The sequence below is a fragment of the Tinamus guttatus genome, unplaced genomic scaffold (genome assembly GCF_059628265.1).
Source record: "Tinamus guttatus ecotype Peru unplaced genomic scaffold, ASM5962826v1 Tinamus_guttatus_pri_ptg000156l, whole genome shotgun sequence".
In the NCBI taxonomy this organism is placed as follows: domain Eukaryota; kingdom Metazoa; phylum Chordata; class Aves; order Tinamiformes; family Tinamidae; genus Tinamus; species Tinamus guttatus.
In genome coordinates this window covers 524,378-654,569 of record NW_028288690.1, presented here as the reverse complement: position 1 = coordinate 654,569, position 130,192 = coordinate 524,378, and the positions used below count along the sequence as shown (strand labels likewise).

The 130,192-nt window shown below is 42.5% G+C and overlaps 1 protein-coding gene across 1 annotated transcript; it reads right to left on the bottom strand.

Moving 5' to 3' along the window:
• Nucleotides 1-29,126: 29,126 nt before the first annotated feature.
• Nucleotides 29,127-124,068, bottom strand: PAG1 (phosphoprotein membrane anchor with glycosphingolipid microdomains 1). The gene is made up of 8 exons (XM_088522739.1): nt 124,026-124,068; nt 103,763-103,826; nt 43,261-43,472; nt 40,278-40,329; nt 39,680-39,776; nt 35,877-36,469; nt 30,944-31,003; nt 29,127-29,486 (listed from the first exon to the last, which is right to left on the bottom strand). The coding sequence occupies exons 3-8, from the start codon at nt 43,383-43,385 to the stop codon at nt 29,136-29,138; spliced, it is 1,278 nt and encodes a 425-aa protein (XP_088378865.1). The 5' UTR covers nt 43,386-43,472; nt 103,763-103,826; nt 124,026-124,068; the 3' UTR covers nt 29,127-29,135.
• Nucleotides 124,069-130,192: the final 6,124 nt, after the last annotated feature.

Here is a 130,192-nt window from a genome sequence, read left to right as displayed (position 1 = left end):
TTGCAGTAACTCCGTTCCCAGTTTTCAATACCTTTCCCGACGCGCGCTCTGGGTCAGACGCGTGTTAACAGGCCAGATGTAGCCATGGTACATGAGTGGGGAGGCAGCTTCTCCTCTAATGCCAGGTCAATTTGTCGCTGTCAAACCTAATGACATCCACGCATTTTGAAATGCAACATGCAGTGCTTCCTCTGCAATAAAATAATAATTAATTATTCATAATTATTAACATAGTGTCCATTCTCACGGAAATAATTATTTTTGGTAGTGGTAACCAGTCTCCCACTGGTAACTATGGGAGTTGTTTCAATTTTCTTCATAATTTCTGTTTTCGTTCCAAGTTTTCAGACTTTGTATTTTTGGAAAAGATCCGTGACAAAAGCACTGGCAGATTCTAGTGTAACGGATTTTCCAGGATTATTTCCCTACACACGTAAAAGTGACTTTTCCAGACATTTCACTGGGGCTTTTGTTATGGCAATGTTGGTTCAACCCATTTTATACTGAAGTTTAGCACAATTCTCCCCAAACCTGTGTAGGTTCCGGCATAAGAATGTCCATCCATGAGAAACTTTGCAAGTTTGGAAACTGTCATAAGAGAGAGATTGAGTCTCCTCTTTTACCGTCCAGTATTTAGCTCTGTAAGACCTGGTTAGTGGACAGACTTATTTATTTATCTATTTATTTTAAGCTGAAGCCACACAAAAGATGAATTTGTAAAAAAAATGGCAATGGATAAATTCCTTTTAGTTTTACTTCTATGCTGAACGGTAATTAATCATGAAGACAAAGCTCATGTTTAAGATTTGCCTTAAGCATGAATTCCACCACAGATTTACATGTTATTCTCAGTTCCTTCACATATACCTCAAAGCCATAGATACCTAGAAATGGAATTACTCAAATACCTATTATTTGAATACATAGTATTTGAATATCACCATAAACTGATTGTTATATTCCATGGTGGCCTAGATTCACAGTATTCTAAATTATAATCGTGGTCACATACACCCTTGTGCTAGGATAAATCTAGAGACACTGCACAGTGTTTTTCAAATATCTCTGTTTTAACTGTAGCATAAGCAGAATCAAAATTATAAGTGATAGCTGCAATGGATGCATTATCACTAGAACAAATTACATGTGCCAGCATGAATTAGCACAAAGAATAAAATAGGCAGCACAGGATCTCCTGCAGAAAATAGTAAAGGATACTTGGGCCTGCACAAACTGAATGTGCCAGTTAGCTTCAATGAAACCTCCAAATTCAGCCATTTTTTTGAACTTTACATTCAGATGGGCTGGTCAGGTTATTTCCTGCACTCGCTGCAAGATACGGCTGACTTGACACCTTCTAGTCTAATGTTTCAGCAGAGGAAAGTAAAAGCAGAGACTGTGAACCAATAACCAGGCTTTTAACTGTCTGGTTAGCAGTAATTGTGCAACCAAACCCCAGGCGGGAAGGAGACCTGGCAGGAAAGCTCTGGGTTTGGGGAGGAAAAGGAAGGACAGTCCAGAGCACATGGGGGAGGCAGGCAGGGCCATCCAAGACGGGCTTGGACAAGAACACTTAGCTTGGATTTGCGCTCTGAGCTGCTGCAGCTTGTTGCTCCCGCGAGCTATCAGGCGCAATGAGAAGCTAGTGTTGACAACTCTGCAACAGATTGGGTAAAGATTTCTAGCACTTCCCAGGCGAGCCAGATTGGAGCTGTAAGTAAGAATAACTTCTCTCACAGTGTGTGACAAAAGCAAAGGGAAAAAATGACGGTTTCCTCCATTCCCCTCCGTCTGCCCGACGCACAGTAGGAACAGCATGGCTACCTGAGCACATACGCTCCTTCAGGGCTTCTCAGAGAAGCTGCACTACGAGAAACAGGGAGCTCTCAATATCCTTATTCTCCTGGACCCACAAAGTTAAATCAGACAGAAACCACAATTCATGATTATTTTCCCCCCTGCCCAGGGCTCTGCCCTGGCACTCTTGGGGTGACGCACTGGACAATTTTGGCACCCAGCCACTTCCTGACAAGCAGCAGATTCCTGAGATGCCCAGGGCAATGTGGTAATGCCAGAGGAGCAGGGCAGCCGGGGGGCCCGCAGCCTCCAGCAGAAGGCCCAGTCAGGGTGCTGCCTGCTTGCTGGTCACTGAGTTTGGAGCTCGCCAGAGGTTAGTGTGCACACCCGCCCTCGCGGCCAAGCCTTCCAGGGGCTCCCGTGCCTTTCGCCTTAGCCATCACTTCATACTGCCGGGAAATAAGTAGGTATCTTTACATATGAAGACCTACAGATAAAATATTAGAGAGAATTCCACTAATAATATATGAACATATAGATATATGCAGTCCTCCAGAAGTTCTTCTGGAACAATGTGTGACAGACAGCCAATTGCAGCAGCGACACTTTTGCAGTTCATCTGGAGTAATTAGTCTAACTGCTTTCAGTAAATCCCCCGGGCATTCTATGTACTAACCACAGAGAAACACGAGCTTTCCCTGGCATTGACTCAACAAATAATCTGTGCAGACTGATATTTCTGATAAGAGTTTTCTTACATATTTTATATATTTTTAATATATTCTTATATAGTTTGCTGGACTACCCAGAAGCCTTTCTTTCTTTCTTTCTTTCTTTCTTTCTTTCTTTCTTTCTTTCTTTCTTTCTTTCTTTCTTTCTTTCTTTCTTTCTTTCTTTCTTTCTTTCTTTCTTTCTTTCTTTCTTTCTTTCTTTCTTTCTTTCTTTCTTTCTTTCTTTCTTTCTTTCTTTCTTTCTTTCTTTCTTCCTTCCTTCCTTCCTTCCTTCCTTCCTTCCTTCCTTCCTTCCTTCCTTCCTTCCTTCCTTCCTTCCTTCCTTCCTTCCTTCCTTCCTTCCTTCCTTCCTTTCTTTCTTTCTTTCTTTCTTTCTTTCTTTCTTTCTTTCTTTCTTTCTTTCTTTCTTTCTTTCTTTCTTTCTTTCTTTCTTTCTTTCTTTCTTTCTTTCTTTCTTCCTTTCTTTTTTTCTTTCTTTCTTTCTGCCTTTCCTTTCCTTTCCTTTCCTTTCCTTTCCTTTCCTTTCCTTTCCTTTCCTTTCCTTTCCTTTCCTTTCCTTTCCTTTCCTTTCCTTTCCTTTCCTTTCCTTTCCTTTCCTTTCCTTTCCTTTCCTTTCCTTTCCTTTCCTTTCCTTTCTCTCCTTTCCTCTCCTTTCCTCTCCTTTCCTCTCCTTTCCTCTCCTTTCCTTTCTTTTTCTTTCTTTCCACAGAAATATAGCAATTCTTGATTAATTTCAGTCTCCGATTATTTTTTCCCCTTGTCCACAAATACCAGGTTTTTATCACTAGCGGCAATATCCCCTCTGCTCCCATCTCCTCCCAGACTGACAGGATGTTTCAGTTCCTCACCTTGAAAAGGAAAGCAGCAGTGGGAAGCAAAAGAAACCTCCATTTTCTGCACATTTAATCACCACATTTTCTTAAACATAACCTGTTCAAGTAGTCATTCACTTTTCGTTTTCTTTTTGTGTGTGCGTGCAACAAATGCATTTGTTGGAGCCTTAGTATTCAAACCGGCACGTGCACTAACTAGTCACGTGTGTTCCACTGTTCTCATATTCCCAGGCACTTGAGCCCCTGCCAACTTCTTTATTTGGGGACCTGCCTTCTCCACACCCCCTTTGTAAACTTTGCATTTGTTTTGCTTTATAGCGATCACTGAAGTTCTCACTCCAGCTGGGAGGACAGTCAGGCACCTTCCAGAACAAGGGAATGATTGACAATATTAGGCAGAAAATTGTCTACCAGATGCTGCTCAGACGGAGAGGTGGCGACCTCCGGAGCCGCGTCTCAGTAAGCAAAACCATCGCTGCTGTGACACGCGCCCGGCACGCGAGCGGGGAGCACCGGGGCCCTTCTGCGCCTGCCTGGTGGGCAGCGAAATCCCACCCTGCCGTCAAGGCTACATTTGTGCTCGAAGGAGGTTCCAGCACCAGCTGCGTGTCGCAATGGAGCCGCAAAACTCATCTGCGATGGGGCATCGCGCCTTTTAGTTACTGCTCCGAAACGTTTCCTAGCTCTCAATACTCTCATTGGCACAGGAGGAATTCCTTGTAGTCAATCCTTGCACTCTGAGATCAGCTGGAACAGCACATCCTTTTTAAACCCCCTCCCCAGTGTTTTCTGTTGCTCTTAACTGCATCAGTAATTAATTTCATGGAACTTGTACAGGCTTATGTCTCGTAAAAGCCTTCGTTTCCCCAAAAAATCTTTAGCTCATCAGAGTTTCATTGCAGAAATAATATAATGACTATGGTTCACCCCTTTTCCTAATTAATGGAGATTATGGGATGATTTAGTAAAATTTAAGACCAAAACTTTTTCTACTTTATAAGTCTAGAGTGACAACCATGGGGAAAAAAAGAGAGAAGAAGGGAAACAGTGGGATATATCCTTTCTAATAGCTACTCGGAGATTTTGAAAGTTGATTGTATTCATTCGTGTAATAATAGCAGTGTCTGTTAATAATGCCATCAGAATTGAAGGAAGGATACAAAAAGATGGTAACTATTATTTTAGATAACTGTATTTATTATACGTCTTAATTTTGGTGAAACTTCCCAAGCAAGTTAAGGATGTTAAAAAATGCAAGACTGGGCACTTCTTTCTTAGTGAGGTATGAAAGAAGTCAGCTTGATTCTTAAAGCGAAGCCTGAATTTGCAAATGCAGCAGATATAAAAGAACAGCGTTTGCTTCTTCCCATAAGCCAATTAGCTCAGACGGACACTCAGGAAAACATAACTATTACAGGGCCAAGCAAAACAGTACTTCCAAACTGCGTCTTTACATTGAAAGTCCACCGTCAATCTGTAAAATTTAGGAGAAAAATATATTGCTGTCAGTCAATGTCAGCAAGATAAATACATAATCCAGCAAATTAAGCAATAGGTGTAATTTTAGGCAGTTTTGTTTTGATTATCTTGGTAACTATCCTAGGACAGTATAGTTTTATTTGCATGATTTTTTAATTTTGCAGATGAACGTGCTCTGCTCTGAAAACCACACTCCACATTTTTAGTTTGCATACCAAGCACACTTTAACCATAAGAGCTCTTCAAGCAAATACCACTGCAAATCAAAACATAAGGGAGACACCAGAGTTAATTTATGAATCACCCAAACCACAAAATTAATTTTCCAATTAATCCTTGGAAAGCTAGGTCTTCAGTTTGGGACTAGGAAGCACCCTGCATTTTGGGTTGCGTGTACCTGTTTCCTAGCAAGCACAGAGCGCTCTTTAAAGCTGATTTTTTTTTGTTCGGTTCTTGGGGAGCGTTCCTCACTGGAAGGTTTTCTGGAGGTGCCCTTCCCTTCAAGCCCTTGGGAGCCTCCAGAGAAGCTAACGGTTCGGACAGCTCCCCTTTCTCTCCAGTGTAACCCACCCCAAGCCAACTGCGGGTGGTTTCCCTTGCCGGCCTCCTCGCTCCCTTTCTGGGGACAACCTCCCCGCTGCACACGGGGGAGGCGGGGATCTGCTCGGCTTGCTGCCGCCTCTCCCACCGCCCAGCCCGGGCAGGAGACACAGGGAGCCTCGGCTCGGCTCGGCTCGGCTCGGTTCGCGGGGCAGGCGCGTGTCCCGCCTCCCGCCGCCGTCCATGCTCCCGCCCGCGATCCTCTTCGGCTTTTGCCTCCGATCTTCCCGCCCGCCGCCAGCGCTGCCCGTAAACATGTGCGGCCCTGGCAGCGCCGCGCGCCCGCCCGCGCCGCGCCGCGCCCCGGCGGCCGTTGGCGGCGGGTGGCGGCCGTTGGCGGCGGGCGCGGGGCCGTTAGCGGCGGCGCGCGGCGGCCGTTGGCCGCAGCCGTTGGCGGCGCGCGGGGGGCTCGTTGCGCAGCAACGCGGGGATTGCTGAGGGCCGCGCTGCGGGGACGGGAAGCCGCTGCGGCTCCGGGGGCTGCGGGCGGCACCGGCCGGGGGACATGGAGGGGTCGTGCGAGCCCAAGCTCCCGGGCGGGCCTCCGCGGGGCCGCCCTGCCGCCGTTTCTCCGCCATGGCGGAGGTGGCAGCCGAGCGCTGCGGCCGCCGCGAGCCTTGCTCCATTCTGCGCCCGAAGTGCGGCCACTCCCCTGGGGATCTCTTCACGGTTGGTTGTAAATGATCACCCCAAAGCCACAGTTGCCAAAAACAAGCTTGTACAAGACTGTACTTCCAGCTTCCCTTTCAGAGTTGACATACATAAAGCCTGTGTAGCCCTCCTTTCTGGAAAGCGGCTTTGGAATCAGGTGCAAGTAGCAGTTTCAGAAACCAGCATGTAAATCACAGAAGGCTTGAGTTAGGAAGGGACCTGGAGAGCATCTAGTCCAAAGGCACCCAAAATATATGCAAGCACACTGCATAATCTTTAAGCTAACCTTGAGAGCTCAGTTTGTAGGTGAAGCTAATGCAGATTGGGGCAACTTGTAGTCCAGTAACCACCTATTCTACGTAATACAGTTTATAAATGCTCAGTGTTAAACACAAGTTTTGGGGGGGAATACACTTATGGAGTGTGAAATGCAATGAATTGCAACTAACTAACATGGTCAGTTTAGTTTGTAAACTGCAACAAATCTCCCAGGAAATACTAAGTGGTCTTGAATTTCACGCTAAATCTCATTCGTTTCTCTGGCTGGTGGTTAGGAGGATGGTTTTGAGACGAGAGATCTGGGAAGACTGAGGAACTCAGGTTTGAAGTGGCAGTGGGTCTGAGTGTCTTCTTGTGTATCTGTTTATTTTTTTGCAAGTGGTGCAAAGTTACTGTTTTTTGAGTAGTTTGGGGTTTCTTAGTGGTTGGATTTTGTTTAGATACACTGAAGCTATTCCATTTTGCTGACTTTCTTTGGCAGAGGAACTTTATGTGTAGTCTGTGATTTATGTGAACAAGAAAAAAGCCTTGTGGTACAGGAAGTATTACTAAATATGGAGGGTTCCTTATTCAGTGTTCAAACAACAAATTTACTTACGTATAATCATTTAAAAAATATGAGTCAACCTGTTACTCCAAACTTTGTAGCAAGAGGAAGAGACCAGAGAGGTAGAAGGTTGGGGACATGAAACAAAATGAGAATATGGGGAGGAATGAACCAGAGTTCCCACAGAGGCTTTCCCGTGTCTTGGTGCTAGAGCTGCTTGGTCAGAACCATTCTAGTAGAGTGCACAAGTCTGCCATGTGTGGCAAGAGAATGGGTTTTACTTGAGGAGCTACAACCTAATGAAGTGTCTGCCCTGCAAGGGTTAGTCTTTGGGAACCTATTACCTAGCTAGCTAAATTCTCAGCAGAAGATGAAGGCAGAATGGAGGGGCTTGAGAAAACACTACATGCAAGGAGCAACAGGGATAGCAGAGCCTAAGCAGGGCAGGCTGAAGGGTGTAATTGCAGAAGGGCAGCAAAAGAAGAGTGGTAAACGAAGGCAAAAAGTAGCAGGAATGCGAGCTGCAGGAGCTGAATGGTGGCAGAAATGTGGAGGAAACTGGGAGTTGTGTTTCTAATATCCGTTTCCTCATAGATTTTTTTTTCCTTGAACACATTTCTTCACAGGCAGTTTACCAGGACAGGGGAGAAGAGAAGAAGTAGGGAGTGCAACAGACGTTACGTATTCGAAAGAGGCTTGAGGGAGTTTTATCTGACACAGATGAGTGTCAAAAAAAATGTGCAGTTATGTCTCCTGAAAAAAAAACAGATTCTTCTCTTTCAGTGCACCCATTTCTGTGGTCACCTTGTCCTTGCACTGTTCCTAAAGTTCAGCTGGCCACAAAACCCAGGCATGTGAGCTGGGGACCTAGATTATTCTTTCTACATTAGTGTGACTTTCTCCTTACAAAAAAATGGATTTCTAAAGCCATCTTCGTCTCTCTAAAAAGAGAGGAGAGTTAACCTCTTCTACCACATAGCATTAGGTGAGCGGCATGAATTATTATTTTGAGTATTAATAAAGTGTAGCAGAGCTGAGTCAAAAAGGAGATTAATTAACCAACACCATCTATCCCTCCTAGTTATCTGCAACTAGATTACAGAGAATGATGCTCCATTTTCATATGCATTTTGCAAACTTACCCCTCTGTTGTATTCTTATTTTGCAATTGCAGCCATTGAGATGAAGGGTCTGTAATTTCCTTGCCTTTCTTTCCTCTTGGAGCAGTGATGCTGCACTGGCACACATCCACTTCGCTGCAACTGCCTTTGAATGCAGCAGATTCTTTATTATGATTAACAAAGGGCTGCTCTCTGGTCTGCTTTGAGTCTCAATCTGCTCAGGGAGATCAGTAGATTTTGAGCACTAAATATCTCTGCTTGCTGATCTCAGAGGTGTCTGTGGCAGTGGAAGTATAGCCATCTTTGTGGTCGTTCTTGCCTTGCTGGTTCTGCCTTCTGCTGATTTTTGATTTTCCCATCCCATTCAGTAGGATTTTAATCCAAAACTTGTCTTTCCTCATATGCTGCTTCTCTGAGATTTGTAAACACATTTCATGTTTTTAGATGCTTGAATGCAGCCGTCCTTCATCACTTTAGTTTTCCTTGGTGTGGACACATTGTGGTCTGTGTTATCTCCTCCTTCAGGGTAGAAGGAAATGCAACTTTCTCCCTCAAGGAAAGACTGAGTTCTTCAGTTACATGTCCTGATGTAGCCACGTCTCTTATCTGGCCAGAAGGAGTAGAGAACAGGCAATGCCTCAGGTGACATGGCGTTTACTGCCCTGTTTATGTTTTTGTTGAGTGTCTCCATTAACCTCTTTGTCTGTTAGCAGGTAACATTTGCACACGTTTAGCTGTTGAGTCTGACCAAGGTATCAGTGACAAGTGCACTTTAAACTGCAGTCATTTGTCTTTAAGTCATTTGTACAAAATCTGCTGTGTAGCTCAACTTTGCCTAATTTACTCAGAGATGCTAGAAGTAGAGGGGAGTGTGTTTCTGATGGTGTGAGCTCCTGGGTAAAGTGCATGCAGTGAGATCTGCAACCATTACATGCATCCCTCAGCTTCATTTCTGATTTTCCAGTTAATGCTATGGGCACCAGTCACACTAAATGTTGCTACATAGAGAGTCATGTTTTTTTGTTGTTGTTTTTTTTTGTAGTTGTTTTTTTACTCTAGTGATTCATAACCACCAGAACATTTGTGTTTTAAAGCCCTTCTTCCCCCCAGTTTTAATCTGTGTTTTTTTTTTTCTGAAATGTAGTTACTTAATAGGTAAGCTACTCTTGCCTAATCCAAGCTCAGTGCTTCTGCCTACCTTGCATTTAAAACTAAAACAAAGAGTAGTTGCTCTTTCCATTTTTCTTCCCTCATTGGTGGGAACATACAAGAAATGAAGAGGCTGAGAAGGAAAGCACAGATGGAACCAAGATGGGGTTTTGCATGCAGCCGAAATAGCAGTCAGACCTGAAAGGCCACATCAGCCAACTTTGGAGAAGAAACTCATTTTACAAATGAGAACAGCATCAGGTACTATTTCTGATTCAGGCAAAATAATGCCCATGTTGGGAGCTCAGCAACCTCTGTACTGCATTTCCAGCATATGGTGACACTGCATCCAGTATGGCACCAAAAGATTCTCAGTTTGGACATAGCCCGGTTGGCTTTCTGTGCTATGAGTGTTCGGTGCTGAAAGCAAAAGTGCTAATTATCAACATCCGACTAGAAATTTAGATTTTTAGTAGCTTTCAGTACCTGAACATGCAACCTGATGGCTGTCTGGTATGTTACTAGGGGATTCTTCCATTACCACCAGGCCTAGCTGTGAAAAAAATCTCCCATTTGTGCATTTTTCCGCTTGTAGCTGGAGCAGGGCATCAGCACTGTCCTCTCCTAAATCATGAAAACGTGTTTACTTAGGAAGTCTCCTGTGGAAACAGGGTCCTATTTTCCTCTTTTATTTCAGTGAACAGAATAAGCAGTAACAGAGAAATGGGGTAATGTATTAGCAATTTGGGGTTTATTTTCACTCATTATTAAGAAGTACCATGCGACTAAACTCTTCTCTCAACATTTTGAACGCAATCTTGTATAATAAAGCAGGTTCTCTAAGGAAAGTACTCAGTTTCTTTCTCCTTCCTGGAAATTTTGTAAGGCAATGAGTATTATTTTATCTTAGCATATTGGAGAATAATAAACCTTTCAAAACTACTTGGCTAGGATTTGGGAAGCAAACAGACCCTTTAAACTTAATGTTGCTGCCAAGTCAAACTGCTGACTACTCTTTCAGCTGCCCCAGGAAAACGGCAAAGTCCATTAATCGCCAAAGCTGAGTTTGGTTTCTGAAGGTGGTTGCACATGTGAATTCTGTGTTAAACTAATGAAGTTTACTAAACTACTTCCTCAAATACGTAAGAAAGCCAATGTGTTCAGAGCCTCTGCCCCACAGAAAACCGAGATCCACCAACACAGATATAATACTTTTTACTTCTCCTCCTCTTACTTCTTAGTTAATACTGAATAAATGTATACATCTGGATGTCTCTATAAAGGGAAGTTGCCCCCAGGTCAGGATTTGGCTATTGTACTGACAGCCCATGTGCAACATCAGGTATCGGGTACAGTATTTCAGACATGATACTTCAGAGGCTTTTTTTTAGATAGAAATTTGAAAATTTATTCTCTGTGCACTCCATACACCTATACTATCTAAACTATTATATATGTATATTTTCCTGTACCTAGCGCACAAATTGCACGTTAGGTCTGTACCTAATGCACACACAAAAACAAAACCAGAAGTGTCATCCAAACTCGGCCAGAAGGCCGTGCTAGCGACGGGCAGGGGAACCTTCCGTGAGCGGTGTGTTCATGGGCAGCTCCCTGCCTGGGAAGCTGCTGCCGCTTCTCCCTCGCTGCCTGCCCTGAGTCGTGGGCTGCTGCCACCGGGGGCTCGCGATTCCGGCCAAGGACACGGTAGCCTTGGGCTGTTCAATGTAGGGCAAGATCACACTAAGGGCATTGCCTTAAAAGCTACCCAGTGAGGGGAGGTTTCCCTGCAACAGGAGGTGCCCAGGGATGTACTAAATATTGCCCAGCAGTAGTTTATAAACGTCTCATTATAATATGTTAAGTCGTGCCTTAAGCCATGGTCTCTGCTACCCTGGTCTGGTAACTTGTTACAAGACGCAGCATTTCTGCATGTGTGTTTGGGCTGTGCCTCGCTGGGGTTACAACACTTCATGGGTTTATGCAGCTCCTAGGCCAGGTCACATCGTAGCTAAAGCATCTTTTAGCAGTCAGCATTTCCAGCTAAAAGCAAACGCAGGCCTGTAACCCTCAAGTTCTGATGAAGTGCCAGCCACCTTGATCACATTCTGGTGCGTGGACTCGGCCTGAACATATCAGCAATGGCAGGAGGTCAAATTTTGGTGCATTTGTTCCCTCAAAACATAATTAACATACAATTTCTATATTTTTGGCAAGGACTGGGCCTGCTGAATTTTTTCCACGGATCAGACTCTGCAGTTGGGCAAGCAGCTCCTGCTGCGTGCACTGAGTGTTTGCTTAATAAATAAGAAATTCAAAACCTGTCCGTGAAACTTGGTAGCACTCAGCGAATGCCAGAAGGGTCGTTACTGAATGTGCCTGCAGTTTTCATTGCTAGAAAAGTGCAAGGGGGCTGAATAAAAGGCTTTTTTTCTTCAGCATGCCTGTAAGCAATTAAGAGGAACAGGAGATAATGAGGAAGAGACTAATGGGGTTATTTTGGAGTCAGAGCTAACAAGTAACATGGTTCATCACGTGGCTAATACTGTGTAATGATTGATGATTTTGCAATCAGAATCCACATGAAGAGAGAAACAGGCTGTAAATGAAATGTTGGAGCACTTCACAAATGGCCTGGAACTGCACTGCAATGATCAGGAATTTACAGAGAAAGACTTATGCCCCTTTCTTAATAAGCTGCAGCATTTCTAACAGAAGTAATTAGGGTTCTGACAATGTATTCATTTGAATGAAGGATTGAGCTTGACAATTAAAAATTGCCTGTAATCTGCGTGTCACATACAGCTTTCTACTAAAACACAGTCTCATGGTCGAGTGCACCAGTGTTCACAGCAAATTAGTTTCAGTTTCACTGTGTTCTTTAACCATGCCAAATGCAAGTACCTGGAGAAACAGCGTTCTACTATGATACTGCTCATTAGATAGGTTTTGAAACTGAAAAAAAAGGGGGACATGTGGCACAGACATGACACAGGCATGTGACAACCCAGACTAAATATGAAGAGGCCTGTGAGAGAAGGGTGCAAGCTCCTGAGTGTCCCATGATTGGGGGCATGCAGTTAATAGTGACAATTTATGCTCTGATCACATGCCTCGCTGGTGGCTCCAGTGCTTTTCCTTTTCTATTATCTTTTGTGAAAGATACTTGTCTTGTGGTGCACATGGGCTTGCACACACACACATACAAACATTACTGCATTTTTTTTTCTGTTGAGATAGATAAAGTCTATCTCAACAAACTCTAAAAACCAGATAAAAAGAATCAGAGCTGTTACTGGACAGGATAACATACCCACTAAGTGGTAGCCTGTTCATGCAGACTGGCTAGAGAAGGACTTACTGCTGGACTACGCTCGGCTAATCTGAAGTTACTTCGCACCTGAAATGCACCCCTCGTGGACAATTTTGACGTGTATCTTGCTTTTATCTTATTTTTTTGTTACTTTATTCAGCTTTGTTTTTCCATGTGCACACCAAATAATGAGTATGCAGAGGAATCAGGAAAATAAATTCCATTAACATCTGTGAAACAATCAAGTGCTCTAATGATGAGCGTGGCAGAAGTCCGTACCCAGGGACTTACTCGTTGCATTTTCATAGCCAAGCTTGAGAAGCACATGCTGAACAAGGGATGGGGACACATGCTAAGCAGCAGGAAAATTAAATCAGTGATGAGCTGCTCATTAAGCGGGTGTTGCCTGTTCTGTGTGCCGGGTGAAACAGAGGTAGTGGAGAAGGACGTGTGACTGTGTCATGGAAGATGTTTGCATGATATGGGCACACAAGGAGGCTAAATTAAGGTTTCATAGGCCACCCTACCTCTGGCTTATTCTAACTTTCCAATGATTAACTTTTAGAGTCACTACAATGCTCCTGTAATCCCAGGTTGTGTGTGGTGCATCTGTTATGGGCACATCTGACAGAGATGCCCTAGCTGGATGTGTTCTGCTGGCAATATTAGCCGTGCCGGCAGTAAGCCGCTGCCTTCGCTTCGCCTCGGGCTTGTCTGTGTGCTCGCCGGTGGCCGAGCGGCTCAGCTGGCGGGAGGACTCGGCTCCCAGCACAAGGGAGGAGATGGGGTGACACAGGAGCCCGGGAGCAGCGTGTGCAGGCGCGGGGGCACCTGCTGCTGCTGCCACGTGGGCAGAGTACAGCAAGCCCCGTGAGCAGCTCCGTAACGTGGTGACTTTTTCCTGCTCTTACACCCCAGGTGGCTGTTTTGCCCTGACACAATTGGATTTTCATGCTGTATTTTATAAACTTCTCCTAGATGGGCTGTGCTCATTACAGTGCCTTTCAGGAGGCGTTTTATACCGGGGAAAAGGACCAGCAAGCGCTGCTTCTAGCCAAGGCTGCTGCCTGCTGGTGAGGACTGCAGTGGTTTGTGGGGGGCAGGAGCATCCAGGAATTTGTGCATGTGCTGCGTGCTCCATTTCAGTAACTGTGCTTAGTCTTAGAAAGCAAACAGACGAAGTTTCTCAGTGCAGCCTGCTGAGTTAGAGAGCACCGACTGCGCTGTCCTCTGCAGCCCAAAGCGGGGCAACACTTGAGTGCTAAGGATGCAGAATCCGTGCAGATCTGCTCTCTGGGGCGGCAGAGTCGGGAGCAGCTGGAAAACAGTCGCTCCGGATCTGTGTGCCGTGTTCAGACCCTGGTAGCCGCCCCTGGGATGTATTGTGGGAGCTGGCTGCTGTCAGCACTGGTAGCTGTTTGTCTGCTGCGTTTGCTGCATGTGCTTCTAGCCCGGGGAGCTGCTTCTCTCCCAGCTCTGCCCTGTCCCCGCTGCCCTCTTTGGGCCTGAGAAATCCTGCAGACCTGCTCAGCAGGCACCTAGGGACGTGGTTTAGTGGGCATGGTGATCATGGGGGGGCTTGACGACCTTGAAGGTCTTTTCCAGCCATAATGATCCCACAGTGGGACAAAGTGCCTCAGTGCCCAGATAGCTGCCCGTGGGGACAGCCAGGCACGACTGCCCCCAGGAAGCAGGTCTGGGCTCCACGGCAGCGGAGAGGGTCTCGGGAGCCCCGAGGTCAGTGATCCCAGCCAGTCACCGCGACAGCAGCAACAGCGGCGACTGTTGCACACTCGGCAGAACCAGACTGAAGTGAACAGAATCTCTCTTAAAGATACTCAAAATCAAAGCTTTTCAATTGCAGATTTGCAGAAGCAAAGCCCTTAGCAGTGAATCTAAGTACTGAAGCTTCTGAATCCAACTGGGAAGTTGTCCTGGGTGTTTCATGCTTTTACAATGTCATCAGGGCTAGAGACAACTTTTGAGGGCTGCTGAACTCCCATTTTTTTAGTTTATTTTCACTGTGGCTCATTTTGTACAATGCCAACAAAACTGTGCTGTATGGGAGAAAAGCCTGGCAATGCACGGAGAAATTGTTGTAAACAACCAGAGCGAGCGCTTCAGCCTGTGCACAACAGACAGGCTAGAACCCAAAATAGCACCACGGAGGAAAAAACAAAACAAGACCAAAACCAAAACAAACAAAAAGAACCCACCCTTAACAAGGAATAGAAACATCTCTGCTTTAAGTAACACAGAGCATTGTTTTCAGTTTCTGGGTTAAATCCATTTCCAAAACCAAACAAGAACCACAAACCAAAACAACAGAACTTTGTTACTGCCTAAACCAACCTCAAGCAGAGGGACAATAATTCCTTCACCCATGAATGTACTGCCAAAAAGCCAGGCTCGGGCGTGCAAAAAGTGGGTAACACAATCATTCAAAACTAAGAACCCCATCCTCTCCCTGTCCTTTTCCCTGCTTTTGTGCAGGCATAGGAATAGCAGCTTTAATGAGCAGCAACAGAAATTCAGAAAAGCCCGTCCCAAACTTCTGGCACCAGCTCCGCTCCTTCCCTGTTGAGGTCCTAGCACAAGCCAGAGTTTTCCTCTTAGCACTTGCCAGGGCTATTGAGTGCTGAAGTCAGTGCTTTGAACTTTAAACCTTCGAGAACTCTGGGACATTTGAAAGCATCTGGGTTCCTGCCTCGAACCATCTTGCTGCCCTGCCTATTTGCCAGAGTCCAAACATGACTGAAATTCTAACCGTTGATTCGGCCTGGAATTTTAAAAAGGAAAATTCCGTGTTCTGTCGCTTCCCTTACTCCCACCTCTCAGATCTCTCATCACACCAGGCACAAACAAGAGTCTCTTGTGCCCAGGAGCACCCACCTTCTTCCCGTTTGGAACAGAAAACCCAAGAGTCTCCCCAGATGGTCATGCTTGATGTCTCCTGAGGCCTGGCCTGGCCAGCCTAGTTCTTAAACCAGATCTTGATCTCAGATGAGCTCTAGCCCGCCTCTGGATCAATTCTGAAAGTAATCTGAAGTGTTATGAGCAGTCCACCTTTCCCAATACCTTATAATGAAGACGATGTGTGCTTTAAAGCACTTTAAAGCAAATTTGCCATGGGGGCTTGGGTGCACAGATAGAGACATTCTGACTGATGGACGTGTGCTCCCCAGCTGGAGGCGTTCGTGGTTGCTTAGTCTCTGAATGAGTTCGTACGTGCTGTCTTCCACAAGACAGGCTGTGCTAAGCATTTCTTCAGGCTGATTTTTCTCACACTGCAAACAGTGTTTGGCATCATCTCACCCCTCACACAGGTTTCTTTCCAGACACAGCTGTCAGAGCAAACGGTGAAACATGAGTACCAGAGAGTAGCTGCCTGTCTTCCACTGCCCCAGAAGGGAAAGGACAAACCTTTAATATTGTCCTCAGGGGCAACCTCAAGCAATTTGTTCCCATTACGTTGCTTGTTACAAAACTCCTTTTCAACTTGTGTTGTCTGGAGGACGAGACAATTATTCTTTAGTGTTAAGGCACCTAGGGCTATAATATCCTCACAAATATCCTCCATGCAAATTAAAGCATTTGCTCTTGGAAATAAATGGAAACTTGCTGGCCTCAGGTCCAGAAAGAACAAGTTTCTGTTTTGAGGCTTTTTAGGTTAACCTAAAATTACTAATTTTATTAAGAACTTCTTCTTGCACAGCCCCCTCAGGCAGCTGAACAGTTGCTTTGCTTTTAATGCTGCCCCCGACCGGGCAGGTGCAGGAGACGCCCCAGGCCATCTCCTCTTCCCTCGTGGTGGAGTCGCCTTAGCTCAAACATTTCCAGAGGTTGAATTCTCTGCTTCCAAACTCTGGATTCTTCTGTGAATCACATCTACATCTCTGAACCACAAACAACCAGAACTATTTCTGCCAGGAGGCTTTTCACTCATTTCCATGCTCTTTTCGTAAGTTTTCTGATAATTTCAACTAGGGACCATTGCTCAATCTATCTTTTTCTCTTAAGTATCCAAAGCTTCCTATTACAATGAATGATGGGGAATGGACTTTATTCTCCACTCCTCTTCTCCTGCTCTTCCGAGCTGTTTGGTGACTGTTTTAGTTGCATGTATGAAGGACACATTCCTGTTATCTGTCCATTTGACACTCCTTATGCAGTGAACACCAGACATGTCATAGACATTTCCACCTTTCGAACACATACCAAACCTTTGAATTGAGTGTTACCCAGGCTGCAGGATTTGCAAGGGGAGAAATCACAGCTTAATTGCTACCTTCACACACTTAATAAAGCTCCGTGCTATTTTTATGCTTAGAAGTCACAGAGATAATTTCTTTTGTGAAAAAAAAAGATCAAGCAATTAAAGATGGGGGTCACTGAAAACAGATCACAATCCTACTACTGCACTCCCTTACTTGGGGAAGCAAGTAGGCAAATGTATTATGGAAAGAACTGAGGGACCAGTGGAATATTTGAGGAATATGTGAACAAGTGGAACACAGCATTTCCTTGTGGTTTGAGTGCTTGCATTTGTGACTTAAGTTTTCGTGTAGGCCTTTTTTTCATAACAGTTCCTAGGTATGTCAAAGACAAAGCTTAGAAACTACCGGTAAGTGTCGTTTTGTCCAGCCAGTCACAGCTGCAGCGCCCAAACAGCGCTCAGGACGGGGTCACCGTCCCCTGCCGCGCTGCGAGACCCGTTCCAGCGCACCGAGCGGCAGCTGCTGCTGCTGCAGCCGGGCTGCATCCAGCCTTCCGGCTGCCCAGATCTTTGTTTTCTCACCTATTTTTTTCTTTTTTTTTTCTTTTTTTTTTGTACTTTACTGCTGAGAATAGATTGCAGGTAAGAGAGGAAGAAGACCTCTGAATGATAGTTTTAAGTGCTAGCCGTAGGGTATGTGCTGGAGAGGGTCTTGGGTCTCCCTTTCGCAGCCTCAAGCTGCTGTTTGTTGAGGCAGGAGACCTTAGAAATTCAGGATTTTTTTTTTTCAGGCTGCCATTATTTCCCATATAAAATAAAATAGAAAAAAACAGTGACTTTCAGGGTAACTTGGCTTCTGAAACTCACCCAAATCCTTACAGAATTTCCCAGACAAGTAAAAAGTACAGCAGTAGCCTTAGGGTTTTGTCCTTCCCGAATTTCAAAGATTAACTACAGAAATGTAGCACACGTATGCGCTTCTCAAAATAGGTCACATAAACCTGTATATAATAGATATTGTCAAGTAGTCTAAATTGCTTCCAAATCTTCCTTTTATACATCTTGTAGCAAACTATAGTCCATAATAATCATCCTTATTATCCTATTATTATCCTACTAAATTATAATTTACAGTCAAAATTATCCTAACTAATGATGTGATTTACATTCCCCTTCAGTAGCATCTATAAGCATATGGGCCTTGACTACTGTGGTTGATAAGCTCTTTGCTGGGGAGCATTCTAGAGGTATCTGTAGTACGGCTATTGTACCTATAGTCTAATGTGCTTTCTAGCATTACAGCACATGGATGTTTCCTAATCTGTGGTGAATGAATCCTGTGGAATTATCATTCTGTCTGGAGAAACAGGTCTCTCTTCTTGCCTGTCACTCCTTCCACAAAAGCTGCACTTAAATTCCAGTTGTGTGAATTATATTAAGGGTCAACCCGATCTGTGTGACAACCCGCTGAGAAGAAGCAGTGATAAAGTATCTTGGCAGCTGGAGTGCTAGCAAGGGGAGCCACTCGTGGGAGATCGTGTCACTGCAAATCTCTCATGTGTCTTGCACGAAGCAATGTCAAAGCCACTCTTGAGCTCCAGCACTTTCCAGTTCAATCTAACGTTATATTGCAAGGACTGAGGATCTCTGTGTGAATATGTACCCCATAAAAAACCTAAAATTGAAAACCTAAAATTCCCGCTTCATAAGGGAATAACTATTTTAAACACCAGGTGTCACTGCAGTATACTGCAGTTTGCATACCAAGGTGTTTTGCCATCAAAACTGTACATGTGAGTGGAGAAGAAAGAAGCTCATGACTTTTCTTTCCCGAATGTTTGCATATATTTTAACCAGCCATACAGTTCTGTGTGCTTATGCTCAAACCTGCATTTAGCCATTCTAGTATTACTAGCTTATATAGTAATACTAGAGTTACAGTTACTAATATGAGTGAAAAAAAAAAAAGAATAAAGCATGCCCATTTCAGCAGAAGAGCCTGTGCTGGCTTTTATTCAACATGTTACTTCAAAAAACTGTATATCAAATTATACATTCTGCAGCTTTTTGGTCTACGAACAAACGTTCAGTAAAGAGCTATCTGAATACTGATACTGAATAATTTTTCCCATGCTGTTTTCCTTAGTTTTATAGGAGTCTCATATATGGCCTATAACCCTGTATCTTTGAATATTAAAATAATTGATCTCAAGCCTTATATCGTTGAGTGTTAAAATACAGGCCAGACATAGAGCCACTAGCTTGATAATAAAGCAATGCTATTTATAGGTGCCAATCTAATTTGTCAGCCTCCAAGCAAGCACAGCCTAACCCCTCCATGGCTGCACTGTGATTTTTCCAGCAAGCTGCTCATGGCACCTCATTAGTCTTAATTGGGTGCTCTTCTCTGCTCTGCAGCTAATGAAGGGCAAGGTGCGACTCACGGAGGACACGGGTCCCAGGAGGCCGTGTGCTCTATTTCAACCTCATGTGCAAAGAAGCCTCCTCCAGTGACGTGCTGAGGAGATGGTGTTTCCTTATGCTGGGCTTGCGTGCAGAATCCAGACGTCTGTTTTACATATTCAGCCGTGGTCCTATTTCGGCTGTCCATAAAACACTTTGGGGCACACTAAAGGTATTTTGACACAAATTAGAGTCTCCTCACTGACAGAGGGGTTCAAGCAAATGGCTCTGGGACGCTACCTGCAGTGCATTTTTACTAAATGACAAGGAATCAAATGCCATTGCAGCTGCAGAAAATAACCCATAAAGCTGCTAACTGCAGCTCTTTAAAGTGCTGAAAGCTGCATAACCTTTAGAGGCTCAAGCCCAAGACTTACACATACTAAAAGAGCACAGGGCCACCATATTCAGGGGAGTTCCTGCACTGGTGGAGAGACAACTTGAACTTTCACAGTTGTGCACGTGCTTGGATCCTGGCAGGATTGTGGCTTTGGCGAGTAAGGTGCAATGGAACAAAAATAAGACTTAAAAATTCATGAAGTCGGCACAAAATGCTTAGAACAAACAAAATTCTATCGAATTGCAGTCATTACAAAAAGGTAAAACATTTGTTAAGAAAAACAAACGACAATAGAGACAGACTTTTGAAAAAAAAAAAAGAGAAAGCTTATTTATTGTGTTTTATTCTATCTGGCTACTGACTTTATAAAAAAATTTCAATTCACTGAATTTTCTCAGAATTTTTAAATTAGACTCATTTCATTGTAATATAGCACGTTTACCATTTGACATCATTTATATGATTTTCCAATAAATTCAAAAGTTATATGCAAATATATTCACCAAAGAAAATGGCAGAGCCTGTTTTAAAAGCTTTCAGAGAATACAGTACAGAATCTTAAGGGTTTTTTTTCTGCATATAAACAAGTAAATATTAGGATGCTACTGTACATAAATAAAACCTATATTTCATATTATTGACCTATGTTCTTACTTTTACGTAACTTGTCTCCTATGTTTAAGTAACATTTTCTTTTTTTTTTTTTGCCCTGACATATTTACAAAAAATCATGTCTACATTTACAGTAAATAACCATAATTACCTACTGTGCTTTCAGCAGCCAAAAGCTGAATTGGCTAGAAACATCAGATGAAGGTTCGTAAAATAATGGTAGGACTGAATTGCATTGCCTTGTGTATACTACTACAAAACATTGAAAAGAACTCCATGGCATTTGTCAAATTACAAAATGCAACTTAGTGTTGGAGCTGAATTGCTCTAGCAGGAGTGTAAGCTCTGCAATTACAGCCAAGCTACGGTTTATGGAACACAGAGTTTGGAAAACTAGAGGGTTGTTCATGAAGCTCCCTGGGTTTCAGAAGGGTAGCAGGCCAAATAACCAATGCAGGTGCCTGACGGAGCAGACCGGCCTCAGCTAGTGCTGCCGCGGAGGTCTGCGTGCACCGACCCTGGATTTATCCACCACACTGAACTGCACAGGGTGTTTAACTGCTCTTGGTGTCTGCTTCGAGACAAGGCAGAGACAGTTCGAGCCCTCTGTTTTCCGAAGAGCCAGCTGGTTAGGGGATGGTTCGAAGTGCTGCTCCAGTGACCAGAGAATCAAACGGTTGTCCAGAAAACAAAAAATCTTGTTATTACAGCATCATGTAAAAGAACATTGCTACAAAACCATTCTACTAATAAATATTTTTGCATTATGAAACAATGGCTAAAATAAAAGCAAGTGCTTGTAATTACAGATGTTTACCCAACAGGTTTTATGTATGCAATGTTCCAAATATAAAGCAATTTTGTGCTGAAACTCCTATAGCACCCAATTTAAAGTGAAACCTACTGAGGCTGATTTTAATAATAGCTATTGAAGATAACTATCCATATACTAAACTCTGTAGTTTTTGCTGTGCCACTGGAAGTCATAAATTCACTGACATAAAGAAAAAAAAAGTACTATGGTGAAAATATAAATAAAAATACCTAGCTAGCACCAACTCAAACATCTCTTAAACTCTTAGGATCCAGTCTTGCACCCTTGGCTCATACAAGTAATCCTATTTAGATAAAGTAATCCGGTTCTGGTTTTCACTATGATCCATCAGGACAAGTCCAGACCCATGCATGGACACGTGTGGCTGCATGCTCCTTGCACTGGTGCCCCTACCTCTGTGTATCTCGGGTTTATCGTAGAACCAAACCAGGGATTTAGGTGTTCACAGAATCACAGAATGGTTGAGGTTGGCAGGGACCTCTAGAGACCATGTAGTCCAACCCCCCTGCTCCAGCAGGGACACCTAGAGCACGTGGCACAGGGTGGCATCCAGGCGGGTTTGAAAGATCTCCAGAGAAGGAGACTCCACAACCTCTCTGGGCAGGTGGCTCCAGGGCTCTGTCACCCTCACAGGAAAGAAGTTCTTCCTCATATGGAGGTGGAACTGCCTGCGTTTCAGCTTGCACCCAGTACCCCTTGTCCTGTCACTGGCCACCACGGAGAAGAGCTTGGCCCCATCCTCCCTACATTCACCCCTCAGGTACTTAGGGGTGTTGTTTAGAAGGTCACATTTTTGTGGCTTTGCAGGCTGGCTCTTCCCACACTTCCATCCCGAAGGACGAGGCAGCTCGGGGAGAAGCCGCTCACGTGTCCTCTCCCTGAACGGAAGGGTGAGGGTGGAGAGGCTCGGGCTGCCCTGGCCCCGCGCGGACGGCCCTGCGGGAGAGCGCGGCGGCGCTCGGGGACGCTCGGGAGCCGCTATGGGCGCCGGGCGCCCTCCGAAGCCCCAACCAGCCGGCGGCACCGGCGGCGGGGAGGGTGACCTGAGGGAACGGCTCGTGCCAGCGCGCTGAACAGCTCCAACACCAATCTCTAGCATCCACGCGCATGTGAGAAAGGAAGTTATTGTGCTCTTAGGTGCTTCTTGCTGATATATTTGAACATTTACCTTTTACAGTACATCTTTTTTTTTTTTTTTCATGTCAGCTGAGTGCTTGCAAGCTGCAGAGCTTCTTGCCTTGAGAGAAGGTAAAGATCTCTGTGAATTCTGCAATATGGGGTCCCTGAGGATGTGATTTCCCTTAACAGCACCAGTCCAGACTTCTAAATCCCACGGGCACGTTAAAAAGATCCCATTCAAAATCGTTAAGGTGATGCAGTTTCTGTGCCCTCCGCACAGTTTCCATAGCTCATCAAGGACAAAACAGTCACTGAGAAGGTAACAGCTGAATACGGAAGAGCGAAACAGTTCCAAAAGGGAGAGGACAGTCCAATTCCATCCTAGGCTGAAAGTCAAAAATATAAGTCTCTTCATAGACATGAGAAATGTCAAAACATCAATATTTTTTTCCCTTTAAAGCAATAAGAACCATAAGGTTTTAATATCCCTTTCCCAATATTACAAGATTAAAATTTCAAGTGTTGGTATCATTGTCTGTACTGAAAGGAAAGCATTCTGAAATTAAAATGAAGCATCTTAAATCAAGTCAAGCTGCTATATTTTGCAAATCACCTAAGCAATATCATTATATTACTGTAAACTGTAAGAAAAAAACATATCTGTTCTTTAAACAGAACAAAGAATCTTATTTTACATTTCCTATAACAAACACATTGGTGAAAATGAGAGGATTTGTAGATACAGAAAACTTGTCAAACTTTGCTATTATTAGGATAAATGAACATCACAAATGAAAGCCACGACTTAGAAATGTGCATAGCAAGAGAGCACCACATACAATAGCCAAGGGGCTGTGCAGTAATAGGGAGCATCTTTACTTTTACAGTAACCTCTTCTTTATTTTTACACATTTTGTTATTCTGTTTGCAGTGACTACACTTCTGGCCAAATTTTAAGCAAAAGATGTCCAAAACCAAAACTTCACAGCCTGACAAAACAGAATGGTGAGGTTTACGTTGTTGATAAGATCTATGTCTGTTGGTGTGTAATACAAAGATACTCCACGAATTTGCTATGCAAACTGGGGTGTCTGTGCTAGTGCTATATGAGTGGCTTAGCCCAGGCAGAGCATTAAGTTGTTCTAGTGATTCTGCTTACGATACCTACGTGGACCATTCAGTGGTAGTGTTGATAAATACACACTGTGCAGACACACACTTGCTGACGTGTGTCTTACATATTAAGTTTATCAGTGAATTGGTGGAAACCTTGTATCAGGAATAAGCTTTCATCTTTCTGTTGTCTGCTGGGAAAGAACACTGCCTGGTGTATGCGGTACCCCAATGCACTGGAAAGCTATCACACAGCAACTGATTTGTTGAATACCCCTTGTTGAAGATACGTGAATGCTGAGCATGAGATCTTTCATGCTCCCCTGAACGAAGGGTCTTCTCTCCTTAAAGAAAAAAGAGAACTCAGTAGCTTTATCCCTGTGATCTATCCATAGCATTTATTGTCAGCATACACTTCACAATGTTACTATCTGGATAGCTTGCAATGAATATCAAAATATTTTTTTTCAGCCATAACTATCCCCCAAAAGATGCTACAAATCTAGTTCAGCACCAGAGTATGGAATCATTATGCTTACCATGTTAATAGCAACTATGTTTCTTGCTGTCAGAAAGAGATTTGCCCCAGAAAGCCTTCAGCACAGCACCTTAAGAGCATCTGTGATACTGAATCTCTGAAGTTTCATGATTTTGCAATAGACTCCTTGCACTGAGTTACTTGTGAGGCACATACCGGCCTTATTCAGGCATGTTCCAACCCAAATGCGTAACATCCATCTGAAATAATGGCAATTTGACTAAGAACAAAAATCTTGTTTTGAAATTTAGCCCAAACTAGCATGTTGGTTGCAGAAACAGATTTCCTAAACTTATACTGTAAACAGATGTATATACACAATAGGAAATAGGAGCAAGTCCTGGAGCTGGCATCTATGATGTTCCCAATCCCACACCGCACAGATCCCAGGCACGTGTCTTTCTTACACATGACTTTCCATCCACAGCACCTGGCTGGAGTAGCTGCTTTTAAACACCTCTTGCCCAAGACAGGCTTGTTAAGCACGACAACATTTTGGCTCTCTGTGGGATGAAGACGAGACAGCCGCAGTGCGAGCCAGGGCAGCACAGCCAGGGCTGCGTTCCGTGAGGTCGAAGATACCGGAGCGAATGCTCCGTGTCACGGCTGGACACGCCAGCTTTCAGCAAGCACATTGAAACCGTTTATCCAGCATCTTACAAAAGCACCATTGAAAGGTTTAACCGCAAGCACCGTGTGTACAGAGCTCTGACCACGACAGCCAACAGGAGCTGTTCAGGGAGCCATGGAGAAGTAGAGAGACTGCAAAAATCCCGGGAAGATGGAGCCCTGGAAGACCCGGCACAGCAGGGCTCAGAGCGGGCAGCGGACCCTCGGCCAGCTGCTACTGCGGCCTGTCCCAGCCCGGGGTGACTAATGAGCCCCGTCGCGGCGCCGCTTTCGCACTCGCCCCCGTCCGTGAACCTTGCTGCGTGTAAGAAACCTGTCATGGACACAAACACGGAGACTGAGCAGCTAACTGTTCACAGCGGACGGGGACACAGAACGTCACCTCCCTGAACGCTCGCTGCTGGGAAAACCTGGGTTTTTCGGGAGAAGACAGAAAATTCTTATTGCAAAGATTAGTTGTTGCTGCTACATTACTGGGAAGTCCGTGAGAAACTATTGCTATTCTAGGGAAAACTGAGGTCTGTGTCTTCATAAAGCTGGTTCCCACTTAGACAAGTAAGTGCAAGGGCTCTCTCTTTCTGCTGTTTTTTTGCCAAAGAAACACTTCTAAAAGAGAATGGAAGTACTAAACACATAGTAAAAGAGGCACTGTGACTGATCTAACCATGGTAAAAAGGGACATGCCCATGCTACAGATATCCTTAAAGAACTTAATTCTAATCATGCCATGGTAGAAGAGGACGACTGGTTTAGGTGCTGGGCTTAGGTTAGAACTCCTACAGGAGAAACACATCCATTGAAAAAGAAAAAAGAGAGAGCAAAGACTTTTCAACTAGCTTAGCTATACATACATTGCAAGTTTACTTGCCTTTGCTGTGGTGATTCAAAGTGAGATTTTATTACACAGTTTTAAATAGTTTTACCAACAAACGGAAGTACTGCTAAGTAGCCCCAGGTAAGAAATATTTCATTTTGGATGCTGACATTTTATTTAGGGTGATATGGGATACTTTGAGATATGGCGAAAGAGAGAAGGTAGCAATGACAGACTCTTTACAGTAAGATTGATCTATTTGTGGATGACTATTGGAAAAATCTTTCTATTCAATGTATTAGTGAAAAGGAAGCAGTGGCAACATCAGTAAAGGAAAGGAAAAATCGCATCCTTGTCAAGTGATGGAATTTACGAATCCAGGATGGAATTCAAAAATATGTTTCTTCAGCACTAGACTATATAATCGTGATTGCAGAGGAGTTATGGACTTCTCCCATGAGATCTTGTTCAGAGCGGGTAATTCTTGCTAGTGACTCCCACGAGTCCAGTGTAAGTGCTCAAATGGGAGGTCCAAGTGTCTGAAGCGCGGCAACCACAGCGGTCACAGCCCTCACAGCCGTCACAGCCGTCACAACCGTCACAACCGTCACAGCCGTCACAACCCTCACAGCCGTCACAGCCGCCACAGCCGCCACAGCAATCAGACCTTGGACTCCTTCCTTGCCACGCGGAGGGTCTGCACTGGAAGCTACGGCAGTTACTTCAGGTAAGACTGCCATGGTAAGAGTCCCCACGTCTGACAAAAGACGAAGTGGGGATGGCAGCTTGCACTAAACTAGGTCTGTATTACTGTATCATCTGTCAGGACCCAGGGACTGCGAGCTTGGAGAGAGCTGGGTGAAGCACATACCTACAGTACGTGACTGACAGAGCTGTAAAAAGGCTGAGCTCCTATTTGTAAAATGTGAGAGAAAGAAGAAGAAAAAACAGTCTGAGAGCCCATCCACCACTGAAGCTCCTTCTTTGCTTTCGAGGATAGCCCTGTTGAAAAAGTTGTGACCAAGCTGAGCATCATTTAAAGCAGAATGGAAGCGTCAGCACCACAACAGCCCAGTACCTGCTCCCAGGGCAAGGCTGTACGAGCCAGGTTAGAAATAAAAACAAATGAAGAGGCGAGGAGCAGGGCAGAGAAGCCCAGGCCACAGAAAGATGGGATTGAGTCTCACATCCGTCCTGAATGTCAGCAAGGAACAATAGTGGGATACTCTTCGACTAGAGCATTATTTTCTTTGTTTGCAACTTAACATGTTGTAATCAGGAGTTTAATATTTTTCTTTAGTAGCAGGAACTTGTGTTACCTTTTGATCTTTAACCTTGTATTAAGATTTCCTCTAGTGCACCTGGCAATCCTCCTACTGTTACTGTTTCTCCAGAACAGCCATCCAGGTAACGTGAAAGGCAGTCCTGAAGGGATTAATGCACCATAGATGAATTTGGGAAACTCAGGAATTGCGAATACCTTTCACTAATTTGCAGGAGTCAGACAGGGCGGTATAAACCAGTACCCCTGAGCAAGGAGCAGACAGAAAACATGTAGCTAAAGACTTAGACACTCTCCAGACTTATAGCAAAAGATCTTCTGAAGCATGAGAGCACTTATCTTTGGCCATAAAGAGTGTGAAGTAGAGGGAGAGAACAGTCAAAGAACTTTATTATTTCACATTCAGGGGAACAGAAACAGAAACTTTTTTTGAGGGAAAAAAAGTCCCAAAAGGAAGATGAAAGTCAGTTTTAAACGAGGAAGACACTGCAATGAAGTGCAAGCCAAGAGCTTCCTGTAACTGAGAAAGCATGACGGCATGATCAAGAACAAGATGGATGTAGGCTGGCCTGGACTGCTTTTATGAAGAGAGTCATAGCTCAAGTTTCCTACCCTGATGCATGAGGTCAGGATCCAGGAAGTCTGATTCACCCTAATGCAGGCAGGGGTTGTCTGTGCTGCTCTTCAAGCCAATGCAATGCAGGCCAAGTCCATAAATCAGTTCACTGCTTTCATCTCTCAACTGATTTGTAATAAATAATTCCAATCTATGTTTGCTATTTATTGTACAAAGTACTGGTGTGGTGCTGGCCACAACTTTAGAAAGACTAAATTAGATATGTCAAAATCAATTTCAGGAAACTCAACCCATTCTAGACTACTATGCTGTGAGCCAATCTCAGCTTATGTACTGTTTATTTTGAAGTAAAAATAAACTACTCTTCAAGTACATGCTAAATATTACATATATGAGTGCTATCAAGTCTGGACGGTAATTATACTTGAATCCAGAGCACATGTATGTGGGATACATATGCAGAAGGATACGTGCACATGTATACACATAACCATAAACATATGTGTACACATATGACACAACACCAGTTCTTTATCGCTGGAGTGGCCCACTGTACTGTTCTGGAAGAAAACAGAAGTACCTACAGGCTCCATCTAAGCACGACCCTTTGTTTTTAGTAGTAACAGAATAACCTGCATAATAACTTGGTATCTTTGCAATGACAACGGCTTTCAAACTCTGTCCTCTTCAGTCATTGCTCTCCGGCTCCTTTTACCAGAGGACCAGAGATTATCCCAGATTAAACCCATTCTTTCTTCTTCCTCTTTTTCGTCCAAAGACACTGTTCTTTTACACAGGCTCTGTAATTCTGAGCCTGGGAACAGCAAGGCATGTTCCACACCCCGACTTAGGAGGATAGTCAAACAATAACAATTGTTCATTTACAGGATTCTAATATAGCAGGTGGTTTTTAAAGGAAAAACAAATATAGTCCAAACAAAGAATGGGATTCCTTCTGTTATATAACACAGTAAGTGTTGAACATGACTTTGAACATGAAAAATATATTGTAAAAGTGAAAACTATAATCCACTCCAGACAGTGCATAAATTTTCCTACGTAATAAACTACATTAAAAGTATTTTCAACTCTAAAAAAAGAGCAAAAATCTTAAGAACATAACTCAAGATTGTAAAGTTAGACTGAACATTATGCCAACGCATTCATTTGTACAGCTTTTTGATGCAACATGACAGTTGTCTAGAGTGTGTACGTATTATGTGTGCACATGAGGGGAACAGAGCAAGAGTGCTAAGGGTGACATTAAAAAAAGAGTATTTCATAAATAATTAAACAAAACAAACCCTACAAATACCACTATGTATCGTAAATACCGATAGTCAAGTTCTACAGCCCTTAATGTAAAAGAAAGAAAGAAAACGCCTACAGAATTAATTCAAGTACATGTGGAGTAGGTCCCTTGTGAAGTAAAGTACTGTTGTTTGCACTCTAGTTGTAATGAAAGTGGAGTGGAACATGTTGGTATTCTGACCTCATCTGCAGTCCGGTCTGGCTGCAAGGCCTCATAGTCCTAGCAAGGTGAATTACAGAGCTCTCCAAAAGGCATGAAAATTAACACACCTTCCCCATCCCTGCAAAATAAGTCTGAGCTGAGGCATGACGATCTGTGATTTGCTCAACAAAGATGATGGATGAACGTGAATAAGAAATGATTCTTGAAAAACACCTTGGAACAAATGACATAATCTTTTAAAATGATAAACTAGCTTTGTGTAAAGGCAGTCTTTTTGGTACGTGATCTTCTTAAGAAGACAAACACAGCACTCTTTGCCAAATTCCCAAATTCTGGTTGTCTTGGAAGTAACAATACAAAGCCTTCACATTGTTCAGATCCTAACTCTGAACGGATACCACCTCTCAGGTGAGCTGAAATCTGAGAAACCAAGAACATCCAAGAAACCAAGAATAGCCTAAAGGATATTGCACCCTGGTTGAAACATGCATTGCTTCCTCACAACTTGTGTTCTGTACTTAACTTGGTCCCTCAGGAGGAAGAACCTTCTCTTCTTATCTCCCATGTTCCTTTGAAAACACCAACAGATAGGATAAATGCTGAAATCTGGATGCCAGAGTCATTAAAGTCTGGTGAAATCCCTGTGGTGCTGCAAGTCCCCTATACTCTCATAGTCATTCTCTCCTGAGAGAGCAGTGTGGTTTGTGTTAGGCACAGACAAGGTCCTGTCTTCCTCCTGGCTCACTGTCTGGATAGCTTCGTAGTCAGGCTCCAACTCCCCGTTGGGTCTGCCCACGGGCTGAGGCACGGTGGTGGTATTCAGGGTGTTCTCAAAGTCCTTTACACTTGCATAGAGGCCGCTGCAAATAGATGGAGACCTCGGAGATGCAACTTCTTGAATACAGGTGTAAGTAGAATCCAGTGCTTTGATGGTCTGTCCTGGCTTGCTCACCGAGGAGTACATAGCTGAGATCTAGGAAAAGGAGACACTCGCTGAGTATTTAAGCATGGCCAGTGCTCAGGCACTAGTTGTACCCTTCAACCACAAATCAGTTGCTTAATAAAAGATTGGAGCATTCAATAAAAAAGAAAAAAAATCCTTATAAATCTTGCTTTTCTTGCATGCATTTATAAACTGATTTTCCTTCAACAAAGGATGCTGAAGTTTCTAAATGTAAAAAATCTCTGAACAAAATTCCCTTGCAGACACACAACCTAGGAACTTGGAAGAAGGATGCAATTTGAACTTCATTTTTTTTTATGGTAGTGGCTACTGTTCTGCTCTTAAGAGACACTGCAACAGGATGGTAGTGATTTGTAGTGATTATAGGTACTAGGAGGGACCTAGGATTTCACTGATAGGATTTCACAGGGTGGCTGAAGAGCCACCCTTGGCTCCTTCTCCCAGCTGAATTGTAAACTACCTTCTCCCAAGGCAGAAGGCTGAAGTCCCCTGCTTTGGTTTTATGATATCTAACATTGCTGTGATTGCAACACAACTCTTCTGTTACATTTAAGATCTTTATCGAGCATGCAAGGCCACTCCTGAATTTGGATTAAGCTAATTAACTAGTAGATTAGCATGAAAATGTCCATTACATTAAACAACACTGAGTGGTGTAGATAAATCACTTCCTTTAATATGGTTATTTTTCTCTGATGAAGAGAGACATCAAATTGCAAATGCCAATGATTCTTATCTTTCACCTATTTCATCCCCAAAGTTCCCGAACAAAGAAAAAAGCTTTGCTGCTCAGATGTGCACCTATCTCTTCCCAGCCTTAAATTACATGAATCCAGTTCAAGGATCAGTGTATTTGCTAAAGTCTGTGAGTGCTTCTCCCTGCAGATAGCATTAGCTCACTCAGCTGACTGCCAAGCTCGTGTTTACTTTATGTCTGGGGAATGTATTTATAGATTGCACAGGGGTTACTGAGATCATCACAGGCAACCTTACTTTTGTTTAACTTTTCTGTCTTTGTTTCAATCTCCTAAATTTATTCAACTAGCAAACATCTTAAGAAACAATGTGTGCTCCAGTATTTTCATTGCACTTCAATTTATTTCTCAGAGCACCAGACACTTTAAATGGCAAAGGTGGAGCATGTTGCAGAAGGCCATTGATTAATGCTCTTAAGTGGCACTCTTCACTCAGATCGAGGAGGCAGCTCCAGCAATCAGATAGTTGTGGCCTCCCATTATTGACTGCCACCATTTTTTAACCTCTTGGCCTCATAAAACCAAATGCTAAAATACTTCTCATTTTAGGAATGTGATTCTACAAAGAATGTACAGCAAAACCTCCACTTTTATTTTCCCCGCAGACAATTTTTGCCTTTTTAGATCCTGCTTAATCATGCAGGGCTTATGCTAATTTCTGCTTGAAAAAAGGTCTCTAGTCAGTTATTGAATTTCATGCAAGAAACCTACATCATCTTCTGTAAGAGATGGATCTTCCTCTCGAGACTTGTAAGACACTGAACTAAGCCTCTGAAAAACAGAAAGAAAAAAGGACAGGCTCATTACAAGTCAACAGTGTGAAACCTATAATAAAACTCTCCCATTACAATCAATACATTATATTTTATGGTCATTTGCTCACTAGTTCCATTTTACATAGCTAATAACCAGAGTATGTCTTTGGAGACGAACAGCCCTGAGGTTAGCAGAGCCTTTTAATGCATCAATTCTTGTTCTGACCCCCCCAAAAATTAGTGAAAATAATGTAAAGGTTAAAACAAACTCTCCTCCATTCTCTCTCTCCATTTAGATTTCGAATTAAGTGAGAAAGAGTCTGCAAAGGCACATTACCAATTAAAAGTGAACTGTTGTGGAACGACAGTAAGCCTTTTACATAATCTTCATATATACTTCTAGATTCAAAAGGCCTAGAGTAGCACTGTCCTAATGATTATTATCCTTTATTCAAAGGCTTCCAGAAGTGCCCCAAGGAGCTGTAGCTTCCTCCACCACAAAACACAGCACCTGTTCCCACGTCCAGAGCAACACTGCCTCACACAGAAAGACCTGATGAACCCAGCCTGAAAGGAGGAGGTAAATGCTCAAAAGCATCAGCAATCCACGCATGGGGGTTAATCACAGTGCACGGGATGGAGGGTTTGCTTTAGTGTCAAATGAGCTTTAGGCGTGCAAAACGCCAGGTCATGAAACACCAGGGCACCCCCTTTTGCTGACAAGAAGACGGCGTTAGGGCCGTGAGGGCTCCTGCCCCTCACTCCCGCGGGGGGAGCCTTCCAACACCGCTTGTTACTGCCCATATACTGCAGTTCTGCTCAAACTCTTCCCCCGAAATAATTCAGATCTCCTCCAGGGCAGACCAACCCTGAGTAGAGCTATTTTTGTCTGAATTAAACAAGTCGACCTCCAGAAATATATTACATAGAGTCTTTTTTATTCACAGAGGTTTATTAAAACAGATGCTTTCCTATATTTGCACATTTTCCTGTTGTTCTTACTTCTGTTAAATATCAATTTCTAAATGTCTGACACAGTTCAGATGGAGCTTCTGACCCTCAGCCCCCTAAGGTCTGCCCACTGGGCTCAGGAGGCTTTAGTCCGGCCTTAACTCTCTTGCTTATTTCTCAAAGTATGCACAACACACTCCTTAACCTGTGCTTTGTTTGCTCATGAAAATAAAAAATAAAAGGATTAGTTCGCCCATATTTTAGCAGAGGCTTTTATTAGATCTGCTATACTACAGCAGCTCAGTTTAGCCTTTCTTACTTGCAGGACGTTTTTATTGTTGAGGAGTAGGCTACTAGTTTCATCTTTACACATTAAAATCAATAATAATGCTAGGAAAATCAGGTAATATGTTATTTTCTTTAGTGTGTCTATAACAGTGTCTATGTTTCTCCAGTCGAGCACTGAGAAATGCCCCAGACTGCTGATCGTGTGGCTCATTTCCCCCGTACGTTGCCTTCCTTCTGTTGTCTAAATGTAGAACCTGCATTGATTTTGACCCATCGATTTTGAAGGATCTCATCCTCTTGAAAACTTAAAAAAAAAATTTGCTCCTAAGCACTTTTTCACTAGCAACACCATACATAAAGCTTGAAACCTCAACAACAGCAACGGCGGCAGAACATGTCCCTGTTTTCTTTCCACTTCTCTTTTGTCCAACAGCACTTGATTTCTTGCTGTTTGGCTCAGCCGCTGCTCCCGACTCAGGCAGCAGAACAAGAACCTCATTCTCCTCGGGAGTGTTTTTGAGAGACGCTCTGCCCATCCTCAGGCTGGCGAGCCTCAAATCAGATGGGCAGCAGCCAGATGTACACACAGAGACAGACAGCATCTCTCCCACATTCCTGGGACTGCTCATTCTAGGAGACCTGGGTAAAAAGAAGATTTCTACTTCCTTTTTATTTTTGACCAAGGAAGAATTAAAAAAAAAAAAAACCCTGACTCTTCAGTTTTATTAGAAGAACTATGTGCCCAGGATTTTCCAGGTGCTAGAGGCCTCTAAAAGGCACTGTGCTATTAAGGGTGCTTTTCTTCACCAAAGTTTGCCCCAAGATTTGGCTGTCTCATGTCCAGTAACAGTTCAGATATAACTATTTTTCCTGGTTTATTGTATGTCTGGCTCTTGAAGTGATCCTTTATGCCTGCATGTATCTAACTGCATGTCAGTGTTATAGGAAAGATTTCTGAGTAAGTGAAGCGCTTCTTTGTTGCTTAGTAGGAGACTAGGGACTGTTCATTTTTATCAGGCTCTGCCTCTACTAGTAAATTAAACAGTGCTAAGGACTAGCTGTGATACTGGAGCACCTTTTCATACTGTTCAACACTGGAACAGTCTCCAGCTTGGACCAGCTAACACTGTCCCTCTTGGACACGTTTCAGGGATTGACATGAGCTGGACATCATTCCCAGCTGGTGGTTGGGTGACGCCACCTGCTTTTGGTGGGTAAGAGACTGCAACAGCCTGGACACGTCTCCTTCACAGGCACAGGAGAGGCGGTTACACCAACACCCCACCTGCCCCACACAGGTGGTCTTTCTCCGCCTGCAGCTTGGTGGGTCTGTGCCCCCCCTGTTAAGCAAAACTCCTCACTGTGGGCAGGTGGGCTCATGAGATGGTTACAGCAGCCTCCCTGCTCGTCACGGGTCAGCACGGCAGGTTGGGGAAGCTTAAGCAGCTTCACAAGAGATAACACAAGAAAGAAACACACAGGAATCTGCCTAACTAAAAGAGCTGTAAATTTATAATGTATTTACATAAGCAACTTGGTTGACACCAACCACTTGGTTTTTGGTTACCATATCAGAGCAAAATAGCCATTGCTGTGCACCGCTTGAAAGAGCAAAATAGAGGGAAAAAATTATCATAATCATAATAGAAAGACAATCCCCCAACTACCTCCACGTACAATTCCAGCAATAATGACATTTATATATGCAATCAATTACCATTTTCAACTCTGCTGCAGCTGTAGCTCTCAAGGACAGGACACGCACACACTTCGATGCATAATGCATGTACCTAGCAGAGTACGTGGGAACGATTTGATGCTGCCAAAGCTTTAATTCAGAGTGAGTTTAGCTTTGAATATATTTTAATTAGGCAAACACCTTTTTTTTTCTGGTGCTTAGGGGACTGCATGTGTCATCTCTTGATTAATCCTTCAAAACCTGAACCATTTTAATCAACTCCTGGTCTGTGCAGTTGCTGACATTGTGTACACGGTGTGCTGGGGAGCTACAGGGTAGTAAGAGCATTTTTTTGTATCGGTGACTGGGAAATGTAATGATTTTCTAGAAGACTTTTCACACCTGGCAGGAAAAATGTCATTGTTACTGAAAGCTGTTTGCCTAAAAGACTAATTAAGAATTACATATGCCCTGAATTTGGTGATAGGAGGGGAGGGCTGGTGGATTAGCACTGAGAAACCCATGTTAATTTTCTACTAACAAGCTTATTATTTGCAAGAATGTACTCTGAAGAATCTGGATGAACAATTCTTGGATTATGAGTATTCTTCAGTTTATTCATTTGAACTCTATTATGCTTTATACGTGAAGTTATGCTAATATATTTGTGGTTATTTAACAAGGTATTTTTCAGCCCTCTGCCAGGATTAGTGAAATACTTCAAATGCAAGAATGACCAGAAACAAGTAACAATGTTATTGACAATCTGAGAATGATTTTTTTACTGATCATCTGACAATGATTTTTCAGATAAATGTTTACATTAAAATGTCACATCAAATCTTAAATATTTTTGAAAATTTTCATCAATACCTAACAGTTTTGACAACTCAAACACCAGAATTACATGAATCTGCTAAAATCACAGTGCTTTCATTTACAACTAATAACCTATTATTTACACTAGTTCTGAAAAACACAAACCCAACAATTTGTTACAACTCAGTTTGATAATCTGAAAGGATCTTTCTAATTAGTTCTATGTAAAAAATTAAAAGGGTAAAATAAACCAATTTGCTGAATATTTGATCACTCTATTTTTCAAGGAATTCATCACTAACTTGTCCCCAGTCCGAGGGAAAGAATAAGTTGCTGGCGAAAAGCAGCCTTTGGCTGTTATTTCATCAGGCAGAAATTTATTTCTCTGTTTACATGTGACATACAGAATTTGACAAGTATAAAATCTGTAGGTTAATAAACTGCTCAAATCTTTCAAGGTCTGATGCTGAAAAGGATTAATATAGGTATTCACTCACTACTCTTTCATCTGTGATCCTTTGTACTGTGGAATTGCTGAGCAGCAATTAAAGACCAAAACCAAATCTTAGGTTTTAAAATGCTACAACTCTCTGTCCACCTCTCTGTCCCTCTCTCTGTCCTAAATAGGGAAATAAGGTGAGTGGTTTAGGCACACAACACAGATCCACAGAGGAAGCATTTCTAAAGCTAGGGCTTCTACCCCACTCTCCTTCTTGTAAATTTAGATTTTATTAGGAAACAAAGCAAGTAGGAGCTTCTGAAAGAGAGGCAGATGCTCACTGAGACACCAGACTCCTCTTGTAACAGCTTCCACAAGTGTAATACCATCAAAAAAGAAGCAATGGCTTCGTATGCAATTTCTGTGTGATATTTGGGAACAGCACCCTGCAACAATCAGAAACTGAGGCTCCAGTGGAATGAATACCTGACCTGATACTTTGGAGGTTATATTGTGCATTTTCATATCTCTGTGTTTGTGTCTTGATGTTCTTTGTTTTGGGGATTTTAACAGTAAAGAATTATTAAAAACAAAACAAAACAAAACTATGCCCCTCTCCCCCAGTTATGTTCAAAATGACTTTTTCTCTCTATCAGTATATGACTGTATCATTATTCTCTCTATCATTATATGATACCCACTTGCAGTATTTACCTTCTCTGGTTTCGTTGTTCCTTCTTCCACTTTTTGTTCTTGCACATTCTCATTTTCATCAAGAAGCTTCATGGGGACTGGAGGTGGGGGCTCATCCTCCACATCCTCCACGTCGGGTGTGCTGCCCAGAGGGCTCTCTGAATTAGCACTTTGGCGACTCTTTTTGTTTCGATCAACTGACGCATACTCTGCTGATTCAATTCTGCACTCAGGGATCTGATCCTGACCTTCAGAAACCCCCAGCGAAGCTCTTGATTTGTCGTTACAGCTTCCTTCCATGTTGGCTGCTGCTCCGACGTCTTTGATTTCCTTCACAGTTTCATACAAGCAGTCTTCAACTATGTTCTCTTGAGAGGAGCTGTCTTTCAGGACTTCATAAGGCCCTTCCATTCCAAGGCCTTGATCATTTTCTGTGTTTCTAGCTGCGATGATGGTTTCCATGGTACTGTTAGGAGGAATACTGGGTAATTCCCGGCTCTGGTGACATTTAAGGGATTTTCCAAGACTGTCCTGCTGATCTAGCAGATCAGAGACAGATGTTTGTACTTCTTCATAAGGCTGGATGCAGGCAGTTGTACTGTCCTGCGAGAGAACTAAAGAAAATTATAAAGAGTTATTTAAAGCAACTGCATGACTAAAAAAAAATAAATGTAATTTGGGACATGCTACATTACTTAGTTTTTGCATCTCCCATAGGAAAGTAAAAATGATACAAACACCTGGAAATGTTCTAGTAGTCACCATCCTCTCAGGTAATCAAAAAATGTCTGTTCAGTAGATTGCTGTTAAAATGTCACCCTCACAGCACCGTCAGTGCTCTGCACCCCTCGGATTACTTGGGATAGATACAGCTGGGTTCACAGCGAGCGCTGAGGAGTTAGTGGACAGGGGCAGGCATGCAGGTGTGCTCAGTTTTATGGAGCATGTACAGACCGCTGAGTATCCTCACACAGGGAACACTGGTGTGAAGTCTAGAACAAGTGCATTTACAAGAAAAATCTCAATATTATTTTCTATTTTTCCAATTCCCTCTCTTCTGGAACCAGAGGAGAAGACAACCCTGCGTTCTCCCTACCCAGCCCTCACTTGGTTTAACACGCTGCCCAAATGCGAGCCTGAGGCCCAGCTAGTTCCACCCCACAGGCCACACCAGCAGCTCCTCATCGGAAGGCTTTGCCATACTTTCCTTAGTCTCGCAGCACATAATGTAGGTTGACAACTTACTAACGAGCCAGCCATATGCACAAAAGAGAAGATTAGACTTCAGGAAGTGGTGTTAGGCAGAACATGTTACTATGCTGTTTTAAGTTACACAAGTGGGTCTCATGTCACTGTCACAAAATGGGTATGAGGGATTGACATGGGACTTCTCACCTTACAGTGGGCACATGTATGACATTTGCTTGCAGTCATGGATATACACACAGACACATACATGCATGTGGCTGATAGTATATGGTATGTTACTTTATTTGGCCACATTTCCTTGAAAAATCACTTTGGAATAGCCTTATTTTACATAGTGCGGTTCCTATGGCACTATCTCAGACTAAGAAAAATCAACCCATTCCTCTGTCTTTAGCGTGCTTGACAGTGCAACACAATGTGTTGCCAGAGCAATCGGTACTATTGATTTGGTGGTTGTTACACAGGTTTCTTTCTCTTGTGCTTTGGGCAAACACTCTTATACAGTAACATCCCCCCTAGGGAGTTGTAACCTGACAGCAAAACTCAGGATGAGACTCAAGGTGCGAGATGCTAATCACTGCCTGAATGGGAAATGTGAGGAGAAGAGAAGGAAAACGTCCTTCTCCAGTCACTTAACTCCTGCGTGTGACTGGGGAGGAACTGTTGAAACGCAAGGTGTCCCACACAGTTCTTGAGGAACATCAGGAACAGCCTGCAGAAGCTGCAACATTGTTCTTTTCCCTTCTGGCCCTTGTGCTCAAGGCACTGTGCACTACACAGAGCCCTTTGGTTGTGTAAAGTAGAAATAAATGAAAGCTGAACAGCTTTGGTTAATCAGAAGAGTTGTTATGTTAACTGAAAGCTGAGTAGTATCAGGCTAAAAACTGTCTGCTAGTCGCCAGCATGCCTTTTAGTAGCACCTTCTCACAGCTGACTGGTGACTAGTGGCAAACAGACACAGTCCCCTCCTGTGTGGCTCTACTCTCTGCGTTGATTCACTTCTGGGTTAAATACACCTAAATATGAAACAAGTCAACGTAAGGGAGTAGGGATTAACTGCAAAAAGAAAGCTTAAAAACCCCTTTGGTCACTTGTCTCCAAGAGGTCAAGATTTCGTCGTGTAGCCTCCAGGCCCACGGGGAGATCAGGCGCTGAGCTCCAAGCTAGGGAACGCAGCCCAGTGTGTCAGTGTCTAACCAGGAGGGAACAGTTGGCTCCCAGGATGAACTGCAAACATGTCTATTTTTAGGATCAGCTGAGTAAAATATTTTCCAGTGTTACTTGAGTGTGAGTCATTCCGAGTGCTCAGCAAAGGAAAGATTAAAGAAGAAAAAGGAATCCTGTTTATGTTTCCTACTTTCTAAAATACAAAAATACATTTGAGTGACCAAGAATACTGCTCAAGTTCCCCTTGAACTAAGGCCTGGGCAGAGTGTTGCACTTACACTTTGACCTGGAGTACTTTGACGATCCTTACTATCTACTAAATCTTCTTGAATTAGTGCCAAGAATCATTTTTATATTTCCCAAACCTCAGAGAGACTGGCTTGTGTATTGAAGTGTTCATAGTGCTAATCCCAGCAACACTTACATGTTTAACAATACAAAATCTCAGGGGGATGACCTAAATGTATACATCTAAGCATGGTTTTGCTTGTAGAGGGTAGATTAAGAGACTGGGGAAAATAAAGCAGCAAGAAAAGAGATCACAACACCATACAAATTGCAATTTGTTGTAGCTGTTTTGGAAGAGCTGAAAACCACTGTTATTCTGTTTTAGCGCCTGAAAGCAACTGTGTTTTCAACCAAAAGAAAGATTTTTTGCAGAATCTAGGGACAATGGAATTAATTTAGGCAAATCCTCAGGAGTCCTAATCCCAATAACACAGTCTAGTTAGGAAACTTCTGAAGTTTCATTCCAGCTGGAAGGAGACATAGACTGATGTGACCTAAAGGCCTATAATGATGAAGAACCTGAAATGCCAAAAAGTGACCTAAACACATCTGTAAGGAAGAACGAGGCAGATCCACACCCTCAAACCCAGACTGGAGTTTGTCTAACAACTTTAGCAAAAGATTTTTTTTTTTTTTTCGAATTGGATCTATTTGTAGAATCACAAATCACAGAATCATTAAGGTTGGAAGGGACCTCTAGAGATCATCTAGTCCAACCATCTATTCCTCTACCAGCTTTATCATGAAGCTGCACAAATGCTTGTGAGTGAGAGGAACAGGACGGTGTGTAAGCAAGAAGTTGGCACTGATGTTCTAAAATTTTCATCAAGTAACAGCCTCAGGCAGCATGGGACTATGACCAACAGCTGTAAGCCAGGTAGGCTTTGCGTGAATTAAGTTCTTTATCAAAAAGGGCTTCCTTTTGGGGGGCTGTTACTGCCCTGGGATGCAGGATTTGGGCAGCTGTTCTGGGGTGAGACCTCCAGGAATGATCAGAGGAAAACACAGGTTGCTCAGGCAAAGAGATCGTCCCCTAGGAAAGCTGATGCCTAGAAACCTAAACCGTGGTGGATTAGAAATGTGGCAGGCAGCTTGGGATCTATGAGCAAGGGCACGGCCCTTCTCGTTCAGCCCATCACAAGGACTACCTCGTTACTCACCCTCGCCATTGCTGAGCACCCCGTTCTGGTCGCTGCTTGGAGGAGGCTCAGTAGCAGAACTGGTGATGGAGTGGCTGAACATCTCCTTATCAGAAGGCTACAATACAAGTGAGGTGGATTAAATGTTTGCAGACACGTATGGATACACCATGGATTTTACTCTGATCTCAGGAGCTCTAACTCACATGCACTACTAGTGGGAGAGAAAAATCCAGCCTATGGTACTCAAAAGATTTATGTGCCTGTGTTTAAAGACGTCAAAACAAACAAACAATAAAAGCAAGTATATCTAGAGTGATCTCCCATCCAAACTCTATAAGAAATTACCATGGCTTCTTCTAGTCAGAAAACAGCACCTGACCACTGCACTTGCACAGCAACCCGAGTGAAAGGAAGGCAGGAGGTTCGGTGCAACAAAAGCTCAGGTCATTGGGATTTACAGAAGTTACCTGCCCTTTCCTGTGCTGAAAATTTTATTGAAGTTTGCGTTTACCTATATTCCAACTCACAATATTTGAAAAGGCCTTGGTGCAAAACAATTACATGAAAGAAACATGCTAATAAAATAGAAATAAGATAAATACTCATAAACACTTACCACATTCATCAGATTTTCATGATCTCCATTCTGATGCTTGGGCTTCTTTTCCCTTAGTGAAGACATAAAATGTTTTATTACAATTTATGGTAATAAGCAAATGTCGATCATTAACAGACTGTATGCACCTCTTGGGAGCAGAACTGCAATTCGTCTTGATATTGTAATATGAATAATTGAAGATTATTACAGGGACCTCAGTGTAAGGCCACCGCAATGTGGTGACGCTCACATCTGAGGAGTCATGAGAAACACACACACAAACCTTTCTCTTGTTCTTGTGGAAGGAGTAACTGAATATAACCAGACCACTATGAATCATATCCCTGCTTTTAATCACATCCGAAACGTTCAGAGATACTAGGTACAGACTACGTATAACCTGTGTCTCCATGACAGGCCTGACTAACCTGACCTAGAGAAAGACACTTTGGGCTCAGGGAAGGCTACACACGGAGCCCAAACAACAACATCCCATGGGCCACCAGCTGGACCACTCTACTGACTCTCCAAAATCACAGCCTGCTCTTGTGCAGATCCAGATGAATCCCACTTATGCTCTTCATTATTTTAACAAAAGACTGCAGCATAGATAAAACCAAACTATCTGCCCAAATTCTGCCAGATTCTGACACCACTGCGCAGCTGGAGGCTTATACGTGCCACCTTTCCCACCCTACTCCTTGTGCTTCCTCCAAAAGTAGGATACTACCCCTGCCACCTTTTGGAAATGCCTCTGAGGTGCGAGAAATGTATGTCATGAAAATCTTATTTGCTGGACTCTATACTGATGCATTTGCTCTGGATTTATTAAAAGGAAAAAAAAAAAGTGTTTATATTAAATGTAAACAGAGATTTCTTTTTTTCCTCAAAAATCCATCAGGATTCTGGACACATTTTCAAAACCTTGGAGAATCTCATATATAGTTGCATGCACATATTTTTGAAAGTATGTTTTAAAACTGTTCCTTATTTCACCAGTTGGGCTAAGGTCACACATTTTGAAAGGAGCTGGAAACTTGAGAACACGAAGTAAGTAGAAGTGCCTATATTGCTGGAATCGAATCCTCTCATGGAGAAGAGAATAAAGTATTTATGAGCTGAAGTCATTAATTAGTATCTTTCTCTGATTCTTAATCATTTTGGCTTGAACAGCAGGATCAATTTCCTAGTCTCCAGGAATGGGCAAAGTAAAGTTGAAATACCTAGGAATTATTTTGCTTTTCTTTTTTAACCCGTATTTCTGCCCTATTCAGCCTGTCTAATTTTCTCAATCGATAACAGGTTATAGAAACCTCATATATAGAAACCTCATATAGCTCATTCTGCTAAACTCCCCCTTCCCTCAGAAATCAAGGTCAAATTAATATTTCAAATAATAAATTAGAAAAGCATACTTTCACTGGCTGGGTCTACCCTGACCTCTTAGGGAGGAGAGCATCTGCTAGAACGACTGAGGACAGAAAACGGCTCTGCTTCACCCTTCCTAACTGACTTGGCCATGCACCCAACCTGGAGATGCAGGAGCACAGCTGAGGAGTATTTACTGAGAGAGACCAGAAGCCACACGCTGCTCCTGTCCTGCCAAAGCATGGGATGGTTGCAACTGCTCTCAGGACAGATAGAAGCACTGGCTTCAAAAACACTTTTTAGCTAAAACTTAAGGCTTCAGCTTAAGACAGAAACCCGCTGTTGCAGGTACAACAGCGTTTTTCATTTACAGGAAAGAAAAAAAAAAGTAGGTATTATTAAATTGCTGCTTTACCACAGAAAACCATCAAGAACTGTTCAGGTTTGCACTGAAAGAAATTCTACCCAGAGCTGAATTCCCAAATACATTACCACAGGGATCACAGAATCATAGAATCATTAAGGTTGGAAGGGAGCTCTAGGGATCATCTGGTCCAATCTCCCTGCACACACGGGGTCAACCTAGAGCTTGTGGCACAGGGTCGCATCCATCTCCAGAAAAGGAGACTCCACAACCTCTCTGGGCAGCCTGTTCCAGGGCTCTGTCAGCCTCAATGTGAACATTTTTTTCCTTAAGTTCCTGTGAAACTTTTGGTGCTTCAGTTTGTGGCCATTTCCTGTTGTCCTGTTGCTGGCCACCAATGAAAAGAGGCCAGCACCATCCTCCTCACTTCCTCCCTTGAGGTACTTATAGACACTGATCAGGTCCCCTCTCAGCCTTCTCTTCTCCAGGCTGAACAGCCCCAGCTCCCTCAGCCTCTCCTCATAGGGCAGATGTTCCAGGCCCCTGATCATCCTTGTGGCCCTGCGCTGGACTCTCTCCAGCAGCTCCACATCCCTCTTGTACTGTGGAGCCCAGAACTGGACACAATACTCCAGATGTGGCCTCACCAGGGCTGAGTAGAGGGGCAGGATCACCTCCCTCGACCTGCTGGAGACGCTCTTCTTAATGCACCTCAGGATCCCTTTGGCCTTCTTGGCCACAAGGGCACACTGCTGCCTCATGGTCAACTTGTCGTCCACCATGACACCCAGGTCTTTCTCTGCAGAGCTGCTCTCCAGAAGGTCGGTCCCCAGCCTGTACTGGTGTCTGGGGTTATTCCTCCCCAGGTGCAGAACCTTGCACTTGGCCTTGTTGAATTGCATGAGGTTTTTCACTGCCCAGTTGTCCAGTCTGTCCAAATCCCTCTTGATGACAGCGCAGCCCCCTGGGGTATCAGCTACTCCTCCCAGTTTGGTATCATCAGCAAACTTGCTGAGGCAGCACTCTTGACATGACTAAACCAAGCCATCAATGTGCCTGTGAGACACCATGGCAAAAGGCAGGGCAGTATGACTTAGCCCTCTGAAAATATGAAGTGACTACTTCACAGAAACTTACTATTTTATGGTAATTTATTTCATTAACTCAGTCTCCAGTAATTCTTGCTAACTGGTTATTCATGAAGTTACTTCAATCCCTGCAATATTTCATTCAAGAAAAAACATTGGTTCCTAAACTACTGAGTCTTACCTGTTGCAGCTGGAGCAGAGGAAGATGAGGAAGGTGAGGAATAAGAGTGTGGTCAGAGCTGCCAAACTTCCCCACAGGATGGCGTGGAGCTGCCCGCTGCCTAAGAAGCTGCCGACTGGTCCCATGGTACTAGCAGGAGCTGGTGTCACTCTGGGATGAAGATGCTATTCCTTGGAGCGTGCTGGCATCTGGGATGAGCACCCCTTCTGCTTCTGCACACAGGAAAAATGAAAGTCATGGAAGATTCTAAAGACAGTGAATCTAGCACACACAAGTCTGGCAAGAGCGATATTTCAAATCCAGGTCTTTCTTACAAAAGCAACCCCCCCAAAAAACAGAAAAACAAGCAAAAAAAGTCTCCCCAAAAATATTTCTATGTACAAGACAGTCAGCCAGAGAGATCTGCAGCTAAGTTTCTGATGGTGACATGGAGCAAAACATATCAAGTATTAACACAAGCTGTTAAGCATCAGCAATCTCAACATCAATAAAATATAGCACACTGCTCTTGTACTTAGAAAAAAAAAAGTCTACAATGATGGTATTTGCTAACTCTACTAACAAAATAAAGTTTCAAAACAACTGAAACATGCCAAGTTATCAAAAGATAATTGTCGGAGACTTTCACCTCTTTCCCTCTCAATGCCTTCGGGTGTCTGCACATGACTTGGTATTTAAAGTACAATGTCAAATAGATCGTTTTTAAAAAGAATACCAGACAAAAAAAAATCTTGCAGTTCACATCAGATCTATTCTCTCTTTTTTTTTTTTTTGCATATGAAATGTGAGTTTTCTTATTACTTTACCCTGGACAGGAGTAAGATTGGCTTCCCCCCACCCAGATGAGAATAATAAAGACAACAAATGAGAAGGCTAGATGCAGCATTTTTTGAGAACTTGAATTACCATAATTTTGCTACAACAGAGCAGTTCCTGGAGAAAGATCCCAAGTAAAGGCATTTATGTTTATATATGATAACATATGTAAGTTTTGGCATTCAAAATATGCTAAAATATAGTCATTATTTCTACTGTAAGACATTGTTGACCTAAGGCAAAATTTAAAAGAAGACTTTCTTTCTGCATAGTTGAAGCTATCTTTGTCCCCACAATTTAGAAATACACTATACGAAGTCAAGTTACAGCCTTGCAGCTAGACCTCAGGATTGATTAACATTCAAATAAAGTACAATGGTTAAGAAATTAGCAATAAATTTGGGGGAATGAAAAGCACCCCAACCCAAGATCGAATAATGCCTAAAATACCTTGAATTATTCTCATTTTATCTATATATTATCATATATATATGCTTATATATATATATGAAACAGATAAAATTCGTTTTATATATACATATATTTTCCATCAGAAATACACTTTTCACAAGCAAATACAATTAGGCAATAATGTCAGATCTGTATCAAAAGCAATCTGTTACCATGTTGGTATCAAATTCTTATGAGAAAAAGCTTAATCTCCAAGAAAGGAGCATTCACATCAAAGCAAAGAACTTAAATAGAAGGAACTTAAATAATAAGTTATGTGACTAGGTAGTTCTTACAAAGACTATTCCTATTCCTGTATAAAATTAGCTTGTTGAGTTCTACCATGTGGGATCAGAATTACAGACACATATCCTAAAGAACCAATTCTTACTAAATCGCTCAGGTGAACAGAAGCAATTTTTTAGGTAGCAATTTGCATTCATAATATAATATATTCATGTATTTTTTAGATATTTATGAAATCACAATGAGAATGAGGGGAAGGAGATATGGAATTTTTTACTTTTTTTGAACATTTCTAGAAATATTCCAGTCACTCTGTTCAGTTTATATTTATTGCAGGGAGCAGAGAGAATATAAGGAATACAACAAAATAGAAGTTTGGAGAAGTCACTGAAATAGGAACAGCAGTTTCTCATCCTAGAGAGAATGGAGTTCTCTCTCTCTGAATTGGAGTTAAATATTTCTCATTTGGCTAAGCAATAAGAAAACCATAACCCCTACCGGGTTTTAAAACGCAGTAAATACAAGGGATGGGAGGAGCAGGTGCCCCACACTTGGGCAAAGCCCTTGGCTGCCCTCCCGGCATCTCGGTGCTGTGGGAACAGAGCAGCAGAAAACAGGGGGCAATGCTTGAAAAACCCTCTTGGACAGGGGTACGCAAAGAGATGCCCGTGGAGGTGGTGGGCATGGAGAAGACCTTCCAAAGAACGCAGCAGCAGGAGAGTTATCCCGCTCCAAACCTTTCTTAGAAGTTTGGAAGAGGAAGCACTGATTTTCTTTTCAACTATTTTTTAAAAAAATTCCAGAGGCATTTTTTCCAACCTCTTGAAACTTATAAAAATGTACCCTCTTTAAAAAAAATACACAGTTTTCTTCCTTCTTTGAGGAAAAAAAGGACAGAAAAAAAAAGAAGAAAATGAAAACTGAACAAAAGCTTTTTCTTTAAGATTTCTGTTGTTTTTCCCTCCATATTTTTGTCAGGAAACAGGTAAGACAGAAGGAGAAAATGCAAATGGAAAGAAAAAAAAAAAAGCTCCTTTTTAATACTGAACAGAGAAAATGAAAATATAAGAACAAAGCATAAGGGCCTCAGAATTTTTTCCCTTTTTCTGAAAACAGAAACAAATCATTATTTGATTTTTTAAAAGCAGACACAAAGGTGTCTTGAGTAATTTACATCATTTCTAGCGATAAGTTTATGATTTTATGCCTGCACTGATAAGCAACACTATATTCCACTCAGAAAAACGCAGTCGACTAGATAACCTTCCAAAAGCTAATATGGCAGGCAAAGTTATTCTCTTATTCCCCAAATACATCCTTAGGTACTAAGGCTGATGAAGTAAGGCAATATCTGAGTAAAGGAAGGCTAAGGATGCCAGGAGAGCTGCGTCCTTTGAAGCCTCCTGCACAGAATTACGAAGCTACAGGATGAGCAGCAGCTGCTGGAGTTGAGAGACGGAGCTTACAAAGGGCTGAGATCAGGGGCAGCGGGTCAAGGGAGATGTGTGTTTGACTGGCAAGAGGGAAGTGCAAGACTGAATCCAGCAATGAGAAATCCTACTGGGCAGAAGCCAAACGGAGGCAAGAAAGGGGCCAAAGACAGAAGGTGTAGGTATTCTACAGTGAGAGACTAAGGATTCAGACGCAAGTCTCTCACTGTAAATTGCGGGGAAAAAAAAAAAAAAAAAGGAGAGGTCAATAAAGGTCAGAAAAGTACAGTGGCACTTGAACTTGGGGAGGCAACTACTAAAGGCACTGGTTACTCACGTGAGCAGAACAGGGCATCACATCGGAGTGATTTCGCAAGGAATGAGGCTGTAATGAAGCCCTCCAGGAGAGGAGCCCGAGCAGGCGAGATGTGACTCCCTTCAGCCCCTTAAACTGCCGGACTATGGTAAGTGCAAGAAGGGGAAGGCAGAAGCTGCTCAGTGGTATACGTGCCTAAAGACAAGAAGAAGTGACTGCAGCCCAATACAGGAAAGCACGTTTGCATATGCTAGGCACTGCTCCCTGCTAATGGTACTTGTTCAGCCATCAGAGAGCTTATTCCTACGGATTAATGCTTCCTATATGGTGAAATAGCTTCCTTTTGGGCACACAGGAGAGCTTTGGAAACAGCGAGGGTTGGACAAGCACCCACGTGAGCACCCCAGGAGGGCAAACAGGCACCGGGATGCAAGGAAAGCACAGGCACCTGCTCTCCTCGGCAAGTGCCTGGTCCCTGCACAGTCTGTGGGTTATGGAGCTGCTCTGAGGCTTCCTTTAACGATGCAACAACAAGCTGCTAATTTCACAAACCTCTTTTAAATGCCTTAAATGATTAACTACTGCTTTAAGGAGAAAAAAGTTATATTGTGCTGCCCCCTGGTGAAGCTTTCCTTTAGGAAAAAGGTAGCGGTGCCTGCAGTGACCACGGTGGCTCCTGCGACGGGCCCAGGTGCTAAAAAAGGTGGCCTGTGTGCAGCCTTGCACCCGCTTGGCCTGGAAAGGAGGCCTCCTGCCCCCCTCCAAAGACACTCGGCCTCCTATAGTTTAACCTTGCAGAGAGGAAGCAATGACCACCTGAACATTTTTTATTTAATCTGTGAAGATCTTTTGAGATAGAAGATTTCTTTAGGTTGTACTTCCTCCCCCTCGTCCCCCAGAGAACGGCAAGAATATCTTTGTTTAGAAATCTCCACACAACTTGCAAGTAAACTCTAAATAATAATAAAGACAGGCTTGGAATAGCTGGATAAGAAAAATTCTTTCACCTAGGACAAAATACAAACACCTCTTCACACTCACATTTCGAAATCATTATTCAGAGAAGTAATTCTTACTTCATAGATTTTCTCCTTGTTGAATTATTCCCTTGCTTTTTAGAAATTGGTATTTGCCAATAGTGGACCCTATGTGACAAATAACCCCATTTCCTGAAAACTGCACATAATTATGCTTGGCAGTTTCAGAAAGATATGTATGTTTTTTCATTTCACAAACCCCATTTTCATAGCAAACAACATGTTCTTCTCCATACAGTTTTTCTGGAGATAAAGCACAGCTTAGGCATTTTGGCAAGATTTTGGGGAGGACGGGTAAGTGCAATGTGGGGCACAAGTGAAGATTAGCTGCCAAACCGAAGCATACAGACGCGCCGGGGGGGAAGCCACTTTGAAGCCAATGCAACCGGTAGAGCTTGGGGAGGCCGTGGTCTTAGCGAGAGCGATGAGAGGGAATTCCAGCTAGCAAGGAAGCTCATGCAAGAGCTGGCATTGAGACCTGAGCATCATCGAAGGCCACCAAGAGACTGATCCAGCACCCTTTGGATCTGGGATCTGGTCTGTGTTTTCTACGCAGTTTTGGGCAATCCCTGTGCCCAATGTTGCTTTGCGTGGCTCCCGAGGCCAGCGTGGCGCCATGTGAGGTAGCACTGCCCACACTTTCCATCGAATTCCCAAGGAGAAGGAGTGGGAAAAGCTGATGGCGTCACCTCTCTGGTTTTCTTTATGAATTATAGATACAGCAGAGGCGAGGGAAGAAATTGTTTTGACAACTGAGCGACTTTGAACGTGAGAACCCAAACACAACAGGACAGGACAGATTCAAGGAGAGCTCAGAGACCAAGACTCTCTGTCCTAGCCTGTCAGACCGGATTCGGCTAAAAAGGGCACAGATCAGGAGCCTCATGTCCTCTGTGAGGAACCTCGCTTGCGAGCTTCCTTCTCCAGCTGCGCCACCTCCTGCTGCTCTCTTCTCCCTCCTTCCCTGTCCTATTTCCGTGCCTTCAGCTGCCCTTGTTAAACTATGAAACAGATCACTGGGATCATCTGGGGTGAACGATCCGCTCCAGCCTAATAATATAGATGTGGGAGGGAGAGGGGAAGAAGGTCATAATTTTTAAACCAGATTTTTACTGGCCTGGTAGCAAGCCCACTAAGAGTTGTGTTAACACAAACCAGAAAGCGAAGTACAAGATATATGGAACCACAAAACAAGACCAGCAGCCAAGAGCTATGAAATAAATGTCCTCTTGTCTATGTCCAGCTGCTAACACTGCCATCTAAATATCACAAAGGAACCGAAACCTGGATGCTAACAGAGGAGCAGCAGCCACAAACAGTCCTGCAGGTGTGAGTAACGTCCACAGATGTAGATCCTTTTATCTTATGATCCTCCAGATTTCAAAAACAGACTTTCTCTACAAAGCTGCAGTTCTACAGGAAACCAAAGGAAGATCCTGTTACCTTACTTGCTTCCCAGAAAACTCGCTCTGCAACTTGGCCAAAGCTCAGGCATCGGTGAGTGCAAAATATCACCAAATATTCCAAGACTAAGTCCTTTGAATTAGACATTATTGGGCCATGTGAAAAAAAAAAGAAAATTTCACAGAAAGGCATTTTCCAAAGAAATTCCTTACCATGACAATTCCTGCACCGAGACGATTCCATACCAAACTTCTCCTTGTAGTTCATGCATTTTACCTAGATAAGGGTGAGGATGTAGTAGGCTCATTTTACTCAATCCAGAATCTTTCCTGTTCAGAGTGTTCTCTAAATATACGGAAAACAACGAACTGGTCCTATTTTCTTGCTGCTGGCAAGTGAATTAAGTTCAGTTTTGTAACGAATTGGATCAGATGACCGCCTTGTGCTAAAATGAACTTAACCCTTCTTTCTTCCAAAGAACCCTCTCTAAGTCTCCTGATTTAAAACTGAAACTGTTCTCTAAGGCTTGACATTTAACAGTAATTGCACACTGTTAAATGCTTCTAGAGCCAATAGGTGCTGGACCTCTGCCTGGGCTGAGGTCCTGCTTATTACAGTCTGCCCTAACTCCACCGTATCACCAGGAGCAGGACTGGGTGGCATCTCCAAAGGCACAGTAAAAAAGACATGGGACTGATTTGTGTTACTGTTTCTGTAGCTGTCCTGCCTAGCTTGAGCCTCTAGCTGTTTATATGGAGAATCAGTACTGAGCTATACAGGCATGATCATAAGACCACGATTTTAGTAGCTCTTGCTTTTTAGCTGCATTTCATTCTCAGGGTTCCTGTGCACTAGGTGAGGCCAAAGCCTAATCTATATGAGATTAATGGTGTTCTGGTACAGGTGCATTTCAGGCTCCTTGCTTGGCAGCAGCCATTTAGCTACAACAATTAAAGACCCCCCCCCTCCCAAAAAAAAAAAAAGATATTTCTTATCCCAGGCAGACAAGAAATGCTACAGGAGCCCAGACGTGCACATAATTAAGGTCTGATCCCGAAAGCCTGGTGCTGCAGTGCATCACCGCGATGGACGGGGATGCTGTCAGACCTGCCTACGCCTTCAGAAGGGTTCGTGTTTCTGCTCACGGAAACAGCAGGATAATGAGGGTCTGATCTAATTCCCCACTGTATCTTCCCGAGCAGAAATCAGAGCCCGCTTATCAAAGGAGGGGTGTGCACTCTGCAGTGCAAAAGCAGGTCTAAGGCAAAGCTGAACAATCCCAAATTACGCAAATCGCTTTTAACCACTTCTAATTCTTAACATCTCCTAAATAGAAACCACGTCTCTCTGAAACCAGGTATCTGTGGCATTACAGGAAAAAATAAAAAGGCAGTAAATGCTGTCCTACACAGCTATGCGCACTGTACACTTTATGGCCAATCAATACAGTCATGCTTTATCAGACCTGGCCACCTTTTCAAAGCTGAACTGATTTTTTTTTCCTTCTAGACTTTTTTCTTTCATTTTTTTTCTATCTCTGTTATCAAATTTAGCAATTTTTCTCTCCAGTATTGCAAGCTCAGAGCCATCCTTGGTTATCTTTTCTTCCCCTATGCTTTCCTGACAATACTGCAGCCTACAAATATAGAAAATAACTTTCACTCTTGACACTTTCTGTTCTGCTTAAGAAACCTCTATCTCTGTCTAAGAGATAGAACACTTGACCTCACTTGAACAATATCACTTTGAGTTTCCCCATTTCTTTTCTATTTCCTATTTCTATTAACTTCATCTCCTTTGTAACACCCACTTCTTGTCCCTCCTTACTTTGCTCCTAAAGCTACAAGAGGAGAAGAGTTTCTATTAAAAGGGTGAGCATTTAGGAAGTTGTCTGATTTTATAAAGCTGGTCCTAAACATACTGTTTCTTTAAACAACTTAAAGCTTGAAAATTTATTTCACAGTGGGTAATAATGTTACCCCCATTTCAGAGATGGGATAAGAGAACTACCTGGCTTTCAGCTCCACAGCAGCCCCCAGTCCAAAGAGAAAACAGGGAGCTGTGGCCCCGGCTTTCCAAGACAAGGTGAAGTGGCTTGCAGCAGCTCCACCACATATTTTCCCCAGGCATTAGAAGCCAGATAATGACTGGCTCAAATGCTGCACAAAAAAGCTCTATCTGATGAGTGACCATGCCAAAGATTGCAGCTTAATTGTAGCATATTATTCTTTTTCCCACACCCCCACAGTATCCCATATTGCTTTCTGGCTTCAGTGAGGTAATTAGAGCACTATTACTGCATGCTTTCAAGCATATAGAAATGAAAGCTGTCTTTGTGAAGTGCTTTCCAGCTCTGACACTATTATTCCTGATAGTTTCGCTTTCCTGGAACTAGATGTTATTTCACATTAAACATAGCCTGTTTATAACTGCATTTTGCAGTTTGTAATTCTACTGTGCCAAGTCCACGTTCAGTGTTTGCACTGCAACAACATTCTACCTAAAGTGGTTCAAGAGCCCCTTTTGTAAACTCTGGTAATAATAACAAAAAAATAGAGAAATTTCCCCCAGCCTGGAAGGCAGGCACACACGGAGACAGATTGCCTCTGTAAACTGGCCTCAGAGACCTCTGAAATCCACAGAAATCCACTTTTCTTTCTTACAAATGCAGGTCCTGAATCACACCAGTGAAACACAGTAGGTAGATAGGACACTGCTCATTTCCAACTTAGAAGCATGTTGAGGATTGCAGAATGTGCAACAGAAAAGCACAACGCTCTGGCTCTGATAAAACACTCTGGAAGAAGAAGAAGACTGTTTTTAAGGAAGAGAGACTACTGCTTTGGGCGGGGATCATCTAGGGTGAGTTTATCTCTCTAAAAATAACTTGCTATTCACCTAGACCCTATCTAAGGGACCCCAGCTGAGAGATCTCACTCCAACCAGTCCCAGTGAGGACTGGATGACTTCCACCTAGCTAGATACTTGATGTTAGACTGATGACATTTTAGACATGTGCTTTACAGTGAAGATACATATATCTAAACTAAGATATTTTAAAAATGCCTTCTATCCAACTGTCTGGATATTATAGCCTTTTAAGGCGTCTTGAACGGGACCACCCAGGTGGGACCATCCCCTCCTCCAGAATTAAGCACGTAAAAAATCATTATATTTTTAAAATTTACTAAGGAAATGAATTTTAAATCTAATAAACTAAAATTACTGAGTGCCTTTGCTAACACACAATTTATAGATATAGAAGTCTGGAAGACCAGAATGTTTCAGGGAAACTAAGTGATTGGTCCTTGGAGGTGGACTGCAAATTACAGAAGAGCTTGTTATATTTAAGATTAAATAATCTTGAAGCAAAAGGAATTAGTGAGGATTGAGCTGTGTAATATCTTGCAATGAGAAAAGCAGCAGTCATTCATTTAGCTCAGTGACAGGCAAATTAAAAAAAATAAGAAGTGTTCACGTTATCTGCTTTGTAAAGGTGAAAGCTCTATTTCAGGCTCAAACTTCTCATTATTCACTCTAATTCATTCAGTAAAATGATACTTCAGCTTAGCAGTTGTATTTCATTAGGACATTCGGTTCTTAAAAATTCAGTGCATCTATGCAAGGCTTTTTGCATTGCTAGAGACAGTTTCTGTCCAAAAAAAAAATCTATGTTTTGTTTAAATAAGACGGGCGGCACATGAGAAAATGTCTGTGTAAACACTTCCTTTACACTAAAAAGTCCAAGACAGAGAAGGATTAGGTGATTCTTGGAAAGATCTTCGTCAGAGATGAGAACTGATCCCAGATATCCGGAGTCCCAGTGCTTTATTTACATGATCATGCTTTCCTCCTTATACTTGGGAACACAGCTGTGTGGTCCTCGAGGCAAGGCCCTGCCTTACTTCACTGCAATCATGCCTTACTTCACTTCGGTCATCTAAAAATAAGCTAAATTGGCTCTCTGTATGCACTGAGTGGTCAGTGAAGGTGAACTTCTGCCTGTGAAGAGAGGGGTACTACCAAAGCCAGTCACATTTCGTTTCCCCCTATAGACCAGGCATCTAACTTTCGGAGATTAGGAGAGGCAGTATCTATAAATCAAGGGCATGGGCAGGGGAGATTAATGTTTGAGATCCCTCCACCAGGAAATGTTCTGTATAATAGGCACAATTAAAACTATGGTCTTGAGGCATACCCATTAATATTGCCTTTCTTGCTTGGCATGTATCAGAATGGAAAATCTGGCTGTTTGTGTAGTGGGAGCAGTGCTGATAAAGCAGCTCATGTCTGGGGTTCATGTTCTGTTAGCATTCCATTGCAATTTCTACGAATTATGCTAATAGTTTTACAAACTGAGCCATCTCCCCCCAAAATAGCTTTCTGCATACGCTTTACTGCCTTTCTTCTGAAAAAGGTTGACTCTGGAACGCCTTCAACTTTTCAGCACATCAGTGAAAAATATAATTGATGCTCCATTCTTTTATATATATATTTATAAAATATGTTTATACATAGTAAATATATATTAAATATAAACAGACACACAGACACATACACATACGTTTATTTTCTCTTCAAGGATAGCATAAAAATCTCATTCTTGCCTTCTGATTGAGAATGGCAAGTGGGGAAAGAGCTGGGGCAAATAAAAAAGACACCTCGTTTGCGACATTCCAGAATGCCCTGCGACTTTGCCTTCATGCCGAGGCACACATACCGCCCCACTTGGCAAGTGCAATAATGTGGGGGTAAGAAGACAAAGTAATTCAACCTGTTTCCTGCTCCCCACACCAATTTCCTGGCACTTGGTGCACTTTGCCTGCTTGCTTTCCTGCTGTGAAAGCCACAGAAAAATATGGGCTTGATCCCAATGGACTGAGGCAGTAAAAACTAATTCTTGCTCCTGTGGGAATGATTTGCAAACAGGGATACCTTCACACACACCCAAAGCCCTCACTCCCCTATAACGACACATGGCAAATATGATTATAAGATCTAATGAACTGTAACTAATGTAATTCAGAAAATCTTCACAGATAATGAAAAACAGGCCTGCTCCTTCTTGATGTAATTGAGATGTTTAGTTCATACTCTATGGACAAGAAACACTCCATAAAGCTATGTATGAATATTGCAGTTACATATCAGCCAAATGCAGCTGCCTGTCACATTTTGGGGCACTTTTTCCTAACTGATGGATATTGGATGAAGAGCTTCGCTCTGAAGAGACTTGGTAAGAAAACATCTGAGAGCAGAAATAGGCTTAATAAACAAAAGACTTTCTCATGTTATTCCAAGAGAAATCTCTAGTCTAATGTAATATAATACCTATTGCCTTGCAGCCTGAACTTGTTATAAACAGAACATTTTCCCCATAGAAACAAAAGCATGATCCCAAATAAACATACAGTTTTCCTACCCCTAAGAAAGAACGACAAAACAGACTTCGGCCCGTAGCTTGTAACCTCTGGTAATTAGCAGTCGGCTCACTGAATAAAAAATCCTGTTTCTCTTCCACTAGTCTGCTCTTTTTGCTGCCTCTTGGCATCAATTTTCTGCAGCTGAAGTATTATTAATGCTGCGAGACTTCCCCTGCCTCTATGCTTTCCCATGTTACTATCTTAAGCACTATTCTCGCAGGAAGAGCTATGCGCAGCACTGCAGAGAGAAAGATAAATATATCATCCCCTCTGCAAGAAGTTTTCTTACTACCTTGAGTTAAGAACTGCCAAAGCATTTTGACAGGTGAGCAGCTCCTGGTAGCAGAATATCACGTCACTTCATGCAATTGGTAATTTTCCTACCTTTTCGTCCTCGTTTTGTGGTTTTATGCCAACCCAGACAGGCACTACTTTCTCCTCACAGAAACTGGTTTAGAAGTAGAAAAATAAGACTGAGATTTAACGAAAAACCAAAGCAGATAGAGGATTACTGTTCTCCAGAGACAAGAGAGAGAGAGAGTCCAGCTAGATTGGAGGAGCTCCATGGAGAGAGATTTGGGAGTGCTGGTTGCCAACAAGTTAACCATGAGTCAGCAATGTGCCCTCGCGGCCAAGAAGGCCAATGGGATCCGGGCCTGCATGAGGAGGAGCGTTGCCAGCAGGTCGAGGGAGGGGATCCTGCCCCTCTACTCAGCTCTGGAGAGGCCGCACCTGGAGTATTGGGTGCAGTTCTGGGCTCCCCAGTACAAGGAGGACATCGAGCTTCTAGAGAGGGTCCAGCGTAGGCCACGAAGGTGATTAAGGGACTGGAACATCTATCGTATGAGGACAGACTAAGCGAGCTGGGCCTGTTTAGCCTGGAGAAGACTGAGTGGGGATCTGATCAACATGTACAAGTACCTGAGGGGTGATTGTAGGGAGGAAGGGGCCAAACTCTTCTCCGTGGTGGCCAGTGACAGAACAAGGAGTAATGGGTATAAATTAAAACACGGGAAGTTCCATCTCCATGTGAGGAAGAACTTCTTTCCTGTGAGGGTGACAGAGCCCTGGAACAGGCTGCCCAGAGAGGCTGTGGAGTCTCCTTCTCTGGAGATCTTCCAAACTCGCCTGGATGCCACCCTGTGCCACGTGCTCTAGGTGACCCTGCGTGTGCAGGGGGTTGGACTACATGATCTCTAGAGGTCCCTTCCAACCTCAACCATTCTGTCATTCTGTGTTTCTGTTAAAAGAAGAACAGTTTTATAGTGGCAATGTGCAAGAGGAAAAGCTGACCACAAGCTCGAAACCTTTAAACAGTTGGTCGGTAATAAACATCTAATTTCCACAGCAACTGAGAAGAGTATTCCAGTTGTACAGACACACGAGCACAGCGCACAGCTGCACGCACAGGAGGGACGAGCAGTGATCTACTTCCATGCACACACAACCTTGCCTTCAACCACCCTTGTCATCCTGTCTCCTCTCAGACACTTTGCTCCCCTTCTCCCCTCTTAAGATTGTGTAACCTCATTCCTCCACCTTCCTCTTCTTTTCTGAAGGTCAAACTTGTGCGGCTGCTCTGCCGTGAGACTGTGAGTGGCCATCTGTTCTTGACCAACTCTCAACACTGGACGCTGCTTCTATCAATATAGAGCCACCCCTGCAATTACCTGAGCATTACTCATTCTGGTATCATGTTTGTTTTAACACTGCTTCTCCCCATAATTATTCTTCTGTAATAATAAATATGCCAATCAAAGATACTCACATCACTCTGTATAAAATTACCAGTACAGACATCAATATCTATGGATAACTTTGATTTTCACCTGTTAATATTAGGATGCCCAAGCAGTGAAAAAAAGACATACCAAAATAAAAAGGGAAAATGAAATAAATATAAGAAAATACTGTCAGGAGGAGATGAAATAGTAGGACAGCTTACCTACCATCTGATAAATAATGTTAAGATAACATACAAGACACAATCATACATCTGAGAATGAGAAGTCAGCTTAAAAACTTCTACTGTTACAACAAAAAAGCCAATAACAGTTACAACAGCTAGCTATTTCTTACAATTCACCATTACATCACTTTTATAATACTCTGAGCCAAGGGAGAGCAGAAGGTAATTTTTTCCTTTAGCAAGCAGTCTATATTTCATATGCTTTATGTTTATCTTTTGAACAATTTACCATGCTCAAGTCCTTTCTATTGCCTTCCTGAATGTGGCTCATTTTAAAGGATAACCTAACACTAAGAGAGAGTAAACCTCATTTGATCCTTTTCCACTGCTTAGAGAGATGGTTTTATTGACAAGCAGTCAGATTCTATGGAAGGGTGGCACGATTTTCAAAGAAAGCATTCAGAAATGAAGAGCTAACCATTAGTTATTGAAGATGAAACACTTACAGGTTAATTTGTTGGCAGCAGCAGTAAATTAATTTTTCCTTTTGTTGACAGAGTTCCTTGACTACAGCAGGCTAACAGCCTAAAGATTGGGATTATCCAGCTTCGTATTTTCTGGGATGCAGTATTGAATTAAAGAGCTACTTTCAGAAAAACAACCATGTTATGCATTTAGAGAATACATTTTGGATTTTCAGCTGACTAGTAATCCACAACCATAGTCTTGGGGCAGTTTGGGGCAGTTGCTAAATTACTATCTTACTATATATTTCAATTATTTATTTGGGCAACAGGAGAAATGCAAGTTTGGCTAGAAGAAAGAATAATCTCTCTCTTTATCCCAGTTTCAAAGGTCTAAAATAGTAGAAGGAGCTAGTAGATATTAGATGGGTAAGAATGAGAACCTAGATTGGTGGGGGAGAATTTAATCTTGCAATTGTCACACACAGGCATACATTGACCCAAATAGATCATGGCTCCTATCGTTCCCTAGTGCAAGCAAATGGATAAAATGCTGATGTGCACCAAAAAAAAGCAAGCAAAATCTACATGGAAACTGCCAAGAAAAAAAAAAAAAGGCACAGCAGCTGGTACACAAATGCTAACAGGCAAAAACAGCATTGCTGGCAAACACTGGTGAAGTGAAGGCATGGAAAAAGCAAAATGATGATGGAAAAATTCAAAGGTTGGCCTGAATGGATGGAGAAAACAAGCCATTTACCACACGGAAGCTATTTCTCCTTAGACAGAGTCATTTGACCCACTTTGGGATGTCCGCTTGATTGTGTTAGGCAGCTGCTGCTGCCCACTGATCAAAGCCATCTCCGCCTGCCGAGGCTTTCTGCCTTGGCTCGGCTGCCGGCGCTGTCCTTCTGCGGCCCTGCACATGAGACTGAGCGACAGCAGAGACTGACTGTGCCTGATGCATCCGAGTTCAAACCGCAGGCTGAGCCACAGTGCAGGCTCAGCAAGATTTCACACGTATGACGTGACAGGTGGGATTCAACTCCAGAGTATGACATCTAAATGCATGAGAGGCTTAAGTGTGTCTGAACCTCCCGGATTCCCCGTGATTCCCCAGCAATGGAGCTCAGCAAGGGAAGCAGCTGTCCAGCCAACAGGGATGTTATTCGGTTGCCTCGGTAGGTAGGACCACCTGAGTTGCCTGAGGACATGTGAGATACCTGGACGCTCATGGAGAACATCAGTAGAGATGGTCAACTTGATGTAGGAGCTACAGGAGATTTCATCTCCATCTGCCAGTGGCAGCTGGAGGTCAGGTGACATAGCCTATAACATATAAAATGGCACTTAACGCCATTTTAATCTATTTTTAGGCAGATGAATCCTGCTTGCAGATATCTACCTTCAGGCAGCTATTTCAAATGGCAGTAGCTGCTTCTAGGTGGGCAACTGAAAGGAGACCTGATTTCCATGTATGATAATGGGAGATTAGACAACTACAGCATTCAGAGTTGCTAAACAGAGCAACAAATTTTATTGTTACAGGAAAATCCAGAGACCTTAGAAAATTAAAAAAAAGTCTTCTAGGAATTTCAGAAATTGTAAGTCAAATCATGGTCTTCTTTTTTCAGGCTATTCTCCCTTTGTCTTTAATCCTGAATCCTGGTGTGCTGCTATAAAGAAAATAGCTAAATACCCTATGGTTAGTGCTAAGCATTAGCTACTCTTTTGTGAAAGTAAGCTGAATCTCAAACACAATCTTTAGTGGGAATCTGCCGAGATTTAGTCTCTTCCTAGAGTAAATCTACTATACTTCAGTTAAATCTACTATACTTCAGTAAATAGATGAGATATAAATAAAGTAGGAGCTCGGCAGTGTTTAAAATAGGAATTGCTACTGTATTAACAAGCTCACGGCAATGTTACTTAGAAGTATTTGTTTTGAAGTCTCAGCAGGCTCATCCTGGTGCCTATTGTGCAAAACCATCTGCTGAACAGGCAGAATCCATCTCTGAGTGTGTCCTCCTTGGTTTGTAAGTTTACCTACTGTGACTATGTACATAACTCATTATTAAAAACAGTCAGCCCTGATCTTTCCTGAGGGTAAACTACTGTTTCTTGTCCTCCCTTTAAAAAAAAAAAAGGAAGAGATAAGAAATAGGTAAAGCTTTTAAATAATATTTGCTATTTGAAAGGTTTATCCCCATGGCCTGAATCAACATGCAAATGTGGGCTTCCAATCATCTTCACAAGATAATTATAATTCATAATTGGCACTTCTAAAGCGTTTTCACGGAGCTGTGTAAATATTGACTAATTAGCTAGGCAAGAACCCAGTGGGGTAGGTGAGCAAGAACACCAACCCCATTCCGTATTTTTGCAGAGAGAAAAAAAAATACAAAAAAAAAAACAAAACAAAAACAAAAACCAAACCAAACCAAACAAAAAGAGCCACCAAAAAACCACCTTCCATGCGCAACGGGCTGAAAAGATGGGGAGGCTTCCAGTCTCATGCTCCTGCCCGGCCTGCATTGCTCCTACACTCTAGCTGGACAGGAGGTGAGTGCTGTCTTAGCAGATCCCTGGAAATATTGGCCAAACCTCAACTAATTACCCAACTTCCCCTTAAGCACAACGTTTAGTTGTTCAAACATCAATGGAAAACATACTTGTAAATATATTTGATGTAAAAACGAAATATTTATATGATGATGGTGGCCTGCTTTGCTTTCCCATCTCAGGAATGTTTGGCCAATTATGTAATACCTAATTATGGTTTATTTCCAGAAACAAAATATTACATGGGTACTGATGGGTCAGTGAATATTAGAAATAGAGTTCTACATGCGTGCTGTGAGATTCCTTAACTTAAAATTCCGTGAAAAACATTACTGCTTATTGTGAGTCCAAAATAAAGGGTGAAAGAAGGGCGGAAGTCCAGTCAGAGCCTCCCCAGTGGCCACACTTCACCACGTTGTAAAACACTAAGGCAACATAAACGTCATCAGTCCATAAGAGGGGTCTAACAAGAGTCAGAGTGAAGATCTTCAGAGGCCACAGTCTCTAGAAAGTCAAATATGCCACTGAATATTGCCTCCCTTAAATCCAGCTCTTCAATTTAAATGCCCTTAGGAAAGAACGATTAGTCACTAGTGTCTCGGGTGTGCTGGTTTAAAAGAGTAAACACCAATGATGGCTTTTATTCCAGAGCCTTGGCATTAATCACCTCACTCAGCAGTGACAAACAGGTCTTTTCCAAATAATTGTATTATCACAAGCTTACGATGTACACAATAAACACAATATGAATCATTTTTATTTGGTGTAATCCTGCTTTGTCTATCGAGGCCATTGGTTATATGTTGTGTCTAATTTCAGCTACAATCTCTTTAGGGCAAAGATTGTGTCCCTGTGGTTCTGTAAAGCCTGTAAAGCTGTAATGGTATATAAATTAAATAAATAAGGAGAAATTGCAGACTGTGGGAATTTATTCTCACTTTATCAGGTATTCACAAGTGGGGATGAAAATAAATTTTGGAGGATTTCATTAAGATAATGCCTCCCAGAGATCTGCTTCACTCATTTTTTTGAGATATTGGGAGATATTGTAAGATGCTTTTTAATTTAACTGTAGCAACTAACCAGATAAAAATAATAACAGGAAAAAACAAATTAGCATGGTGTCTGGTTGAATACTAAATCCAGTGTTATTCCACGCGGAATCTCCTTCCTCAGCCTGCTGCTGTGTATAACTGTTTCCAAGACAAGCGGTTTTCCATTCCCAGTAATGAACATTAGCATGAGGGCATTTTAACTGCTGCATTAGTTATCTATCCTGAGCAATATTAGACAAAACACACAGTAGAGCAATAGTAGAACTAGATGCTCTAGGGATCAAAATTTATCCAGAAAAGCCAAAAACAAAGGAAAACAGATTAAGCTGAGATGACTCAGGCTGCAAAAAGGTAGCGCAAAGAGGGCTTTTGTGCTCAAAAGGTTTATATTGGCAGAAAGAAAGGGGAATCAGGCAAATTTTCTAAAAATGTGGCTCCCTTCTGTGGCAGTCTCACGGTCACTCTAAGTTTAACAAATTGATAATGTTCCCAGAAGAAGTGTTCCTGTCGCTGCTGTGGCACTCTTGGCCACCTGGTCCTTTCCTCACGCCATCCTCGACCCATGGCCCTTCCAGTGCTCATGAACAGAATCAGACCACCAGCTAAGCAGGGGTTAATGCCACAGGGCTGTTTGCTTTTAACCCCAGTAAACCCTGATACTGGCTGCTACAAAGCTGCCCAGTGCCCCAGCTCACAGCAGAGGCTCTGACAGAGGTCCAGATGCTACAGTTGCCTTGCATACGCAAAGGTCTTTAAGACTTCCTTCTTTTTTTCTTTTTTAATGTATTTTTTTATCTTTAAATAGAAATATCCTTGTGAAAACAAGCAGTCAGCTGGTGCTGAGGCTTTGAGCAGCTCAAAGGACCTCATGAGAATGCCATGCTCTCGCACCTGGAGCGGGGAAGCTGCTGAAAAGACAGAAACGCTTTGGTCTTCAAGAACAGCGGATGGAATGAAATGTAGCAATACTGGTAAAATGCTCTGTGTTATTGGAAAATGCTATTGTCATGGCTGGCTAATTCTGCTGGTAGAGGCTGGCATCTCCCTGCAGATGTCAGGTGACGAGGATGATCCCTGGGGCCAGACTGCGAAGGCTTCAAGGACCCAAAGGAAGAACCTGCAAGGCGCTGAGCCCAGCAAGACACTTCAAACTCAACGTTTTTTCCCCCCCACTGTTGTCTTTCTTCTTGGTTAAGAAAACTAAAACCTGTAAAAGAAACAGCATATGGTGGCGAGTCCTCACCATAGGTTCCAAGTGCATCTGTTTGCTCACAGTTAATAATATGGCCTAAAAAGGCCGTTCAACCTTTAAAACCATTAGCATGTAACAGCAGCTGCTCAGAGCAGGCAAGTGCTGGGAAGAGGTGCTGAGAGGCTTTGTCTTGGAAGCACAAGCCACTATTTTAAACGTTACATGAAGAAATTATTCTGACTGCCCGGGCTCAGTCGGGACTGACATGTTTCTCCTCCCTACACAGGAGTAATGAAAATTGCTTTCTCTAGTCAAGGTGTTGCTTGAGAGGACAACATATACACTTGAATATTTGGAAAGCTTTTGGCATAAAATGAAAGGAAAAAGAAATAGCTTTACAAAATATTACCTAGCTGTGCTAGCTTTTGACCATACAGTGTTACAGACCAAGATCAGTTTTCTGGCAACTATCATCAAATAAACATTTCAGTTCAAATGTCACAGACCATAACAAAGGCATTTGCAGCTGGACCTGGGATTTAAAGAAAATAGAGACTTGCAGCTTTAGGAAGGTTGGTGGTGACCACAGCGCTAATGACCACGAGAGAAACACAAGATTTTTTAAACATCATTATCTTGTGGCCTTGAGTGCTAATCAAAACAAGCACTATAATGTCTGATTTAATGGGGTTTGGCTCAGTAATGCTACTGAAAAGAACAAACTACATTAAACTCAGGCAAGCTACAAAAAGATAAATGGCAAAACAACACAATGAAAGCCTAAAGATTCCTTCAGCCCACTATTAACCGAGTTATCAACCATAGTATTCACAGTTAACTGCAGTGCTGCAATCCATTTGTTGAATTTTAGAATTAAAGTAGGAATGCTGCTGGCCTTCTGTTTACAAAAACAGATTAAATAAGGTCCAAATTAACCGCCTGGCCCGCTGCTTTGGCAAATACTGTAATATGGAATAGGCTGAATAGCTATTTCTTCTCTGAAAGTCACTTCCCTGGATTTTTTTCTTGATGTAAATAAAGGGAATCTGTCTCACATAGGGAGTTCCGCACATAAACTGAGCCTCGTCGTGACACAAAGGGACATCCCTGCATCCTAAGGACTTCAGCCCCTTCCTCACAAACTCCTACCAGCTCCACCACAGACACCAGCTCATCTTAGTAGGCTTTGGGTGATCCTTTTAATATTTATGGGGATAAGCATCAAAAGTCAGAAAGCTTAATTCATCACCATCATTTCCTTTTGATTTTGTTTACATGACATCTTTCCTCTGGATATACTTGCCCAGTAGATGGCCAGGCTGATTTTCTTGAGCTCCATACCCTGGAAGAAGACCTGTATTTGCACCCCTCAGAAGCAATTAAATAGGTTTTACATTGCATCTGCTTTGCTGTACCTCTCAATTTAAATGGGAAGATCCACAACAAATCATGGTTGGACTTGATGATCTTGAAGGTCTTTTCCAACCATAATGATGCTATGATTCTATGAAATGAGAAGAATGTAAATTACAGGCGTTTTGGGAGAGGCATTTCTGCAGAAATTGGTGGAAAAAAATGAATAAAATGACAGTCAAGTTATAATGATAGTGATACTTTTATGTTCATTTACAGATAAGAGTGAAATGTTTCCAGGACGCCACTCTTGGAAGACGGTATAGCTCTTTTCCATGGTATACATGCAACATAGGACTATGCACCCTACATTGGTTAAATTTTGCATAAAGGTGTTTAAAACTGAAGCTTTAATACATGTAAAAAGATATAATTCATTCTTAAATTAACAGGATTCGCCCACAATATTATATAGCAAAAATTCCAATGGCTTTGTAAAATAGTTGCTCTCCTGCACTCAAGGGACTGCTAAAGGTCAGTGTGGTTGAGTACACATGATTTATAAAGTACTCTGGAATGAGAGGTGCTGTGCAAATGTAAAATATTATTAGAGCATACTCTACTTAATTGAGATACTCTGAAATGAAATTGGCTGCTCCTCAAGAGCAGATCTAGGAAACTAATTTAGTTTAATGATAGCAGATTGTCTATGACTCCTGACAGACAGCATAAGTATAAATTCTGCACACAGATATATTTATCCAAAGCTAAGAGTTACTGTTTTTTTGTTTTTATTTTTTCCCTTGGAATAAGTTATACACAAATTTGAACTCTTGTTCAAATTTGAAGCCTGTGTTACATGGCTAAGTAGACAAAATTCATTGGCTACACTATGCCAGGGTGAAACGTAGAAGGCCAGCTGTAGGCATGTAGGCTCCCATGGACACCATCCACCTTCCAGACAAATGCTGCCTTATGGAAATAAGTTCTTAGATGCGTGCCAACAACTCTGGGAACACTGTGGTCCTCGTGCTTTGGAAAGCTAACCTCAGATGCACTTAGGGACATGGTTTCGTAGGCATGGTGGTGATGGGTTTACAGTTGGACTTGATGATCTTGACGGTCTTTTCCAACCACAATGATTCTATGATTCTATGGTACTTTCAAAACACATGCTGTATCCATTGCTGGCTTCCAAGTTCCCCATGTGGATTTGGCCTTCAAAATTTGTTCACTTATAGTTATATCCAAAGAAACTTCTTAAAAAGCATCCTATCTACCATGCCTTAACTAACTGACTGAGTGAGAATGAGCTGGACTGGGCTAGCAGGCTCTCTCCCTCTTACACACACAGTTTATAGTTTGGACAGGAAGCATAAATTACGCTTTTACCCACTTTTTGGGATAGATTCCAATTCTTTCTTCTGACCACAAGGGGCTACACTTAAATCACTGCAATAAATAATCATTTTGAAGTTGATTTTAAACTACTTTAACAGCTGGAGCAATCCCATTATTATTTCACTTTACCATAAATGGAAATATTCCCATCTACTCACCCACCCACTGACATATATTTGCAATCATATTCTGAATACTTTTCAAAACATAGGCCAGAATATATCAACAGCACAATATGTTCCCCTTCATATTATTATTTCCACGCTCACAGATTCTTTCATCTAATTCCCTCTCTCCCTGAAGTTTACAGTGTCATACCAGAGGTTTTTCAACTGTATTCCTCTTCCCTCTTAAATCCATATTTCCCATGCACCATCATGAACCCTTCCACAAATAGCGCTGCTTTCTTATAGAAGAACAGTGGTTTGCACTTCAGTGATATAAACTAATCTGATGCTACCTCTTGCCCTGTTCCTAAAGGAAAAAAGAGAGAAAAAAAGAAAAAAAAACAGTTCTTTCTTATTTAAATGAATCCATGCTTTCCCACAATAACTGTTATATTAGTCTAGGAGGCAAAGGAGGTTTGGATGATCCATAATCCAGACAATAGTTACATGAGGTTATTACATAAAACACTTCATTTGTTAGCAACAAAAATTTTATTCAGGGATAATGTGAAAGTTATTCTCATTCACACAATGCACTTTTCATTTGTACAAGAAAAGCTCTTAATGCCCACCATAGTGAAAAAAAATGCTACTGTATTTTTCTCCCCACTGATAAATTACTTGGTTTCCTCTACTTTCTTTGGATATTTTTTTACTCTTAAAAGATATGCTCATTTGTCTACAGCTAAGCTGCAGTAATAATAGCAGATGATGACAATCTTAGGCTATGTTATTCATGATTAATCTATGCTGCAACTGAAAGCATTTATCAAGGGGGACTAGACTACTCTTTCCTCTTCTCTTTTCATTGTTTCCACCTCTCCCCCATTATCAAGAAGAATGACAAAAATCAATACAGCTTTTTAACCCAGGGATTGACATTTTTAAGATCTGAAGCTAATGTGTAAATAGAAGCTTCCAGCTGTCAGAACAAAATAGCAGCAAAGGTAAGATAGAGGCCAATTTATTACCCATTTTAAGTAATATTAACAGCAAACAAACAAAGAAAAAAACCCTCCCTCGGCTATTCCAATAACAAAACCTTCTGTTTTGGAAATGCACACAGAGCTGTGCCTCCAGGAATAAGATGCCTCTAATGCATTTCTCGTGGACCAAGGAGGCCAGTCAAGTCCCTTGTATGATTTCTTCCCATTCCAGCATTAACAATCTATTGAGCAGAGCAGATAGCCAATGAAGTAATCTCTATACATTTTGTCTGCTTAGAATCTCAAAAAATGGGCAAAAGACACTCAGGATCTACCCTTCTTGGTGTTTATTCTCTGATAAAGACAAGTGGTATCTGAAGGATGCCAGACTGCAGCAGGACCTTGTTCTTCAGGACCTTATTTAGCACTACAAATTAATTGGTTTTCTATCAGCAAGCAATTCTCCACCTTCATGAGAAAAATCACAGAATCACAGAATGGTTGAGGTTGGAAGGGACCTCTAGAGATCATCTAGTCCAATCCCCCTGCTCCAGCAGGGACACCTGGAGCACGTGGCACAGGGTGGCATCCAAGCGGGTCTGGAAGACCAAAAGGCCACTTTTTTTTTTTTTCATAAACTATTCACTTAACGTTCAAACAGTAGTAACCAGTGTTTCTAATTCATTGTCAAGGGTGTCCCTCAGTCTCCCAGTGGCACGCTGCCCTGCCTTGCAGGGTCACTAGCATCTTGCAATTGCTTAAGGCCACTCCTGAGACGTGGGTATGAGCACCAGCTCAAAGGGCTCTCCTCGAGCACCTACAAAACCCGCCTGGGCAGAGCTCAGGTGTAGCTGCTCTGGGCTTCCCAAGAACTCTCTTTCCCTTTGGATTAACCAACCAAAAGAAAACCAGCCCACAGCAAATCTTTGAATGAAATAAAGCATTTAAGAAGACCAGGAAAGTCCTTCCTTCTAGGGTTAATACAGCAGCAACTTCAGATTGTCTCATGTCAGGCACATGTGTATTTGCAATTCATTTCACACCAGACAATCCATTAACCACTCTATTTTGATTACCAGAATGTGTGAAAACAATTTTGTATCTCATTTATACCGGGTCACTCTTGGGTCAGCTGGTTTGACTGTGACAGGTTTTTCCCATACTACAGGCAAAAATCATGTTTACATTTGGTTAGTTCAAATATTTACACTGCACATTCAACAAATGCATGTTTCCAGTGACAGTGCTCCCTGTGGTATTTCCTCTTGCACCTACTGTAAAGCGGAAATAGATGATTAAGATGAATATTCTGGGTGTCTCCTAATGAGATGATGAGGGTACAAGCAGCAGGGCTGTGTTATGCTAACAGCATCCATGTGATCTGCATTACATTACAACGACCAGATCACAACTAAAGCTACATACAGAAAAGCGACACATTTTCTAGTTGCTGTATTTCAAATAGTTCTCTTCATGTCCTGTTCTTCATTGCTTTCATACTCTTAATTTACTTGTCCTCTCCGTGCATGAGGCAGACTGAAATATGCCACACGTAGGCACGGCGAGAGCAGGCGAGACTGATGCTGTTTTCTCACAGGATCAGCGTGCCTGCAGGAAAAAATCTCCAGCACAGCGCGTCGGAAAGCGGGCACAGAAGGTGGGGGCTGCTACTGAGCACGGCTGAAAACTGCCTGCCACTCTCCTGCTTGGCAGCACCGAGGAAGCCAAGTCCTCTCCAGCGCGAGCGCACAAAGAGCTGCTCTACTGCAGGGCAGGCAGCACTTGGGGAAAGAGGAGAAAACCTGGGGAAGTGAATGCAGCAGGGGGAAGAAAAGGGGAGAGCGAAGCTGGGAGGCAGAGGCCACCTGGGAAGGAGAAAATGCATTGGACATTTCTTGAGAATCAGAAAATCTACTGGACTCCACTTGTTTTAAGCTGACACTTCAAAGCTGTATATATTAGAGTGCTGGACGCTGCAGGGAGACCTGCCACCTGCAGCGGTTTGCGGAGCACACAGCAGGGCCCTCTTCCCTAAGAGCCCGGGGCCAGCAGGGACACAAAGCAGGCATGTACAACTCCACCTGGCAGCGTGTTTCAGTGTGACTGAGTGATTGCCATCCACACAGCACACAGGTCATTTTGGTCACCCAGGCATTACTGTGGAAGAATAAGGAACAAGCATGCAAATCTTTCCGAAAATCAAACATATTCAGCGTGAAATAATGTCTCACAGGGGGAGGAAATAACTATGGAAAAATAGAAGGAAGAACGTAAAAATCCAGGCTCTCGGGACATGTGTTTCTTACCTCACGGCAACGTCTGCCCAGGTCTTCATGCAGGTTTTCCCAAAGGGGAAGCAAAAGCCTCGGTGCTGAAAAACGAAGCACTGGTTAGGAAGTCACCGCAACCCTTACGCCTCTGCTGTGTGCATGACAAGCTCGGCAGCATCTTTTTGTTTACAAGTGCATATATAATAGAGGACTGGTGGTTATGTAAGCTGAAGTTATCTATTTTAAATGAGCCCTCCCTGCCCAGTGGCATGCACTGCAGAGGAAATGGGTTGTAAAAGTCCCTGTACAAACCAACCATGCAGCACTTAGCAAGTGAACTTTAGGCAGAGCAGTTTTATGTGTGGGAGATGTATTTACTCCATGTTTTTAAACTAACAGACTGACTGAAACTATGCAAGTCCTTGCCAATTAAAACACAGCAGTGAAAGTAAAAGAGCAGGCTCTCCACCAGTCTAAGCCAGTGCATTCACAATAACAAATGACCAATTCTGATTTAACTTTAAAACCACATTTATCCACTTAAGCTTTTATTTCTTGATATGAGCGCCTCTCATGATGCTTCCATGGAAAGCTTTTCCAATGGAAAAAAATGGGTGTGAATTGCAATTCATTTAATGTTTCTGGTTCCCTCTGCCGGAGTTTGTGCAGACAAGCTCTAATTTGGGATTTCTACACTTGTTGGTCCCTAACAAACCCAAGAAACTCGTTCAGATACACATAACAATCTCGGGCTTCGTTGCTTGCTCTTCTGGACATGATGGCCTTAAATACCCCTCATTTGACAAATAAAAAACTAGGCAAAAGTGGGGCCACGGCCTGCGCTGAGGTACAAAGCGACACAGACTGGTGCCAGGAAAGGCCCAGCACTGCGCTCAAGGAGTTTGCAACCTCGCTGATTCCCATGGAAAAAAAAAAAAAGCCCTTTCCCCTGGACTTCCCGACTCACTGCCCCGCTCTGACATCGTCCGCGTTCGCTGGGATCGGTACCTGCCATGGGTACCGCTCTTCCCAAGGACACGTAGCCAGCCCTGCTCTGCACTGCGCCCAAGAGCAGGGGAGAGCCAGAGCCGGCCGTGCGGGTCTGCCGACCCCTTCAAAAACAAAGCAACTCCCCCCCAAAATCAAAACACATCTTTTTTACCCAAAAGACGACAGTTGTGATACAACGTATTCCAAACCGGGATGTCCAACCCGCTAGGGGATCTGGCTGGAGCAAAGCGCACTCCCCAAACACCCAGCACCTTGGCACGAAGTGAGAACCTTCACAGAGTGAAAAAATTGCATGGCTAAGAGGCATTCGCTTTTGTAATCATCCCCACATGGCAGCAGGAACTCTCAGAAACATACCCAGCAACTGTAAGGGACAGGAAGCAATGGCAGCGTCAAGAAAACCCTGAAGAATTGCTCAAAATCTACCTTTAATTGAAAAGTAGAAATTTATAGCAACAAAAGTCCCACTAAAAAGTCATTGAAAGGAATAAGAAAACAGGAAAAATATCTGCACAAAAGAAAAAAAAATGTATTTAGCACAGTCTGTGAATTCTAAGCAATCAAAAAGTGGCTGAAAAAAATGGTTAATAAAATGCATCATTTTTTTCTGCTGAGATACGTGGGTTATATGTTTTCCCATAGTCTAAAATGCTTTGGAGCACACGGAGCACCTGCAGGGGTGAGGAGCTCTCTCTGATAATAGGAAGTGGTATTTACCTTGCCTAATAGCAACATGCTAATGTATTTCTATTAGCAAAATCCATTTAATATTGCATATACGGAATAGCTTCTGGCTTACAGAACATGAAAGCTAGAGAAGCAGAGCAAACCCTCATCTCTTCCTCCGATGGGAACACACACAGATTTTCTCATTAGCGGCAATGTGAGCTAAACACACGCAGAGGGGAGCAGCCAAGCTCCAATGACCCTCAGCTGCAGCAAGATGCCCACTATGAAGCCACTATTTGTTCTGAAGTCTCTATTCTGCTCCAGAACAGTGCAGACTTCAGAACTTCTGGTCTCCCTAAAATAACTAATAATAGAACGGCAGCAAAAACTAACACACTCACAAAAAGATAAAGAACAGATTACCTTCAATTAACAAGGATTTTTAATCCAGGATCATGCTCCCGTTGTACAGGGGACCCCGAGGAAAGCTGTTAGCGGCACATTTGGAAACTCCTTCTCCCGGCTACTCTGGTTGTAGGAATTTGTGGATGCTTGTCCCCCGCTCCTCCCGATTCCGTATGCGCGGCACAGACCTCTACCTTATTTGGCTGCCAAGCCTATTAGAGCAAGCAAACAAAGCGAGCTCTGTGAGGGCCGAGCACCAGCGGGATCACAAAGACACTCTAATGCACAGCCCTGCACTTTTCCCTTCTTCGTCTTGGAGTAGCCTGAGGAGAACCGACGGGAGAAAAAATGCGTATGTATTTGTGATTAGCCAGTGCTTCGCTACGGTGAGGAGGAGCGTCGGGACGCTGGAGGCGTTCTCGCATCGCGGGCGAGACGCGACGCTCGACAGCGGGACACGCGCTGCCTTGCTCCGCGCGCCGGGACTTCGGGTGCGCGGAGGCTGCCCGAGCAAGCAGTGAAATTGGGGGGGGTTATATGAAATGCAGTTTATGACTCGAAGCCTCGTCTGCCTTTGAAAGATCAACAGCGAGAGGCAGCCTCTCCGAAAGACGACGCGGCAGCGCGCGCCGCAGCGCCCATCGGCCGCTCGCTGCCGGCCTTCCGGAGCGCGCCTGGAATTCAGCGCTTTTTGCTGCGGTTTTATTTCTGCAACAGAGCATTGATGCTGTGGCTTCTGTCACAAGACTCTGAAATCATACTGCAGGCAGCCTCCCAACAAGCTGGCCCTTCACTTCCTCCACATTTTAATTTTCAAGAAGGCGCAATGCTTAATGATCTTAACGAGCAACTATTCGATGAGACAATGAATCACATTCTTATAGCAGATGTTTACAGCTGTCAATATGGAGAGAGGAGGATGGCAGGATTTTAAACCCCAGTTTTCTCCCAAGCTCCCTTTGGCAAAGAGAAAGGCGAATCAGAAACCCCTTTTACAATTAAATGCTTGTATTTCTCTTGTTCTATAAGGACTATAGCATGCACTTGGGATTTATCTCCTGTAACTTCGTGTTTGTTTTCTTTTCTATCAGAAAATGAAAAATAATCCAATACAGGCTCCAGAGAAGTTGATGATGATCCCTGCTGAAACCAGTAAGATTACAGTTTAACTCAAATATTCCCAGATCAAGCTACACAGTGCACAGTAGCTGTTTCAAATTTCTTCACATTAATTATAATTCAGGTCTTAAAATACTGCAACTGAACAGAGTGGCAAGCAACAATAGGTTTCCCTCTAATAACAACTAACAAGAGACATTCAGTCCTAGGGTGCGACATGACTGTGAACTCGTTCCAGGTCCCAGATGAACCACCACAGCATTACAGTAACTTCCCATGCAATTAGTGTTAGTTGCTGACTTGCTGGAGTCTCACAGGGGGCTTCTCTCACCCTTCAGCAGGTTCCTACCAGGTCAGGCTTGAGACTCATGAGCACGTATCCCTTGCTGCCCAAGCTTCAGTCGCTCACTTTTGTTGTTAAATTCTGGGAAACTGTCAACCTCTAGCTTGAGCAGCAAAAATCACAGAGAAACAACTTGCAATTTCTTGCATAAGAATTTTAACACGAGACAGCATTTATACATAGAGAGGGAGATTTATACATAGAATCCATAAACATTTTTTTAAATAACTTGAACACTTGGAAGCATTTCACTGAGGCCCAATTCCAACATACTTTTTCAGGAAAATTCAGTGGTGGTGCCAAGGGGATACTAACAGCCAAGCAAGGCTGTGCATCTCAACATTAAGCTGAGAATGGAGAGCTGTAAATGAGCAAACACCTCTTTTAATTTTATTCTTTAATAATAGTTCTTAGGGCAAGTTACACCTTTACCTATTAATAAATCAAAAAGAGAAATCAAGGTATTTGTACTACACGTCTTTCCAGTTGGACTCAGGCAGGATCAGGATTGCTTAACACCAGCAGAGCCAGACAACTCTGTGGCAATGAAAGAACAGATGTTCTTTGACAGAACATTTTAAATATCCAAAATATATTTCAGAGAAGCACAGCCATTTAGCTTCCAGGGCCAGCATCACAACTAATGGATCTCAAATGTGATTCCTTTTGCCCCATGGAATTATATAAGTGACCTCAGAAATTCATAACCTTCTACACTTAACGAAACGAGCGCTGAAGCAGTTGTTTAGGGTCGTAAAGATGCCCTAAACCGCAGAACCGTACGGAGAGCAGCCTACGTTCACAATTCAATAAGCAGTTGGGGATGCAACATCTACTGCTAAAGTACATTAGGAAATGTTTGTTGCCAGAGGCAAGCAGAATTAGTTCAACTAAAACATGTCCAGTCTAATCAAGAGCAATGTCCTGTAGGCCAGCTTTATTTCCTCTCCTTTTTCTGCTTCTTTGAGGTTTTTAGACTACATGAATCAGTAAATCTTGGCATTACTCTTCTCATGCTATTTCTCCCTTTTCTGTGCAATGTGTGGGAAGTGAAACACAGCATCAGGAGGCTGTTTAATGCATAATGTCCAACACATGCTATATTTTGAATAGGAAGTAGCTAACAGCAGTGACTGTCACTGGATTTTACAGTCATGAGTCTGGAGCAGCAGAGAGGACTATAGGTTGCCTGTGGCATCTCATTTCATACATAAAGAGTTTAACTATCTGCACCCCTAAAGTGTCTACATTTGTCTGTGTGGACAAACCCAGAAGTGACAGCAGAAAGTTACAGTCTTTGTGCTGGTAAACAAACGTAGGGTTAGCATTTACATATATATGGTTTACATGGTACAGTTGATCATCTTTTTTTTTTTTTTCCTTGGAGATCATTCTCTTTCTGTTTCTTTGTGATGAGACAATGATTTAGTGAGTTTTTTTTTTTTTTTTTTTTTTCCTCCAACAAGCCTTACTGACTTCTTCCATATCTGGGCACTGTAAAGATCAGGACACTATTTTTTTTTTATCCAATGAAATAGTAACTTTCAGAGGAACAGAAGGTACTTCTCACAATTACTTTGAAGTACTGAAGATAAACGTCTCACCTGCACTGGGGTAAATCCACAGTAATTCTATTAATTTCCAGCATCTTTGGATGCATACCATCCAACTGCAACCAGTACCTCCCTCCCCTCCACCTCACACATTCTCAGCTTTCAAAGAGTATAAAAGTTCTGTATTGCTCATGGTAGAGAGTTTTGTCTTTCCAAGGAAGAATGCATTATGAAAATGCAGAATTAAGGTAGATATTTATTTTAGAATGTGAAGAGAACACAATATCAAGCTTCATGGGGACAATATGGTGCAGTATATGTCTTTTGAGCTATACAGTCCCGATCAGAATTTTCAGTATATTCGTATTTTAATAAATCTGGTCTGATCACAGTCTTTTAAAAGACACACACACACACACACACACACACACTTTATACCTACAACTAAAGAAATGGAGATCAAGAGTTCTTTCTCCAGCAAAGTATGTCTTTAGTCCCTGCAGTCACACACATTCTGAAACCCGGATATCAAATTAGATCTTTACAAATATAAAGCAAACATCTTTAAGCAAATTCCGAACATCTCTGTCCACATAGATCAGAGTTACACTTGTAAATTGCTTCTGTAAATAGGTGTTACAGTGAATCTTCGGCTAGTCAAACAAGGAGGCAGAGAGCCCCAATCAGGTGATAATGAAGCCATAGCCCAAGGGATCCTAGTTAAACTTGGAGTCAGCTGTTAATGAAAACCAATTTGATAACACAGCTTCTTCAAGACTTCTCTAAATTACCTTTTTTCTAATCAAACTCATCATCACTATTCCCTCACCTTACTTTTTTGCAAGTTACTGAGAGTTTTACTGATCAAACTGTACAGCACTGGTAAATTTTCTTGGGCCTTGCATGAAATAACACGTTGACTCTTCCCGTGCCCCATTCCGGACTTCTTACTCGGCCCTCCCACCTCCCCAGAAGCTTCCTGCACACATCGGGTCCTCCTGCTTGCCGAGCCCAGTGCGGGCTGCTCTGCAGGAGCTCCTCTCCATCCCTGGAAATCCAGGACACGGGCACATCATCAGATGGACCGGGATCACATAACCTGGAGTGCATCGCCCTTTGCTCTGGCACGCTGCTGCTGGGAGCCTGTTGGTCCCCCAAAAGTGATTCTTATCTCCTGTATGTACTAAAAACTTAAGACATCCTAGACAGTGTTCACTGCTAAAGGGGGCTATTTTTCATACTGAGCTAGACAGCTGAATGAAGTATTTTACTGGATGTGTATGATTCATGCCTCAATAATCTGTTCTTTATCTGGAGGATCCTGACTAGCTAAGGTGAAAACCAGCACCTATACAAGTCACACAAGATTTATCTCCCCTTGCATTTTAATTTGGGATAGCTAGCATGAGTTTAAAGCCTCCTCTTTCAAGAGCCAAGTCAAGGCCTTACGAAGATTTCAAGTGTACCAATACCCAGAGAGCTTAATATTCTGATTCTGAATTACAAGAATGCAAATCACTGTTAATGTAGGTTCATAGGATGATTTACATTATAGCAATTATGAACTACAATACATTCAGAGAAGAATTTAAGAACACCTGACAATATATTCAGGTGTCTTTCTTCTCTTTCCGCCTGTCAGACTAGCGGTGACAACGGAACTGAAACCTTCACCTCACTTGACTCCAATACGCTAGTATTTGCCAAGCATTTGATCCTGGCTCTTTGGGTTCTGTCTGGTTCTGCGGCAACCAGAATTGCCAACTATTCACCCAAATGCTTGACAGGTTTGAGATTGCTTAGTCCAGACAAGATCAAGTATATTCAGTCTGCCATGGTCAAATAAAATACTTACAGAAAAGTTTCCTAATGCAACTCATGAGGACACGGATGGTTACAAATGTGTTTCCCTTGGCTTCAGCTTGCCTTTTATTCTTTCCTGCAGCTAGCTAATTTTGATTAAAAACGCAGAAAAAGAAAAATCGTATCACTAAGACTTCATTTTCCACTCTTCCTAATCTTCAAAATTTACAAGGCCCAACTATTCTATGATAATAGCTTTTTAGGTCACTGCATTTAACAGAAACAAAGCCTTAAAAGACTAGGAATTCTCTTTTCTGCTTGGTTAATCCTTTCCTGGATCTTCCCACTTTTCCTATTTTCTACTTCTGAATTAAATTACAGGTCACAGCTCTTTCTGACTAATGACATTCAAATGTGTTCAGATTTGGTTAAAAAAAGTGCAAAACCATCCACTTTCCTATATCGTCAGAGCTAACCAGGAGAAACTCTCTGAATTAGCTGGAAATATGATCAAGATTTGATTATCTAAATCAAATTTCTAGACTATAAAAGCAAAAAGGAATCATATATTTTTAAAAACGTCAAATCTGATTAAAGGCTGCTGAAGATAATAGATCAGACTGTAGTATACCAGTGGACACAAGTTTTAAAAGTGAAAGTGACACCATGGTAATTAGCAAAATAGCCACCAGACAATATCAATCTATGTATTATTCTAGGACTTAATTTTGATTTTATAAATGCTATAAGGAGATACAGAATGACATCCTCCTGTCATTCCCTGACAAGTTATGATAAAGCAGCTGAGAGAAAGGATACTCATGTTAGTACGACACCACAGACACAACTGCCTTATATCCTGTCTCCTGAGGCTGACGGGCATTTTTCTAGGGCTGATGCCGTCGCCCCACTTTGAATTATCCCAGTTTTTCTGTCAGGAGCGGGGGCATCACAATCGACAAAAGCATAACAGATAAAACTTTGTATTCAGCAAATCACATTACATGAAAAGTAATTATTAAAATGTAATTTCATCCCTACAAGCAAATATTTGCACAAGCCATACAAGTCTCTTACCAGCGGAGCTACTGCCACACATAAACTGTTGGAAACACATTTAGATATTGAAGCAGGGCTAATAATGCCTATACCAGTCATTTATAACAGTATACCTAAATCCAGGGATCTACGAGAAAAAAAAAGTCCTCAGAGAAACTGTTCATTCTGATGACTGCAGCGAATTGAGACAGTGTTTAAAACTCAAAAGTTCAGGAATAACAGAATGGGATACAGGCTGTCAACTAACACTCTTTGTCTCTTTGATTATCATCACTACAGTCAGGATGGTGAAAACTGCTTTAAAACTCAGGAAATAACAGATGAGCTACCTTACACCACATCGGAATACAAATAGGAGGTTGACTAATTATGTCAAGTATCTTTTTATGCAACCAAAGCTACTCGAAGTGTTCTCTCTTCTCGTGGCCAAGAAGGCCAATGAGATCCTGGCCTGCATCAGGAGGAGCGTTGCCAGCAGGTCCAGGGAGGGGGTCCTGCCTCTCTACCCAGCTCTGGTGCGACTGCACCTGGAGTACTGGGTGCAGTTCTGGGCTACCCAGTACAAGGAGGACATGGAGCTTCTAGAGAGGGTCCAGTGTAGGCCCACAAAGATGATTAAGGGACTGGAGCATCCATCTTATCAGGAAAGACTAAGCGAGCTGGGCCTGTCTAGTCTGGAGAAGGGAAGGCTGAGAGGAGATTTGGTCAACATGTTCAAGTACCTGAAGGGTGATTGTAGGGAGGATGGGGCCAGGCTCTTCTCCGTGGAGGCCGGTGACAGGACAAGGGGTAACGGGTGTAAGTTGAAACATAGTAAGTTTAATCTCCATATGAGCAAGAACTTCTTTACTGTGAGGGTGACAGAGCCCTGGAACAGGGTGCCCAGAGAGGCTGTGGAGTCTCCTTCTCTGGAGATCTTCCAAACCTGCCTGGATGCCGCCCTGTGCCACGTGCTCTAGGTGACCCTGCTGGAGCAGGGGGTTGGACTAGATGACCTCCAGAGGTCCCTTCCAACCTTAACCATTCTGTGATTCAAAGTGAAGATATGTCTACTCTATATGAATGAAATAGAGCTGTCTGCTTGTGCATCTGATTCATATGACAGTAGTTTGAAATATAGGAATAGTGACCAAAATATGACCTAAATACATGTACAAAAGATAAAGCCTAAAGAAGCTCATGGTACCTCACATAAGTAAGGCTTCCAAGGCATAGGAATAACATCTCAGTAACAACTGGGCTTTGTAGGATTTTCCTGATATTGGTGTCCTGGGATTTTATGCTGCTTATTTGGACCACATATGCCCCTGTTTTAGACCTGCAAGAGATCACAGTCCTTTAGAATAGTACATATGAGAACACATTCCTGAGATATGCCTCTTTGTACTCCCTTTGACACCACTGCAGATAGATTGTCATGCACATGGACACCTCACTCGGCCTGGGTTCAGGCTGGACTGGAGGAATTTAGAAGGGCCATTAAACAGAAAATACAAAACAGCAGATTTCACAAGGATCTGATAAGGCCAGGCTTAGGCGAGAGACTGAAAAACTATACTTTGCTCTGATTTTCGAAAGGATTTTTTGTTAGGCTGAATGGAGTTATTTTAAATATACTTGGAACTATCTAGTCATGTTTCAGTCCAGAAGCTCTCATCCATGTTTGCAAAAACCTCTGAAATGCAATAGTGAAGCCCTTTTCCACATGCTTCCAGAAGCAGTAATTATAATGGAAAGTGTAAAAATTGAAATAAAACAACAGACAGATTTCTCCCTTCTTTATATGTCCATAAAGTTTTCGCAACAGCAGGGTCATTACACAAACTTTTTTTTTTTTTTTTTTTAGTGACAACGTCATGAAAATTATCTCAAGCATCTAGCATCAGTCATAGCAAGTAAGCAGAGACCTGGCAATCTGTGCACTTCCAATCCACTCTTGAAGACAGGAAAGCCAGTGTTTACAATAACGATTTCTGTGGCTATTATCAAGCAAGTATCCAATCAATGCCTGAAGAAGGAGGACTTGTAGAGAGCCTATATACCTCCATAAAACCTTTTAAAACACCTAGTGGGAACTGCACAAAATGTTAAGGGTGAATTCCAGTTAGATTTCTTTAGTCTCTGAGTGTAACTTCTCTCAGTTTTACATAACATTGCTAACACAGACCACATGAGAGCAGAAGTCTATACATCATCCCCGACTGTTGCAAAAAAAACACCGGATAAAACAGTATGCAGTATGGCCTGTGATAATTTAATAAACAGGGAGCAGCATGCAGTAGATACTAGCATAAAACCCCAAAACAAACATCAAAGATGGGACTTGTTTAATCGAGTAATGAGCAAGCTTTGCCAGAATATGTAATTGCAGATCACAGAGGATGACATTAGCCTACCTTTAGGAAAAAAATCCTCCTAACCAAATCCTGAAATTCTCGTTCAGCATTTACATTGAATTCATGGGAACTGCAAGGGCCTCAATGCATGTTTTCTCCCACACCAAAATAGACAGATGGACAGATAGGGATGTGAGAAACAAACCTTTTCCGTTAAGCCTGAGGGAAAAGGGAAAAGTAAAGCAGCCCCACGTACACATGCACACACGTACACTCAGAGCCTGGCTTTCAATAAGCTCCCTTTTCCTGCAAGTGGAGCCGGAGTGCTGCATGTCCCAAAGGACCGGCCGGAACGTGGCAGGTCCCATCCGAACAGGGAGCAAGTCGTGGCTTCTTGTCTCCATCGCTCCAGCAAACTGAATACGGGCACAGAAACAGAAGTCACTGTTTTATAGCTGTCAAGTCATTGTAATGGTGGCTTCATATAAATAGTTTTTGTTCTACTAAAATTCATCTCCCCTGGCTGGTTTCCCTCCTAACAGTTGTTAATGGATTTCATTACAGGTTTTCTCATTTTGAGCGTGTGTTCCTCCCTCGGAAAGGAATACACTGGAGCAGCTGCAGCCAGCTGTGAACTTTCCCACAGGGACTCTAACTGCTGCCTTTGATAAAGCAGCGATGGTCCCACGATGATGAAGAGAATCTTAACTTCCCCCCAGTACGAGCGCTTGCTGCTGCTGTGGGAATCCAGGCAGTAAAGTGTCGCTGAATTCACAGTCAGAGAGATGAGCTTGTCTTAGGCAGTGCAAGCAGAAGAAACGTTTAGATTTTAAATTAGTGGGGCAGAAAAGGCTGGTTTAATCATGTAGTATGTTTAGAAGAGTGCCGCCTCCTCTAAATCATTTCAGAGGTAATAGCATAAATGGTACTTGCACCCTTCCTGCCTTTGCTTTTATTATCTGGCAAGAGGAAATAAAAATATTTTTCTTTTCCTCTCCCCACCTCAATCACTTTAAAAATCATGTTTTCAAGGTGACTTAGCATCCTCTCCACACTGAATACTAGAAGACATGGTGAGTCAAAGCTTGAATCTTTAGCAGAGAAATCTTCTAGGAATACCACGTTAGAAGGGATTCCCTGAACAATTAGTTCCTATCCCTTGCTACAGAAAGCACCATAGTCTATAAATCCCTTCATAGAGCATAATTTTGTTCCCTGCAAAATGGTTAATTAGGCTCAGAAAAATTAATGAGCAGGGTCTATCAATTTTTACTTTCTTAATTGTATAGGACATTGAAAAAAAAATAAAAACGGGCTACTGCATGTCTGCAGCATTAAAACATAGATATTAGGAATGTGAAATACCAACCATATACAGATCTTTTCTAAGACATCCTATCAGCACAGAGGTGCAACTCTGCCAGAAGATATACTTTCGAAAATCACAGCTCTTAACACACCCTCAGAAATCTCTGTGCTTGTTTCTTAGAAAACTCCTTTTTTTTTTCTTTTTTAAAAGTTCAATCTTTCCATTACTTCCTGCTAAAATAAAACATATTTTGCTTATGTTTCATGACCTCATGACCAATAAACGCTGTCGGATTAAATGGCAGGCAAAACAAGGGAAACTCTTTGGCAGTCATCTGCAGGTTTGTTCAGTTGAACAGCAAGCATGCAAACTCTTTGCATGAATTTAACGCTGTCAGTCAGCAGAGTCTTTGACCTTTATGTTATTTCTTACTGATCATCTAAAAAAAAAAAGTTGCTTTTTAAAAAAAGGCACAACATGCACAGTGCTATGTGATTTTCTACACCAATTTCTATACCAATACTTAACATGGGAAGGATATAAAAGAATAAGCAGGTGAAGTTACCTGCCTCCAGACAGCATGTGTCTTTCACCCAGTGTATCTGAGTGTGCAAACACACTGTTAACAGACGGAAAGACGAGATGTGTGATGCTAAGAGCCACTGGTAACAGTGACCGGCCATTTCTGGCTTTGCCTGCTCTGCATCTCAGCCATCCTTTTATCCCATGGCTGCATCCCGGCTTCCTCCCTGCCGGCTGCTAACAGCAGCACTCGCAGCACTGGATACTGCCTGCTCGACCCATCATTGCACCAAGGCAACACAACCGCCCTAGGCACGCCGAAGCAGCACCGCATTAGTGCTTCATCCACGCTGCAAGAGCATCTCTCAAAATGACGAGAAAATCCTTTCGAGTGACCAAGGTTCTGTTCTTACTCCACAGTGGTTAAAATGTATGCTGGGAACCACAGCAAACAATGTGAACAACCGCATTCCTATCATGTTTATAACTTAGCCATATAAATCTTAGTGCAATGCTGCTCTGCTGGAAGGAGCAGAGCCTGAGCTGGCGGCATCCGCACCACAGTTTCTCTTGTCAGCAACACACTAGCCCGTGGCAGCGGTTTATTTCTCTGCCTTTTCCAGGTATCACCTTGTTCAGATGAAGTGTTTCAAACAACTACTTGACTACATTCTGTCCCAGTCATGCTAAAAAACAAAACAAAAACTGTTCTAGTTCTTGTTCGCTTGTTTGTTTTTCTCAACACAGGAAACTAGGTGCTCCACAGAGCTGAAGCCTCTCAGCTGCATTCACTCACGGAGTGTGTGCTGCTGACTTACCAACACGGAGAGTTCAAATAACCTCATCTGGGGCTTTTACTTTTGCATGGAGCAAAAATAAAAACAAATGATGCTAGTGATGCTTCTAACACTTGCTCCAAACTGCAACTTCGTGTACAGACTGAAAAATTGAAAATAAGAATTTAAGCCCTCAAGAAGAACTGGATGACATTAGACCAAAGCCCTACTTTACAAGAGACCTGTAAGAACTAAACAGAACCAACAAAAGTACTGCTATCCTAACGAATAAATTAAAAAATAAAATATTAAAATTTAAATTGAAATTATTTAAATTTAGCTACAGGTATAAATAGAAGTGTACGTATATGGAAAAAAATACAGCAATAAGGACTCGACAGGAAATTTAATTATGACACTGCTGCTCTGTGACAGTGAGCTGCAGCTCATTGCCACGTGGCTCTGTTGCCTGGGCTGTCAGTGGGAGCTCATCAGAGGAAAACAAGTCAGCAAACACAAGGCAAAAGAGACAAAAATTGCCCTGCGAATTCCCCTCTGCATGTGGATGTAGCCCAGCCTGAAGTTTTTTAGCCAATCTGCAGCTTTATCTTTTTTCCCTCCTCAAGCACTGGTGCTGTAAGATCTTCTAGGCTAAGTTGGATCGTGCTACGCCAACATTCATATAGGAAATCTTGAAGAAAGTTCATTGCATTTTCAAATTTATTACATTACTTATAGGAATCTTTTACTAATAGCTGTATGCCAGAAGCTTCTCAATATCTAGGGAAGCCTCTGCAGGAATGTCCACTCTGCCCTTTTTGGACAGGTTTTGTCAAAGACATTTTTGCTGTTAAAGACGACGCCATCAGACTAATCAGCCAAATGCAGAATTTAAATTATCCCTACTCGTATTCACATAAAGTATTAACATCTGTTGTGCAGTCACAGCCGTGAAAGATATTTTCATGTCTTCATTTGGCTTTTAACTGCCTTTTCTTTTTTGCAACGAAGCAGGTCAAAAGGAGTGGGGAACTCAGGTCCCTTTGATATCAGTAGCATCCCTACCCTAACATAGTGCTGCAGTGAGAATATGCAATTACAGGCAATTAACACTTTACATTAATGTAATACAATTTCATTAATGTAAATATAAATGTAAGTAAATTATTTGATGGATATAAATGATAAACTTTTGCATCAGTATTTATGTAAATAAAGGATAATTGCTTGAATGTCCACTGGAAAAAAAAATCCCACGGGGACAGAATACAGCCTAAGTATCAATTATTTTCAAATTCCTATAAATGCATTCACAGAAACCTACTGCAAATCTGGAACTTAAAAATACAACATTTCCAAAACAGTTGTCCAATAAATGAAAAAATTCAAGTACAGACTGGACATTTCTTAATATTATCATCTCTGGGCTGACTCTGCTGTAAGGAATATTCTTTTTAATAGCCCATGTATGAGACATGAAAAATGTCCATTTTAAATAGAAGGAATCTAAAAAAGGTGAATAACCAATGAAGGAAAACACAACGTCTTCCCCCCCTACAAGGGAACAAGATGAACATAGACATTCCTACTAAGGGGCAAGTCTTGTTATGTTTCTTACTTTTAATGAAGAAGTCAGACCAAACCAGACGATGTCAATACCACCAAGTTTGCCCACACAGCTGAAGATGATTTACTGGCTGTAAGAAGTGGCACGATGGAAGAGCTTACTTGAAAAGGCAGAGTCATAACTTAAGATCTGCAAATCTTTGAAGCAGATGTTCTTCCCTGAGATGCCAAACAGACCAGGAAATATTATTCAAAATAATAATATTTAAAAAGCAGAGATTTTGAGCCAGATTTTTTTTTAAATTAAATTACTATGGTTAAAATTTTCACGCAGGTGGTTATTATAAATTCTTAACTCTAAACAGATTAGAAATAGATTCACTTTTAGATTAAGATCAAAAATCATTTTTCTGTAATATAACTGCCTTAGTTTTTTCTCCTCAAAAGGATAGGAAAAGCTATGAATTTCTCTTCTAACCATGCAGGAATGGACATTCCTTTCATAATACCATTAGGAACTTCCAGAATATGGTGGAGCAACTTTCAGTCATCAAACAAAAGCAAAAAATTATTTTGGAAAAGCAGATGAGTCTATAATATCTGGAAAGTCTATTTTCATTTAGCAAAATTGTGATGCTTATATTAATAATATAAAAATCATAAAAGGCATCTGACTGAAGCAGCAAGTATTCCATTATTCCCTGCAGTAAAAGGAACAGTTCCCATACTACACTATAACTGCAGGTATAATTGGGATGTGAATTTTCTTTCTTCATTTTGTTTAATGACTTTAAGAGAAACATCTCCGTTCTGACTCAGCTTTGAACAAGCTTGTTTTTATTTCTTCCTGCCCTCCTTAAGAAGAAGCAGTGATGAGGCTGGGATTTGCTTTATTTCTCAAGTAGGATATTGTCATTTTATTTTATGCACATGATTACCATCTCTATTAAATTTAAGAGATATTAAATGAATAAACCCATGAACCTCAGTGCTCAATGTGAGGTTCAATACTGTTTAAGCAGTAGTCTTGAACCTTCCGCACACTACTACATAAAAACTAATGCAATCCTTATATAGTCCTTTAAGGCCTCATTACCCAGAAAATTAACAGAAAAACGAGCAGTTACTGTGTATATTCATACACCTTAATGTAACACAAAATGAAATGATGCCGAGTACCTGCCCGTGGAGGTAACTTCTGCTCATCTGAGCAGAGCTGTGAAGCAGATCTATCCCAGAGACCTGGTGCTTTCAGCTGGCAGCGCCAGAGCTGCCTCCATCCTCCTGGGACAGCCCCCACCAAACTTTTCAATGGCTTCAGTCTAGAAACGCAGAAGCTGCTCTCACACGGAGGTGGAATATATGGCATTTCTGTTTGCTCCACAGCAGAACTAGATGAAGGAAAGGGAGGGGGAAACGGCACATCCTTGTCTGTAGCACCAAGTCATTCTTGGTTCTCACATTTGTTGGCTTCCCATGCTGCGTATGTCTGACACAAAAGCCACGATTTTACTCTCAAAACAGCGCGAATCAGCAAGTAAAATTCTTGGAATAACACCAGTCAAATCTGTCCAAGAGTTTCCTAAAAATGCATATTAGATGTGGTTCAGACATAAAATCTTAATTAACGCATTTAACATATTTTGAATAAATAGTCATGTCAGGGGTAAACAATATAAGCAGGGAAACCGTATGGGAATAATCTTAAAAAAAATAATAAATGAAACAGATGCTTCTGCTGCTTATTTCACAGGATACAACCTCCCTAACGATAACCATTGTTATAGCTGATCCAAGAAGCAAGCCTCACATGCCGCGAGTGGAATAAATTGTCATCTCTATTCTTCTTCAGCTTGGCAGCTACAGAAACATGGGCATTAACATATGAATGGACAAAACAAATTGCTGGATTTCCTGCGAAATCTGAAGTTCTGTTTTTTCAAGATTAGGGAGAATACAAATTATGACAGATTCTTTCTCCTGAAACCCACAGAGCAATGTGAGTCTCAAAGGACTGTCTATAATCAGCAACGTGAGCCGTGGTAACAACAGAAAATAAAAGGCATTTACTCTGATCTGCATGTTACAAATGTGGCACCCGTGCAGAACTGCAGTTGCCCAGGCCGGGCAGTACTAGGTCTAGGCAAAAACCCCTCAACATCCCTCCCGCGCACCCAAGCTTCCAGTGTAACACGTCTGAAGGGCTGGTTGGTTTTCACTGGTTATCAAAAAGGAGAAGAAGTGCCGCACATCGCCACAGCAGGAAAGGAGATGGGAAAAGTGGAGCTGACCTTCCCTTCAGGAGACGCAGAATTGGGGTCCCTGGAGGCTTCCCCTGGCTGCTTCACTGCAGCCGAGCGCACAGGGTATGCCACAGGGACACGTTCACCCCTGGGGAATGCTTTGAACACGCAGGAAGGGCTAGGAATTTAATTAAAACATTCACACACACAGAAGCATGTAGGTGTCCTGTTCCTCAAGAGCGACACCTCAAATAAAGAGAGAACCACAGACTGCAAGAGGCTTCCCGAGTCCCTCTCTCCAACTGACAAAACTGCATCTCGGAGCTGCTGTTCATTCCCACCTCCACTGCGCCAGGAAAACATCTGCCCTGGAACCTCAGGGACACGCTGGGACCGTCCTCTAATTCCCGGCCCAGCTTAACCCGTTTGCCTTCCACTGCTGTTCTTATTCACCTTAAATATCTCTTGCTGCTCTCCCTCCTGCTGTGTATTTACTCCCTGGAGAGAGCAGTATCTCAGCCTTTGTTTTATTAACTGAACAAGCCAAGTTTTTCAGAGTGCCTTCTGGCACACCATGCGGCCGTTCCCCTGGTGCTCCTGACAGCCCGTCTGGGAAGCCATCTCAGTCTGAACCCATCTTTCCTTAACGCGAATGGCACACGCTCGTCTCACTGTGCTCCGGCAATACTTTAAAATATGTTGTTAATACTTCCCTATCCCTGCTAGAAATACATCACCCACTATGCTCTTGGAATACATCTAGCTTATTAACTGGTAGCTTGTAGTTCTACATCATCTAATACATCTGTGTTGATCTTTTCCTCTTTTTCAGCTGATGTGCTCCCAGCTCACAGGCTAAATTCCGATCATTCCCTGAAAGCACGACCTTGCACTTTGCACAATTAAATTTTATCCCAACTATTACTCCAGCTCGGAAGATAATTTAATCCGTCTCGTGTGATGCGATGATCCTCTTCCGAAATGTCAGTGACTCTTAACTTTGAGTCATCCGCAGATTCATAACCCACCATGGCTGATTACGATGAGAAGATAATAAACATGCCTCATCTCCCTTGAGGACCTTAATTAGTAGCCTCCCTTTGGTCCAACACCCCCTTTTTCCAAGACTAATGTTGCCACCTCCTCTTTATTCCTCTCTCCACCTACCTAAGAAATCTCCTATAGGTCTCCTCCTTCTACCACACTAGCAATTCTCCATGCGAGTACCATATCAAATTCTCTTTATCAGAGCTGAGATACATTTCACCTACCTCCTTTCTTCAGCCACAGAACCAAAGACAATCAACTTGATATCATGTCCCAAGGGTATCTGTCCATTTGCTTCCATGACTGTCATCAAAATTCGCTGTAAAAATCTTACATAATCTAGAGGTTCCTGTTTGTCCAAATTCACTTTCCCTGGTTCTGTCTCACAGTCTGAAATATAAATTTTACATTTCTCATTCTCATCGCCCATTGTTCAATATGTTCACTTGAAACACTGCAATCTCATATGCCAATTAACGCTTCTCCTTCACAAAAGAGGCGAAATGTCTTTAAATGTAAAAATTGATGAACCATCCTGAAATAGTGCAGGTTTCTGAAAAAGAGCTGTTAGATATTATGGTTCTCTAACTCGTCCCTGAAACTGCATGAGTGTTCTTAATGCCACACTGTACTGTTTTTATAGCTAAAATTGCAAACATATGGCTCCTCTTTAAAGGGACCTCCCAAATCAAATCTGAAGTCAAGTATTTCCCCATAACTGAATCAAAAAGGTTAAAAAGGTCAAGATTCTCTTCACCATTAAAGTACTCCCTCCTCCAATTCTCAATAAGAAACTTCATTTTTCTCCTCTAGAGCAAATGTGTATAATGCAAATGGTATTCAGAAACTGTACTGCATTTTGGAATGAAACACAGTTTTTGCAGCTGCTGTTTTAAACATTATCAGAGCTTGGAAATGAAACAACACTGACATATTCCTGTATAAACATCAACCTCAATAAATGTGTTGAAGCATCTTTAGCCACCAACTGTGGACCTCAGCTGTAATACTCACTGTACACCAGGTCACAAAATAATTTAACAGCACTCCAAGTATTCCAGATATAGATATCTGCTAACATTATGCACAGAGGCATAATCAGAAGTGCGCCTGTCTGGCTGCAGTTACCTATGAAGAAAGGAAGGACCAAACGTACAGTTCCAACCGATATCTTTATTAACTCACCCTCAGTGGCAGTATCATATAGAGGGTGAGCGCGAGGTTAATGTATACTCCACACTGTGACCTTTCTGACTGAATTTAATTGCATCCCTACCAAGAATACAGAAAAATGATAAGGCACATGCTGATTGATTTTCTTGCTTGCAGACCACAAGAGCTCATTTCAACAAAACCCTGCCATGAAATTTACAGCACAACTGGAAAAGAGTTTCAAATGATATACACCCTAATCTAATTTTTGAAACACTTATATCAAAGACCCTCCATCATAAGCCACAAAAATCCCTATTTACCTCTTCTGTAAACCCTCAGTATTGTATGCAGCATTATCCTTCGACTGTTATCCTGCTTAAAATGTGAGTATAGCACTGTCAGAGTCTTGCTGTCAGGCATTAAAGAGCACTTTTAGCCATTCTGCCCCTGTAATCTTCAGGGACTTCAGTAACTACAAGTCAAGGGAAAATCAAAGTAAGACGAGGAGACAGGTCATCATGAATCTAAATGCAAGGCAGTCTCACAACAGACATTTCTACACGCCACGCACAACGCATTTCGGTTCTGTAAGAGTCTCACTGTCCTTACTTTAGTAAATCTGGGACAAGTACCCTAGTGAAAATACCAGTGAGCTAGTTGAATCAGAAAATTTTGCTGGAATATTTTATACACTGTGATTGCCATATAAAGCATGACATGCCTCATCATGGAGGCTTTTTATTAAGTTTTGCTTTCTTTACTTTTATGTCAACTTAGATTTTTTGCTCACCCATCTTATTTTTCATTATTCTGCCATATACAATTTTTGTCATATTTTCAGCTACTCAGTAGTGCTGCTATATGCTGCACTGAAAGTCCCCACAGGGATCTTTGACATACGTACTTTTTTTTAAAGCGGATTCCACTTGCAGAGCATGAGAATAATAGCCAACTACATTGGGATTTTAGGTATAAGGTGGTGCCAGTAGGTACACGTTTTTATTTATTAATGTATAGTGGGTTTTGCTATGCAAATGCACTCACCATCACGATCACAATGAGCAATCACAGTATCATCACAGTACACCGAAGAACTATCACCTCGATCAGCTGCACTAGCAGAAACAGAAATTCTGACGAGACCCAAATTATGGCAGACTTAAGGTGTTATTTGCCAGCAAAGCTTTTGTATCAGAAATGACTTAAAATGACAACACTAAAAACAGGGCAGGGTGTCAGCAGCAGGCTGGGACGAGCCTGGAGCTGGGTGCGTTTTGCAGGGCTTGGAGCAAGGGGAGGCTGCACTAAGAAACCGCCTCAGGAGAGCCCCGTTCTGAACCTGCATCCCCCATTTCTTGCGTTCATCAGGGTGCGAGCTCGGCACGAACGACTCCACTAAGGAAAAGGCAGGATGAGGCTCATCACACAGGCAGCGGCATGTGCCTCGCGACACGCACCGCAAAAACAGGACTGAAAGGAGAACAGATGAGTTTAAACTCCTTATTCTGTCTACCCGTAAAGAAAACAGAAAACCCTGCATATCACCATGCAAATTACCCTGCTGCAAAGATAAATATCAAAGTTATGCGAGATGTTAGATAAGCAGAAAAAAAGCTCAAAAGAATGAGGGGAAATAAAAACACCTACAAAATCTCCAAAGAGACAGAGAGAGAGAAAAAAAAAAGTTTATAAAAAGTTTATTTGTATTCCCAGGAAAGCCTAAAGCCAAGCATTAGCATTTTCTTTTGGAGTCAACTTTCTGCCTATTGAAAGCAAATTCAAATAGACTGCTGGGTTTTCTTCTTAGAATATATGGGGAGTCTGCAAATTTTTTGTTCTGTGAGAAAATAAACATGAAAACCAATGTGGAAAGATCTCCACACCACAGAAGTGCAGAGAAGCTTCAAATACTTTGTTATAATTACAAATGAGGCCTTGGCCAGGCAGAAACCTGCGCGAAACACTGTCTGCTGGGAGTACTTGTGGTCATCCTTCAGGACCAGCGATCACAAACTTGCCCTGTCTTATTTTTGCTGCTGATCTCTTTTCCTCACCCCCTGGAAAGGGGGTTTTGCTGTTTTTATTTGCCTAGTTATTTCTTAGCCGACTCTTAGCCCAATATTCCCTAAAACCTCAGCTGAGGATTTGCTGGCATCTAACATACAAGGTTCTAGTCTGCTGTGAGCTGCAGTGCAATCGAAGTATTGAAATCAGCACTGCTGAGCAGTCAAGTTTAGTGCAGACATGTCTGAAGGATCAGCCCTTAATGAATTTTGTTTGGGTTTGTTTTGTTTTTTTGGCAGGAATACAACAAACCTTCCATGCAAATATAACTCTGCCCATGCAAAGTGAAGAGCTCTGCTCAAGTAATTAGCATCGACAAGCACAAGTACTTGTTTATAAGAAAAGAACAAATCATTAAATATTTATTAGATTATTTCATAAACAGTCTAATTAGTCTGGAAATAGCTATCTTAAACTACACACCAATACATGATCCGTTACCCTTCATTTATCAGTTTTCTTTGAAATAGATCCTGTGAATCTGACACAGCTTCATTAAAACCAACAGACTGCCGGCCAAATCTTTGCACGTGGCACATTAAATCCAACCCATCTCAACGAAAACCAGAGTATTGCCATTCCAATCAATAAGGCTGCAGACAAATCCATACGTTTAACTTGGTCATCGCAATCTCGACTGCTCGACGCGCACCGCTCGATAGCCTGGAGAAGAGGCGAGTGCGGCCTAGTAGCTCCCAGCATCCCTCCCGAAAAGGGAACACGACCAGTGCTCACACAGCTTTGCTTAATAAAACCTAGCTGTAAATTCATCAAATATTGGTTGAAACTCAGGAAAACTGAGCTGTTTTGCGGCAATATTACAAATTTTTTATGATGGTTAACATTAGGAAAGTTTCCTACTTGCAGGCTGAGATTCCTGGATGAATATACAGAACCAGAGAAACAGATTTGTTCCTGACCAAACATCACGAACTGTCTGACTGCAGCAGATACGAGACTTGAGACTGGGCTCCTGGGATTATAGGAAAGCACGTGGCTTCTATGGGATGAATCTGCATCTCTAGTGTTTCATTAAAATAAATTAATAAAATTTTGTTGATAAAATTAATAACATGCATTTTCCACATTCGCATAAATTTTTAACTTACCTACAGCATCAATAAGTTATACAAAGGACAGACCAACTGATGTGATAAAACTAAACCTAATAAAAACCCGTAATATATATTGTAATATTGTCAAAAGAAACAAAGACCACAGAAAAATCATGAGAATAATAAAAGCAATAAATTGAAGCTATGAATAGCTATTTTTATTTTCAAGACACTTCCTGAAATTATTAGATCCATTTGGCTTTGTTTTCCAGTTATATTTACTTTTAAATCTCATTGGAAAATAGTGCAATAACACTGCGATCAATACTCTTTTGCTAGACAAGATTAATCACAACCATCTACATACAAATCCTTGGCATTCTTCTACTGCAGGACTTTACTGATGATAAAGCTCGTAATATATAAATACATGATTTTTAAAAAAAGAAGCCTACATTTTAATGTATTTTAACACACATCATGGAGAGGCCTGGTTATTTTCAGTGATTTTTATTTTCCTCCCATGCAACAGGAGCCATCAGCTCCTCAAAGGATGAGGCTTCCCCAGGGCAGGACAAGGGGACACCCTCTCCCCGCTGGCCCTGCTGATTCTCGTCCACCTTGAAACACCCAGCAGCCAAATAACAGAAAGGCAACCAGCCAGTGTATCGCTTACTGCTTCTGGACAAGGGTAACACTGGGAATAGAAAAGGCTTTAGCCAATGTACATACAGCTCCTTCCCGTGGCATTTGCTATTTCTTTCAACAGCTTGAACTAAGCCCTCGGAAGCATAAAGCACTGAATGAGTGGCTTGTCCTGACCGAGCGCTTAGCCCAGATGATGGGATTGAAACAACCAAGAATCATTACAAAATGCTGGTATTTTCAGTAGATGCTAGCTTCATCATTGTTCCAACTGTGCATGGCAGGAAGAACCTGAAACCTATCAAAAGTCTCTATAATTTTACTAAGCGTAGCAGAAAAGGGCACTAGGGAAAAAGGGCCAGCTGAAACAATATTCAATTCAGTGACCACAAAAACGACCTACACTCCACTGCCAGGGTTAACTCTTCAAACCGCAGCACTTTAGCCAGTTAAGTGGAGCGCAGAGACCGGCATCTAACTTGAGGAGGGCTCCTATTGACAGTGACAGCAGCATGATGTAATTAAAGAGCAACAAATGCAGGAGGCAAGGACACAGCATAGAAACTGAACCTTGTAATCATCAGTACGCCTGCAAACCAGACCTAATTTGGCCATAAGTGAGAAGAGCCCAAGTTAATGTACTACACACAGCACAAACCCCATCTTCTCCCTCCCTATTGTAACAGCCAGCTTCATTCCTAGCAAACCTACAGATTTGCTTTGCTTTGCCTTGGCTTCCCCTCCCCCACTTACGTTTGGTTAATATGCAAAGGTAATGCATTTTATTAAAGAAATCAGGAAGATCTGCATTAAGTCACGTCTGCTTCAGAACTCACTTGACTCCCCACCAGCTGGATTCTATTATTTGATTAAAAATGCTGTTGTGCCAGCTGCCATACAGCACGTTTCACTACTCCAATTCCTGGTGGAATTAAATTCATATTAAAAATGTAGTCTAGCATGAATCAGCCTCTTGTCAATATTAATGCATACCTGGAAAATAGAAGCACTAAAAAAATGAACCCAATCCTCTCAGAACTGGCTACCTCAGCCTCTGATGAAGAAGGTGATAAGGCTTAACGGCCAAACATTCGAATTCCACATATTATAAGATTTCGTAAGGAAATGTCCTAATTACACCCCCAGGTTCATTTTTAATAGTAGTTCCTCATGTCATAAAAACAAACCAATCTGCTCTTCCAGTAGAGCCAACCCTGAAGTAAAAAATGCTTGCTGAGTTTTAAGAATTAAAACTCTTGTATCTTGCTGATATGGCAAAACATTTATTAGTGGTGGGTAATTATTAAGGGATGAGCCCAGAGCAAAAAATAATTTATAATTCAAGTCTATTATTGCTAATTTACTTAGAATGGGAGAGTGTGTCGGGCAAAAAGCCCATTTAATTCAAAGGAGAATTTCTGCCCAATGTGGACTGCAGGAAGAGATGCCAAGAGGAGATGTCGTGAATATGCATCCAAAAGGCTGCTCACCTTCTCTCAGCAAATATTGAAAGCCTTAAAACAAATGTTTGCAAAAGCATGCTTAAAAACCCTCTAAATAACTGATAGTATTTTGATAGGTCTGATTCTTTCCCATTCTCTTTTTCAGTTGCCTCAGAACAAGATATCGTCTACATGTTCTTGCATCCACCAGGAGCTCTGAAGCAAGTTTCAATGAGATGTTTGCAGATTTCTTTGTCTCTGGATGGCAAAGCAAGGACAGCAATGAAATCATGAAGTATGTTAAAAAGCTGAGATGGGTTCAGAGAAGATATAATCATTTTAATATTCAAACAAAAGTAAACACAAAGGTAATGTTGAAAGTCCAAACCCACATTCATTCCTGATACCAAGGCAGACAGCACTACCTTCCTTAGGAAAAACAGGGAAGTAATACTTGAAATTTTCATTGTTTAAACTGACTAACAATAGTTGATGTAAACACAAAGTAGGAGTCAAATTAAGCTATATATAAAATACCTGGAAAGTGCATCTGGAAAGTTTGAGTCACAGAAGTGACTATATAACTGAAGGCTCAGGTTACTAAGTGAGACGCTACCATTTCACTGTGATTCAAGAGCTAAGTCCAGGCAAGAGTGGCTCAGTGCTCATACTACAGAAAATATCCTCATAATTGGCAACTTTGTGGACAGTCTCCACAGACAGCCAAGGCCCTGAAGGTTCAGTCCTGAAGATGTCCCTCAGGCACTGAACTCCTGCTGACTCCAGACGTGGATGTCCTGTTGGGACTCTCCGGAGAAAAATAAACTGACTTTGCTGCATCTTGGAGAGCTCCCTTTCAAAGACAGTTGAATTCATTTTGGAAATGCCTCAGCTAAGGCTTTGAAATTGGTGGTATTAAATTATTTTTGTTTCTAGATTCCCTGTATGTATGTATCTATTGAAGTTCTTGCTCAGTGAAATCACAGAATCACAAAATGGTTGAGGTTGGAAGGGACCTCTAGAGATCATCTAGTCCAACCCCCCTGCTCCAGCAGGGACACCTAGAGCACATGGTACAGGGTGGCATCCAGGCGGGTTTCGAAGATCTCCAGAGAAGGAGACTGCACAGTCTCTCTGGGCAGCCTGTCACAGTGCTCTGTCACCCAAGGTGCTGTCTGGGTCTACCTCACTGCAGAGCAAGGCCAGGGCACCCAAGGAGATGGGCCAGCAGCTCTGCCCCAGCACTACGTCCCTGCTCTGCCTGCCCCAAGCTCGCTCGGCAGGCTTGCTCCCGGCGCGGGGAGCACTGGCGGCTTCCCGCACGGAAATACCTTATTCCGCATAAAAACTGCACTTTGCGCATTTTGACTTTGCATGGAATTACTTCTTTCCAACCAGTACAAAGTGTTTTAGTGTAGCCCCCATGTGCATTTGTTAAAGCACCAATTAGAAATGCACTATGCATGCCCATACAGAGAAATACCCCGTGAAATCCAGAAAACATGCACATATGATAAACAGCTGCCATGCAATAAATATTTTTTTGTACTTTTTCTTCTACTCACAAACTTTTCTGAAAACAAGCCCAATCCACCACCATCTTTAAATGAGTCAACATCTTACAAACACATCCTCATTTTCTGGCCTGCGAAACGGAGATCTGCTCGGCATCAAACACGCAAAGTATGTTCAGGCCTGAAACAGTACCTGCTTTATGTAGAGAACAACGACACATTTTGTGATGAGGATTTACACCACGGAAAAGGAAGCTTCCTGTTTCTCATCAGTACATGCTACTTTTCTCAGAAGTTTCAGAGACAAGTGGCATTTAAAATTATGACATTCCCATGAACCAAAAAGCCATATTTTCGCCTTGGTATGGTTTCTCAAAGGGAACACACATAGTTGCCAAAAGAAGTATTAAAAAATAGATTCAATAACAATCACAATATTGCTATAGCCCTAGTGGTGGCTAAAACTTTATCCCACTCGAAACTGGTATGGATTGTGTGTGGGCCCCACATTTCAATAAAAGGAAGCAAATGCTTTTTACAGCACTCAAGAGAGTTTTTATACGTGATTTATAAGATATGTTATTTTAAGGTCCATTGCCCCTCAATAAATATTTGTTGACTAAATGTCTGTTACTCCAATTAAGGCAGTCTTTATGAAGTAGTAGAAAATACTGAAGTCTAACTTAAAATTTAAGAAAACTACGGAGTACTTAAAGTATTTTATATAACACTTATTTTTCAGTAATACTGGTTTAAAAATCCTGCATTCTCATTACAGGTGCAAAATCTTATAAATGTGTAATGGATGTGTCAAAAAAATACAACAAATATTTACAAAAGACACAAAATGGATGTATGCACATTCACTCTGTAATGGCTATGAGCAAAGCGGCTAGCAGGATAGGGGCACAGAAAAAGCCTAAGGACAAATAAATGTTTTAATCCACTCTAAAATATTAATTGCCCTGAAACTCTGGGGTCCCACTTCGCCGGTCCTTGTGGCCAGGCACTCGACCTCCCAGCAAATGGCGTAACCTGGGAGGCCAGAAGCGAACAGGGCAGGTGAGCTGAGGAGCAGACAGGAAGGTTATGACCAAATTGCCAATGGCCACGTTGGTGACAGATTCAGTTCTCCTCCCTGGCAAAGAGTTCCTACATGTATTCAGGCAAACACTTAACATTTAACACTACAGAAAGCTACAAGCCCTTAGAAGAATAACCAAAATTCCTGTTCAGACATCCAGAATTAATAGCAATGTATTAAGGACATTCTCCTATGCCTTCATTTTGCACCCGTGCCATATGATAACAACATTCATTTTCCTCATGTTGCACTGCTAAAGTGAGTCTATGAAACCTGTGAGGCTCTGAGCCCTCACGGCTATTAGCTACTTATATTACGGAAGCATCCAGGAAATCTTGTTATGGGCCAGGCCACAAGCAAGCTGGAGGCTGTGCACAGGAGAACCAAAATGTGGCTGTCAGTCACACTTAGACCTAAAATAAAAGCCAATAAATGGACATGGATGACAGACAAGGAAGCAGAAGAAATCAAAGCGAAAGCATGAGTAAACACAAGAGGCACATCAGTAACATTTCTTGTTTTATCCTTACCTTTTTTTTTTTTTTCTCTCCTCCTTTCCTTTTTTTCTTCTTCCACAGGAGAGAGGGCAAGGGGCCAGTGCAGGCCTGGGGTGCTCCCTGCACGCAGGGGAGCAGCCATGTAGGCCAAGGAGAGCTCAACTGCTCTCCAGGCTCCTCTGCCCACAGGACCAGACTCAAATGGTGTCCCTGCTTGAGCCAGGGGGTTGGACTAGATGATCTCTAGAGGTCCCTTCCAACCTTAACTATTCTGTGATTCTGTGAAATGGAGACATTGCATCCACACATAAATGACTAAATGTCCATGTTTCCCTCCCAGGGTGAATCACACTCGAAATTGGGTATGTCAACGGGCACATCCTTTCAGCCAACAGCATCCTATGAGGACCTTATAAATTAATTTTTTCTTGTAATAAAGTAAGCTTCCAAAAGAGGTTAAATGGACCAAAAGGCGTTAGATGGATCTACCTGTCTCCACTGCTAGACCCTTTTTTGCAGGAGTGTCCTGAAGAGCACTCCAGAGTGGTAAGTCGGAAAATGCATGCGCTCAGGTTTTAGCGCTTTACCTGCATTTGTGTATTACTCCGCTGTCAAAAGCAAAGAGTTATGTTGTTATCAACAGTAATGACTGAACTAAATTAGGGTTTAGAAAGGAAGATGGATGCAGTTCAGTTTTCAATGAACAAATCTTACTAATTGACTGGCTATCAGCTATCCAAATAGATTAAATGGATTTGTGTTATGTGCCTAGTTTAGCACTTTGGAAAACTGACATTTAAAGTTGCTACTTAGCATTCAGACACTAACACTATGCAGTAAATTTGTTATTTAAAAACCATTTCTTTAAAATTCATGGTAATTCTTGTGAGTTAACAGTAGCATTTAAAAGCATCAGCAAGCAAAAATCAAAATGCATGCATTTCTGAGGGGCAAAATATTTTTGTGACTTCGGATTTTCATCAGAGAGCAACTGCAAGAAATGTTCCCAGTGAAACACATGCAAGAAACATGTCATTTTTGTTATACTTCCTCCAGATCACGTCAAATGAGATCGGATTTCAAATCCAGCAAAAACATAGTCATACAAAAATATTGTAGCTTTTTCCCAACATTGTCTTTGTATGTCAAACTGCTAAATATGAAAGTTCTTTCATTTGATTTTCTAAAATATACCAGTGAGGAATAATATTTTTCTCTTGCTTTTTAAAGCCAGGCCACTTGCTGCAGAACAACCCTGCATGCTTCAGGCACTCTCACATATTCTGGATGGACAGAGATTATGCTGTCCCAGTTGAGTGATTTAAAATTGCATTTATTGTGATGCTTCGTGATTGAAGAGGTCAAAGCCTCCCCTGAGGAAAGCAACTAAAAGGTGTTCTGCATACCAATTTAAGAAACACATGCTAATTTCTTAGCTTCACGACATTAATGTTTTTCTTGGTTTCATTGTAAATAAGCATTACTGTTTATTAACTAAGAGGAAGACAGTAACTTGGAGGTCCACAGAGCAGAAATGAATTCATATCTTACATTTCCCTTCCCCCACCAGGCATTCAAAGCAAATTTCGAACCCCTGCTCTATATATCAAAGAATTTCCAGGTTCAAAGTCAAGTACTAGAAAGCCAAGAAATGCCAGCATAAACTCAGTTCATCACCCTTGTGCTTATATATTAAGATGCTATACTTAATTACCTGATCATGTGCTATTTTTTCCACTATATTACCTGTCTTAAATAAAATCGTAACAAGCTCCACAATGGCCTGCTTTGGCAAGATATTGAGAGGTTTATCTCCACTTAAATATATTACTTCAGTAATTAAAGTTACACATTCGCTTATCTAGGAGACTAAATAAATATTTTCCTAATAACAACTGTAGATTCAATTTTTATTTTTGTTTTCAAATTAAAAAAAAATGATCTTTCATCAGCAAATACTGCTCAATACTATGCAGAGATCCAATTTGGGACAACCAAAATCAGAACAAATCTCTTTTGCCTATCAAAATAATTAGCTTATCAATATACTGATAAGCTAACAATATATATGCTATAAAACATGTATGTTATAAAACATATGTTTGAATGTACCAACTATTTATTATTTTAATATGCTATTAAAACTTAGCCTAATAGTCAGCTAGAATTAATGATTATGAATCACATGCATTTTAGGGTGTCTGGGTTTCTGAACAACGCTTGGCTTTTAAAACTTTATGAAGAAAAATATCCTTCCTTGAAAGAAATGCATATATGAATGTGTGGATTAGGACAGCAGCAGGACTGCTGTGCAAGTTAGGGAATGCCTGAGTTTGGATATCTGCCTTCTCTGCCCAATTCCACCTTGGCTTGGATAATTGGAATAAAGATGAATAAAAATTTAGGCCTGCAGTTTTAATAGCATCTACTTGTTATTTAAATGTCTTTTTTTCCCACAGTGAACGATGGCAAGAATGTGTGCTCAGAATTAAGAGACTCCTCTTTAGCATCAACACATTGATTTCTTGGGGTCCTTGCAAAGCTTTTCACATTGTTTCTGGACTACAGATATACACCCCTGTAACTGCCTGTCAGACATCATTCCTGCTTTATGAATAAATAATATGATGCCCAGGGGAAATGCTGGTCTAAGACAAAAATCAATATGTGTCTAGCACGTGCTAGGCAGTATTTCAGCTGAAGTCTGCCTGAAATATATGGAGTAATTTTAATAACAAAACAAATGCTCTAAACAGAGCTTAAAGGAGGGTTATTAGGAAAGCACTACCACTATTTCACTGTATGTCTTATTTGAAAGAATATTTTCCTTTTAAAATGTGAATAGATATTCTGATTGCAAAGTGTTCAGCAATTACTTATCTACAAATTTCTAATATTCATGTTACAGTGATATGGAAGCAACCAATCTCTCACACTGCTCTTCTCGGAGTAGTTTTGGTGCACATCTGTGTAATAAGCTGTCTGTTATTACAACCGACTTAATTTTTATTTTAAAAAAATCTTCTCCCAAAATTGCCTTTTTTCAGTGGAGGGCCCAGGATCAAAAGTGAAACAAAAGCAGGGTAAATTAATCATTCATGCAGCTCTGTAATCGCCTTAGTCATTCTTGCAACATAAGCCTATTTTCCACAGTCAACACAGTTTGCGTTTTTGACATTCATGGCAGTAAGCCTCCAAATGCAGATCCATCATTGGAATATTTGAACCTCTCTACTTTTTCAGAACAGGTCAAAATAAAATGACCTTAGCTTCTGTTGCAATGCGGTTCTTTAATTCTTTTACACTACAACTGACAAGGATTGATTTTGATTTAAGTGGTTTTGATTGCACTTAAAAAAAGAAAAAAAGAGTATCAGTAGGAATCGTTACTCTGTTATTTCTCTGCATCTTACCAAGCATGCACGTGCACGCAATATGTCTCTGAGCAAATTCGAGCTTAGCTCCTGCCTTTCCTACATTCTACCTACAGATATGCTCTCCAGTACCAGAAAAGCTTAAGCCACCAGTGTTTCACATAAGTTTGGTCTGCTGCTCATGAAGGGGCCACAGCTCCATGTAGAAGTGAGGGTGATAGGGCACTGGAACAGGGTGCCCAGAGACATTGAAGAATCTCCTTCTCTGGAGATCTTCCAAACCCACCTGGACGCCACCCTGTGCCACGTGCTCTAGGTGACCCTGCGTGTGCAGGGGGGTTGGACTAGGTGATCTCTAGAGGTCCCTTCCAACCCTAAGCATTCTGTGATTCTGTGAAAAGTCTCGTGTTCAGCCCCTGTGAGAATCTGAGCCAAAGTACCTCAAATATGGCCTTATCTTCACAAAAACTTCTCCTTCTGATTGTGTTTCTCACAACCAGTGGGTAGATCTCAAGCTTGAGGCATGTGAAGACACGGTTGCAGTATTTTGTGAAATGGCACCAAATCTCTGGAGTATGAGAAGTTCTCAGCATGGAACTTCGGAGCAAGGTAACTCAAAGCAGCAAAGAAGAAAATAAGTTAGTAAAGTCCAGAAGGAGACACATGAATGGTCCCTGCAATCACCAGTTCTGAATCACCTGTGCCCAACCCTGGGATCGCACGGTCAGTATCTCTTGCAGAGAGTTTTAATTTAGTCCTTATGCTGATAATTTGAGTGCAGCTCCTCACCTGGCAAGCATGCTGATCAGGAGACTCCTCCAGCTACATTCAACATAACGAAAATCACATTTTTATGTATTTATAGCTCCTAAAGACTTAGAAGCTTGCAGCTGAATGCCCTTGCCCGGGGTGGTTAGCACTGAACAAGAAGTGGCCATCTGGAAGTGAAAGAAAGCAGAGGGGAATTCTGATGACTTGGGCTAAGAAACCTATAGATATGCCAAAGCTACATCTGATGAGGAAGAGGATGTTTTGTGGCTTATGTCAGAAGGCAGCACAGTGGAGCCCATTAGCATCAGCACAGATGTAGCTGACCTACTAACTGGAGGAAAGCAAAATGCTGAAAACCAGGAGCGATGGGTTGGCAGAAAAACAAGCCAAAAGGAGAAAACCTTTTATAAATAATAAAGATAAACCACTAAAACACTGGAAATGGTGGTAAACTTATTTGCATGTTATTAGGGAAACAGGATGAAAATGGAAAGCAGAGCAGCTATTCCTGAGTTACTTCACAGAAGAGCCCTGAGCTTTGAGCACCCAACCAGCAGGCCTCACAGTGTCTGTTCATCTCTCCTCACTGCCCTTTGGTGGCCAGCACAACCCTGCTGCTGGTGGCTCTTGTCCAGGAGAAGGCCTCTCTTTAGCAGGACTCTCTGGCTTGCACCTCACTACCTGTCTGCCATCTTGTCCTTCACACATATGCCTCGTGCATCTGTCACGACAGCTTTAGGTAAGCAAACCCAATGCAGAGAGACAAAGACTGGCAAACCACTGTGAAAGAGAGCAGTTTCCACGCTGCACGTCAAACCAGACCTTCATGTTCTGCATAGTTTCAGAGGTATTTAGAGGCCCTGCCCTGTGAAACTTTGCTATTTACTCACCTAGGAGGTTCCTCTTCCTCTGCCCTGCTCCTCACCCCCTACACGCCCCTTACCCCAGCACATATAATCACAAGAAACTGCTGTCCTTCTTGCAACACGATTGCACATCACATATTTCTGTCAACCCTCAGATGAAACACTTGACCTGAAGCTTTCCAGTGCACAAGAGCCTTTTCTCTTCTAAGAGGAAACAGCATCATTTTGGTGATAGCTGCAGTCTAATCAGGACTCATGATCAGCAGATTTGTACTCAGATTCTAGCTAATCTCAAGAAAGAATAACGAGGTCACACAAGGCAAATGCAGCTCAGCACAGCAGAACCCTGCAATGAGCTGTGAGGCATCACACCACCCGCTCACTTGTGGTTTATGTCACGGAGTACGAGATAAATAGCATGAACATAAGCAGCACATTAAAACAAAACAAAAAAGCGGTTTAAATTTTAGGACGCAGTTGTCTGTCACTTCTGGCAACTCTAGAAGAAAAAGTACATTTCCTGTTTCGGGGTTAAAAGCTGTAGATGGTGCAATTATTTACCATTAACTATGCCACGGAAAAAGGTTATCTCTTCTCATGAATAAGTATACAGGTTTCTGAAGTCTTTAGTGTCTCCCAGAAATGATGGGAAAACTGTTGTTTTCCAGCACAGCAATTTTAGCAGTACAGTGAATCGAAGTTCAGAAAGTATCCCAGAGAGGCACCTGAAAAACCCTAAATTCAAGATCCTAACTTACTTGATTCTATCAAGGAAATACTAAACTATACTCTTAGAAATCCTCTTGTGTATAATATATAATATGTGAAAATTGTTGCCAGATGTCCCTCTACCTTTCCTTTCTGTTTTGGACTTCACGTTAAGACAGCATAATCAGACAATCAAATATAGGATGTACAGCAAGGGTATAGCTTTGATGTTTGGTTATGCACAGTTTTACAGACATCTAATATCTGATGCATACTGCCAGAAATATTTGTATACTGTTTTAAATAAATAATTATGCTTCCTAAAACTGACCACAGCTGTAATTGAAGACTTGAGAGGACGGGGGAAAAAAAAAAAAGGAAAATTTCAAGTGGAACTTAGATGTAGTCATGTAGTTAGGTACCTGTAATGAACCCTCCCCCATGACCTCAACCTTGTTGCAAGAGCCACACTAATCTGGGTGGGGAAACTCCTCAGCTAAATACCCGGAAACTGCGGTGTCTCGAGATGTGATTTTACATAAAGAAATCCTAGCAGCATAACTAGTTTAAACCTCCACCCTCTTCCGCCAACCTCTGTTCTCACTAGCCACACTTGTCTCCCCTCCCACCGCCAGCCAGAAGTTACTTCTTTCAGTCACTCTCTAAATCACATCCGTCCAGTGACCCCAATTTTGCCTTTTTTTAGTAAACACACTCAAAAATCCTACATTGCCGGGGGTAGACTTTGACATTACTGCTCCAGCAGCAAAGCTGGTTGAAAGGATCCTGTCTTCACCTCTCAGCCTTACTTGAGGCAAAACAGCTGTTTCTGGGGTTGTGCTATATTTGGGATCAGAGAAGTAAATCCAGATTTTCAAAAGACACTAGAACACTAACTAAACAACCTTTTCTTCTTTTTTTTTTTGGGGGGGGGGAGGGGGGGGGCAGGGGGATGGACTATATATATTTTTTGCACCTTAAAGAGATAACTACATTTTTGAATAGGAAGGAAAAATCACTGGACCTGTGCATAGCTGTGCTCAGAAGATACTCTTTTTCTAATGCTAACACATAGCTTTAGACAGAGCAACAGACAACTGTCCACTCCTCCTGATTCTTGTGTGCAAGAGTTCAGGGTACCTAGGTCCCTTAGAGTGCTTGGCAGAATCATCAACCCATTTTTATTGCCAAAGAATTTCCAAAATGATGATGCATTCAACAGGAAAGGGAAAAAAAATCCCTCACACCTTTTGGAGACATTTCATTTCCAAATCAGAATATGGCAAGCTCACTAATTTACACTTTCATTTTAAAGGCAATTACTACCAAGAAGGAATATGTTCCATGAATTACAGATCCATTATATTTATATACTTCTCATGGGCTCAACATCTTAGGATTGAGGCATTGCTGTACTAAGTACTAGTAACAAAAAAGCTTATGCAGAGAGGGATCAGGAGTATATTCACACAAACTCAACCAACCAGTCACAGTAGCTTACGAGGAACCCAATCAGACAAGTTGTGGTAACTGAGTACATTATGATACATGTGCTCTCAGCTTTTGCAAAATCAAAATTAAGCCCGTTAGCTTGTCTGAACAAACGTATTTTCTCTGAGGAAAAACTAAGAACATGAACAAGGTCAGTTATGATTAGGTGGTTATCTTGAAAGTTGATCACTTGTGGTCTTATCAACATCCTCTAAGTAAAGAACATGTGTTTGGTATGCATTAGAAAAGCATGGATTCCCCAGAAAATTTCAAGGCTATTACTGTGCTTAAAAGAAACTTTAAATCTTCCCAGTATTTCTCAAATAAACCACTGATTAAATATATTACCTACAGCCAAATAAACTACACAAATCAACACCTCCTACTGAGAAAGAACCAACTCCCCATTCCTTACCAGTTTGCTCTAACAGACCTACTTGAAAAAAATCTCTTTGCAAACATGAGAAATCTCTCTGCTGACCAGCTGGTGAAGCCAAAGTAGGAACACCAGTATTCACAAACACAGTTCACTAGCTTAAGGACGACACACCAACACCAAGAAAAGCTCCTATCATGTTGAAAAGGGTAACTCCAGCACTAGGCATAAGCCTGCAGGTCACCAAGCTGCACTCTGCCATTGGGGGTCCTCAAAATAAAAGGGCCCCCCCTTTTTCAGAATTTAATTCAGTTCCAAAAAAAAAAAAAAAAAAAGAGCAAATGAATACAAAGCTGAGAAGACCACACTCTTTAGATCAATTCCTTTCCTTGCAATTATGAAGAACCAGAGACAGAGCTTTAGCTTTCAGCCCACTAGCCACTAGACTTATGTTTTGTGCTGGTACCATATGATCACTTACCAGAAATAGCCATACAACAAGGGCTGGGATACATGACTGTGGCATTTGAAAAATTACCATCTGCTAGCTGTTGGGAGGTGTTAATTATCTTAATGGCAACCCAATATAAACCTGATGCTGCTCAAACCTTTGCTCAGATCTAATCACAACTCCAGCAAATGAATGAAAGCAGTACCAGCTTCATACACCCTACATATTAAAGACTGGATCTTGCAGTCTGCATGTGAAGGTCTCAGACATGCTCTGCAGCCTACATGCCTGGGCTAGCTTCCTAACCCCCCTATTCTGCTGTGGTGCTTCCACAGGGCAAAGGACAGCTTTGTCCTTCCAACATGAGCCCCTGCTTGCCTATTTTATTACATATTTTTTGTCTGCGTACATGGAAACCATTTTTGCTATGTGTTCAGAACAGGCTTTAAAATGAGCAAATACAAACAGGCTTTAAAATGAGCAAATACAGTCTACAGGCATGTGGACTCTCCAGCAAGCCTAAGACAAGAGCTAGCTTTATGAGCATGGCAAAGTAAGAAAAGATGACAAATTCAGATGAGGCACTCGCTGGTCTCCTCTACCAAGCAGATCTATTTATATTTATACACACACACTTCCGTCTTACAGAAGCTGTTGCTTACAGCTTCATGATCTGTGATCCACAGTGTAAAATCCTCATGTAATATTGCCCCCCAGTTCAATTGCTCAAAACTGGCGCCTTCATAAATTGCAAGTGTCTTCATACAATGGAAGTAAAGCCAAGCTGACCACCAGAGGAAACAAAAAGCACTCTCATAAATACTTACCTTACAGTCTCTGTAGAGCTTGATGCTCAAGTGAATTGTAGTATTGACAAATGTTTCCTCCTAGCTGAAAAAAGAGAGAAAAAAAATTCTGAGCACGAGTTCAATTATGCTGCACTAAGAGAACTCTAACAGGCAAGATACATTGCCTCCTGCTTCTTCAAATTTAAACTCAGATGCAGAGTAAGAGTATTTCTAAAAAGAAAAACTTTTCATTTTGTTTATTTAAAACCTCTTAGGTTAATTAATATAGTTTTTACTCTCTTTTACCATCTTTGATCTTCTGATCTACTATCTGCTGGCTTTCACAGATCTGATAAAGAGAACAGCCTGACAAATTTGAGATTTTTATTCTTTCACAGGTATAATGTGCTCAGCGGTACGAATTTCAGAGATCGGATTAGAGGTTCCTATAGGTGAAGTTAGGGTAGTTTATAGCTATGCAGTTGCAGTGTCTGCCTGGAGACTGAGCAAGCATTTCTTGTTTCTTTTGCATATAAATTAATCGTTGCTTGGTAATTCTAGGTTCAGTATCTAAAGAAACAGAATCCAAATCAGTCAGGAGAGATTTACTAGGAACACAGAGAGCTAAAGAGGCTGCAAACTTTCCACTAGCACCAGTTTTGCAGCGCATACTTTCAGCTATGGGATAACGGAGTGGCCATCTGGTTGCAATCAGCTCTGCCATGCCTCCATAATAAAAATGTCAGACATCTCAGCCTCATTTCCTTTCCGTGGCCTACATGATAAAATTAACTAACTTGGTTTGCAAATTGACTTAGTTAGAAGAAAGTCCTTTCCTCTCCCTGAATGTTTATACCAGCTTAAGGAGGTTTTACACCTTTAGCTTTGTTGACTTGTTACAGTAATTTAAGAGGAGCTTAAACAAAAGTTAGAGCAGCAGGTGATTACATGGATTTATTTAGATCACTTCCCAAACTAATTTAGTTAAAAATACAATCCAGCCTTTCAAATAAGCAAGGCTAACAAGGAGAATTACAAGAGATAGCTATTGCCGAAGTAAGAAGAAAAAGATATAAAATGCATTAGTTGTGAAGGGATGTGCCATTTCTTCTCCACCATCAGTTTTCAGAAAAAAAACAGGTTTCTAGAGCAGCCCCAAAACAAAGCAAAAAACCAAAGCATGTGCTTGTGCACAAACGGGTGTACTAGCTCAGTTACTTTCTTTTGATATCAGCCCAAATTACAGCCAGTGCACGCTAGGCCACATGACAATTCAAAACTTTTTGCGCAAACGCGGGTTTCTTGCTTGCAAGTGGGTATCAGGCAGCGGTTTCGCAGGCTCGGGCCCCCCGCTACGGTGCTTTCTGTCACAACCAACACGGCGCAGGCTCCTCCAGGACTGTTGCTTGGTTACATGCCCAGTTATTACAGAGCTGCCCTTAGCACTTGGTGTCAAGGTCAAAGCAATTGTTTCTTTACTTCCATGATGAAGTATCCTGTTTATGAAAACGTTATCTGCTTCCGATTTGGTAAAATATTGCATAGTTCAGTCAATCACCGCTGGCGAGCACTACAGAGAGACAAAGTGTGAGAAAATGGTCCGCAGCATTAATTTGTATCTTTGCTACACTGCTTTTTTCTTTGCTCCTCCTGTAACACCAGCTGCCTCTCAGTGACACTTGGGCAGCTAGGATTTCTGTCCTTCTTTCCAACAGCCCTGTAAATACGGCAGAGATTTATTACCCAACCATTCACTCTTCTACTTCTTCTTATCTCATCCCACCACAGGCAGAAGCAAAGTGACTGTTCTTAAGAAGCGTGCATTCCCCGAGCAGCATTGCGGGAAAAGCCAAAGCAAGGAAGGAATTTCCCCATCAGCTTTGAACACCAGAAGTTCTTGGTTCTCCTTTTCCTCTGCAGGCAGGTGCTGCTCTGCAAGGGCTGTGATTGCACACGGGCTACTCTTCACTCCTGAATATTTCATAGCCTCTGAGAACCACAGCTGCAATCAACTTGTAAATAATGAAATGGGCAGTGATAATACAGCAGAGGCAAAGGAGGCAATTAGGCAGCACTGTAGCTGTGGCTGCTTCTGCAGCAGAGCTGTAACAATTTATCAGATTATTTGATAGAATAATAACGCTATCAACTGTGAAATCAAGCACATGTTATACCAAAAAGCCCAGGGAGTGCCTCAGGTGGCCAATAAGAATAGCAAAAAAAGAAAATACATTTAAAAAAAAAAAAAAAAAACGAAAAAAAGGCAGAGCAACTGCTAAAAGAATCACATTGCACACAGGAATTCCACTAATGGCATTAATCACATGCCCTGTTATATACATCCATGGCAGAAATACCAGTAGAAAAGTGAGTTTACAAAAATGAGGCAGGAGAAGTTTTACAAATGCCAGCATGAAACAAAGAAAATATTTACTGTTTTTTTAACTGTTCTCACTTCAGTTTAAGTTTGTAGGATAATTTAGCTGATGTCCAAACTTATTTCTAACTGTATCATGACACTGGACATTTCAAACCCCAAAAGTTCACAGTCTAAAGTCATATTGCTCAGCCTCAGCAAGACAACAGCAAAAGACCAACAGTGAGATCACAATAACAGTGTTTCTCAGATACAACAAAGTTTAAGCATTTCATGTTGAAAAAACAGGATTGAAAAAGAGATGAAATGGTGAATATCAAGGTGCATAGAGAGGTGCAGCTGTGACTTAGGTAGGGCAGGTTCTTCGCCTCTGCTCCTTCCACTGCCTTTCCCCACAACTAGGCAAGGCGCGGAGTCCGCCTTCCTTTGCAGCCACTGCTCTTGCCTTTACTAACTGCTTTTCTACCCCACACTGTAAGGACTGGCATGGATACACTGGGAAAAGCATGCTCTGCATGCAAAAAAGGCTAGCCTGAACGATTCCTCCTAACCTCCTCAAGCAAGGGGGATTGCAGCTGAGGCAAATACGCTCTTGGTGTGGCTTTGCGTAACCCCGTGGCCTTCCGTGTATCGCTAGCACATGTAATTCCATTATGGCACAGCCAGTTCCTCGGCTGTGAAATATCAATTACACTTCAAGTGACTCTAAAGGCATGTTGGACTATGAGGAAAAGGAGAGGAGAAACAAGCACAGGCTAAAGAATAAACACCATTCTCCCATAAATACCGGTCTTCTGTAAGTACTGGTCTCCATCTAGCCTGCCGGCAATACAGGAATCACCGGGGGGGGGTGATACTGCAGGGGAATTAGCATTCCCTCCCCACAGATACTCATCAGCATGTGCCAGCCGAGCTACGCCGAGACCTGAATATGCCCCAGAGCAGAAAAGGGAAGAGCTGCTTTCCCCATCACACATTTCCCCAGGGCACCAGAGGAAACCCCGCTGAGCCCATGCTGCCAGCACTGCTTGGTCCTTCCTCCTTCTCCCTCCGAGCAACAAGGACCACAACCCACAGCTGCCGTCTGCCAGCTACACGTGTGTATCTCGCCGAAGTGCCACGCAATTAGCTGACCTAGCTCCACTGCTTCACTATGGACTCTCACAGGAATTAGCTGAATGTCATTCCTAAAATTAGAGAGAGGTCTGGATGCAAGAGTGCTGCTAGGTCCACTTGCAGCACTGCCCGGTGCAAAGAGAAGGCTCGACAGAAGCGGGAGATTCTTCAGTGGGATAGTGTGAACACATGTGCAGACAGAAGGGGGGCAAGAGTGGAAAATAAAATCACTCTGCTTTTTCAGACAGAACCTCTACATTCATGAAGGACTTCAATTAATCTTCGTCTAATCACCTTTTGCATGGTTCAGAAAGCACTTGATAAAAACTACGAAAATCCGGGCACTTTTGTAGAAGACACATATATTGCTATACATGAATGAAGATGATAAATACATTCTCTTCCTTCAGTTCCTTTGTACTATGTTCACACTCTATATGTTCATTTCTGTCCTCAGCAGCAATGGAAACTGGAGGGAAAGTAGATAGATAGGTGGATAATATTGCCAAGGAAATCTGGCATATCCATGTTCAGAGCAGAGGGGGAATTCAGCTGTTTCACACATCCCCGAAGCATCACCTGTCACTGGGAAAGAGATGGGCGTCTCTGGGTGATACTGCCCTGTAGTAATTCCTGTACTTTGATAATCAAAAGACCCCTCCTCGTGTTATTTTCCATCTGTCAGGGAAAAGATCACACAGAGAAACCTTCCAGCCAGATGCAGTCACCAGATATTCTCTTCAGCTTCCAGAAAGCTCAGCCATAACAGAGATGCACTAGGAGATTCATTTTCTCCTGCACATTCCCAGACGTAAATTACTCAGACAAACTCAGATTTTAGACTTTCTGTTTTTTGGAGATTTCAAATGACACAGCAAAACCTTATGCAGCTTTAAATAATGAATTTATAAAGCTGAAGAATTATTCTTTATAAGCTGAATCTATAAAGAATTATTCTTTTAATCACTAGGACACATCTCTTCCTTGGACTAAGGAAGCATACAAAAAAACCAAAACAAATAAACAAAAAACAGTAAAAACAGAAAGAGAGAAAACAACAACAAAAACCCCAAAACACATAAACCAATCTTGCAGTCCTTCCATCAAGAGATTCCCTGTCAATGCCCCACTCCAAATTTGCCTTTTGCCCCCGCATGCCTGCAGCAAGCTGCTCACACAGCTCCTTCCCCTGGGACCACTGACTCTACTGGGAGCCCTGCAAAGTTTGCAACGCCGTATTAAATCTTCCCAAGAGTAAGCAGTTGCCAACATGCTGAAAAAAAAAGGACTTGAAAAACTATACTGGCATTTCCTGAGGATAACAACCCGAGATGAGGCTGGCAGCAGCACTGTTTATTAAAGCTGTCTGGCACTTCCTTTTTTCGGAAACATTTTCAACTGTTTTATAATATGCAACCTCATGCTGAATTTCATTTCGGATATCTCCACCAAAATGATTAATGCATTTCTGAACTGCACTGTCCAGTTAAGATGCATTGTCATCCTCTTCTTTTGAAAAACCCTGGTATCTCTGTGCTTTGAAGAAGGGACCTGACATGACCTAGGAAGATGCTTCACGTCAGAGATGCTTTTTACTCCAAGGCAGTAAGGCGAGCATTAGTATGAAATGCTGCGCAGCTCTAGTCCCTTGGCACGTTTTAATTTTAGTATGTGGAACTGGCGTATGGAGCCCAGGAAAAATGATCGTGAGATTTATTTGTTGGCTGAAAAAGCTGAAGAAGTGGTGCTGCTGATGGCTGCTCTTGGAGTTGTGGGTGCATCAGTGTAAAATACTGTGCTGAAAACCTCTCACCTGACCCAATATCGAAGCGGTTTTTGAAGTCACTCTGAAATAGGGTCAGAGCAGCAGCCTCTTCAGCTCCTGGAAACAGGAGTGCGGGTGGATTTCACCTCTGCCGGATACAGTCTTTCTGATAAAAGCCAACATCATACAGCTAGTTAGAGCAAATTCAGGAGATGATCATGGGAGGAAAAAAGGGAATAGGAAAGGGAAGAGAACATGCAGAAATCTGCTAGTGGGCCAAAATATGCATGGGAGCACTTAAGTCTCCCCTCTCAGTCAGAGCACTAAGCAGTATAAAATGTACACTATTAATCTCAATGTCTACTTTAGGCAGAACAGAATAAGCTTAGCAAAGCCTGCTCCGAGAATTCCCCCCACATCCTGACGAGTCTTTGGCAATAACGATGTTCCCAGCTCTTGAGCCAAACAAAGCAGTGATGTTATGGCCTCGTATCTCCGAAGGGCTTCTCTGCAGCAGCATGTCGGGAAATTCAGGCTACTCCTCACCTAGAGGTTGTGCTGCTTTATCTGAAACCGAGGAACGAATTTCAAAAGCGCTGGTAATTTTCGGAGTGCTTTGTATTAACAAGGGATTAGATGCTCTGCCACAGGTTGGATCACTGCAGCTGCAGCCTCTGGCTTTTCTGCTTTTCTTCCCATGTTTCTCTAAAGGCTGATTCTTGCTACCTGCACACCGCTACTTTGCCCGCACAGTCCCGATGCGTTGGTAATAAGGATAAAAGACTAAAGCTCTCTGTGTTCCTCTGCAGATATCTCCCATAGCTGCTGCATTTGAGAAGAAAATAAACACAGGAGAAAAACTCTCTTCATCAAAAAGAAATCCACAGTTGCAAATAATTCTTCTGAAAGTGAGATACAGTGAGAAGTATCTAACAAAACAGCCAGTGCTTCCCATTAGCCTAGGCCCAGCTGCAGGGTACCAAGCGTATGTGATGTATTTAAGAACATTTTCCAAGCCCGATTCTCTTTCCCTTCTTTCTAATGGCTTGGCCTGACAGAGCTAAGCTGCCTCCGCCTTACAGAGCGTGGCAGATGAACGTGGCGCGCCGCAATCTTAGCAGACCTGAGTTTAATCAGGTAGCAGAGTTCAGAGGCAGCTCAGAAAAAAGGCGTCTCAGGAGGAAAACACCCTGCATCTGAGCTCTGTCACAGAGAGCTCGCGTCGGGAGATCTGCAGCCAAAGCTGAAAAACGCAGCCGCGCACGAGGAGCAAAACTGGACACTAAGAACATTTACCTTTTATCTGAGAATGATTCATGAGACACCCCTACAAAGTGTCAGGCAACAGCAAAGCAGTTCATCTACTATCGATAACCCAGCATTTCCAAGCCATCAATAGCCATTTGAGTGCTCCTAAAGTACATTCAGCTTCATCTCTATTCTTTTCGGTATTGAAAGACCTGGGACATATGCACAGATGTGGATGCAATGGCAAGGGAGTGCAGTATTGTATGTTTTCTTACCCTATCGCAGCGGAATCCCGTTCCGATGCAGCTACTGTATAATTTCAGTCTTGCTAAAAGCTGGAAGGCAATCATTAGCATGTTGGATATGGCAAGTTCATATTATCTATCTGGTAATTACAGAAAGACAGAGAAGCCTTCAAAAAATACCCTCCAACTTCTACATTTGTTACATACCTGATCAAAATACTGCCGTCATCACTTAAATTAGCACACCTCTCCCACAGAACACATTAACAGCTGTATAAAATGCATTAGATAATTATTAGAGGCCATACTATATTTTACCTGTCCCTCCAACTTCAAAAATAAAAACTAAATGATGAAAATCTGAGCACAGCAGAACATTTCAGTGACAGGGGTGACAAGCCAGACTACATGGTAGTTTGTTGAGCATTACTAGCCCAAAGGAACGCTGTCATATGGCTCTAGTTTTTCAAAATATGTATACCATTAGTCTGTGCTATTCATACTGCAGCCGTGTCAATAACATGCTAAATACACACCAAAAGATAATTCCATTCTCCAGAGACTGCTATATGAAAAGACAGAAAGATGAGAGGCAGAGAAGAGGGTTAGGACATGCATATGCATGCATATACAAAGTAATTGGGATGACTGGCCTGGGCCTCATTAACTCATTTATTCACGCTTATTATCAGGTAAAAGAGAGACAAGGAGGTAACAGGGAGATCACAGAAGCTGGGAGACGAAGGCAATAAAAAGAGACGGAAGCATAAAATGAAAAGCAAACAGGACAGGGAAAGTAAGGGCACAGAGCAGAGACTGTAAACAAAGAGGTTCAGATAAAACCAGTAACCAAGAGGTTACGCTGTGTGTACAAATGTATAGCCAAAAGCCCTGGGAGCCGTCCATCCTTGTGCAGGCTGTGGACTGCCCATGCGGCTCAGGGCCGATCCATTGGGGCACCACAAACTCCGGGAATCTGCGGGCAGCAGCGGAGCAGAGAAGCGAAGCGGAGCCACGCAGACTCTGGGCCAAATGACAGAGTTTTGTGGCACCAGGTCCCGTGGGACAGCCCATGGCTGCTTTCCTCTCGGGGTCAACTGTATTTTCCTCATACCTGCTGTTAACCAGTATTTTTTACAAGTGATTTCATGTTTGCAAAATGTTACACCCCAAACCTCCTGACTCAGTGGAAGTTTTAAAAAGGCCAGAGTTCAGCTCAAAGTTAACACTATATTGTTCGGTGCTACTTACCTCCTAGGAACCAAATGCAGCCTCCAGTACATCCCATTACTGATCCCTCACTACATCTCGAGCTTTTTAAAATGAAAAGGCAGCACTAAATTTAGAAACATATCTACAGGACAATGCGCATTAAGTTACCATATCCCCATATCACTCCCCCCCCCAAAAAAAAAAAAAAAAAAAAACACGCCAGCCCTCCAGATGCTTAATTATGCCTAATTATTAATTGCAGATGTTTTTTTTTTTTTTCATTGGTTGGTTGGTTGGTTGCATGTACAGAAAGAGAAGCCCATGAGGTGGCAAATTTGCTGAAATACCCTTTCCTTCTTTTTATGGCAAGAGGATATAACCCTTATAAAGGAACACACTCCAACGACGGAAAAAAAAAATCCCCCCTAAGGAAACCTCAGAATAAGGTAAGGATATGAAGACCACAGTAAAAACATAAATGCACACATACTGCTCAGTCCTCATTCTAAAACCAACATCAACAAACAAATAGATTCAATTACTGTGCCAGACACTAACCCAATGCAATGGGATTGGTACATATGTTATAACAAGATGCTTTGGAGTTTCAGCCTAAGCACATTTACATGAAGAAATCACGTTATGCAAATCCCTTTTCCACAAGTGATGGCCATACAAGAGAATAGAAACAGTGGTGCTGTACAGAGATTCATGATGCATGTCAGATGGGCAATTTAAGGTAAATCATACAGACATCAAACCTGGGGAGAAAGGACGTAGCTTCAAAATCATAAATAACTTATAAATAATGCAGCCATCTCATGAACTCCCCGAACAGACAACTCCCATTTTTCCTCTGCTTTCACATATCAGAGAAGTTGACCTTGGAAGCAGTTTTTGAAGACAGATACCTACAAAGCAGCAGCAAGTTTCTGGCACAGATGGACTTGCTCAGTGAGGTTAGTTACAGGGTTGCAGACAGGACTGCGTGATGCCCACCCAGGCAGGAGGAAGGGAGAAGAAGCCAAAGGACCTAAGCTGGAGCGTGCTGAGGAGAGAAACGCTTCACCAGGAAGCTCGGACCTTCCCTTGGCATCACCAAAAATCTGTTTAAAAATCACTGCTTTCTTCTGCCAGAGATCTGAGGGTTTTTTCCAATGAAACCCCAAAATGGAAGATCTCGGATTCATAAGTCCAGCTGCAGCATCCTGGGAGTTGCAACCTCCGTGTCAGCAACCCTGGCTCTCAAAGCACTGGGCTCTGCTCTACACTCTGAGGTAACACACCGGGATTAAACCTGACAAGTTCTTTCAGCACTTCTGGTTTTGTATCCCACCACCGTCTTTGCTATTCAAAGAAAAAAAAAAGGGGGGGGGGGGGGAGGAAAGGCAATTAAAAATTAAACTGACTTTCAACTTTTCCTATGTCTTCTCAGCTGCTTGGTGACCCTGCAGGCCACCAGTGCTCTTAGAGCCTTCTAATATACACAGTTCTTCATTTATTTTTACATTTCATTTTCCAATTAGCTTTTGATAATCCCATCACTGCTTCGTATCAATTAGCTACCTTTAAAGTATCAAAATGCCAAAATACGTCTTCTCACTTGTAGGAGTTTAGCATTTTTCATGAGCAAAATGGAAAAAAATAACAGCTTATATATTAAAAATAAACAAACATAGCACCAGATGTCATTTATACTTGTACTCACCTTTCTGCACAGAGGGACTGTATGCATTATCCCTTTGAAAGCACCGCAGTATATGATCATGTAAATTCTAGTGTATTAAGAAATCTACATTTCAGCCCTCATGGAAATCTTCAATAGCTGTTGTGCCTGGGCACCTTGGCTTGCCAACATTTGCAGGGTTTTGATTAAAGATGAGGCTTATTTCTTAATCTTCCTAAACATTATAAAAAAGAATTAAGTTCCATATGAACATCAATCCTGCTAAGCATTTTTTTTCTTCCCACAACACATACTTTATGTACCAAAAACAGATTTAAAAAATCTGTTTTCCGTAGGACAGAACTCTCTTGCTCTCCTTTGGTTATACTTCTTCTTACCCAAGTCTACATCCACTTACCAGTTCTGATCTTGAAAAATAACATTTCTTCCCATTTTGCAACTCACCAAGTTCTGATCCACTATGTCACTTAGGCAGCTGTTTGTTTTTTGAAGTCTCTGATATTGAAATATACCCAGAATTTAAAATGTATCTAGCTCTGTGCCCTTACTTTGGGGACAGCCTGTGTAAAAGCTTAGATTTTATGTTTTTTTTTAAAAAAGCAACTCTCCTCCTTCAATAACATCAAATGAGTTTTATTAAGACTGTTCCTCTCCCACCTCAAGAAGTTTTTTTCCCTGACCTCTTACAATCTCCAAGGATCACACCTGAGCAATAACACTCATACGGAGAAGACAGCACCGGTGTATCTAAGATCAATGTCTTTGTGATTTTTAAAAATCATGAATGGGGAATAAATTAAAATGAAAAATGCTTCTGTCTGTACTCTGTGAATGGAGAGTCGGGGAAGAAAAATAAATTGGCCATCATTAGTCAAAGGGTATCTCTACTCTTTCTGCCCTGTGACAAAGATTAAAGCTCTGCTTGTAATTAATGCAAAATTAGCTTGCAAAACAAAGAGAAAAAGCTGAGGTCACTGATAACAGCTCCACCGCTCCCACTTGTATATAAAGCAGTGCGCTTTGCACGTGCCGTTTCTTGACTGCTGCTAACTTTGGCAGAAAAAAGCACAGGGGCACAGCTTTGTGTTTTACAACAAAAAAAACGCTCTTTGGAGGTTCCTGTTGATAATCATCCCCTGCCGCAAATCGCAGCTGTGATAAAGCCAGGCTCACCATTGAGTCTGCAATTCCATGAACACTGAAGTAACACAACGCTAGCGACAAACGCTTCAAAAGCAGCTGGCAAGAACTGGGTTTTAAAGCAAAGGAAATACTTATAAAAAAAGCAATACAAGAGACTTGCACAATAAACATTATGTGTCCAGCACCTGCAGACCCAAGCACTGCTAAAAAGGGGATTTTAATATGTTTCATACATGAGGTCGTAACAGAGGTGAAATAACTGCCCTTTTGTATCTGTCCCATAGGAATCACATGAAATAATAGACATCGCTTCCTTGCTGAATAATCCAATAAAAATATAGGGATTTACTCCGTTAAACCCTGAAGGTAAGAAATTGAAATTCAAAACCAGATAACTGCACCAAACACCCAGCAATGCCAGTGCAGAGTGACAAAAATCCATTAAAGACGACCATGCAGAAGGCCAAGAAAAGGCGAGTTTAAGTCTTAAAGAGCATGACTTCTATTAAATGATGAACACTAATATTTCAGGGCTACACCGCGCAAGACTGATGGCTATCTGCAGACAGCTGAAGCGCACAAGATGCTGACTGTTTTGCATTCCTCCAGGCTCTAGTGAAAGGAAGCTTTTTCTACTTAAAGCTCTGGCTTTTTCTAACCGTCAGTGTAATTAAGTACACAAGTTAATATAAAAAATACCATTGCTCCATCAAGCAGAGCATGCATCTTGCTGTATGGAGCACAAAAAGGCAGCATTCTTATTCCTAGGAAGTCACAGCACCTAGTTCAGAAAACTAAACGGGAAAGAAGTTTTAAGAAAATGTTGATAACCATATTTCCTGAATAAAATATTCCTTCTTGACTGCTGATTAAATGCAACAAGTCTTGCTAACATTACCACTATCAAAGGACAAATACCTTAGAAATTCACTCCTCCAGGAGAAGCAAAACATCGACAAAAAAGATAAAATAAAGTTTCCCAAACAGTGGAACAAGAGCTCCCGAACCCCAGGGCTCCTCATTCCCAACCTGGACTGACACCTCCAAATTGCCCAGGTGCTGTTTGCCGCAACTCACAGAATCACAGAATGATTAAGGTTGGAAGGGACCCCCAGAGATCATCTATTCTAACACCTAGAGCACGTGGCACAGGGTGGCATCCAAGTGGGTTTGGAAGATCTCCAGAGAAGGAGACTCCACAACCTCTCTGGGCAGCCTGTTCCAGGGCTCTGCCACACTCACAGGTAAGTTGTTCTTCCTCATATGGAGACGGGACTTCCTGTGTTTTAACTTGTACCCAGTACCCCTTGTCCTGTCACTGCCACCACAGAGAAGAGCTTGGCCTCATCCTCCCTACATTCTCCCCTCAGGTGCTTATACATATTGATCGGATCTCCTCTCAGTCTTCTCTCAGCTAAACAGGCCCAGCTCGCTTAGTCTTTCCCCATAAGATAGATAGCTGAAAGGATTAAAGACACCGATTTCCCCACCATATACCTGGCTGCCAAGACCAACCAGTTCCTGCCGTGTGGGATTTTCGGAATGAGATGGACTTGTTAAAGAGAATTAAAGATGGAGCCGCAACTGAGCAATAGGGGTTTCGCACCCATAAATTAAAATGCACAATTGATACTGAAATGTAAATCAAGAGTAGGAAATTAAATCTTCTTGCTGTGAAGGGAAAGACCTGAGAGATTAATACTTTCTTTCACCTCAGTCAATAAAATTGACTGCAGAAGCACTTTAAAGGAGTTGACAGACTGTCCACCAATACATCCTGAAAGACTGAACTATTGTATCAAACTTCTACGTAATTAAAGTGACAGATATTTTCCAACACTTATGTACATCTCATCTATTAAATTGCTGTGAATATTTTTTTTCCAAACTGACTATTATGCCTGGCAACATTTAAAGGTCATTATACGTATTCATCCCACTTGACAACCAACAGCATCATAGTTTAAAAAAAAAAAAAAAGAAAATTACATCACAAGAAACAAACTGCATTAAAAGCTAATAGCTAAAGTACAGATTCATTAGAGGTGCTCTAGAGACAACTATTTTCCTAAGGCCCATATGCGTAATGTGACACTAGAACTCCCTTGAGTTCTAGTCTATAGAACTAATCTATGCAGAAGAGCTCGGTGACAAGTCACATCACGAGAGTCAAGCAATGGTGGTCACAGCGCCAGCTCACAAATGACACTACGAAAAAAATAACAAAGAAGTAAGTCGGAAAATGCCCCGTATACTTCCCATTTAACGGCCAGTGGGAGTTACTTGTTTTACTAATCCACAGCTGGCAGCGTCTGGGCTATTTGGGGCTGTGGACACAACAAGAAACAACCAATTTTGCAATAGCCTCCAGCTACATAAAGGTAGGAAAGGAGCGCGCTTTTGTCCGTGCCGACCGGGTGATTACAACACAGCCAGGAGGAGGCCAGAGCTATTTTCTGAAAAGGCTAAATTAGTCCGAGGTGGTGGCTCCAGAGCTGTGCACGTCACAAGTGGCTTACCCCTGTAACTAGGACAGCCAATTAGGAGGGCCGAGATAGCGGTAAAAAAAACGCAGCTTCCCGTGGCACGCTCGGCCCTGCCTTATCCTGCCTGCCTGAGGGCAGCGGGACGGCCCTCCACGAACAGCGAGGGCCGGCACTGCACGAGCAACCTGCCCACACCAACTGCAAGCTCGTCCCCACTGCTTAGGCACTGGGTCACAGTCCTGTGGAACACACAACAAAACAAAACACTTACCAAATATACTAAAAATGAGGCATTGGCGTGACAGTGCCTCCACATGTGAGACGGGATTTGCATATCCAGTTTCGTCTCTATATATTTTGCTCTCCTTTTTCCTTAGGCAAGCAAATCTATAAAGCCTCTCATCTAATGTGTTGTATTAATAAATGATGAAGCTACGAACAACAGAGCCTCAACCTTTCATGATGCGTGCCCAATTATTTTGCATTTAACAAGAATAAAGGAAAACAAAATTAATTTAATCTCGGTATAATTGCCAAATTAAATGACACAATCTTTCCTATTACAACAGATCAAAACAATGCATTTACGTTCACCAAATCATAGTAAAAAGTATACTTCTTCTCTGAAGAGCTTTTTGTGGTGTATTAGCTTCCATCCTTAGAAAAGGAGACAAAATGCTGCAGCAGAAGGCACTGCCTCCAATCAGTGCCTGTCTTCCACTGCTCTTCCCAAATCCTACTCCTATTGGAAGTCTTGCCTCCCCAGACTAGGACCCTACCGTCAGGCTGAGCCATTTCCATCTCACCATCCCTAGGCTTGAGGTCACCTTTCTCCATGCACCTCCTCCAGGCTGAAATCGTCCTTCTTGGACACGAACAAGCAGCACTCGAAGACGCCTCCCAGAAGACGTTTCTCAGCAGCCTCACACAGTGGTATCTGTCCTCGTGTTCATCCCTGGAAATCACAACCCTGAAGCAACCTAGGATGCTCCTTGGCTGTTTTTCCACAGCCACATCCCAGTAGTGGCTCTCAGCCATGGGCCAACAAGCATATCCAGCGCTTTCTCTTCTTCAGTCCCTTCCAAACTATGAGCCTCTAATCCCTTCGGATTAGCTTCAACTGTACAATTCCCATTGACTAATAATGGATTTTCCACTAAAGTAAAAGCAGGCATTTTGGCTATACCAATATGAATTAACAGATGAGAACTCTGCTAATCCTTTAGAAGCAAACTTAATCTTTTTGTTTATAGAGGAAGGAACAAAGGCTTTCTCCAACATCTGGCAGAATGTGGCTATTATTTTAAAAGATTTTTCTCACTTTTTCTTTTCTTTCTTCAAAACCAGTATTTTTTTGAAAGCCACAAACCTACATGACCCAACAGGTGCACACTTCTGCCTGATGAAAATGGAAGACTTCAAGCAACAAAGCCTGAAGGTGACAACTGGAATCAGCACATTGGGACTTAGATTTACTCCACACCAACCACTGTCACCTGGAAAGAGTAGGCTCACAAAGCCTTTATAGCATTTAGCTTTCAATTAAATAAGAGTAACATCTGAAAGCTGACATTAAAATAGCTGTAAGATTTGTTAGGTTTCTCCCTTAATGATGCGATTTGAACATATTTCCCATACATTAGCAATAGTTCAGGCTATTAAACTGGAAGCAAATATTAGCACCTTACAAGACTGTTACTTTCCTTGGCAAATAATTCTAAAGCAATCAAGTCATCAAAAAGATAAACTTCTGTTACATTAATAATTTTTCCTTTAAAATAAGATTTTGTGGGATCAAATCATATCCACTTTACTAGGTCCATGCGTAGCATAATGACTTTTTCCCCCTCCAAGAAAGGAAATTCAGCATTATGCTTCAGTGTCTGGTAAATACACTCAACCATGTACAGCCTTGCTCAGGTGAGAAACCACTGCTCATGAAGACTTGTTCCACTGCACTCAACAGTCTAAGAAAGGATACTTAGCAGCAGTAAAATTTGGAAGGCTCAAGCCCCAATATCACAGCTGTAATTGGTACTGCATGTCAAATAACGGTTAATAGGTGCAGGCGTTGCATTGATTTAGTAATTGATCACACACACCGCCTCTGCTACAGGACGGAAAGAAGCCTTCAACACAGCAGCAAAGCGGTTCCCTCCAAAACACGGCAGTGCCACCTTTCTCCATTGGGCGACAAAATGTTAATCTTTCACCACGCATTTCATTCCCGCTGCTTAGCTGGGTGACCTTCTGAAAGGAGCGATGGAGGCTGCCCGACACCTTCATTAAGGAAGAGCCGTCGCTTCCCGGGTTGCCCGCAAGAGCAATGCGCGCGGGAGGGAAGAGGTGAGCCTTCCAAGAAGTAATGAAGAGATTTGGTTTCCCTGTGTTGTCAATTATTTATGAGTAAATCTCTAGATGGGCACGTCCAAAGCTGAACGGTTTTTAATACGTTTCACTTCCATGCGCATGGCACAACACACCAGACACGAGATAAATTGGATGTCTGACTTCTCGTGGTGTCAGATAGTGAGCCGAATGCGGGTGTTAGTCAATCACAGCCATGTTTTTAAAAGTTCAGTATTCTGCTGGATTAAAAGCTATTTCATTAAATTCTTTTAGCACTCAAGGAAATCAGTGTCCATATTATTCCCTGCTCCTTACGATCTCAGCAAACAAAAAGCACATCCTGTAGAATTTCTGTAATTATGCTAACATAGTTGTCTAGATATTTTTATTTTCAAGGTATTCTAAATATAGTCTATCACCCTGCTTTGAATAAAATTTCCCCAAAAATTCTTGTTAAAAAAAAAACCCACCTACTTAAGTGCTTTTCCTCCAAAACGAAGAGTTTGTCCTTTTCCAAACAAGGCACTTAACGTATTCTATCTTTTAAACGAACAATACTTGTCTTTAAAGGACACAGTTGCATGCCCAGGACTGAGTCCGCGCCAGCTGTTCGGGTGGCCCCAGGGCCGCCCTTCAGTCCAGGTTTAGCCACTCCATGAGCCCTCGGAGGTGGCTCCAAGCACATCCAGGATGTGTCCTGCAGAGCAAGGCTCCCATCGCGCTGCCAGGCCAGTGCAGGCCCCGCAAAGGCAGCCGAGAGGCACCGATGTACATGGGAGGGGAGTCATTTTGGGCCCATACACGCTCTCCTCATGCAGCCTGCACTGAGCAAAGGGTCTCTGAACAGGGCTGCTCTGGAGGAAGAAGCCGCAGGAAGCTCTTCACGTGCTCTCTGCCCCTTCCCAGCAGCGCTCACCTCAACAGAGCAGCGACCAGCAGGACACACTATCCCCACTGTATCCTCCTGATTAAACCTCCTCAATTCAGGAAGAGGAAAAAAAGCCACTTAGCAATCCATTTCAGATTTGTTTGCAATACTTTAGAAGGTTTGCTCTGCACTCAGATGAAAGGAGCACATAAAGTACATCTACATATGCTTCATTACAGTGGGGCTCTTGAAGTGAGATGAAAAGATTTATTCTGGTCAAGCTAGTTTATTTATCAATATTAGCTAAGTTATATTTTCAAAGACTCGCCTTCATCATATTTACATGAAAGCAACACAGACTTTTTTTTTTTCACTTTAGAAGAGGTTTACATCAAGTTCTGAGAACCGGAAGAGGCCAAGGGAAATTTTTGTGAGAATTCTGGAATCAGTGATGAGCATAGGAACAATCCTTACCATTCTCAGTGATTTATGGGGGGCAGAGGGGAGGACTTTCCCTCCTGGAGTAATTCCTCCTCACCCTGCAGACCCAAACGGCCACAGACTGAAAGCGGATAATTGCATGAATCACCACGCAATCAGCAGGCAACGAAGGCTGGCAAACTTCCCCAGGAGCACAGCAAGTTAAAAGTGAATCACACCTGAAGCACAAGAGAGTTTAAGCAAACATGGTTCCCTAATGTTTCTTCGTCACTTGAGCAAGAACAGTTTTTGTTCCATGGGTTGTGCTGAAGAGCTCATTGTTACTGCTAACAAAGCGCTCAGAAACAGAGCACAACCGGCACGCTGCTAACTGGCCAACTCTGCTGTATGGATCCTTGGTACCTCCGACAGCAACCCACATAGACTAGGTCCTTGCCTGCCTCCAGTATGAATTTTCGCTTGGCTTTTGCAAATATTTAAATGGCATTCATGGATATCTTTCCTTCTGAGCTCATTCTTTCCCACAGAAAACTTGCAGGGTGATTAACAAAGCCGATCTTCATCCTTCACGCCGCCTGTTCATTCATCCTGTCTAAAATGAGCACTGCTTCCATATGACCCAGGAGGGCCGTAACAAGGCACTATTTATCCATTCTAACAATCCACCGTGGTTACTTGGGTTAAAACTTGGTTGCCCCATGCAGAGAGAGGGGAAGGAGTGGGGCCTCATTTCTGCCTTAGGAGCTGCCTGGAACCCCTTGCAGGAGCTCCTGCCACAACTGCAGCCACCAGCGCCCAAGGAGGCCACGCTCAGCCCAATCTACCTCCAAAAGCAGGGCACATCTGCTCTTAAGCCCGGCTCATTTTGCTGGTGCTGCCAACGGTTGCCTGGAGGAGAAGGCAAGCGGGATGCAGAGCTCCCAAGGGACCTCAGGAGGCCCCCAGTGCTGCACATGCAGGGATGCACCCAGGGGACAGCACTGAAGGAACCTCAACTCCCTGAGGTAAGTTTGTACCTGAGTCTTCATGCCTGAGCTCCCGCACCTTTGCGTGGCAGGATTTCACATCCGTGCGAGGCTGCATGAACGCACAGCGGTCGCAAAGCCTCACATCTGCTCCAGTCGGTGTTACATAACGGAGCGCGCATCGCTCGCCTTGCTTGCGTTTCAGCCAGCGCGAGCAGCGTGGGACAACAGGAGCATTTCAATGCACGCTGCTTCTCCATGTAAGGCCCCTTGCAGAACCTCTTCCTCCCACGAGCAGAGGCGCGCCGCCGTTGCGCACCCTCATGCCCACAGTCTACAGCACTGAGGCAGCTCACACCTCCCCAGAGAGCAAGGAAGGGTGCCCACCTTGGAAAAGTCCCTCTGTTTTCTAAGAAAAAAAACAAGTCCCGTTCCAGCCACTGAAATCTCCCAAACTTCTCCCAATAGCACCAATGAAATCTGCATCACTCTACCAATAGCATCAACGAGCTGGTGGGCAGATTTAATTCTCGCATGGCAATGAAGTTGACACTCGCCCAGGGAAGAGGTTTCATGAAATAAATGCCACTTGCACAGCCAATTAGGAAAACTCAGCTGCATTTGTGGTGGGCTCTGCTGAACAGCGCCTCTTTTCAGCCACAAGTCAGCTCTAGATTATTGAGCATTTCCTATTTGAAATCCAGTCATCGTTTTGTAATCAATATAACTTCAGCACTAGAATAAATTTGGAGCTGGAGTTATCTGTTTAAAACCACGCACGGAGATCACTTGCTGTCAACATTCACACTCATACGCCTGGCAATGAGGTTCATGAGGAACACTGTGCCTTAAAATACAGTGGATTTTGTGGATTTTTTTTCCCCTCATTAAGTGGCATTTCACTGAACAAAAGACACTTGAGATGCTTGAGTGTCATATCGCACAACCTTTACTCATATGAGCAACATGATTGCTGAATATTGATTATATGTTAATACAATCTTGTGTTGCAACACTGGTGAAAGGCAGAATTGTGCTTGTACTGCCAGCCTGCAGGACGCTATTCATATTGCGCTGGGGAATTTTTTCAATGGGAGCAAAAGACACTCAGCCCTGATGGGAGATGCTCCACAGGCAGCAATATTTGGCCCCTGCTAAAAGAACTAACAACTAAGTAATCGCGTTCCCAGTAAGAGCAGGCCACTTAGCTATAATAAAGCTGTGCATTTCACATATAGTCATACTTATCTGGACTGATTTTTTTAAAAATGTAAAATAAAAATCCCTAGAGTCTATGAGAACACAGAATACAAATACAATAATCAAGTACTTGCATTTCCATACTAGGAATCTTGAGCTGTGTTTGCTTCTGCAAATTCTCTTAGCAGGCACTGCTCAAACCATCATTTAACTGCAACAGAGACAGACTTCAACAGGACTAAGGAGGATTAGCTTCTGGTTTCACACAGAAAACCCTTATTTTGTTTGAAGTTTAATTTAATAAAATGAGATAGTCTGGATAAAAGTTAATGAAGCAAAGCTGCTGCAAGGGGGAAAAAAAATCTTTTCTGCCAAAATTCTCTTTGCTCTTTCTCTTTTGCATTTGTTGCTTAATGGCTCAGTATTATTTCTAAGCCCATTCCTTTTACAAATGTAATCAACTCAAGTATTCAGCACCGCAGATGATATATTTCTCTGCTTAAACCCGAATCTCTGAGGGACACATTAGAAAGGAAGGTTAAAGAGCTCCATCATTCAAAGCATTATAGCTCAGACACCTATAAATCATCATGTTTGTTTATTCCGATAATTGGGTCCATTAGCGTATGCAACATTCACTCCGCACAACTTTTTGCTATGACAGTTTGTCAGGTTTTTTTTTTTTTAAATCTTAGAAGCACTAAGAGAAATAAGTGCTCCAAGGAGCGCAACGCAAGCAAATGTTCCGCTGGCTCCAGGCTGCGCCTGCAGCGCCCTTCGCAGGGCTCTGGGGAGCGGACCCTGCTCTCCCCGCCGGAGACCCCTTCCTGCCGAGGAGTCCCGAGCCGGGGCGCAGATGCTGCGCGGAGGGAAAGCGGAGCCGCCGCGCAACGCGCCGTAATTTGGGAGCGGGGCCCGATCCCTGCCCGCACCTGAGGGGGATCCAACCGCCCCCCCCACCCCACCAAAAAAAAAAAAAAAAAAAAACTGAAATGGTCAAATGGCCGCCGGGCTGCGCCCTCCCTCGCCGCCCCGCAGCGCTGCGCGCCCGCGGCGGGGGGGCAACTGCACATATACACACACACATATATTTTATACATACATATGTATATGTGTGTATATATATATATACACGCATACATAGAGAGCACCACAACACGCACCCCGCACCACCAACTTCGCGCGCCGCCCCCAACTCACCGCGGAGCCCTCGGCGCGGAGGCGCCGTCCGGGGATGCTGCCGCCGCCCGGTGCGCGCCCTCCCGCGGAGCGCAGCCCGCAGCGGCGCGGCAGCGGGAGCAGCAGCAGCAGCAGGAGGAGGAGCAGCAGGAGCAGCAGCAGCCGCCGCAAGTTGCGGCGCTGCCCCCGCCGCCTCCCTCCTCAGGGGGCGGAGGCGGCGGCGCAGCGCGGCCCGCGGAGCGCGGCGCGGGCGGCGGCGCCGCACTGCGCATGTGCGCGCCGAGCCGCGCAGCGCGGCGCGGAGCGATGCGGAGCCGCCGCGCTGCGGGCGAGGGGCGGGGGCGCCGCGCAGCGCCCCGCGCAGCGCCTTTGTGCCGGCCCTGAGCAGGCGGCGGGGAGCAGCCGCGCAGCGCTCCGCGGGGACGGGCGGGGGACCACACGGCTCCGCGCGGCCGCGCGCGGGCTGCCCGCAGCGCCCGGGGCCGCGGAGCTGCGCGCTGCGCTGCTGCTGCTGGCCCGTGGACTGCGCTCCCCGGGCGGGCTGAGCGGGCTCCAGTGCACCTCGGCAGCCAGGCTGGAAAATGGGGAAAATCCTTCCTTCTTTCCTTCCTTTTTTTTTTTTTTTTTTTTTTCATCTTAAATGAGCATGACTACTAAGGACAGATATTATGACAAAAGAAACCCCAGGATAGCTATTGGGGGCTTTTTCAATGTTGTAACGAGGGCTTTAAGTGGAAGAAATAACCATATTTCACAGCATGGACTGTTGGAGTGAGAAGTACTGTAAAAGCAGAGACAGGAAAGGCTGCAAAAGCAAAATGCGTGGCATAGATCTCTCTCTCCCTTTTTTTTTTTTTTTTTTTTAATTGCACAATTGCTGTAAGTTTCAACCTGCATGCAAGGACTGACATAACACCAAATGAGTTTCCTGTTAACTTTCCTCAGTACAAATTCAAGACCGATGTTTGCTTTTACAGTAAGGTGTGTGTCACCTATGCAGCTGGCTCAAGGTTTGAGGCTGAATTTGAGTTTCATGCTCACGGAACAAGGACTTGCCCATGCAGGAAAGTGCTCTCTTTTGTTTTACTGTCTCTTGTTTTAAACCTGGTACAGCACTCCCAATATCATTTCCAGCCCTGCCTAATCTTTGGCAAGATTATACCTCAGTTAATTGCTTCCACGCACATCCATCCAGATGAGTGCTCAGAGCTGATCCTTCCCGTCATCTTTCAGCCTTTCCGGCAGTTGCAATCATTTGTTGATTTGTTTGTTTTTTTTTACTTCCCTGAACCTTCTTTGCTCACTAGGCAACATGGTCCATGTCTAATCTTGCAGTATGCTGCCCATCTCTGTTGTCTGCAGAGCCTGCTGCAGAGAAATGCATATTATTTGGTTATGTATCCTGTCAGCTCAGATGGGATCCAGCTGATTATTGTCATTCCAGCAGTCTGGTATAGTGTTTCTTCTCTGCCACTCCACTACCCAGCTCATTGTAGCCTGATTATGGTTTTTTTAGACTTTGTTCTATAGTTTCCTTCGCCTGTCTTGCACAGAATTCCCATCTAATCCTTCCATTAGTGAATGTTTCACTCTTTGTGAAACATTAACATCTGCATCCCCATCCCACATGGTGACTCTGTGATGAATCCAAGTATCTGAGTGACTTTAACTCTTTCCCATCCAAATGGGCCCTCCTAGGCAATGAAATTTGCACATAACTAGTCTTTAATCAGCTACATTAAGCCCTTTTGTTCTAGTTCAGTCCTCCATCATGCCAGACAAGTGGGTCATTCCCAAACTCTGCTCAAAGATCATGGAGGTCCCAGGAAGCTCTGGTTGGCCATAATTGCCAGTATCTTCAGTGTGAAGGATAGTATCTTCATAAGGTAGAATGTGAAGGGTAGTATCTTCATAGGTAGTATTTTCAGTGTGAAGTAGGACAATACGATTGCAATATCCTACTTGTGATTAGTAGGAAATTTTGGAGGCTAACAGCGAAGCAAAGGTACAGAAGGACAGGGAACCAATATTCAAATACATATGGCGCTTCAGCTCTATCTTTTGTTACAGCGTGATGTCATCAGCAAAAAGCCACTTTGCTGAAGCTTCATTAGGGGTGCATAAGACTTTCCAGTGTCCTGAAACAAGTAGAACTTTACACTTCTGTAACCCAGTGTGGGCACTTCCAGACCTCTACCTACTCAATTTATTTGGATTTAATTAGTTTAAAATGCTTCCAGCAACATAAGCCAAATCAGAAACCATAGCTGTTGAGCAAGAGTCCCTACATTAGGTATAGAAAGGGTATGGAAAGCAGTTCATGCTTTCAGTATAACCTGTACTCATATAGAAACTGCCTGGGGAAGAGAAGAAAGTAAAGTCCTTCAGAAAGGCAGCAGAAATTAGGCACTTTTAGAGGTGGTTAATTCTGCACTCCACAAGAGCAAAGCTCTTCCCTCCTGTCGTTTCTGTGATGAGGGCTCCCACAGGGCCCGATCGCTGCAAGAGCTCCGTCATACGAGGCTTGCACCGATGCAGAAATGACGTGGCCCCTGCCACAGGGCCTTACAGTTCAGCACGAGCCAAAATGCACCGAAAAAGACAGTCAAAAATAGCATAAGGAAACTGGAAAGGAAGAATATATGAAGCAATAACAAGCCTAAATTACAGCAGCTACAACACCATTTCACAGTTAAAACCATAGCAATATAATACACAAATAATGCTTATGTAGCAGTGACCCAGTCTGCATCTCAGTTGATTCTGTGGGTTTTTTTACCTTCACAAACTGGGGAAATTTGAGCACCAGTTTTATCCTTTAGCCAGGAAGGCTGGTGTTGGGTGACGCTGGCGCGGCCTAGCACAGGAATAGCTGCAGCACGAGCGTAGCAGCCCAGCAAGGTCGCTGCCCTTGGCACGGCACATTTTGGGAGAACGGCAGCAGGATGCAGTGGGACATGCGCTGCCTCCTCCGCTTACACGAGCTGAAGTGGCTCTGGCCCCTGTTGAACCTTTCCCCTCTCCTGTGTCATACCCATGCCACTGCCTGTTTGTTACCAGGCCAGCTGGGTAACAAACACTAGTTCTGAACTGAATCTGGTTTTGGACATTTTTGGTGGGCTGCAGCAGGCAATGAGCAGTGGGGCAGGTGAGGACTGAATCTGGTTCCGTTCACTAACCAAGCAGAAACATAACCCAGGGGGAAAAAAAAAAAAAAAAAAAAAAAAAAAGTGCCTAGCTTTATGCTGGCTCAGTGAGCTGAATTGGCTCCCAAGCACATCACATCAGAGCCAGCACCAGAGAGGAGGAAGGCAGGACTCAGTGCTGGGAGCAGGCCTGGGCTTGGGAAGGGAAGAAGGGTGGAAAAGGAACAAGACTTCCCCCTGATGGCTGGAGTCAGCCACTAGATACACTTAGCTGCCCACGGCTTGCAGTATCAGGGCTCAATTGGCAAGTGTTAACATGGGAGTGTTAACCGAAGTGCTGCAGGAGCAGGCTGCTTTGTGGTTTGCTGCAATTCTTAATATAATGAATATTCCCATTTTATGTAATATTATCGTGGTCCTAATTCCATGTCTCTTGTTCATGTGGAAACATTCATTAAAGAAGTTTTAATAAGTGAACGGGGAGACCTGAGCTCTGCTGTTTGTTCCTATAACTGATACATCTTCTGAAGATACACTGAGATATTTCCCTTGGTTATTATATGTGTATAGCAGAGGCCAAAGTATTGTAAAGAGGATGCAATTTTAAGCTACACAAGTGTGAATCTCCTGTAGATAGTTATTGCAGGTGAAGCAGTGTGATTTTAAAGGAGCCCTTTCAGTGGCCCATATCAGTGCTACTTCATGTGATATAATGTCTTAAGACAAGGCAGAAGCTCCTTCTTGCTCAAGTCCATTCTCCACTGTCTACATTAGAGCCACTTCCAGCCCTATATTCACTTCTATAAGAAATGTCCGGAATAGGCTGATGTGTGTTCTTTCTTCACCCGGGTCTGCCCCACTCCTCGCCTCTCATTCACCCTTTCCACCTAATGTGGACTTTGTAATTACCACACGGAGTGTATCATGAAATTGCCCTGACCTGTCCATGAGGATAGCAATTACCCATCTATATCTAAATTGTTGGCCTGGTTTTCAAAAAGTCTGAGCAGCTCCAGTTCCTTTGGGAGCCAAGGAACCTGAGGATATCCTCAGCTCCGGAAAACAAGCCATTATGAATACAGGGGGATATGGAAAGTGGGGGTGGTAGGAAAGCACTGCTTCCATCCTAGGAGGGTGTCACGAGGAAAATGCTATCAGCCAGGAGACAGTTTAAATAATCAAGCAGAACTTCCTTACAACCTTCCGATTTCTGTGAGAGCCTGGCTGACTGTGCTGCATCTCTTAAATTGGTGACAAATTGCATTAAGCTTGAGAGGTGTAAAATAGCTCTGTCAAAGAGATGGCTGCCAGCGCAGCCAATTTACCTGAAACAGTGACTGTTAGCTCTGGGCCCTGGCTAATGCTGCGGCTTTGCGGATAACTAAGCAATTTTCTGGGCAAAATCATTGGGTCTGGGTTTTCTCCAAAGGGGAAAAATGTATTAGACCGACAAAGCAATTCCTCATTGATGTTAGCATCAGGGAAACCTGTTTGGTGAGAGGTTTCGCTTTTCTTCAGTGCTTGCACAAGGAAAAGAGCTGCCAAGCAGTGCCTGGACCTGAGATTAGACTTGAGAAAATAGCAGAGTCCTCCCTGTCTGCAGGGTGAGCTCCGAGAGTCCATCCAAGACTTCTCTCTCGCTTTGGCAGGCCCTGAAGCCTCCATGTCCCCACTCCGCCATCACTGCTCTGCAGGAGCTTGAAGCTCGGACCATGGCATGTGTGCCCAGCACGTGTCCACAAGGACACATTCCCACTCAGGAATCCTGTCGTCAAGAGATGTGGGATTTTAGATTCATTGATTTTGGTGACACAATCCAACAGTCTATTTCTAGACAGAGTGACTAGGTGAACACGGCAGTATTTTAGCTGACAGGATTTCAGCATTGCTATTCAGGAGCAATTGATTGTCTTTCATACCTTGTTTCACAACTGGCAAAGTTTGTTGTTTCTTATACTTTATTTATTTTTAAATAAATGGGAATGGCCTGAATGGGAATAAGGGAAGCACTGGCACCCTTAAACTGACTTCGTATTTCAGACTTATAGTATGTTGATAGAGACCTGGAGAAGTTGTACTAATGATTCATCAACCACAGTGATTGCAGATGGCGGTTGGGAAAGAAAAAGAAAATACTAAGTAAAAACTTATGGCTATAACTGATTGAGAGAATATTTGGTTTAGAAAATCATGTCAAAATCAATTTTCCTGAAGTTTGAGAAACCCGTATCCAACTTAATCAGTTGCTAGTAAAAGTAATGACAATCTACATTCAGAGTTACAAATTGTTTTTAATACTCTTTATTTTTTGATGTTTTACTTTCTATGATTAGCTTATATAAAATCTTTAGGATTGCTGTGATACTGTTGTCCATCAATAATTTTGAAACTGCCATTCAAGAGCATGTGGGAACATAGTGTGCATTTCTAGGAGAAACAGAATAGCAACTAAGTTTGACCAAAACCTATTTGAGAGTAATTACTAAGATGGCAGCCTGATGCCTAATGACAGGTACAAGCATCACACTTGAATCCACAAATTACTTCATCCATCTGAATTCCCACTCCTCTATGAAAAATGTGGTTAACTACATAATTTCAGTTTGCTGCAGCAAAGTTCCAGACACATGCCTAGCTTTGCTGAATTAAAGGACCAGTTTCCTAATGTTAAATACAGAGATGCTACTGCATCATGAGTAAAGAAGCCACAATAATCATTAAAAAGACATAAAAAAAAAAAAAAACAGAAATGCACCAAACCACTACTACAGAGGAGCCTATTACAAACGCTTAGCCAGAACGTGGAGCGAGCATTTGGAAGCAAATCAAAACCTGCCTGAGGAACTGAGTAAAAAAGATTTTCTGAATTCACTAATGCACATTTCAATTAATAGCCCACCTGCCATGTGTAATGAACCTGAACATATTGTGGCCATTAATGCTCAAAAATAGCTTATTGCCAAAAAAAAAAAAGTAAGAAAAATTATTGAAAGTCAAAGCAGTAGCATTGCCATTCTGTCGCATGCTGAGGGAAAGAGCTGG

Excerpts from the sequence above, each read along its gene's own strand:
- PAG1 (XM_088522739.1), bottom strand. The coding sequence starts at position 43,385 with ATGGGACCAGTCGGCAGCTTCTTAGGCAGCGGGCAGCTCCACGCCATC. Across the intron at positions 40,330-43,260 it reads CTCTGCTCCAGCTGCAACAG|GGAAAAGAAGCCCAAGCATC; the intron begins GTAAGACTCAGT and ends GTCTTCACTAAG. Across the intron at positions 39,777-40,277 it reads ATGAAAATCTGATGAATGTG|CCTTCTGATAAGGAGATGTT; the intron begins GTAAGTGTTTAT and ends CTTGTATTGTAG.